This window comes from Primulina eburnea, chromosome 13 (genome assembly GCF_022965805.1).
Source record: "Primulina eburnea isolate SZY01 chromosome 13, ASM2296580v1, whole genome shotgun sequence".
Lineage (NCBI taxonomy): Eukaryota > Viridiplantae > Streptophyta > Magnoliopsida > Lamiales > Gesneriaceae > Primulina > Primulina eburnea.
Window position 1 is genome coordinate 31,832,675 of NC_133113.1, and position 138,695 is coordinate 31,971,369.

Sequence of the window (138,695 nt, forward strand, 5' to 3'; positions counted from 1 at the left end):
CACGCAGTTGAGTCCTCCATTAATCTGTAAGAACATTGTTTCTTGAATTTGTATATAATTGGTGCATCTTTATTCTCTTGTGCTGGTGAAATGTACAATTTATCTTGTTCACTGGTAATTCTTATTGTTTCGACCTCAATCAGTTTCATCTTATATTGCATACTCAAGCTGCATCTTATATTGCATACTCAAGCTGCAAAATTGTTTCGATATTTCCATGATTATTATTATAATCAATAATAACTCGAAAAATCTTATTTTTTATGAGTTTTTAAAACTTAGATTTGTAACAATCTCCCACAAAGCCTAAAAGGTCAAAATAATAAAGTTAAAGCCATCCAATTTAACTTAAAATCAATTAATTTAGTACAAATAAAAAAAACATTTATAGTAATTTAAGCTAAAAAAATATTATCAAAACTTATTTTTTCATTAATTATATATATTTTTTTCAGTTGATCAAACTTATTTTTTGATTCTATATTTTGACTTTCTTCTGTTATTTCAATATATACAACAATAAATTACAAAATATTTAAGCTGCTCAATTATAAATATAGCTTCATTTTTTTTATTTTTTTTATTTTTTTAGTACTTGTAACCAATGGTAGTGCCAATTACATAATCATAAATTTAATTATATTTCCTTTGTATTTTTAGTAGAACGCATCTTTTATAGTGTTTGTCAACATTTTTTCACATTTCATGTGTAGCCTGCTTTCGAGGACATTAGTCTATTAACCATTATTTATATACCTAAGTTTGAAATAATATACTATATGAGGAACATAACCTTATATCATTAATTAGTTCTCATAACTTGTAATATTAAATGAGAATCAACGTGCGAGGCACGATTCTTGGTACTCATTCAAAATATGGCCAAAGCAAAGACACATTCCCAGTACATCCATTAAAATTATTGCCTCAGATGCCTTGCTCAGTTTTTGGCTCATTTTTCACCATCAAGCTTCTAGCTTCACTCTCTGAAACGTCACTGAACAATGAGAAAAATTACAAGATTAGCAGCCGAACTTTTGGTTGGCCTTTCATCACTTTCACTCAAAAAGGATGAAAGCACGAGTTACAATTAAAGAAACAAACAGAAGACAATGATAAGTTTAGACCTCTCAGCTGCTTCAGTGTTGCTTATTAGAACAACTTCATGGACTGCCAACAATTCAGTGAAGCTCTTGAGGTCCCTCTCTAGGCAGAATTTGTGAAGATGGCGGAAGAAGTCGTTGAACTGTTTTGGCTCCTAAATTTTCAAAGATTCTTGACATGGTATCACATTCAACAAATCTTCACCAGTTCTCACAAATTATTTAAGAATATGTAAAACCAAGAAACATATCCAACCCGGAGATGGGGAATCATACCTGCTCAAGAATGCAACCTCTACGCAGTGAAACCAAGCATTCGAGTGCTGTCTGATAAGCATCTCCTTCAAAAGAATTCTCGACTAAATCAAAAATCTTATGTTTCATATTCTGAATTGCAAGGTTAACCCATTGTGGACCATCTCTGCGAGATACCATGGCCTCAAAATCTTGAACGGGATTAGAATTGCCTATTTTCTCAACCTTGACTTCAGATTTATATTCAATAGCATCCATGGCTTGACCATCAGCGCTAGCACCTTCCACTTCATTGTTTGATCCAGACGGTTTTTCAGTTAATAATCTTCGAGATGATTTCTTCAACTGCAGCACAGAGCAGGTTGATATCTCTGAGACTTGTCAAGGAACTGGTACCAAAAACAAAAATAATTGTAAAAGTAACCTTTGGATGCTCTTTGAGTTCAAAGGACAGTCGAAAATCATTGGTCACAGCTCTGTTTTGAGAGAGAAGCTCGGGATCAGGTTCTGTTATCTTTCTAAGGGTTTCATCAAGTGGAGGTACACTTGCATTTTGGTCTTTAGATTTCAATTCGAGACAACGATAATAGCGCTGGAACATTCATGGAACAACATAAGAGGGATATTAATCCAAAAATATGAACTGTAAGAAGAAGAATTACGATAACATTCAAAGAGATCTCTCTTCATAAAACCTGTTCTTATCTTCCACAAACAATGAGAACTCTTCTGCAATCGCCTCAATTGTTGGTCCAAAAAACACAAACAAGGGTATTGATATGAAATCAATCTAAACATTTTCACATTTTTTGATGTGCTTATCAAGACAAAACAGAAACATTATTGTTAACTACCTCCAGAACCGGATTTGGAGTGAAGTTGGGTTGCAAGACTTCCCCTTTGCCAGTTGGAGCAAGATCGAGCATTTGGACAAACTTATCTGTTGCCTCTTGCTGTTGGTCATTTGGCTGCATCAGTGGAGGCATCTTGTCAAAAGAGGGAAATTGGAACTCCCTGACATCCTCGGCAAATGGAAGAACATTGAAGTAAAACGAATCTGGCTGCACAAAAATAAAAAAATACGAAGTAAATTGATAAGAAAAATTTAAATGTAAAGCAAAAAACAAAGGCTTGGTATCTGGTGGTAACCAAGCAAGCTTGGTAGAAGTCAAGGTGGCGAGAATGATCCCATTATTTGCAAGTTGTGCAATTGTCGGGTGCTGGATTGTTGAGAATCAAGAGTTACCTATGTAGTTTAGTGTGGCTATCTATATGGTACAACAACCGAAATGTTGAACTGCAGTCAGAATGTTTCCTGATGACTTACAATATTATTTTTCTCGGATACATTTGGCGTTAGCACCCCAACAACAACATTTGTCTGCCCTTGTCTCCAAACACAGCGGATAATGGCGACTTTATTCATTTCCTGCATTGATCTAGCTAATGCAGAAACTGCAAGAATGGCACTTGTATTTCCAGGTTCAGCAATGAAGATGTTGACATCTCTCATATAATAGTGTCTATCAGTATGTATTGATGGAGACAAAAAATCGAGAAAAAAAATATCTCTTCAACATCAATATAGCAATTAACTCACATAAATCATTCGGGGTTAACAAGGAGCGACTTAAATTTACCGCATTATATTTGCATTGTCGGTAAAACCAAGAAGCTTCACACCTTTCTCAGGTTTGAACTTTACGGCCTCCCACTCAGCAGATGATATTGGAACTACTTGCGGACCATAGCGGTAACCTTTGATCCTTTGTTCAGGCGGCACAACTCTATCAGGTTCTGCAATACTTTTGTATTCATAATCAACCTTAATTTCATGCGTGGCAAATTTATCTGTCAGAGGTGCTTTATCAGAATACTTTTTTAATGAGGGAAATTTCTCTTCTGATGTTTTCTTGTAGACCCATACCTAATCAAAACAAAGCATAAGGATTATTGTTTTGATGGGTTAATAATGGCAATGTTCACAAATCTAAAACATGTTTGTAGCAGAGAACAATTAAAAAAATCCTATACAAATGCATAAAACAGCATATCGAAACTGGACGAAATTATGCAACCATAAGTCCCTGATTAATATGTCCAAGAAAAGCTATATGTTAAAGAAATTGAAACATTAGCTGTTAGCTCCTCTACTCATTGATAACTTAAACCTGTAGTAGGTCATCACATATGACAAAAGAAAATGAGGGAAAGGCACGAGTATTGAATTCAAATGAAAGAATATCCGCAAAAAAGGAACGTGTTCTGAAGACTGAAACCTTATATCAACAACATATGTAACATATTTCCTCCTTAGCATCTTAAAGTTACCAGTGGTCATAAAAAGCTATCAGATATCACACATAATCACATACAAGTACTGCAAACCATGTAATCATTTCTAAACCGACATCATCTAGATAAAAAATCCCTAACATCCTAAAGCATTAGATGGAATGGTCATCAAAAGCTAAGAGAAATCACCAATCATCAGTTATAATATCTACGACCCGTCTTATCATTTGTAAATGATACATCCATAACATCAAATCTTGAAACAAGATTCTGAAACATTCTCTTGAAACAGTAAAGTACTTGCCTAATTGCGAAAATTATCAGTGCAAAACTAGCAAGAAATCATAAAAGAAATTTACTAGCTCATTAAAAAATAAATGACGTTTTTTTCCAGGATGACCATCTTATGCCAAGTAAATAAGCAAGGGAAATGGAAAATCACAACGTACATCTTCACGAGGAAAATAAATTGGAGTAAAACAACAAACGAAATTTTTAGCCCATCCGCTGGTCTCACCTTGATTTTCATTGTAGAGCTCAGCTCAAAATCACCTCGATAAATAGTAACAGGAGAAATATTACGAGTTCTTAGAGCACCTAATAATGAAGTTGGACTTTCCACACACACTTTCCTTGAGGAAGAATTATTTGTAAATATATTTAATAGAGAATCATTCTCTTCCACAATCTTCTCATCTACATTCCACTCTCTTTTTACCCCAACGACTATGCAGTCCATCTTCATGCCATGTGCCACCATCTGTGCAACAACCGTGTTGACTTGATCCTTCTTTGTTCCCTCGTATGGATCTTTGATAGGAGAACATGTGTCTGTTATGAGACATATACGTTTCTTTCCCTTGTTTGTTGGTCCATACTTCTTAATTAACATATCCATTCCAACAACAAGTGCATCAAGAACTATCAATAATGTTAAAGAATAAATTGTTCAAAAATGAAATACAAATTAACATTTATTCTGACAACCACTGAATTATTTTCTCAAGCACTAACTTAAGAAAGAATTTTGAAATCTGAATGAAGGACCAACCAATTTTCAGGAAAACTCACGTAAACCAAATAGATGATGACAAAGAAAACACAATGATAACTATTACTCCAAAACCAAGAATAGATTGCTACACCATAAATCAAAAGATACAACTGGATACAATCACCATGTACAGTTCCTCTAGGGAGATGTTGTAAAGTTGCTACACAATCTCCATCAACGACCTTCATGCCTTGCAGAACCATCACATTTTCATATCCACCCACTTCTTCTGTCAGGTCATTTTTAGAATCTGAAATTTCCATCCATTAAATAAATAAATAATTTCACTAAATGAATCAAACAGAAAAATAATCAAAAGAACACATCGTTTTGAGATAAGACAAGGATTGAATCACAATAACTCATGAAGTTCGTGAGCAATTAACACACAAGCATAACCAATACAATTTCTGGAGAAAAAATAAATGTGATTGCACAAAAATACAGTCTTCACTATTCACACATACTGCACTAGTTCTCAAATACTCAAAAACCTGCAGTTCCAAACACGACAACTCCCACTTCATCGTACTTGTTGAAAATAAGCTGCATGGATGAAAAGAAGATTATTTGAACAGTCAGCAAATGCGACATTAAATTCTTCAGTTCAGATAAATGTGTGTACCTTCTTTTGTATGAGCATGGAGCAAACCTTTTCCATCTCCGGCAGCATAGAGTGCATTGAGGGACCAACATCAAGCACCAAAACTAGACCTTCCTGTTAAATGGAAAAATAATTTTTGAAGATATTCTTTGAGCATTATCAGCCGGGGAGGACCACAATATTTTGTGTTTTAGGGGGCTGAAGCTTGTGATTTAGAGAAACTAAAAATAAAATATTAAATCTTTTTTTCTTAAGAGGGGAACAGAACATCTTGCCCTGCTCATCGCTTACCACCCTCTTAGTTCACCCTGAGTACTAGGCATGTTCGAGCAAGTACATGACGTATGCTGATATTCACTCTCCAAAGTATTATGACGCATTCACTTCAAAAAGTGGTGGAACCCAAAACCGATTCTTGAAGCGCAAATATAAAAAGTACCAAATACAAAACGAAGTCAACACATTCTGCTTAGGATTTAGTTAAAATCATTAGCTCGAACGATGAAAATCAGTTCTATGTCCAGTTAGAAAATTTATAAATAAATCAAGAGAAGATTACCTTGTTTCGGGCCATTCGCAGAGAATCTAGAGGTAGAAACCTCGAGCCCAGAAAAAACTCTTTTTCCCCCCTGAAAATTTGTTACAGAGAATGGGAAGGGTGGTGACGATGCTCCATGGCGCGCCGGTCGATATAAATTGCTTCAAATTACAATTTGACCCCGAAACTTGATTAGCTTCCTCGAGAATTTTCCTATTCGAAAGTTTGTTGCTATTGGCCCATTGGAAAGTCCGTATATAATTTTGATATATAAATTAAAAAATAAATAAAAAAATAAAAAATAATATTAATAAGAATCCAACTTATAATCTAAACCTCAAAAATCAATAATTCTAACATTTTATTAATACATATAATTATTAAAACACATCAAAGTTGGTTACTCTAAATGCCTCACATTTAATAAAATAATATATATATATATGTGTGTCTTTTTTTCTTCTTACATTTTTTAAAATATACAAACAAACATTTATTTGGGATTTAAAAACCATGTTATGATTAAAAAACAGAAATAAGTGACTATTTTATTTTTAAATGATTTTTTAACCTAACTGACTTTTTTTCAAGCTAGTGTTAAAATTACAAACAATTTATCATATATTTATATAAATTCAAAGAGTGTACAATGATAAGTAGCATTTTAGTAATTTTCAGAATTTTAAAAATAAGAATATGAAATAATAAGTTGCTAATAAATTTAGAAAAAGTAGTTTTACGGTATTTTTTTTAATTAATTAATGAAAAAGAGTATTTTGTGAGTTCGAAAATAATTTTTATTACATTACATCGTCATTAGATTATATGGATCATTCACATTTTAATAGAGGGGAAATACTTCATCTATACTAGTTAGGTACACGCGATACGTGTGTGTACAGTCTTTTTTATCATTATCGATGGACTAAAGTGAAATTTAACAAATTATGGAAGGACTAAATTGATATTTGAAATATTGAAATAAAAAATAAAAGTAAAAGTGTGTGTTGAAACTACAAACTAAAAACAAAATTGTAATATTAGTATCATATAAAGGACTAGAAGAAAAAGTTGGTTCCTTTTCTGAATGGTTTCTATCACGCCTTTAACTTTAATAAAATCGAATAGACGCTGGAATAATCCATAGTTTGCGATGTATTTTGAAAACATGCTCTGGTTACAGGGTTTATTTTAAAACTAATTTAAATTTTAATTTTTTTTCAAAAATAATTCAAAAAAAAAAGTGTTGCAAAATTACGGCAAACACGGATTTAGCGACAGTTTTAAAATTCCGTCGCGACTAGCGACGGTGTAATAACCGTCGCTACTAGCGACATGTTACAATACCGTTGCCAACTCAAATTTTGCGACAGTTGTCTAAAACCGTCGCTATATTATGGAATTTTTCCATCCCGCTTCCGAATGGGAAAAAAGTTTATACCGGTACCGGTTCGGTGTACCGAAATATTTTCGGTATACCGATTTAAATTTAAAATAATAATAATAATAATAAAATTATTTTTCGTTATTTCGGTATATACCAAAATACCGAAAAAAAAATATTTCATTCTGATACCGATACCGAAATTTTCAGTACAGTATCTTTTCGGTATATCGATTTTTTCGGTAAGTTCGATATTTTTTTCGGTAATTTCGATATTTTTTCTGTACGATTTTTCGTTATTTCGATATTTTTTCCCAACCCTAGCCGTGAATAGTAAATGACGACGTGCGATTAATATACGCCGTTAATGTCCAGACATAATGTTTTTAAAAATATTTTACTATTAACGGCGCACATAAAGATGCACGCCGTTGATAATACTTTGAACGGCGTGGCGTGTCTTTATTGTGCGCTGCGAAAATTGCATATGTTATTAACATCACATATAAATGCAAGCTGCAGATAGTACTATAAATGCACGCCGCAGATAATAATATTTGCAGCATGTATTTATGTGTGATGTTAATAACATATGCAATTTTAGCAGCGCACAATAAAGACACGCCACGCCGTTCATAATTTTATCAACGGTGTGCATCTTTATGTGCGCTGTTAATAGTAAAATATTTTTAAAAACATTATGTCTGGACATTAACGGCGTACATTAATCGCACGTCGTCATTTATTATTCATGGCTAGGGCTGAGAAAAAATATCGAACTTACCGAAAAATCGTACAGAAAATATCGAACTTACCGAAAAAGATACCGTACTGAAAATTTCGGTATCGATATGAAATATTTTTTGTGTAAAAATTCCATAATATAGTTTACACAACTGTCGCAAAATTTTGCATTGGCGACGGATGTTGTAACCGGGCTAGTAGCGACGGTAAATAAACTGTCGCTAGTAGCGACGGAATTGTCCAACCGTCGCTAATAAGCCAACGTCCCGTAATTTTGCAACACTTTTTTTTTTGAATTATTTTTGAAAAAAAATTTAAAATTTAAATTAATTTTAAAAAAAACCCCTGGTTACATCATACACACGAACAGAAGGCTATAGTCACTCCAACGAGTTCTTTGAAATGGCTTCCAGGGGTTCCCCTAAAGCCCACTTTACCCTGAAACAAACTCGTGTAAACCTTTACTATCGCCTCTAATCGACGTTCGCATTCTATCTCAGCAGAAGCCACCGCAAAATGGAAGTACTAGCCAAAAGGGTAGCAGTCGTTGGTATACAGATAGTTAAATTATTTTATTTACTAAGTAATGTTATTTGGTTCAGGTGAAAATGCAGGAATAAGAAATTGAGGAAAAATGATACTTTCGTGCCCGTGCCCCATGAGTCATCCAAAGTTAGATGAATACACAAACTGTTAATTTGAAGTCAATTCCAAGAACCGAACAGAGATTGTTCACCACAGTGAAATGTTCTGCTGCCTGCTTTAGGACGCTCACTTTGTACGTAAATTCAATCCATTAGACTAAAAATATAAATATATATCGTCGAGGGAGTAGAGAACTAACAGCAAAAAATTTGCTAAACCCTCAGGTTTCCTTGTGTTGCTTTATTATCTCAAAGGTCAACACTTACGAGTCAGATCGACAAAACGGACTAGCAAGTAGTAGAAAAGTACTTAATCTTTCTGCAGTAAAAGCAAGTTGTTTTGTAAATCTTCTAATTTTTTATGCTATCATCAATCATCATTGTACCTAATATCTAATCTCACTTACAATTTACAAGGATTACTCAGTACTTCTAAATGTAGACAGAAAATTAATCTTCTTAATTCGTCAAAATAATGATCAACGATGGTTCGATTATCTACTAACTTTTGAACAAAATTACATGTAGCATGATGGTTACACGTTGAGTTACAAAATGCATTCGAAATGACAAATTTATCTTGAATCCATTTTTAAAATATTTTTCCAAATAAAATGCAGAGATAATTTTGTCATTTCAAAGACAATTTTTAACTCAATTTGTAGTACTCATTGTACCATACGACAGCATGGCAACAAGGAATTCTACTCAATCAACCATCGCATGACCTAACATAACATTCAAGTTGACACATCTAAATAGATAATCGGGGGCTTGATGTGTTTTTTGAACAGAAAAAAGAAGTTGATTTGCTTACCTATCGGCAAAAGACTCAACCACCCCCAAAAAATTAAGAACTATCACTGATAATCCTCAATTTTCAATCTAATGTACACAAAAACAGAACAAATCTATACATTATCCATCTATATATGTTTTATCATTCATCTATTTTCTCGTAGTTTTTAACTTTGTACGAGGATATCTCAAAAGAGCGATTATCAAATATTTAAGAAATCAATTGCAATAAGCCAATAACGTAACAGACGGGCTATTATATTGATGTCTTTTAATTTTCCTTGTTAGTTGTGTGAGATTGGATCATGGGTAATATGCTGTGTCTCGCATAGGACTTAGCTCAGTTGGTCAGCAACAGTAAATCTTGGAGCAGTGATCAGTGATCGAGTCTCGCAAGCGGCAGTGTGGGAGTTAAATTCCCTCCAATGAGGGGGAGCTCCTTGTGCGCGGCGTAGCATAAGGTCTAGCTGTTGTTGGTTGGCTGAGTCACCATGATTTATCTCCTCTCACATTCCTGTCGGACCGGAGGTGAGAGACATCTAAGGTGAGCGATTTCACCTTTTGGAGCAATATGCTGTATGTGCAGGAGAAATTCATATCTCCTGATTATGCACATATCCAATTTGAAAAACATTAAAGTAAAAAAAAATGGAAAGTTTTCCAAAAGGTCACTTGCCATAAAATTAATGTCGCAATATTATAGAAATTAGTTGAGATCTTTATCGAAGCTTTAAAAGATACTCTAATGATTGATACAAATCTACCACTCATGATAGAAAATTTCCGAACAAATGGACCAAATAATTAGAACAGAGGCGCAAATTGAGGAGAATAAACGGTCTTCTGAGACCGTGGCATGTCACCGGCACCACAGCAAATAATATCGTGCAGCGAAATCTCAAAGGAAGAAATGCTAAAACATGCTACGCTATGCAGCATTGAATAAAATTTGTTAGTTCGAGTTGGAACATGAGGCTCACGCAGGCTTTGACGTATATTTCATGATACAAATGGCAAGCAACAAATAGATTCATACGTAACGGCATCGACTTGTGAGAAACAATGAAACAAAACAAATAATACCAAATCAGAAACTCCAAGTTATAAATTCAGAAGTAAGAAGCTCCACACAGATTCATGTAAGTATATGCAGAGATACAAAATGGCGAAAACTTTACAAATCACACATGGTATAAAAGACTGTTACTGTGATTGTGAGAGCCCTTTTAAAGCTCTGTGTACACAAATGTACAACACACTACCGACAGTGAACTAACACAAATGGCCAGCCAAAAAAAACTGAGTTATGTTAGAGTAGGTTCATCGAGAAGAATGATCACTACACAATCTCCTCATGCCGGAATCCAGAATCGCTACAATCAGCTCTAGGATCCAGTCCACAAGGAGAGTCGAACCACTTTGGATTTTCATGGTAGAAGCCATCCACCTGTAAGCTGGAAAGACCCACATCTGGATCCATCTCGTCCTGATGACCCGGTGGTTTTACAAGCTTCGGATTGCTGCAGCCAATAATTCCCTTTTCATCAAATCCTCCACATTTCAACCATTTTTCTTCTTTACAAGTCTCACCGAGCAGATCCTTCTCACTCCCGCAGCCGGCCCTCATCTGATCCCAAGAAGCAACCTCCCCAAGAGTTCTCCCGAAGCTGTCCTCGTCATCTTCGATAACATCTGCATCCTTGCCATCCCCATAGATCCTTGTATGATGGTCATCACCCCAATCGGGTAAATCATGCTCCACCACCAACACATCATCTATATGCTGCTTCTCCAACAACAATCCAACAGATTTTGATCCATCGTCAGGAATATTTCGTAACTTATTAGCGATGTCAAAGAGCTCATGCGACACAGAACCCAACATCTGTGGTGGAATTTTTCCAATCTTACTCTCAAGTAATCCCAACTCATTCCTTAATTCTTGAAGCTGCTGAAAAACAGTATGCTGCATATCTCCAGAATCCTTGCCCAAGAACCCAAAAACATCATTTTCTCCTTCCTCCACCATCCCATACACAGTCTCATGATCCATCAGAAAACCTCCTTTATAACCAACCATTCGGTGTATAATCCTGGCATTCCCATCCAATGGCCCTGGCTCATGTCCTGAGTGCACAGCATACAGCTTAAACACAGCTGTCCCTTCCTCCTCGTAGACAAAAGTTTTTTCCTTCTCATTATAATTCGAAATGGGAACTATCGCACGTATACGAAACCCACAACCGCACCTCTTCGAAGTGTATGGCTCCCTCTTCAACATCCTAGATTTTTTCGAGGACGCTGGCTCCCCTGCCCTGTGGCACGCGTAATCCTTAACCTCAGCCATAAATGGCTTATATCTGATATATTTCTGCCGTATACACAGCACAACCTTATGTTTTGCAGCCAATTGCTGCAACTTAACAGGCACTTCTTTAGCAGGTACTTCAAAAGACTCGGTGTATTCAAACCTACGCCTCTTAGACCTTGGAGCGCACCCTGAGGACTCGTCCGAGCACACAGGGCAGGCAGCAATACAGGTCCTAATATAACTCTCAGGAATACCATAAAATTTGGCACCTACAGTCCATACCTGCTTAATTTTCTCAATAGTTTCTCTCAACCCTAGGTGTTTAAGATCCCCGTCACCATGAAATGACATGACTATATCCTGCCACTGGTCCACGTGCGAAACAAATTGATTGGAATTGTTCTTGAAACAAAGGAATCGGATGTTATTACCAGTAATTGATCCACCGGATTCCGACACATGAACGGTGAGCTTATCCTGGATGCGCTTCCACGCAGTCAAATACGCAGTATCCTCGTTGCGGTCCTTCCACACAGAACGCCAGCTCGCGAGCACCGGCGAAGTCGTGGCAGCTCGGATCTCCTCTGGCGTTGCTAATCGGCCTTCATTCAAGCATTGAACCATTAGGGCATGTGACTCCTTATTAAAGGTATAAAATTGAGTCGAAATATGCGGCTCCGGGCTGATAAGCAGTAGTGGACGATTTATTCGCCTATCGTGATTGTTGATCAGTGATGAATTCGGCATACTAGGGCTTTGAGTCGGAACGACTCCATCAGAAAGTGGGAGTGGAATTTCGGCATCAGACGAGGTGTGGCTGACGTCGTCGTCGTCTTCGTCTCGGAAGAGCTCCATTTCGGCGAGAGAGAAGGGGTCTTCATCGATGGAGGGCTGAGATGGAGTGCGGTGAGGATGCATGAACGGTTCATGGTTGGGCGATGGCGGACCCAGGTCATGAAATAGATCCTTTTCGATTTTACTTGGATTCATTTGCATCAACGAAATTCACGGCGGCGCAACGGCGAAGTTGCCTGTAGACTTTAGCATACGGAAGCTCGGCGGTCAGGGGACAGAGAAGGTTTTGAATTTTATTTCTCTAACTGCGCCTTCGAATATATACGCTGAAACGGTGTCGTTTTTGGTTCACTGACAATAACAGGACACGGGTGAGTGAAACTGAGGTACGTTTTGACTTGAATGTCAAACACCATATCTGTAATTTCATATAAATATGATAATTTGTTATTTATATAATAATTAATTGAATAATCGATATTATATTCATAATAAAAAAATCAAAAATTAAAATTTACATTCATTTCCAAACAAGTCTCATGTCTTCATTTTTGTATAACTATATTGAATGTTTATATAACTTATTTTGTATATTTCACTTTTTTTTATAATAATTCAAACAATTGGTAAACATTCATAAGATAAAAAACGATAAAAATATAATATTTGGATTGACATTTCTTCCTCTTGTTCCACCCATAATATTGGATGTAAATTTGCGAGCTGAATTCCTTTATATTCTTTTAGTATTTTTATTATAAGCCGAGATTTCATATCTGATTTGGATATTGGGTCCAAAAGTTTTATCTATTGACAAAGTGTTCTCACAATTATGAAAAAGTGTCCCAAAAAAATTATGTTATTTCTCTAGCTGAATATTAATATATTAAATTCAAAGAAACATCTGTGTTATATTGATGTTGATTAATTCTTTCTCTTAGAACCGTATTTGAGAGTTTCATATCTCATACGACTCATCAATTATTTTGGTGTCTCGCTATCATATCTAACAGATGAGGTTTCACATCGATTTATCTCATTTTTTGGATTAACCAAAGAAGTTTATTACATGAATTTTAGCCGATTCTACTTATATCTGCCGATTCTACTTATATCTGCATTCATATGTATTTTCACCCATCTGAAAGTTGTTTTGGGTTCAATCTATAAGTATTACATCCTCATCAGTCGGCTAATGTGGTGATCAAAATCTGGAGGCGACAGAACAACCTCAATGACATGAAATTACCCGGAATACCCTTCAATAATAACACCATTTTAATTTAAATATAAATTAAATAAGTGATAATAAGGTTGATAGTGAGGCTCCACCTGTTTACGAGTATTGGTTCTCACGAAGGATTAATATTAAAGAGTTGTTTTTCCCAAGTCAAACCAAAGGGCATCCATGTCATTCAACCTTGTCAAATTTAGACCGGTGAATCAAATCCACCATCCGCTTTGCTGCCTTGATCCCAATGACCCATTCCTCCCGCAGCTCCTGCCGTTTATCCGGCCTAGATTTACCACCGCCGCGGTCTCCGCCGAAGTAATCACCGCTCCTCCATAGCCGCCACCTTAGTCCAAGGACATAATCGACCTTACTTCCACGTTACATTCCCAGTCCCAGATCCAACCCCGTCACCACCATCTTCAGACTCCGGGAATGGCTTCTTCGGAAGCCGATTCCCGCTTAAACCAAGTCGTCGTCCCTGCACTCGAAAAGATAATAAAGAACGCTTCTTGGCGGAAGCACTCCAAGCTCGCAGCGGAGTGTAAATCGCTTGTCGAACGCCTCACTTCACCGAATTCTAACCCTACCACACCAACTACCTCTCCCTCCGCCCTATCGGATACCGACTCGTCATCTCATCCTGGCGTCCTCTTAGAACTATCCCTATCTGATTCCGATCTCATTCTCAGCCCCATAATCAACGCGCTCTCTTCTAGTTACCTTAAAGTTTGCGAACCAGCTCTTGATGCAGTTCAGAAGTTGATTGCACATGGGTATTTACGTGGCGAGGCGGACCCAACTGGTGGCCCCGACGCCAAATTACTCTCCAAGTTGATCGACTCTGTGTGCAAATGCCACGATCTAGGGGATGAAAATGCGGAATTACTGGTGATCAAGACGTTTCTGTCCGCTGTGACTTCGGTCTCACTGAGAATTCATGGAGATTGCTTGCTGCAGGTGGTGAGGACTTGTTATGATATTTACTTGAGTAGTAAGAATGTGGTGAATCAAACTACTGCTAAGGCATCACTGGTCCAAATGCTGGTTATTGTGTTCCGGAGAATGGAGGCAGATTCATCTACCGTGCCATTGCAACCAATTGTAGTAGCAGAGCTCATGGAACCAATTGAAAAGGCAGACGTGGATGGTTCTATGACAGTGTTTGTTCAGGGTTTTATTACCAAGATAATGCAGGATATTGATGGGGTATTTAGTCCTAGTACGCCCAGTGCTGGCTTGGGATCAGCGGTTGGGGCACATGATGGGGCGTTTGAGACCAAGACATCGACTGTCGAGGGCACAAATCCGGCTGATTTGTTGGACTCAACGGATAAGGATATGCTGGACGCGAAGTATTGGGAGATCAGTATGTATAAGACAGCTCTAGAGGGAAGGAAAGGAGAGTTGGCGGATGGTGAGGGGGAAAGGGATGATGATTTGGAGGTTCAGATTGGTAACAAGTTGCGGAGGGATGCATTTTTGGTTTTCCGTGCTTTATGTAAGCTCTCGATGAAGACTCCTCCTAAAGATGCTGTAGCAGATCCTCAAGCAATGAAGGGAAAGATTGTGGCTTTGGAGTTGCTCAAGATTTTATTGGAGAATGCTGGTGCAATTTTTAGGACAAGTGAAAGGTATGGGAACTGCTGCATTATTTTAATTTGTTTTTACCAGAGCAAAACATCAATTTTTGCTCGTCAATCAATGAGTTCTGAAACCATTATCCTGTATGGTACGGTCAGTTGGTTATATATGCATGAATGATGAATTTATAGGCTATAGCTTGTGCAACTACTTGGCGTGCAAGTGACTAGTAAAAAAATTGGCATTGTTGTTATCAGGATTCAGGGGTAGTGATAGTTTCTGAAGATGCCGTAACAGAAAAAGAGTGTTATGTTTGCAAGATTAATTACTTATATTACAATGGTTTATTGGTCATAGAATAAACATACATGCCTCTTGCATTTATTGTCTGAAAATACGTGGGTAAATCCTAAGTGAATTTTACACCTTGATTCTCACTTGATACAATGTCTCAAGAGTGAGATCCCTTGTGCAATTTTCTGTTATATTGAGTATATGGTGATTTGACTTGGGGAAACAATTTGAGGTAGGACTCTCTGTATAATGGTCTTAAGTTCAAAATGCAATTATGTATTTTGCAAATTCCTCTTGCTTGCGTGAAAATAAGTTGCATTTGTAGTTGCAACACCGAGTTGTTAATATTGTTATGGTAGTTTAGTACCTATGATTAAACTGTTCATTACGTAGCTTATTGTCGAGAATTTTCTTCCATGCCACAAATATAATTGTGAACTAGTCTTGTCGGTTTAGAATCTCATGGTTACGCTCCAGAATCTTGTAAAATGCTATAAAATAATTTTTTTTTGCGGTGATGTTTAATCTTTATGCGGATGGATATAATGTTTAATCTTTTATGCGGATGGATATTTTATACCTGCTCAAAACTTATGATTAACAGTTCTCTTGACGTGGAGAGATACCTTTAATTCAACTGAAGTTCTCAGCATCTCTTCTACTCTTATTTTTTCTTAACAACTGTATAAATATTGTAAACAGAAGAACAATATAATGCCAGTTGTTTTCGCTCGCAATTTTTTCTCCTCCATGTGCTGCAAATTTCGTAAGGGTTCTTCTTTTTGTATCTCAATATGTCCTTTAATCTTCTAAACTGGATCCGGTAGAATTGAACATCATTCTTTGTTCTTTGCAATTAGTTAGCTACTGGCTTGATTGCTTGAACCATTTCATGCATGGGAAGAAGATACAATATAGTATTATCTTGCTCATTATAAATATATATTTTTGTGAAAGGATTAGTAAAATTTCTCCAGTTGCTGCAATACTTCCAACTAAGCTTGGCTGAACAATTGGAATGAGTCTAAAAGGCTTGTTCGAGAGCTACAACATTTAGAATAATTTAATTTGAGAGAAATTGTTCTGTTTTGTTGGATTTCTGTGTGAATTTGTCGTTTTCCATTGTTTGTTTCTTCTTTTTTGTGCAATTCATCAATACTATCATCAATTTGGTAGGACTCCTATGATTGAATGATATACTGATACTAGATCACTCTTCTTTTGCATGGCTTAGATTTTTTTCCTGATTAAATTGGCTGCTTTTCTTTAACGGTATTATTAATCATGCCAATCTGCTTTTTCTTATTGAACAGATTTTTAGATGCTATAAAGCAGTACTTGTGTCTGTCGCTGCTGAAGAACAGTGCTTCAACCCTTATGATCATTTTCCAGCTCTCTTGCTCAATATTCATAAGTCTTGTCTCTCGATTTAGAGCTGGTCTGAAGGCAGAAATTGGAGTCTTTTTCCCCATGATCGTGCTTAGAGTATTGGAAAATGTCGCGCAACCGAATTTTCAGCAAAAGATGACAGTGCTTCGGTTTCTAGAGAAGCTGTGTGCTGATTCACAGATCTTGATAGACATATTCCTTAACTATGATTGTGATGTTAATGCTTCAAATATATTCGAGAGGTTTGGTTTTTATTGTTTGTACGTTATTTCTCATGAATGTCTTTGCATTAATGCTCTTGAGTTTGTTATTGTACTTATTTACTTTAAGGTATAAGTGTCTGGGCATTCTTTATGGAACCTAAAATCTCTATATCTTTCTCCACTTTGTTGCGTATACCAGAATGGTCAATGGACTTCTTAAAACTGCTCAGGGGGTTCCACCTGGTGTTCCAACTACCCTCCAGCCTCCTCAAGATGTTACTATGAAACTAGAAGCTATGAAATGCTTGGTTGCTATTTTGAAGTGCATGGGTGACTGGATGAACAAACAATTACGCATTCCAGATTCTCGATCTGCGAGGAAATTTGAAACTGCTGACAACATTTCTGATCCTGGTATCTCGTTGGCGAATGGTAATATAGATGAGCCAAATGAAACGCCAGATAGTAATTCTGAAGCCTCCACTGAAGTTTCTGATGTTTCAACAATAGAGCAGCGCCGTGCATATAAACTTGAACTTCAGGTGCTCTTTAAATTATCCTTGTTTGATTAATTTGGTGGATAGTTTTATCTTCTGACAGTAAGGTGATCGCTGATGGAATCTAATTGTGACATGTATGACAGGAAGGCATCTCTCTTTTTAACCGTAAACCCAAAAAAGGTATTGAATTTCTTATCAATGCCAAAAAGTTGGGAAATTCGCCAGAGGAGATAGCAGTTTTTCTCAAGAATGCATCTGGTTTAGATAAAACTCTGATTGGTGATTATTTGGGTGAAAGAGAAGATTTATCTCTCAAAGTGATGCATGCATATGTGGATTCCTTTGATTTTCAAGGCATGGAGTTTGACGAAGCAATCAGGCTTTTCTTACAAGGCTTTAGACTGCCTGGTGAGGCACAGAAGATAGATCGTATTATGGAAAAGTTTGCTGAAAGGTACTGCAAGGGCAATCCTAAGGCCTTTACCAGTGCTGACACGGCTTATGTGCTTGCATACTCTGTTATACTGCTGAATACTGATGCTCATAATCCTATGGTCAAGAACAAGGTATTTTTTGTATGCTTGTAAAAATTTTATGATGGCGGAGATTTAACCTATTCTTCTTCATAATTTTTTATCATTTGTGTAGATGTCTGCTGAGGACTTTATACGGAACAATCGTGGGATTGATGATGGAAAAGACCTACCAGATGAGTACTTGAGATCATTATTCGAAAGAATATCAAAGAGTGAGATTAAAATGAAAGAAGATAATATGTCCATCCAACAGAAGCAATCTGTGAACCTAAACAGAGTACTAGGCTTAGACAGTATACTGAATATAGTGATCCGCAAGCGAGGGGAGGACAATATGGAAACTGGCGACCACCTCATGAGACACATGCAGGAACAATTTAAAGAAAAAGCTCGCAAATCCGAGTAAGATAAACTCTGAAATATTTTTCAGTCTAAAGGCTTGACCTGGTGCTTGACAATAAATAGCATGTTTGTTCTTTGGTTTGAGACGTTTTTTCCATTTTTCCCCTAATGTGTTATGTTCGTTCATTATCTTTGTTGGGAGATGTTGTCTGTGTAAATGGTCTTTCATATACATTTATCACAAAAGCATACTTGAAAACAATATCAAGATATTATTAAGGGAGCCTATAATTTGATGAATGGCTGCACTTGCTTTCTCGTTCATGATTGGGGAAATTTACAGTTTTTTTCTTAATTGTTTATAGGAACAATGATTGATATCACACTTCAATATATAATCTAGATTTATTTTAATGTTGATCTTGCATTGGCAACTTGTAGGTCAGTATATTATCCTGCAACAGATGTGGTGATCCTTAGATTCATGATTGAGGCATGTTGGGCTCCTGCTTTGGCTGCCTTCAGTGTTCCTCTAGACCAAAGCGATGATGAGGTTGTGATAGAACTATGCTTGGAAGGTTTTCGCAGTGCAATCTATGTTACTGCAGCTATGTCCATGAAAACTCACAGAGATGCTTTTGTGACATCATTAGCCAAGTTTACTTCCCTCCATTCACCTGCAGACATAAAACAAAAAAACATTAATGCAATCAAGGTAAGAATGTACTTCCTATGTGCCTATCGTATTTTGGTTTCTAAAGATAGTTATTCCCGAAGTCAAGAGTAGCTAGTTCCTGAATCCTTTTCCAATCTTTATTCTTTCCGAATAGTAATTAAAGTAATTTATGCTATTCAAGGTAATGGGTAACACTATTGTCCTGGTTTTATAAGTCTCCCTCCTCATCCCAAGGCACACAACAAAATCTTTCCCCAACCATTATTGTTTCCTGTGCTTTCTTCTCTTCTATGTTCATTTATGGATCCCTACAGGTTTTTTTAAGCTTTAACGGGTCTGATAGACTATGAAACTACTAGTCTGCTTTTGGTTGATTATAACCTATTGGTTTCTGCTCCGCTCCCTTTTGATATACCTATATTCTTATCCCCTCCTTCCTAATTAGGCACATATGCTCGTACAAAACGAAAAATTGCATGATTTCCAAATAGGCCGTACCTCCTATGACTACCTCTATTACATTGACTTACCTATCTTCATGGTGCACTACTCTGATTTTCAAGTGGGAGTATTTTGTGGTTGTGTTCAGTGACCATTTTCACCTTGCACTTCTGTATGTTGCCGGCTCTTAGACTCAAAGTTACTTTTCTGTTTTGAGTATCCACAGTCTCACTTTTGTATAGGCAGTTAATCTTAGTTTAAAAACACATCATTAATGCTGTGGAGACATTTGCAACAACTCTGATCCTTCAGTTAACTTTGTTTGACAGGCTATAGTTACAATAGCGGAGGAGGATGGTAATTACTTACAGGACGCCTGGGAGCATATTTTAACATGTGTTTCACGGTTTGAACATTTGTATCTCTTGGGCGAAGGTGCTCCACCAGATGCCACTTTCTTTGCCATTCCTCAGACTGACTTTGACAAATCTAAACAAACCAAATCTAATATTCTTCCTGTTCTGAGAAAGAAGGGTCCTGGGAAGATTCAGAATGCAGCTTCAGCTGTGAGAAGGGGTTCATATGATAGTGCTGGTATTGGTGGTAATGCTGCTGCTGGAATTACTTCGGAACAGATGAATAACTTGGTCTCTAACTTAAACTTGCTGGAACAAGTTGGTGAAGTAAACCGCATATTTACACGAAGCCAGAAGCTAAACAGTGAGGCAATAGTTGACTTTGTCAAGGCTCTGTGCAAAGTATCTATGGATGAATTGCGATCTACATCTGATCCGCGGGTTTTCAGCCTTACAAAGATTGTTGAAATTGCGTATGTTACTGTTACCTTTTTTCCTTCGTCGTTCTGAAGTTACTTCTGATAGAATTATATGATCAACTTCAAGCACTTTTTTTCCCGTTTTTGTCTTGTTGGCAACGCAAGTCATTGGTAATTTGTTTGTCTTTACAGGCATTATAACATGAACCGGATTAGGCTTGTTTGGTCAAAAATTTGGCAAGTACTCTCTGAGTTTTTTGTGACCATTGGCTGTTCGGAAAATCTTTCAATTGCAATATTTGCAATGGACTCTTTACGCCAGTTATCAATGAAATTTTTGGAGAGAGAAGAGTTAGCTAATTATAACTTCCAAAATGAGTTTATGAAGCCTTTTGTAATTGTGATGCGCAAAAGTAGAGCTGTTGAAATCAGAGAATTGATTGTGAGATGTGTTTCTCAAATGGTGTTGTCTCGTGTGAATAATGTCAAGTCAGGATGGAAGAGCATGTTCATGGTAATTAAGTTCTTTAATTGCTATTTTTTTTTGTTAATGCACTCTGTTTTGAATGTTTTTCCTGGCTCAAGAAGTTAGCTTCTTCTGATAATCTTCACTTTTGCAGGTCTTTACAACTGCCGCTTATGATGACCATAAGAACATTGTCCTTCTAGCCTTTGAAATAATTGAGAAAATCGTGCGAGACTATTTTCCTTATATAACCGAAACTGAGACAACCACTTTTACGGACTGTGTAAATTGCCTCATTGCATTCACCAATACTAGATTCAACAAAGACATTAGTCTTAATGCTATTGGTTTCCTCCGTTTCTGTGCTGCAAAACTTGCTGAAGGAGACATCGGCCAGGGAACTTCTGGAAAGGTCTCTGACTCTCCATCTTCGTCTGAGAAAGGAAAAGATAAAAAATTTGACCATGGAGAATCCGTAGAGAAAGTGGATCATCTCTATTTTTGGTTTCCTTTGTTGGCAGGTAGACAAACTGTTGTTTTTGTTGTTGATTATTTAATAAATGATCGAGGTCTTAACCCTCATCTGTTCTAACAGTTTCTCTTCTTCTGGTTATTCAAAATGAAATGCTAGTTTAGTTAAAATATTTGGCTCACCCTTTCTTCTCACTGCCTCACCAGGTTTATCTGAACTTGGCTTTGACCCAAGGCCTGAAATCAGGAAGAGTGCCTTGCAAGTACTTTTTGATACTTTACGCAATCATGGTCAACATTTTTCTCTACCCTTGTGGGAAAAGGTTTTTGAATCTGTCCTATTTAGAATCTTCGATGATGCTCGACATGCAATTGATCCATCTGGTGAAAACGCTTTAGGGCACCTGCGCAATGGTGACATGGAGGAACTTGATCAAGATGCATGGCTTTATGAGACGTGCACATTGGCTCTACAACTGGTTGTGGATCTTTTTGTTAATTTCTTTGAAACGGTCAATCCCCTTCTAAAAAAAGTGCTCATGTTATTGGTTAGTTTTATCAAACGACCTCATCAAAGCCTTGCTGGTATTGGTATTGCTGCTTTTGTTCGCTTAATGAGCAATGCTGGTGAACTGCTTAACGAAGACAAGTGGTTTGAGGTGGTTTCATCTCTCAAAGAAGCTGCTGAGGAAACACTTCCTGATTTTTCTTTTGCTCTTATTGAAGAAGGTAAAATATGGGGCAATAAAGAAGATTTGCATGGAAACAGCCATGATGAATATTCTGGGGCAATTACCTCGAACGATGATTCAGATAACTTGAGAAATCTCTTGCAAGTTGCTATATCAAACTGTCAGATGTAGGGCTGCCATTCAACTTTTATTGATACAGGTGGGTAACATTGCATTTAATTAAACTTGTTTTTTCCACTAAAAAATTGTGGCCGTTTGCTACACTAGCCTCTTGAAAACAGGGTCTTGCTAAAGTATAGCATTTTTCATTTGAAGTGGTACATAATGATTCATTTATTTTATAACTTCTGATAATAACTTTTCCATTTATCATGACAGGCGTTCATGGAGATTTATAATATGTATAGAGCTCAACTATCAGTTAAAAACACCGTTGTACTCTTCAATGCAGTCCACTCTCTGGCATCTCATGCTCACAAGATAAATAGCGATGCAGTTCTGCGGACAAAACTACTAGAATTCGGATCCCTGACACAAATGCAGGATCCTCCCCTGCTTCGCCTGGAGAATGAATCTTATCAAATATGTCTCACATTTCTGCAGAATCTTGTACTCGACCATCCTCCTAGTTATGAAGAGTCGGAGGTGGAATCTTACCTTGTTAACCTATGTCAAGAGGTCTTGAAGCTCTACATTGAAGTTGCACACTCGGTACAAATTCCCGATTCAATGCTCAACCAACACCCCCTCTGGATGATACCTCTAGGTTCGGGAAAACGGAGAGAATTGGCTGCACGTGCACCTGTCATTGTATCTACTCTACAGGCTATATGTAGCTTAGGAGATTCTTCATTTGAGAAGAACTTGTCTTGCTTCTTTCCCTTGCTTACGAGCTTGATTAGTTGCGAGCACGGGTCAAATGAGGTACAGTTAGCTCTAAGTGATGTGCTCAATTCATCGGTTGGGCCGGTGTTACTACGGTCATGTTGAGCTTTTGAAGACCTACAAGTTTTCTTGGAGATGTACGATACTTTTATGGAGTTCATTTTTTTTGTAATTTCTCTTTTACTTTATTGTTATTGTTTTGGAAAATATAGGATCACATTGTGTGTAAAGTTGGGTATTGGTTTTCTACATCCAGTGCTGTAGATGACCTTTTAATAGTTAAGCTTTAGGTTCTTATTTTGAACGGCGAGTTCAGTGTTGTAAGATAGTTTTGAGCATATCATACGTGGAGTAAATGTTTTATCCTTCAAGTGTCATTTAGCAAGCTGAAAGAACACTCACAAGCAACTGAAATGTGGCGCCGTGGCCTTCAAACACCATGGTTGTGGATATATAATTATTAAAAATTAAAATTTATATTCTATTTTATTTATTTATTTAGTTGGATATTATATATATTTCTAACTACGTAAATGTTATTATTTCTTATGTGGTGTGTCTATATATATATATATATATATATACACATTGAGAAAATGTCAATATTTTGGAAGATTATGTATTGGGAACCGACTTGCCTTCTCAAATGGTTGTATAATCAATTCCAAACAATAAATTGTGTGTCCAGTGTAGGAAAATTCGTAAATATAAATATAAACGACACTAAATTGCCGGCAATTTCACGGAATTGGACCTCTGCCTTCTTGCTTAATCGGTCTTTGCAAATATTCAATATTTTTGTGAGAAAATATCTCACATACACACATGTATGTAAATTTATTTTTATTTTGAGTTGGAAAGATCGAATTGAAAATATTTATTTATTTTTTTAATCAAGAAAGCATTTATTTTCATGCCCAAATAAATACATGCTAGCTAGACGGTCTAAGATATACAATTTTCATTTGATATTATCAACATCCGAACTGTTCTTCGTATTTTATCCTGTAACTCTCTCACGTTTCCCGACTTGGACAAATTCTTGCAACTATTCCTTCTCTCACAATTACTCAGCCATCATGCTACATTCCTTAAAAAGATGCTTAACTTCACCACTCAACCGATCAAGAAAACTTCTCCTGAACCTCAGTTTCTGCGGTGATTTCGGAACCTTGAAGAGAAGGAAAACCAAGAGACTATCTTCTGATTTAACTTCATCTTTCGCAGCCATGGAGATGTCATCCCAACTGCAACAAGTTTTCAAACTCATAGACACAAATGGAGATGGGAAGATATCACCGTTAGATCTCCAACAAGTGGTTTTGAGCTTGGGGGACGAGAACTCCATGGCTGCAATAGAATTAGCACAAGGGATGGTTAGAGAAATGGACTTCGACGGAGATGGCTTCGTGAGCCTTGATGAATTTATGAGAGTGATGCAAAATAGTAGTGAAAATGAAGATTCTGGATATGGGTTTTGCAAGGAGAGTAGTTTCATGGAAGTTTTCAGGGTTTTCGATGATGATAATAATGGCTTGATATCTGCTAGGGAGTTGCAAAGGGTTCTTGGAAGAGTAGGGTTCGGGAAATGCAGGATTAGGGAGTGTAGGAAGATGATCCAAGGAGTTGATAAAGACGGGGATGGATTTGTAAATTTCGACGAGTTCAAGTGTATGATGAGTGCTTGATATTAGTCTAGTAGGTCAAATTGTACCATTTTTGTTACTGTAATTTGCGTTTTTAATATCATTATTTCATCGTTGTCCAGTTGAATCCAAATTTATAATAATAAAATAAATCTGGCGCAATAAAACACGAGCATAATCATCTTTTTAGTATAAATCCTCCATTAGAACATAACCATAGATTCACGCATGTTCATTGTCTATCACATGCCTGCTTTACGGTCGCATTGTTGCTCGATCGTTTGGGCTCGAGTGGCCCCAGCAGCATGTGCACGGGCTCGTAAATGAAGGACATGGTCTTGCTATATATACGTAAAGCATTCACCACTTGGCTACCTTTCCGGCCAGTTGTGAAGTTGCTCTATCATAGTTTGGATGCAATTGGTTTTATAATATAATAACAATGGCTAATTACTCTTTGTTTTGCTGACCCAATACTCTTATAAAAAGAATTGGAAATTTTCACAGTTTACAGTACATAATCTAATTTTTGCAGTAGTTGATTTTTGAAGAAACGTGTCATATCTCGTGTATAGACTTTAGATCATGGCAAAAACTTATGTGAGACGGTCTCACGGGTCGTAATTGTGAGACGGATCTCTTATTTGGATCACCTATGAAAAGATATTACTTTTTATGCTAAGAGTATTACTTTTTATTGTGAATATGGATCGGGTCGACCCGTCTCACAGATTATTATCCGTGAGACGGTCTCAAATGAGACCCACTCTTAGATCATATAAAGTGAGTATTATTGATGTACATAACGCGAAGCCAGAGTTATTAAACTACATTGACTGAAATTTTAAACTATGAAATCCTTTAATTTTAAAATTGAGTTATATCAAGAAATTAAAGGGAGATCAGTATGATCAATGTACATGTGTGTCCACACGCGCGCACACACATACACATATAAACACACATATTTGTGTGTGTTTTCTTTTGTTATATCAGGTAATTCTTCATATACCACATAAATCATGATCAATGCCGGGTAACATGCATACTCTAATTTATAGAATAAAAATTATGAGAATACTTAAATTGTAAATTATTTGACAACAAAGGTTTTGTTTATTACAAAAATCGTAAACTATCTTACCTTATTTATAATTTTAAAAAATCTCCAATTACATACGTAATATTATATTATATTGATTAATTATTACTTATTTTCATTTATGAACAATCAAATCTCAAAAATGTAATTACGAAATACGTATATATATATAAAATATTGTTACCCTGCAAGTACAAATTTGTAACCATTTGATTAAAAAATATATGATTTGGTGAGAAGATAATCGAGAATCAGAATAGCAACAATTAACAAACCTCCTCCCGTACCGCCAACCTGCTTTTATTGGCTGTCAGTGGGGCACTCACCGAAAAAATACATATGTAGCAAAGAAAAACCCTAATAAGTGATGCATATACATAATAACTAGCGAACGACGTACACACGATGTGTATTATGTATATGAACCATGACCACGATTTAATAATTAGTGAACTATGTACATGATAAGTATGTAATATAACGACTATTACATATATAAATCACGATCATCAATACATTGAGTTGATTGATAAAATTTTGTTATAGTTTAAAATTATTATTTGGGTAACGATTATGAATTTTTATTAAATACGTAATTTGTATAGTTAATATGTAATTTTTTGAATTTTAGAATGAATTATATATTATAATTATGAGTAAATTATATAAAAAAATATTATTTATCTAAATGGATACGATATTTTCGTAAAAACTAACTGGTGTCACAAAGTCGGATCACTAATAGCCTCAACTTTTATATATATTATAGATAATTTAATGATCCAAATTTATACATCTACCCGACTCTATTACTACATATATATTGATTCCTACACTAATCATTTTATATTATATATATTAATTACATGAATGAATATATTCCATAAAATAACAACAACTATTTATAACACATCGATCTCTATAGTGCGCGCGCGCGCGCACGCACACACACACACACACACACATATATATAATATGTGTATATATATTACATTTCGAACTTTTGTTAAAACATCGCATATTACTGAAAACTAATTCCTAGTTGTTTTTATTATTTCTAAACAAGCTAGCTAGATTCCTAACTCCTAACTCAAACACAAACATCATACCATTCCACAAACAAAAAAAGGAAAAAGAAAAAGAAGAAGCCAATTTTCCATGTTAATCCAACTATTGAATTCAAATTAACACTAGATCGGATAGGTCTTTAATTAGTTTAATTCAATTATCAACTATTCAAATTTTCCCTCTTGTTGATTTCACTCTCACTTGATTTAATTAAAGGAATTTTTGCAGCACTTATAATAATTTTAGGTAGAATAATTTTACAACCAAAGATTTTGTTGAATGGAATTACTAAACTATATTTCACCAAAGAAAAAAATCAATTCATACTTATTGGAAAAGTTAGATAAATTTAGAGGAAATTTATTCAAACGTAGAAAAGGTTCTTTGAATAAATAGTCAAGTAGTCTTTAATATATTAATTATTAATAAGACAAATATATATATTGTTTATAAGTTATTATGCTTATACATTGTTTTATGAGCTTATAAATTGTATGATCTTATTTTAAAAATACTTATATATGATAATGAATTGTTATTGTTGTTAAAAAATTTATATTATAATCGAATTTATATTAAAATAATAATAATTATTATTATTGTACAATTGTATGTTTGAGATATTACGAAATATATTATGATAATTTGGCCTTTAACGCATATTCAAATAAATTTTAAGAAAAGGTAAGAGAACGATCAATACTTTTCAAAACAATTTAGAAACTGTCAAACAGCTTATTTTGACATTTTATAAGATATTTTTTGAAAATGTTACAAAACAAAATTTAAGTACTTATAAGTTTTGCCAAAGACACTCTAAGTTCTCCGAACAAAAGCATCAACTAGGAAAAAAATAATAATATCATTACCACTAAACGAAAGCAACTTTGGACCTTGTGCGACAAGCTTAATTGTCAATCTTATCTTTACAAACCATATTTTACCAAATAATTTAAAGGATTCTTTTTACCTTCCCCCATTAAATAATTGTGTTCATTAGCTAGCTAATCAATAGTGGGAGTTATTGGACCACACTATTAATTACTTTCATGTGATGTGCACTAATTAGGCTTGAATATCGCATGTTCCATAGAAATTATACCTCAAGTGTGCACTTGGATTGAAGACCTCAAATTAAATATATTTTAGTTGATCGGGATAAATTTAATCCATGGATTTCAAATTCATACTATATCGATATAGTATCATATCATACTTCATCAATCCCAAATACAAATACTAGATTTTCTTTTTCATCAGTCTCCAATATATAATTCAGTTTCCATATTCAGTAGTATTTTATCTTTCTTTTTTTTACCAACTTACCCTTGTCATTAAATATATTAACTAGTTCCAACAAATTTTTTATGATATTAAAAACTGGGAGACTCGAACGACGGAATATTAGCTCAAGTGGTAGAGCACGCCCCTGATAATTGTGTCGTGCCTGAGCTGTGAGGGATCTCTGCCACATAGATAGTTCATTGTGCTCATCGGCGTCTGACCCTGAGATGTGGATCATCCAAGGCACATTATATATCATGGCATACTCCTCCTGTTCTAACCGGGGTTTGAAACCAAACCTCTTCTCAGGAGGACAGATGGGACGATTCGGGTGAGATACAATGTAGATCCAACTTTCGATTAATTGGTGGGATCCGGGCTGTCCGGGTAATTGAATAAAGGTAAAATTGAAAATTTCATTCTTAGTCCATGTGAAAACACACATAACCTTAAACATATGAGAAGGATGGAGTAATAAATTTCAATCATGTCCAATATTTCTATAATTCGAAATCTTATGTTGCGCGATAAATCGATCTTTATGAGTATTAATCTAAATATCGATGATGCGATAGTGAAAGCATCGATAATGAATAGTTTTTATAAACAATGCGGGTATGATAAATACACCATCCCACGTTGTAACTTTCTTGGAAGATACATGTGAGTCGAAGTGGGTTGAAATTTGATGCACCCCATTTTCTTTCTCTCTTTCTTTTGAAGGCCAATCAATCCCCAAGAATCAATCCCTACTTGGGGATTAATTAATCAATCAATTAATACAAATTGCATCTGTAATGGGAATAATTTAGTGGGATGAATTGAACAAAGCCGACCAAAGTAGAGGTCGACACGTGATGAAGAGTGATTGATTTGGAATCCCATTGTCATCTTTCCGCACCACTCCATCTCCAGTTCCATATGACTGATACAATCTTTTGTTTTAATTTTAATTTTTTATTTTTACGGCGACTTTGTATGTTTGTTTATCACTTCTTTAATCAACTAACTTGTCATCGAATGTTCAAAGTTTGTTTTTCGTGCAAGAATTTCGATTTTTTTCGCTTTTAGTGTAATTTTGCCGATGCTGATGTGACACCGAAAAATACAAGTGTTCCATCACAATTAATAATGTAATTAATAATGTTTTGACATACCATGTCAATAATCAGACCAAAGCAGACGAAAATTAAAATCTAGTGCACTAAAATCAAAACTTTGAATACTCACGACTCACCACACAATAAATTTAAATATTGTATTTATGATATTATATAATATGAAACAGAATTTGAAACAAAGAAGACATAATTAAACATAGCAGACGACCCGTTCCTAAGTCTTAAGGGTGAGTAATGTCACCGGTTTCCTTAATTTCCTCTTGGGTTGACATGGTTTTATTTGTACGACCCACATAGGTAGTGTCTTTATCCACTCAACACATAATATATATGTTGAGTGGATAAATCATGGTCACTCATTCAACCATGATGTATGGATACGTGGTCATTATTTATCACTCATTACAAGTATTATTTGCTGAATGAATGAGAGAACTACCCATCTAGCTATCATCTACCAAGCCGGTTGACAGATAAACTAGGGTTTATAGCAAACTTTTGCGCGCAATTACATACAATAAAATTAATATAAATATTTATATGTATAATAAATCTTTGAGTGCGTTAAATAAAATTTTAAATTTAATATTTGAGGTTTTATTTTATTTTATTATATTGTTTTTTATCTTGTTTCACTTAAAAAAATGTTATTGTGTGTGGGGGGGGGGGGGGGGGGGGTGGGGGGAAACAAAAGGTATTTAGGGGAAAAAAATTTGGTATGTCATGAGAGACCATGAGGTGATCTGGCTTTATAAACAGTATATATTTGCGTCCCGACTCTAAATATATTAAGTATTTAAAATTAGGTACAATAATTTCTTTTAGGTATCATTTAAACTTTTTATATATCATAATAATTTTTTAATGATTGAACTTATGAATCAATTTATAAGATATATGACATTTAATTTTACAAATAAAGACTTTATAAAATTTATTATACATTCTGATCAACATTCTGAAAGTTGTCCAATTAATAAATTCTTTTTAATTAGGGTAATGTCTCGAGTTCACGATAAATGATAGGATTATATAACAATTAAATTATTGAAAGACATTAATATAATTAATTTAAAGAAAACATAATGATTGGGATGTACATTATAAAATGTATAATATTTATGGCAATGTAATTAAATTACTTAAAATAGGAAATTGAAGCCAACATAAGCTATAACATCTCTAACGTAACTGTTATGTTACTCTTTTAGGTAAGTACATGGAAAGCAATATATACCGTTCGTACATGACTGAAAAAGCAATACATAAATTAATACTATTTAGTGAAATTTTATATTTAAAAGAGCTTAAATTTTAACTAAATGTCTTTTTCCCATTTTTTAAATTCCTCGTAAGTAACGAACATGTGATTTAAAACAAATAACTTTTTTTTTATACTATAAATACATAAGTTTCTTTTCACTCTCTCTACTTTTTTTTGTTGAGAAGTCTATTTTTTAAATATATACATACATACATACATATATATATATATAAATATATATTTCGATGAGATATTAATTCAAATTAAATATTTATTTTAGTTATGTAAAATCTAAACTTCCATCGTATTCCAAAAACTGACAGATTTGATGTGATTTGCCAATAGTTATTTGACGTTTTAGAATCTTCAACGTGTCTTTTTTTAAATTATTTACCCTTTTTTAATTATTGAAATATGTGGAATAAACTTAATTAATGAATATCATCCTTTTTCATTGAAACATATTTAAGGTAAATTTTACAATCTATATCATAAAAATTCCTCTATATATTGTTGGATATATCGTTGGTATTTCTATGATGCTGAGATATTACAGAGAGAAAATCGCCCACCAGACACGGTCTGAACCCGAGGGGGCTCCATTATTTTGCGTGGATCTTTGGGGCAAATTAATTCCTATTTCCTATGCCTGACATGTGCTCTCCATTTTTTTTTTTTGGAACTTCTATGTTCTAAAATATCTAACATGTCATTTCTCCAATAGTTATTTATCAAAATTATCCTTTCATATTAAAAATTATAACTGAAGAAATTAAGAAATTAATATCTATAATATACTTACTATATTTTAAACTTGAACACATATATGACACCAAAGTTTCTTTCACCGTTCATAATATTTTTTAACTACCTTTGCCGTATCACGAGTTTACTAATAATTTTTGTGCATCTCTCTATCTTCTTTCGATTTTTTCTCCAGATTATCTCTAATTTATTTAAAAACTCGACTATCTCAATAAATCCGACCTAATCACTTAAATTTAAAAATACCATAATATAATAAAATAATATATACTTACGAATAAACATATGTGTATATACCGAATTCATTTCCTCACATTTCGTGTCGTTTTGTCCAGGTTAACAGTTACTGGTTGCCTAGCATTAAACTAGAAACGCCACCGTTTCATGATAGGGGCCTGGTCAAAGTCATGACTAACTATTCCATCTTGTCTTATATTGAATTTGAGTATACATCAACCCCACAACTCAATGGGTTTATTTTGGACTCATTATTTTGAAGATAATTAATTCTTATATATTATCGTTACATTTTGTTTTAATAGAGAAATAAAGTGATTAATGGAGGAGAATCGAGTTTATGTTTGTGATAATTGACCTAAATTAATACGATATTCTGATAGTAGTTGTCGCGAAAGAATTCAAGAGGTCTCGAGCTCGGCTCGAAACATAAGTGTAGTTTCTACTCTAGATAGAAAAGTTCGAGTTGGAAATCATGCTTGCAAAACCGACTTCATTCATATATTAAATGAGCTCAAATCATATAACATTTTCGTTATATTGGCATGAATCGTTATGTTCCATATAGTATCATGACAAAAACTTGTGTGAGACGGTCTCACGGGTCATATTTGTGAGACGGATATCTTATTTGGGTCATCCATGAAAAAGTATTACTTTTTATGCTAAGAGTATTACTTTTTATTGTGAATATGGGTAGGGTTGACCCGTCTCGCGGATTAAGATCCGTGAGACGGTCTCACATGAGACCTACTCTAGTATCATTTATTCAGTCTTTTCTTTTGCCACTTGAAACCAATGACCGATAATAGTTAGCAACTAAATTCCCACATCTTGATTTAGTTATGTAATTTGAAATATTTTTTTTTAATCATATACAACTATTAAGATTCCTGAATTGAATCTAAATATTTTTAAAACAACGTTCGATGCGTATGATGAAATTCAATGTATTTGTATTATCTTACGTTTGGTTCAAGTTGTACAATAGTTCGAGTTAAAAAAATAATTATGTCATCCTTATGTTTTAATTTATCATCTCATCTTACGAGTCAAACGAACGGAACAGAAAGAATGGAGAGATGTATGTTCCCAAAATAAAGATTAATCTATATCATATTATTAAGTGTAAGACTTTAGATTAACTATCTTATAAGACACCAAAATACTTAATTTCATAAGTATCCTTCTTACTATACTAAAAATCTCCTAAAGTCACTTCATGTTTTACATATAAAAAAATTTAAACAAAATTTTTCTATTAAATCGAACAACTCTTCTAAATTGAAAATAATTTTGTGTTAATTGTTTAGTAAAAATTGATCGAATTAAAAATAATAATAACATATGTGACGTGCAAGTATTTTTTACAAGTATATATAATCGAACGAGTGAAAATAGTTTGGACTTTGATGAGAATAAAGAGACATAGAATAGAGAAAAAGGGCAGCATTCCCCACCGCCCATGCGGCCTAACGCACGCTGTCTATTTACCGGGTTTAACCCTATCTCTCTCCTATTCGGTCTCTCTGTCTCTATGGGACCAAACCCTAAACCAAAACTTCACTTATCTTCTCCTAAACATAAAAAGATACCAATTTTACTTACAAATTACTGTCTTATCTCTTCATCTCTTCCGACACAAACGCACAAACTCGATCAACAACAAGATTAATTAATAGGGAGATGAACATTTCTGCTCAAATCTTGGTGAATTGTGATAATTACGCTGATGTTCATGAGGTGAAGGTTACTTAGTTATAGAGTTCCTCAAGAAAAAGCTAACCCTTTATCGATTTCCTCAATCTTGTCAAGATTTTGTGTATATATTTGAAAGAATTAAGGATAGTGTAAGGTTTGTAAGAATTTGTGATGGATCAGCTAGCTCAAGGTCGCTCTTTACCACCGCCGTTCCTCGCCAGAGATCTTCAGCTCCACCACCACCGCCAATATCAGCAGCAGCAGTATCACCAGAATGATCCAGAAGATGAACAAAGCGGAAACAGCAACCCGACCCGTATCTTGAAGCGAGATCGTGACGAGAATTATGGTCTTCAGACCACTAATTCTTCCACCAACATGGCTACCACCACGCCGACTTCTGAAGGCAAAGAGATTGCGCAGCTCACTGGCGATCAAAGCGAGGTCAATAGAAGACCTCGGGGCCGCCCCGCCGGCTCCAAAAACAAGCCTAAACCCCCGATCATAATCACTCGAGATAGTGCAAATGCACTCAGATCCCATGTTATGGAAGTTGCTAACGGCTCTGATATTCAGGAAAGTATATCAATCTTCGCCACGAGGCGGCAGAGAGGTGTTTGTATATTGAGCGGTAACGGCACGGTCGCGAATGTAACACTCCGGCAGCCTTCGACGCCCGGTGCGGTTATGACTTTACAAGGCAGGTTCGAAATTCTCTCTCTCTCGGGTTCGTTTCTTCCGCCTCCAGCTCCGCCAGCGGCATCTGGTCTGACTATATATTTAGCCGGCGGGCAAGGACAGGTCATGGGGGGAACGGTTGTTGGGCCACTTCTGGCTTCCGGGCCGGTGGTGATAATGGCAGCATCATTTGGCAATGCAGCTTACGAAAGGCTGCCTCTAGAAGAAGAAGAGGCGTCGGCGGCGGGAGGGCAGGGAAGCGGGCAGCTGGGATCTCCGGTGATGGTAGCGCAGCAGATGATGGATAATCCCAACTCAACTATGTTTCAAGAGATGCCTCAAAATATGCTAAATTCATGCCAATTACCAGCTGAAGCAGCTTTCTGGGGAACAGGTCGCCCTCCGTTTTAAATTAATCAAGAAATCAAAAAACCTGATCACTTTTCTTAAAATTTATGGACATGGTTTCTCTAGTTCTGGAAAATTATCTAATTTGCTTTTTAGTTCGTCTTCGTCTTCATGATCCTTTTAAATAATTAGTACTTTCTCGATTCTTGTTTTCGTGCACTGGTTGAAACTAACATGCCCTTGTGCCTTTTGAGAAGAACTAGCTAGGGATGTACAAAGTCATGAATTCTTACAAATTACAAGCTGGGAGTGAAAACATTGGAAGACATGAAATCTACAAGTTTTCTTCAAGAATGTCGTCACTTAAATTACTTTGTTCACAATTTCATGTTTGCAGCATCTACTGAATTCTGGTAACTTGTTGACAATCATATTCATCCATCACTTTCCGTGGAAGCAATAAGATTTTTTTTCCTTTTAGGTTTCTTTTTGTTGCTTCTTAATTTGGTTCTTTAAAGTTTCTCCTTTTAGTACTGCAACATCCAGAATCAAACCATCTCATAAAATTAACCTACTAAAACATGTCTTCTCGTTTTTAGATAGTAATGACATCCAAATTTTTTAAATTACATTAGATAGAGATAAATTAAATATGCAGCATTTCTTTTGACATAAAACAATCCAGCAAAAACAGTATATATATGTATAAATTTTGGTTTAAGTTCAACCTTCTATATGAGCACTCTTGTGCCATAAAATTAAGGTTACATTTGGATTAATAGATTTCAAATCCATATATTTCAAATATATTTTGTTGTTTTAAAGAAATAAGATCATAAACTTTAAATTCACCCCTAACATGTTCATATAAAGTTGCATATTAATCAAGATGATTATCATTACATTTAGTATAACTAGTGTGTAAATAACTAATGTACGAATTTATTTGATATATTGTTTCATTATTAAACATAAAACTATAATCGAAATCCATAAATTTCAAATTCATGTCCCCATATCTAACTTCATGGTTTTTATGCGTGCGTGTGTAAATCATACTTTTTCAGATGATACTGCATTATAATGGGAATTCTGAAATTTGAAGTTTCAAGGTACGCATTTGGTTTGGTGGGCAGTAGCTAGCTAGCTAGGCAAGATGTTGAGTAGCAGTGCATGAAATGAGGTTGGTTGGTTAACAGTAATAATGGAAAAATGGACAGAGATGTGTGGGCATAACATGATGCCTTGATTTCTTGTATGTTGACTGAGGTGCAGAGACATGAATATTGGGTATTGGATCTGGACTGACTGCACGTGCACTGCTCTCAACTAAATTGGCTCTTTTCCAAGGCAAAACTAACTCCCTCTTCCACCATATCCCAAACCCATGCCACCTGCAACTAACAGCCAAGCTACTATCTTCATAATTACTACTCCCAGTCCCGCGTCGTACATACATATATATATACACAATTAAATTATGTTAATTCAGTTTTTGATCTTCTATCTCTTTGTAATAAATATCAAAATTTGAATCTTGATTTCCTTAAAGAATAAAATTAGTCTTTGCTACCCATATATTATTCAATCCTTTTGCAGTTTGAATAATTTTTCAATGGGAAAGCTAATGTAACAGTATACGTGTAAAATGCCACGTCCGGTTAGCGTCATGTTGATATGCTATATCGAAAAAACATCAAAATTGAAAAAGAAAACAGATCATCGACAACGGGTTATGACGAAAATTTTGACAACATAGATAATCAAAATCGTCAAGAGATAGATATATAGGACTATTGCAATTTTATCATGAATTACCTTTAATTAGAAAAGGGAATAAGTTAGAGAGAACAAGATGGAGTTAGGGCCGACTGAAAATATTTTAGAATAATAATTTGTGTTTATATAAAACTCTATCTTTGTTTGGATAAACATTTATATGGCTGATGATGTAATTGTATGGAGATTCAAGAATGATTCATGCATTAAGAGCCATATTATATTATACATAATCAGTCCTACCCAACATCTACCAGGTTTTTCTCTATTAATTGTGGATTTGTGTAAATATATGGATTAATTTTTTAAGATGTGTTTTGCGTCGTACCAGAAATTAATTAGTAAGGAAATTAAAGTATTATCGTACAAAATATTAGAATTGTTTAGTCATTTATTTGATTTTTTGAACTTTTGACGGACTGTATTTTTTGGCAAGATTGTAAGAGATTGCGTTTAGTTTCTTAAATATCATTTTGAAGGTCGACTGAGATTAATAAGAGATCATATATTGTGTTTAAATTCCTCAAATTTCGTTAAGATTCCTGCATTTTGTGGGTTGTGGTATATACAGTTTAGATGCTGCGTACAAATTATTTATTAGGCTGACACTACATTATGTCTCAAATGGATTTTTTTGATCTCTCATTTTAGGTATATAAAATCATATGTAATTCCCTAAAAAAAATCATATGTAATTTAATGAAAATGGTGGCCAGATGTGTATATAGATTAACGTTATTAAATTTTAGAAAATATATACTATTTTAACGTCATATTAAACTTGCTTTTCAAAGTCCTTAGTTAACATATCACTTTTGTTTTGTTTAACAAATTTTGTATATACAAACTTGGCCAAAAAACCTTGCATACAACTTTCTTTTTGAGAATATAAACTCTCTCTAATTTTTGTACTGAGAATGAGAATTAAAGTCCTAAGGAACAATCCGTGATTCGTGAAACACAAACAAGCCCCCAAAAAGCTGCCCCATCATGTCATTGAACAGTCCTCTTGGGTAGTGTAGATAAATTTTTTAAATGCTTTGAAAATCCAAACAACTAACAACTTTTTCTTTATTTTTCTTTACAATCTGGTATTTTCAAAAAACGAGAAATTGGTCTTTAATCCTCAGTCGTCGATTTTTTTTTGTTTAATATGGGTATTTTTTAGTACCACATTTACACATGAAAGTGTACCACATTTCCATATGAAGTATACCACATTTTATATGATATAATACCACAATTTTATGGGTAGAGAATGAACCCAAGAAAATATTTGGATCGAGGATTTTTCACCAACTTCCCAATAAAAAAACCATGCATACAACTTTCTTTTTGATAGTGCTTGGTCGATAATATAGAAAGTTAAAAAGAGTTGAAAGTACTCGATATTCTTGGCATTCTTCACTATCATTATTATCATTGTTTCGAGAAAACGAAAGGCCATATATCAAAAGGGCATTTTCCATTTTGTCTCGATCGCAATCACAAAGATAGCTAGAAGTTAGATCCTACAAAATCAGACTTTCAACATCCCGACCTGCTTAAAATGTCAACCTAGAATAGAATAAATTCTTCAACACATGCACATTTACAGCAATGACCCCTTGCCTCGGCTACAAACAAAATGATAAAAAGTAAAAAAAATTACTAATTTGCACAAAAAAAAGCATATATATAAACTAATCTAGATTTTCTTGAGATGCAATTATCCAACAGAATCTTCTTGTGTATCATCATCGTCTTCCTCCATTTCATCATTAGACACTGATCCATCTCTACCAACAGTCTCAGTATCTGAAGCAGCTCCAGTAACAGCTTCGTTCGCATCTTTGTCTTTATCACCACAATCTTCAGTTTCGGAAGAACTTGCTATTCCATCACACCCAACTTGATTCTCTCTTATAACAGCACTGCTAAATTGTTCCTTTGAATCAGGAGAAATAATAGCAATCATCTCGCACAGTAGCATCAGATTTTGAGAGTTCGCCGCAGTAGCATCAGATTTTGAGGATGGTAAGTGTTGACTCTCAGCTACAAGACTGTTGGAGTCTTGCACAGGTATAGCAGTACCTTCTTCGTCGTTTCTGCTCCTGGGAGAATCGTTCTCTCCATGGGCAGAAGGAGCAGTGCTGCATGCCCAACTCCCAAGCACTTCTGAGGCCAAAAGGTCACCTGTTTTGATACTTCCTCCACCTTCAGTGTCTTCCATCTGGTTCTGAACGGCCAAAGGACTATTCGATTGAGAGAGAGAAGGATCATGATTTTTGTTTTGAGCCTGATCCACAGCTTCTGTATTTGTTTCATCATCTATCTGCATCTCATCATCATCTGAAGCGCTAGATTTATTTAAATCGAATTTCAGCCTTCTGCGAAGAGATTGGCTTTCAGTTTCCACAGCTTGTTCAGTCTCAGCAACATCTCCTTCCAAAATTGGTAATGTACCAACACCCTCGGTTTCAGGGAATTGTTCAGTACTAATAGCATCTCCTACGAAAACAGGTGTTGTGCCATTGGCATTGATATCAGAACCAAAACCACCCCCAACATTATGTTCGTCACCAGTGATTTCCACCTCCTCGGTGTCCTGACCACCTCCACCACAGCTTTTGACATTACAGTCGTGCTTTTCTGTCATACTTGCTTCATCACTTGATGACTCAAGTTGATCTCTGCCATGGCTATGATCTGCACCCGATCCTACCTTTGCTATAATATTATTTTGGTAGGTCTTCTTGTCTCGGGCCAAAGATCGAATTACATCGATATATTCCGGATTGAGGTCAGCATCAACAGATGTGGATTCATAATTCTCGTCATCTTCGAGCGTTCTTTGCATTGCTTTGAGTTGTTCTTGCTGCTTTACAAACAACACTGATATCTCCTCTGTAGTAGAATAGAATGCGCGAAGCTGAGTTTCACTGCAAAAAATTATTTGATGTGACCAACCAGCAATGTGCTCAATGGAAAAATGTGCAGATTACTCGGTAATAACTGTCAATATCAGAAAACAAAAAAAAAATGCCATATTTATTTAATGATTATCTATGCAAAAGAAAAAATGCTCATCGCCCAATATCTATTAAAAAAAGTTTGTCGTCCAGGTATGCAAGAAATTTATGGCATTAATACATGCTATTAATTTTCTAAACTTTTTGAAAAATTAAACCAATCCTTCGTTAATCCATCTCATGTTGTCGCTCTCTCACCGAAGCATAATCCTTTCCTTAGCCCCTTTTAGTCTGCGCCTTTCAAAATCAAGATCCCGTAAAGCAGCACTGATCTCAAGTTCTAGTGCAGACACCTTTGCCCAAGCTTCTTCCCGAGCTGCCTGCTATAAGCACAAAAGAATCTCAGTTCGACACATAAAACTTTGGTTTGCCCTAATATGTGATTAATGATGGCTTAACTTCATCGCAGGCATTTACTTTATATTGATAATGTTAACAAACAGTAAACAAAATGTACTGCAAATCCTACCTTTTCGTGTTCAAGCTCTTTAATTAGCCTTTCTCTGTCATGCTTAAGTTCTTCAACCCTCTGTGATCTCAACCAAAAGCACAAGTAAGAATATGGAACATTTAGCAATTTTTAAAATGGTAGCAGCATATCTCGGCAGATAGAATTAAGCCACTATACTTTTCTGCTCCTGGCAGAAGCAAGCAGCTCCTCATGAATTTGACCCTCCAACTGGCGAACTTTATTATCATAGTCAACCAGCTTTTGCCGTGTATCTTCCTGCAATTAACAGAGCACAGCAACTTTATATGCAAAGACACTCTGAAATCAGGAAGAAAAATGTAAACGTACCAATTTGGACCTCAAAGTTTCCACCAATGAACACCTTTCCTTCTCTGCATCCTGAATAAAAGTCATGATTAACTGCTCTGCCAGAAAAACAAACTAAAGCCAAAACAAAATCCACTTTCTCTACCTGAAGCTTGTTTATCCTTTCCTGTTGTTCTTTCTCCCGCCGTAGAGCACCATCTGACAATCTTTTTATTTCCTCCGCAGTCTCAGCTTGAATTCTCTGGATTGACATTTTTAAGTCTGCAGCAGCTTTCTCCCGCTCTCCTCTTCTCTGATCACGCTCCTCGTCTAATAAAGTTTTCAGTTCTGACATAGATGCCTTCTGGCTGAACCAAGCAAACACACATAAAAATATTTCCTCCATATCTCAAGAAAAATTGACTCCATCTGAGTTTGATGCAAATAATATTATAAGATGCCGTAGAAAGCTTAGAAATATACAATTAAAGTAAGTTTAATCAATATCATAAACTAAAAGCCAGATGAAAAGTGCTGCAACCAGTTTAAAGAACAATGAAAGTTTGAATCTAAGTTGTTTAATTTCATTTCTCACCTATCAATTATTTCATTGGCTTCAACACACGATTGCTTAGATGCAATAAGTCTTTTGTTAAGGTGTTCCATCTCATGTTTCTGTTCAGAAAATGTTCTATTCAGCTCTTCCAGTTCCTTCTTTTTAGCTTCTAAATGCTGGTTCAACATATTGAACTCGGACTGATAGGATTTTGATATCGATTCTTGTAACTTTCTCATTTCCTGCAAAATAAAATACTTTTGATTATTATTGCAAGCAGACACCATCAAAATACCACACACAGCATGCAAAATAAAACGGATCACATACAGAAATTGTCCTTGAAATTGTATTATTCAGTGACGCGAGGGAAAATGATGATGTAAATTTCATCATGTTGGATGAGTTACAGACTACAGATTATGCCACAAACATTTACGTGCCGCAGCAGGAAAAAAGGTGTTTAACCTCACCTAACGTTAAGGCAACATGTTTGCATATTATTTTAACCTCACCTAACGTTAAGGCAACATGTTTACAATAATATGCATCAAAGAATATTACAACTACAATGGAGGCTGCACGTCCAATGAACTATAATTGTAAGTTCTAATCCCAGAATAATAATTTTAGGAATTATTCTCACATGCTTCATACACTAGAAAGCCTCAGTATGAAAGTTGATAATAAGATTCCAATTAATTTCAACCATAAATTCTGAAGCCGCAAAACCATTGTTATAAAGAGATATTTCAAGATAAGTAAGAGATAAATTCTAGATGACAGGGGCGTCATTCCGTAAACCAATGCACAAAAGCATATGATCATAAAAAGGTTTTTTTTAAAAAAAATAGAATGTATGAGCAAAGCAAGACATACAGATTCATGCTTCTCGGTAGATGCACGGTTTTCACAGCGCAAAGCTTCGACAATCGCAACTTGATCTTCCAGAAGTTTCCTAAGTTCCTACAATGCATACCCAACACTTAAAAAGTATAAAAGGTGACATAAAGTATGAAAACATTGGAGTTGCTGGAATACTGTAGTAATGCAAAAGCTAAAAGTCTATATTAATAGTTAATACCTTGTTTGATTTTTCAAGGCTCCGAAAATCATCAAGCGATAGTGGACCATCTAAAGCTCCTATCCCAATCCCTTTTAGTCTTTTGTTCTCAGCACCAAGTTCCTCTTCAAGAAATGACTAAGCTATAAGCAATATCCAGATAAAAACTTCATGCCACTACGCCCACATATATTAGAAATTCAAGAAAGAGATTCCAGTACACTTGCACGCAAGCCCCAAATTGTGCACTTTATCTTTAGACTGCAACTATAATATTGAATTTAAAGCAATAACAAAAATAGATAGCTTGAAATTTGTAGATTTGAGAGAAAAATATTTCTCACCGTGAATTCTACCAAGTACAATACAATTTTTATACAAATAGTGCAAATCAATCACCACATAATAAGGATTTAATCTTAGATAACAAATCTCCTAAAAACACAGGATCCCAAAATTAGTCTGATCTAATCCCTATAATCCTCTCTATATTTACAACAGTATCAAATTCCTAACTTTGCTCCATCATTCTACACTCTCATGCTGGGTATAAATATTGTACATGCACAGCTCGTGACTTAGTTCTACAAAGTTGGTTCTCGGAAGAGCTTTATTGAGTATCTCTGCTCTTTGTGATTTTGTAGGAGTATTAGATCAATTGTATGATTGCCTTCTCAAATTTTTCTGAAATGAAATGTTGATCTATCTCAATGTGCTTTGTTTTATCATGACGTACAGAGTTCTTTGCAATGCTAATGACAGTTTGATAGTAACATAACATTTCGATAGGATTTCTTGTAGCTCTTCCCAATTCTTCCAGCAATCTCTGTATCTAGATTCCTTCACAAACACCAAGGGCTAGAGATCTAATCTCAGTTTCAGCACCATTTCTTGAACTACATATTGTTTCTTACTTCTCCAAGTCACAAGATTTACCCATACATAGGAACAGTATCCAGATGTCGACCGCCTATCTGATATGTTTCCTGCCCAATCAGCATTTGAAAAAACTTCAACAGTTCTATCATTGTTCCTTTTGTACAACAAATCTTTCCTAGCTGTCATTTTCAAGTATCTCAAAATTCTATTTACAGCTTCCATGTGTTGCTCACTTGGGATTGTTCATAAATTGGCTTACAACACTAACCATGAATCCGATATCAGGTCGAGTATGTGACAGGTAGATAAGGCAGCTTACAAGTTTCTGATATCTTCCCATGTGAATAATCACACTTTTTGTTTTAGTTCCTATCTTCTTGATAGCGTTCATCGGACTATCGGAGTGTCTGCTAGTTTACATTCAAGCATACCTCTCCCTTTGAGTAGGTCTGGGACATATTTACGTTGGGAGATAAATATGTCTTTCTTAGATCGAGCCACCTCTATACCAAGAAAGTATTTGAGATGTCTAAGGTCCTGATTTCAAATTCCACGGCTTAATGTTTCTTTATTTCTGAAAGTCCTCTTCATAATCACCTGTTAAGATAATGTCATCTACATACACTATCAAGACTGCTATTTTCTTGTTTGATGAGAACTAAACAAATAGAGTATGATCAACATGACATTAAATTTATCCCTGTTCAATTATTGCAAACCTACAAAATCATGCTGGAGGTGATTGTTTGATTCCATACAGGGACTTCACACATTGTTAATGCGGAAAGATGTTTCCAACCCTAGGGCTATCTCCATATACACCTTTTCCTCCATGTTCCCATTGAGAAATGCACTTTTGACATCCAGTTGATGCAAAGGCCAATCCAGGTTAGCTGCAAAAGAAAAAACACTTGAATAGTGTTGAGTTTGGCCATCGGGTCAAATGTTTCTTCGTAATCTACTCCATAAGATAGAGTGATGCCTTTGGCTACAAGTCGAGCTTTCAATCTCTCAATACTTTCATACCGGTTTCTTTCATCAGTAAGATCAAAGATAACGCATGTGTCATTCTTTTCCAAAGCTTTTATTTCTTCATCGACTGCCTTTCTCCATTTCGAATTCTCAAGAGCCTCCTGGATGGAATTTGGAATCTGTATACTATCAAGAGCAGAGACAAAAGTTTGATAGGAAGGAGATAATCCATCATAAGAAACAAATCTGCATATAGGATGATTAGTGCACATTCTAACACCTTTCTTCAAACCAATTGGAATGTTCAGATCATCAGTATAAGGTACTGGTTTTTCACAAAAAAATGACCAGGAGTTTCTTTACCCGAGTGACTTTGAGAAGGACTTGAACTCGGTTGAGATTCTTGGTCAAATGTGAGAAAATATGGTTGCACTGTTGTTCTCTCAGGTCCTTTTCTCCTTGTGTAAACATGAAGCTCATTATTTGCAGTTTGCGGTGTTTGAGAATGGCTAGGAATCAGATTTTTAGATGGGGTAGTAGAAGGATGACTTTCAGGTAAAGTAGTTGCTGGAACTTCTGAAATTTGATCAATGACTTCGGGTTGTCCACCAATAAGGGGCAGAGAAGTGGTAGGTGAAGGAGTGGAAGGTAATGGTGAGTGATATTCCTTTTGGTCATGACACTATAGCTCTTTTGATGTGAGGAATACCCTATGAAAATACATGTATGTGGAAAGATTAGGAGGAGGGTCTGACAAGGTGTTTGCAAATTAAGGATTCTTGATACCAATGGTTATTGAGGTATGTGGCTGTAAGAACTTCCTCCCCCCAGTAATGTTCAGGCACGTTAGTGGAGAACATGAGAAACCTTGCTACCTCCAACAAATGTCTATTTTTTCTCTCAGCAATCTTATTTTGTTGGGGGTATCAACACAAGAACTTAGGTGGACTATTCCCCGACTCGAGGAAATTTTCAAAGCTGAAGGGAAGTATTCTTTGGCATCACCAGTTTTAAGACTTGGAATTGTGTTTGAATCGTGGAACTGAAATTTTGAAAAATCTGACCAACTTCTGATTTTTATTTCGTTAGGAACACCCAAGTTGATCAGGTGTGATCATCTAGAAATGAAAAACCACCGAGCTCCTGTTATATTTTTTCCTTTGAAGGAGCCCGTACATCACTACGAATCATGGAAAATGAGTGAGAAGGGATATATGAAACACTGGAATAACTACTACGAATTGGCAGATCTCATAACTGAAACATTTGGGATTTTTATTGATAAAAACAAAGATGGAAACAATTTTTCAAGAAAAAAGAAATTTGGATGTCCTAGACAATAGTGCGAAAACATGATTTCCCTATCTTTATTGACCCGAGGACCTAAGTTGGACTAACTATTAAATGACAGACAACTTACATTTAGGGCTTGTTTTCTGACATAAGTGTCGCCCTTGAGGAGATAGAGTCCGGAGCTCATCATAGCATTGCCAATCATCCTCCTCGAATACAATTTGGGAAATTCACACAAGTTGGAGAACAATTTAGCTTTACAGTGAAGACCATGAGTTAATTCGCTGATTGATAGTAAATTACAATCAAGATTGGAAACATGGTGGACAAAATTTAGATTCAGATCCTTCGTAACCCTGACTGGATCTATTCCAGCAACTTTTGAGATAGATCCATCAGCCATACGAACTGTATAATTCTGGTTACATGGGCTGCAGTCAAGAAATATAGTTCTATCTCCCGTCATATGGTCTGAAGCTCCAGAATCAATAATCCATCGATAACAATGTTGCTTATTCACTGTAAATGTATTTGATAATTTACCTTCATGTGCCAACATTCATGTTCCAGAAGTTAGATTACTTGACTAAGGTATAAAGTTTTGATGTACGCGTTTCTGGAGAATTCAAGCTGCTTTTTAGTGAAGGGGTAGTCACACCATGGTCTTCCTTTTTGCTGGCGATTATCATTATTGCTATTTGGTTGAGGGCTTATTGCCGTAAGGGCAGATCCTTCGAGTGACAGGACAGAGTTTGGAGTTCCCATCATAACCTTCTTTCTGCTTTCTTCACGACGGACAACTGAGAAAGCCTCCTGATTTTTAGAAGAGGTTTGGTCCCCATTATTCTCCTTCTAACTTCATCCAGATTTTTGTTTAGGCCAAGGAGGAATTTGAGGGTGCGTTTCAGCTCCACAATTTCTCGGTACAGCGCTTAATCATAAAGGCATTTCCAGGTTTGAACTTCTAGCATATCAAGTTGCTGCCAATGTCTAGAAAGAGTATTGAAAAATTGGGTAACAGAGAGATCCTCCCCCCCATCGGATGTCAAGTACCGCAGCTTCGATTTCAAAACTTTATGAGGTGTTTTGAGAATCTGAATGCGTTTCCCTCACAACATCCCATATCTCTTTTACAGTTCATAGAGTAGGAAGTTCTCTCCTATTTCATTATACATCTAATTAATTAGCCAAGACATTACCATGTGGTTTTCGATCTTCCACGTTTTGAATCTTGGGTCTGTCTTCTCAGGAACAGTGACTGATCCTGCGAGGTAGTCATCCTTGCCTTTCCCGCAGATATACATCATTACCGAGTGCGACCACTGGAGAAATTATGCCCGTTGAGTTTGTGACATGTGATAAACAGAGATGAGTTATCGCCTCCCACGGGGTTCATCGTTAGAGTATTTTATGATTTGGAGGTCACTTCAAAAGTTGGGCTTTTTGTTTCAGTGCTCATGACAGATTTTTACGACCGAGAAGGCTAGGGTTTTGAGAGAGTAGGCTTTGATACTACGTAGATTTGAAAGAAGAATATTTCTCAATATGAATTATACCAACTACTCAATCTTAGCTAACATATCTCCTAAAAACGCCATTCCAAAATTAGTCTTATCTAATCCCTATAAATCCTCTCTATATTTACAATAGTATCAAACTAACTTTGTTCCATCATTCTACAAAATTCTAAAGCAATTTACCATGTTTTCTCTTTAGCAGATCATTTACAACAGAGGATTTCTGAGCTTCCCGAAACACAAATGCAAAAGCATGTTCTGCATAAAATCAAGAAAACAGAGTTTGTGAGTAAATTTGATGGAAGTTCCCAAATAATATAATTATTCGGTCTCAAACTGTAGATAATTAACAAAGAAAAGTCACCAAATAAAGCCAAAACTCCATAATGCTTAGGAGCAAAACAAAAAAAGGCAAGAGAAGATCTGACAAAAGAATTTAATTTAAACAAATTCAATCAACCGTACCATGATGTGGAGCAACAGCTATTGAGATGATGTCTCCGTGGCGCAGCTCCACTTCAGGTCCACTTTTATTCAATTTTTCCCAATTTATATACGTACCATTCGTGCTGTGCAAAAATTGAAACCATCAAAAAAAATTGCTACACAAAAATCTACAAATAAACCTTTGCTAAAGAATAAATAACCTAGAATCTTTCAAGAACACAGAACAAGAGTTGTCCGATGGAAGTTTCGTATCTGCAGTAGCAACCTTCTTCCGATAAATCTTGCAATGATTACCACTTACAGCAGGTGCAATTATCCGAAAATGTGTGTTATCCACTAACCGACCGATACAGTGTTCATCGCAAGTCAGGGGCATATTTATACTCTGTTCCCAATACTAGCATCAGCCAATATCATAAAATGTAACTATGCAGCAAGCAAAGAAGTGCGACAAAAGTATGAAAAGCTAGATGCTAATGCATGCATATCACAGCAATCAATATGAGAAGCCATAATAAAACAAACTAAAGCCACGTAATCTAAACCCACTATCTCAGTCTATGCCATAGAGATGCACATTCTATATGAGGGACGTTTACTTGGATTTTTCTCAACACTTAGAAGTCAGCGACATTACACAAATCCAATTGTCAGTTTTTTTATGAGGGGGATTTTTTTTAAGCCCTTTGCATGATTCTATAACACATTCCGAAAAATAACCCCAGACAAAAAATGCATGAATACTCTCCAAGTATCCATAACATAGTAGGTCGCAAACTGCAACGGACCAAAGAACAAAACCCATGTCTTTTGGAGCAGCGGCAAACCTGGTAGCGCTGGCGTGCCTTTTCTGATATGGCAGTGAGCACACCCCAAACTTCGGGTGCGAAGCATTGAAGTGGCTGATCGGCGATTCTCGCGGCCACTGACGATATAAACTCCTTTGCAGTTTTCAGATTTCTGGACGGGTTACTGCTGTTGGCAAGCTTCTCTGGAACATTTGGGGTCGAATTTGGCTTAGAGGCCTTGGTAGTTGATAACCTCTCGTCCTCGGCCATTTCAGTGACAGCAAAACCTAGCTCCAACTGGTTTTGGTCCTTGTAGCTTGTCGAGGAAGCTCTACGTAACCTGTTTTTAAAATATATATATATATATATATCTTTTTAATTTTTTTACTGTGTGATCGAAAAACAGGGGTGTGACAAAAGTGGGCCTATGGGTCCGTATTTGACTATTTTATACTTCATAAAAATTAAGAAAAATTTGTCAGAAATGATCACGCTATTCGTATTTATTTGGATAAGTCATGAAAAAATATTACTTTTATGGTGAAGATATTATTTTTTATTGTGAATATCGATAAGATTGACTCGTCTCACACATAAAGATTCATGAGATCGTCTCATAAGAGACCTACTCTAAAAATTATGATAAAATAATTTTATTGATCAATTTTATGAAAATGATATTTATTTTGATCATTATAAAAAATAGTAAATATTATTTCAAAAATATTACTTTTATTATACATTTTAATAAAATTAATCTTTCTCACGAATAAAAAACCATGAAAACGTATAAAAAGATATGCATGCAGGTGGAAAAGGAATTGACCAAACATGGTAGATGTAAAATCCAATTTTATTATAAATACTAAATAATGTAAATTGCAAGGGTAATTTCACATCAATGAATTTTGAATCTAAATTTTCATATTATTTTTTAAAAAAAAATTAAGAAAACATACTTTAAAATTCTTTAAAAAAAATATTTGAAATTTCCTCATCAAATAAACCTTCTATAATATTAGTTTTATGTATGTATAAGCACAAAGGGTTCAGAAAAGAAATTAACAAGCACAAAGCCAGAATGCTATCTAAAACATATTTTCTTAATTTTATATAAATAAAATAATTGTATTTAAGAAAAGAGAGTATACCAAATGAAAAAGAAAAAACATAGTTAATACACATAGGATAAAGCCCGAATTAAGATATTAGAAACAATTGAACTACACGTCGGAGATGAGAATGCTATCAATTTAAGGTAATATCACAACCAAAATACACAAGTTCCACTGGTTTAACCTTACAAAAGTTTGAAGGATCTATGTTTTGCTTAGGCTACCAATTAAAAGCATCAAACTCCAGGGAATCAAAGTTAATATGGTGAATTTCCAAACACATCAACACCCGACACAGTATTTGAACAGTTTACTCAACCAGCAAGCGGATTGGCGTGTATTGTAACGCGATTAATCCTGATCTCCATAAGAGGTTGATCACCTGGTCCCGTTGGAGCCTGGGAGAAAAGCAAACAATGTTTTGTTATATAAATATGGCTAACGAAAAAATGGTTTTTGGAATATAATGAGAATTCTAACTTGATAAACAACGATAAAAATGATATTTTTGACATTTTAAATTATCGTTGATTATGATTAGTCCTTGACAACACAACATAACAGGGGTCAAAACCTTTTAACATACCTTTTCCATTATATCAAGAACTTCAAAACCATGAATCACTTTGCCGAAGATGGTGTACAGTCCATTAAGATGAGGTTGCTTCCCGTATGTAATGAAAAACTGGCTTCCATTTGTATTCGGGCCACTATTAGCCATGGATAATATACCTCTAGCATTGTGCTGGATGAAAACCAAAAGAACAAGAGAATCGAGATCAAAGTGCATGTAACAAAATCAACTTTATGCTATTCAAACTATATCAGCACACGAGAATGATTTATGAATTCCAAAAACTGACTAAGAAAAATCAACCTACTGGAGTTGAGGTTAATAGGTTACTTGTGTTGTAAATTATATCAATACACGAGAATGAATTATGAATTGCAAAAATTGCCTAGGAAAGATCAACCTACTGGAATTGAGGTTAATAGGTTAATTATGTCCAAATACTCATGCACTGGCAATTACACTAAGAAACTATCCCCTATATCTTCTACATCCAATTAAAATTCCCAAAATTAAATGAACTAATAAATCATATGAGAAAAGGCACACCATCTCATCCCATTAGTTTACATGCACTAACTGACCTTAATATAGAGAGGAAAGAGGTCCATATGCATAACACAAACAGTCTGAACGTATAAGTTCTCTGGATCAAGTAACACTGTTAACATTAGGCAGTCAAATAAAAAATTCTATCAAAATTGCAAATACATGGGATGAGGTTCTGTTTATTTGGTTGTGTCATGTGCACTCTAGAGTAAGCCCACAAATGAGGGTCTTTAGAAATTTATGAAGAGTTTGCCCAACTTGAACTACACATATCTCCAACACTTAGGCATGTCCAAATCCTAAATCAATGACGCTGATTTCTCAATGGGATGAAATAGTGTTCATGATAACTAAGACATGGCATGGATGTTGAGATATTCACATAACTAAATCACCAGCATATAAACTAGCGGAGCAAGAAATCACAATTCATACCTTGAGAGACTCTCTCATCTCATCATTGAACTTTTTACCCCATATACTTGTCCCACCCTTGCCAGTATTTGTTGGATCACCACCTTGGATCATGAAACCCTTAATATTTCTATGAAACGTAGTTGTATCATAATAGCCACTTGCACACAGGGCCAAGAAATTCTGCAACAGAATTTTAACCCAAAAAACCCCCTCAAATTTACACGAAAATGCATACAGTGAACGTAAAAACACTGGGTAACATGATAATCGAAAGGGTCAGAGCGATAGTGAGGCATGGCAGTCATCCAAATGTTAGTGAAAGACAAATTTAGTCCTGTAAATTCGAGTGTCTATATCAATTCCAAAAATAGTATCAAATACGTACTTCAGCAGTTTTGGGGACCTCGTCGCAGAATATTTCACACTTGATGTCGCCCAAATTCGTGTGAAGCGTCACTGACTACAAATCAACAGGTTATTCAAAAAAAAAATCAGAAACTGTTTGATAAAACTCCTCACTGGTTAAAAAAAAAAAAAAGAATTAATCTTCATATGACACAGAATAAAAGGAAAAGGAGAACAACACGTGCCATTTGGCAGGAAGAAGATGTATCAAAAAATTCTCCTCCGATGGAAATCAACACAGCTTCGACGGTGGTTTGAGTGATCTCTGTCCCGGCTAGCTTCAAGAACCTTTGGTTATAGTGTTCCCCGGGATGCTTTTGGGGCAAGTCGTAATCAAGGGATTCGAAATTATTATTCTTTGTTACTATTAAGTAAATTAAATATATGTTGGGTATCAAATAATTTTGTAGCCTTTTAAATAAAAAAAAATTCAACGTTAATCTTTGTTTGTTTGCTAGTTCACTTTTTTGCAAAGTTGTAAAAAGTGTTAAGTATCTCGAAGTGTGGATGTAAGTTCTAAGTTTTTCAAGTTTAAGCGAAATTAGAACGAGTTTAAGTGTGAAAAAATGTTTTTTATCTTTAGTGTAATTGTAATTATCTCAAACCAATAAATAAATAAAATAATAAATAAATATGATAAATTTAAATCGATATATTAATTCTCATATTTATAAAAACATAAAAATCTCAAAATTACAATCTTTATTTGTTTTTGCAACTAGACTACATTAAAAATTGCTAGACTTTGTCAAATCATTGTCAAACACGCTTAATCATAATTAAAATTAAAAATAAACATCTAAATTATAAACCTAATTTATTATTTTAAAATATAAAGACATACCTTCAAAATAAAAAAAAAATTAAAAAATAAACAGATGCAATTAATTGTGACGCTTAATTAAACGTCTTAATTACGCTTAATTCGGTCAAACTTCAGTTTGACCGCTTTTTTCCACTTTTCTCCGAAACGGAGCGTTTTTGTCGAGCTTCAAGCTTAAGCGCGCATAAACGAAGCTTAAACGCGCTTTTTAGAACATTGTTTTTTTGTTTACAAAATTTTGATATAAACATCAGACAGAAAATTAATGCAAACAAAAAAACTTGTGAAATCAACTATTAAGAGCGTTTTTGTTTTTTTTTTTTAAAAAAAAACCTTAAAAACAAAGTGATTCTCAAATTTTTCTTTAGAATTTGCAAAAAAAAATAAATTAAAAGCATTTTTTCAGAAGTTGTAAATATTTTTTAATATTATTACAACTCATTTTGATTCTCATTTTCCTAAATACCTTGTTTTCTTTTTATCCCAACATAATAATTAATCTATATCAAGATTTTCCAATTATTAAATTAAATCATAAATTAATACATACTACTTTTAAAAATATAGATTTTATTATAATCATTCACAATATCGATTCAAATATAAATATAATGTGATCACACGTTTTCTTTCTAGATATATAAACACGAGATAATAGTATAACAACCTCAAATAATGGAAAATACAAAAGTCACTTTGTTTGATTTAGTTGGAGCCAAACTCTCGATTCCACTGCTCAAGCTCTTCCCACTTGTTTTTCTGTAAACTAGGTCTGATTACGCTCATCGCCTTTTGAAAATCTCCGTATCTCAATCGCCTTACCTGCACATTTAATTTCATACACACCGATCCCGATTCGTATAATCCATATTCGATATTCCTCATTTTGATCCTAATATTCAACACTAGCTGCTGCACATTTGCATGCTTATTGTCTATCAAGACTCAAATCTTTGAAATTCTCGGTCCATGCATGGTTTCTAGAGAGCATAAGAAGCAATGATGCACATAAAAGGGAGACAAAGTTCAGCACCATCAATAAATCTCTCAACTCATTTCAAAAAGGGTTAAAAAAAATTATAATATTGTGCTTCATCCAACTCATTAATATCTCAGCTGAAAATAGCTATTTTAAGCAAAATAAATAAATTTCTTTGGAAAAAAAATTTAACAATCTAAAAACCTTATGATAACAAAAAAAATGTCTTTATAATCATTGCTTTACTTTAAAATGTTCACTGTACTGAATTTTTTTTACGAATAAGATAAACTATGTCCATAAACAATTATTAGTTAAATTCACTTTTAAATTTGTATAATAAAACCATTTACAAAATTAGTTTGCAGGCATATGTTTATGATCAAATATACTTTAATATTAAATGTTGAAAGAAAACAAATACTCAAATAAATTGTTTAACCATAAGATTATTTTTAACAAAATTTATCTTCTCAAAACGGTAAAATAAGAGAGGTCATTTCTTTGTGAAACTCATATATCATTTTTATCGGATAACATATAAACTCTTATCCTGGGTCAATTTAAACTAGTGGGAAGGTTCAGAGCATAAAAAGAAGATTATAACACAGCCGGCCTACCTGATTTGCCTGAACTGTAAGAATGTCTGAACCAAGTTCTCTAATTGGCATCATCGCAGCTTCCTCACACAAAGCTTGAAGGTCGCTTCCAGAATACCCTGTAAATATATGAGCTTATCATAAGTTTTAAATCAGACTACACGGAAATGGATCACATCTGGCTTCTGGATCCAAACCAAGATTCATGAATGTAAGAATAGTTGAAAAGAAAATTATATTACCATCTGTCTCTGTCACAAGTCTCTCTAAATCTCTCTCTGTAGCCAAAGGACATGTAACAGTGTTAAATACAGTATTAATTCCTCCTGCAGCAGCAAAGGATACACAAATGAAGAAAAACAAACCCGACTGGCTGAGAGCTCGTGCTTCTAACCTGGCATAGAAAATGCATTGCCCTTGAGCTTATGTTTCAAAAGAACTCTTCTAGCAGTTGCATCTGGCAAAGGAATGTATATCCGCTTCACCTGTGGCAAGGTCATGACAATCGACAAAAAAGTTCTACTAAAGTCCTGCCAGCTGTATAAATTTATCTTGCAAAAAAAAGTTTCATAACCTTCTCATATACTTTCTTAAAACGCAATCCCATTAAAACACCAATAAAATGCTTAAACAATGAATACATAGATAAAACAGCAAACAATTGATGTCCGCCTCAGAGATGTGATCAACGGGAAATCCAATTTTGTTCACGAGCCTCATGGAAATTTAGTTAGCCTTGAAATTAAGGGCCCACTAGAAGGATATGGCCTATTTGAATTTCAAATGTGCCCGACATGATTAGGCCTTTCCTCATTCCTTTCAGAATAACAGGAAGCTAATACAATAATATTTCTGAAGATTTTCAATATCGATTACAAACTTAACTAAGTGAACTTCTAGTCCACTTATGTGGCCTCTTATGTAATCACTTTATCAATAATAAAATTTCGTTTCCCATAAAAAAAAAATATTTCTGAAGAATTTGACCCAAGAAAAGGCTGCAGATTTTAGCTTGAAGCCTCAAATACATAACTAGAGTCAGAGTTCATTTCATTATATCGAGTTGACAAGACTCTATGTGAGAAAAGTTAATTCACATTGCACAAATGCAGTCTAAACACTTCTAATATCATATGCAAGTAGATTAATGAATCAATTCGTAAATATTCCATGAGGATTATGCCCGTGGCAACATACTAACCAGTCTTCTAAGAACTGCATCATCCAACTCTTGGGGTTTATTGGTTGCACCTGCAATGACGAAGAATGTCTTCTAGAAAAGAAATGCAATGAAATTTAAATTATAATCTGCCTTGTTTCAGATAGATTATGAATTCAACATTTCATTATCGATTTGGAAATTCAGCAAATACTCCTTCAAATTACCCATTTTGTTCTATGAGACATTATCCATATCAGGACTTTTGCATAATTTGAACCCCAATTTAAGCCTATGTAACGCAAACTGCATAGCTACAGTGCTAGAATTATGTGGAAAATTGAAGCCAATATTCAGATTTCAGAATTTGGCTAGCATACCTTAATAACTAATTTTCCTACAAAGGATGACTTCTATAAAACAGGAAAGTGGGTTTAAGAGTTATTTATTTTTTGAACACTTTTGGATTTTCAATGTTTTAACTAGAGTTTATCCCAAACCCTTCAAAGAAAACAGCATGCAGCTAGCTTGGTATGTGATTTTCTTTCCTAATTGAACAAGAACACTTCTAGATGATCTGGTGATTGTATCGTAAACAAATCTTACCAATGACAGTAACTAAATCATCAGAACTTGACGTCACTCCATCGAACTGAATTAAAAACTCTGACTTCAATCTTCTACTTGCTTCATTCTCATTAGCGGTCCTAGTTGACATGATACTATCTATCTGTATCACAGAAGGTGTGCAAGTGTTGTGTAAACAACATATCCGTGGCTGCTAAACAAAAATGGTGGAAGAATACCACCATGAAATAGTATTACATAGAAAGAGAATGATAGGAAACATTAATAATATAATAGTTTGTTTCATTTTTAGATTTTTTTTCCTTTTAAATGAAGGTTTGCCCTCTTTTTTAATAAACAAGGACATATACATTCAGTGCAAAGGTTGGAGCCAAAAGTATAAATATGCTGATAGTTCGACAATTATTCCACGGTGGTACAATACCTCATCAATAAAAATTACTGATGGCTGTCTGGAAATGGCAACCAAAAAAAGTGTTCGAACAAGCTTTTCACCTTCTCCCACCTGGCATTTCAAACAAATATGCAATAATTTCAACCGTGAAAAGTAAAGAGGACACATCCACCTCCACAATAGTCTGCAGCGAAGATACAGGGTGGGGCAGGAATGGCAGGTGTAGTACACATACCCACTTTGATGTCAGGGAGGAAGCAGAAACATTGAAAAATGTTGCTTCTGACTCTGAAGCAACTGCTTTGGCAAGCAAGGTCTTCCCAGTTCCAGGGGGTCCAAAGAGAAGCAAACCTGCAAAATAATGGAGTCTTTCACTTTTTCGTCAAACATCTATAGTCGTACGAATGGGAAAGTAAATTCATTTCCCATATACTAACCCTTGGCAGGTTTCCGAAGCCCAGTAAATAGGTCTCTTCTTTTAGTTGGTAGAATAACCATTTCCAATAGTGCTTGTTTTGCCATTTCAAGTCCAGCTGCGGCAGAGTATCATAAAAATAATAATTTTGTCCATTCAAAGAAACAATTAAAGCATAAGGAAGAAATAACTAGCCAACCGATATCTTCCCATTTAACTGATGGGCTTTGCTCAACAATCACTGAATTGATCATCTCCACGAGCTTAGCATCATAGCCATTGCCAGATTCGACAGGTCTTGAAGTTGTTGCCTTACCAGTCTGACTTCTAACAGCAGAACTGCCTCTGCGATTGCCAGAATATTTTTGTACCTCCCCTTTTCTAAGATGTGAACTAGTAGAAGCGAGTGCCACAGCTTGCGCTTTAGGCAAGGTATCCTAAAAATATATAGGCCATATAAGAAAGAATTTAAGTCACGTGATTGGATGATTGCTAATTAATTGTGTTAACATTTTTAGAAAACGGTTATATAAATCACCTCTTCATAGCTCAACCTGATTTGCAGGTTGAATTACTCAATTGGCAAAGTTTCTCGGTTTCCTACTCTAGGAGATTATCGGTATACAAAGTCAATTACAGTGGCCAATAAGCCATAACAAGTGACTACAACAGCAGATGTAGAGATGTAAATGAGCCGAACAGTATTAGGCTCGAGCTCGGCTGGTTTAAGGTATATATAGACTCGAGATCGATTCGAACTTTTACCACGAGGCTTGAACTTGGCTCATTTGAAATTACTAAGTGCGCGAATAGCTCAAGCTCGGTTCGCTTATAGCTCGTTCATGTTTAACAAGTCTGACCTGAGCTCGACTCGTTAAGCAAGCTCGTTTTCAGGCTCATTAAGCAGGCTAGTACTAATATTTTAATTTGCCAAATCAAAACTCGAGCACGGATCGTTTATGTGGGTCGCGACCGGATATCATTGAACTCGAGCTTGGCTCGATAAAATTGTGGAGCTCGAGCTCGTCTTGATAAGATTAACGAACTTGTTTTTTAATGAGCCGAGCTCTAAGTAGCTTGCAAGCGGCTTGGTTCATTTACATATCTAAGCAGATGTGACCCCAAATTCAAGTGCTTGAAGGACATAAAAAAGACACGATAATTCAGTCCATACCTTGTTTTCTGATGATCCACCTGATATATAAATAAGAGGAAACTGAGGAGAATTAACAAAGGAAAAGTCTGTGTTTCTCATTAATCATGCTTATTTAAAAGCAATGGTAAAAATATTTTAGGAAACAATGCAAGAGGGGACAGACCTATTCTCCGTGATAAAGTTTGTAATCTCTCTGCTACTTGGCCCTGCCATTTTGACACCTTTTGACGATAAGATTTAACCTTCTCCAGTTCACTGTTGAAAATTTAATAAATTGACAGCAAAAGGCCAATAGACACCGCACTATCCAAAATACATCTAAAACTACCGACATAATAAAGAATCAACAATGAAGTATCCAAATCATCTGATAAGGAGTCTAGGATATGACATTATCCCCAATCATCGTAGAAAACAGAGAATGTCATTCTACAAGTTGACTCTGGACACTATCAAATCATGTTAAGTTGGCAAATTTCAATACCAATGAACTTTAGAACATCGACTACTGCCACATAAAAAGGATATCAGACCTGATACATGGTATGACTCTCCTCAAGTTACAAATGAATCAAATGCCACCACGCAAAATGCCAAACTGATTCACATAAATACTTATAGTAGATCAATTGGTGCATCAACAAATGAAAAATTCAAGTTACATCTAAACAGTAGACCTGATAATCGATTTGACAATCAAACGGATTCCATGCAAATAAGAGACCCAAAAAATTCATCCAGTACTGGCATTAGACAAAATTAAAAACGATCTCTTTATTACCTAGATGATAAGTAAGAAGGAATTGGTGTTGAAATAGCTTCACTGAGAATTTTCTGGGCATTATGGTAATGCAAAACGGCGTCGCCAGGTAAACCCCACTCTTCAGCTCGTACGGCCTTGGCGATCTCCTCCTTCGCCAAATCGAAAAATCCCTTCAGCTTGTACGCAGCCCGTTCGTTCCCAGTCCAAACACCGCCGTCTCCGTCCATGGGACTATTAGTTCTATTGCCAATGTTATGCTGCGAATTGCCTAAACTGGAGAAGATCGTGCTTATGCTTTCAATAATCTCTCTCAAATAGCTCATTCCAGGGCATATTATGGCCCGTAAATTAGCAGAAAATGAGCCGGGGTCGAAATTTCGGTCCACGCCGCCCAAGAAATTGACTTTAGGATTCGCAAGTGCGCCACTCGCCCCAGCTTGAGGTTCGTTCTTTCATGTTGTGTTTTGCAAGAAATGTAATTTATATCATTATATGTAAACATTAACTTCTTAAATAAAATGTTTGCAAATTTAAATTTCAAATCGGATATGTAAAATTTAAAAAGAGTAGATTTTACGTGAGACCGGTAAATTTTATCGATATTCACAATAAAAATAATATTCTTAGTATAAAAATTAATAATTTTTCATACATGACCCAAATAAGATATTCGACCTACGAAATTGATCCATGATTTCATCTCATAAGAGTTTTTGTGATATAAAAAATACAATCTTGATCAAAAACATATCTAATAACTATGTATCTTTTTATCATTAATTTGATTTATATGAAAATATATATAATGTTGTAATTGTAATATCATAATTCAATTTTTAAAAATTATCTAAGCCATCATTTGTTTCTCTGTTAGGCTTACATATCATTTCAAAAACAATTATTAATATTTGAAATTTTTAAAAAAAAAATGAGGTTGTTTTAGATACAGTAAAAAATAATTTATCAAACAAACTAGACTTAATTTCTCTAATACCATATTTCTCAATTGATAGTTGTGGACCTGTGTTCCATCATTTTTTGAAGAATCTCCCAGATGGCTTTTCATCAAGGGAAGAAAGGAAGAATTTATTCAAACTCTGAGAAGCACTGCCGGATCCAAGAACCGTAGCCGATTAACAGAAAGCTTCTTCAACGAAACCGTCAGCTGGGAAGAGAGTCCAAGAAAGAGACATTTGAGAAAAAAAAATTCCATGTTTGACGAAGCAGATTGCATATATATGAGATAGGCTGCAAGTTCGACAAGGGGCACACTGAGAAAACTTGAAATATGAGATATTCTTTGATACATTTACCACAAACTAGTTAGATTCTTCTCATTTTGCTATAGGTAGGTGAGAATGAAGTACCATTATCCGGTGGACAGAAGCAGAGGATAGCAGTGGCAATGTTTATACTCAAGAAATCAAAGGTACTGCTACTAGATGAATCAAACAGTGCGTTGGACTTGGAATGATCAGAGAAACACGTCCGAAACACACTTAGAAAGGCGTCCCAAGATGGCACCACCATTGTGGTGGCTCACCGTCTGTCAATTATCAGAGAGGCTGATTTCCTTGCTGTTATGAGACTCGAGAGATGGTGTGGTGGCTATTATGGAGATCATGACACGCACAGACAAGGACAGAGGATCAATATAGGATGAGAATTGAATTTAGCCGTCGGCAATTGGTTAGAAAATATATTCAATCAAATTATCGGATGCCTTGAATTCATCAGTCCAACTTAAACCCGCATTTGGTTAGTCGAAATGAATATTTGAATGGTTGATCTCGAACTAGTTTTATAGACGATCAGAATTATGCACTTGGACATGGATTCATATTTTATTGTTGATTGACTTGATTCCATACTCAAAACAGATGAATAAGTCGTGAATATAGTTCTGCTATATGCATATCATAAATAATCACCAAGGCCATTGCACATGCCAAAGAAATCAAATGAATAATCAAGCATGACTTGTGATCAACACCTCAATACATCCGATACATGGCGAATTGACCAGTGACAGTACACAAACAATACAGAGAGAGGTAAAACTTTAGGAAGATGATGCCAGAAAGAAATTCAAAAAGAAAGTGGTTTTGTCTCGAAATGGCCAAAAAAAATTGGTACCTAAAAAATTTAAAGTTCCTCGATGTGATTCTCACGCCATTATTTTAGCAGACCTCATATAAAGGCTATCCACAACCTTTCCCATGTTAGAAATAGTTTCGAGCGTTGCAGGATAGATTGCATCAGTTTTGGGATCGTCAAATATGATTAGACATCCAGCACCCTGGTCTAGAGTTCCTGCAAATTTTTTGTCCAGAATCATCTGAGATAGTTTCTTTTCCACATGGTGAGATGGCAGCTCGATCAACTCTGCGATATGTGCGATCTCAACTCTTGAAAAGGGCTCAATCAACCTGCAAAGATTTTGCTCCAACAGAGTGTCGTAAAGGGAAGAAAGGTGCCTGTGAACAATTGGGTCTTCGTCCAACTGAGTCTTGAACTTCTGAAGCGCGATTTCAAAGAGTTTGAGCGAGCGTTTTGAATGTGCGTCAGCAACAGCTCTCATTGCATCGAGTTCTTGTCCTTGGTATTGTAAACCTACTTTAGAGGATGATATGATTCCTGCCACGTCATCAGCCTGATTAACCATAATTTTGCATAGTAACATATATTTGAGACTGAATATGGCCTGGCGATCTTCAAGGGCATTAAATGCTTCAAATGCTTCAAAGAAGTAACTGTAAGCAGTTTTGTAGTCCTTTTCCTCGGCGTGGAGAATCCCACTCTGCAAATCTATAGTACCCTGCTGAGCTGGAGGGACATATATAGCATTGGCGGCTGTCCTAGCTGCTGTAAGTGCAGCCTTGGCTTTGGGAAAGTTCCGCAGAGAGAAAAGAAGTTTGCTTTCGAGTAAGTCAATTTCTACAAGCAGTAGCTTGTCATCTAATCTTCTGACTTCCTTAATAAGACCTGAAAGGAGATTCAGTGCTTCAGAAAATTCCTTATTGTCCATCAGGAGGGCTGCAAGCCTTGCCTCAATTCGCTGCCGGAGAAAAGTTCGTTTTTCAGCACGTGTCCATTGTACTATTTCTTTGCAAAGTGTGATCTGAAGATCAGATGAACCAGGGATTTTAGCAACTGCGTCAACAATACCACGGACAATCTTTGCAGTTTTTGCCTTCGGGATCAAAGAAAAGAATGGACGTAGCTTGGCGAGGAGATCTTGAAGTTCAGCTGCTCGACCCTCTTGTCTAAGAAGATCTGAGAGATTGGTGATGGCAAGTTCTTTTATTCGCAAGGCTTCAGAAGAAGATGACGGGTTTTCAAGAATCTGGTACAGAATGGAGATTGCCTCAGATGGAGTCTTGGCTTCAGCAGCCTGGATGAGTGAATCAGTAGTGGCAGGAGGATATGAAGACATGGTCACGACTTACAGATTTTGAAGCTCTGCAGATGCAGACTCGTCAGAATAACCAATATATAATTAATACAAATGACCAGATAGTAAAAACAATAACTGAATTTGTGACGACAGGCAGGTATATCCGTTGTTAAAAATCAATTTAAAAAACACCATCAGGTTCCATCGAAGCAAAAATTAGAATACTTTACCAAAACTATGAAGGGATTATATAGGAGTTAAATTGTTTTACAGCAACCACCTCACCATGTTAGAGAATATGAGATAAAAGAAATATAAAAGAACAAATAGCACTGATGCAATCAAGTACTCATACTTTCAGTATCCATTTCCAAAATGCAAATAAGAGGGCAGTTGTGACGTGTGAGAGAATCCATGAAATTAATTGAAGAACTTGAATAACAACAAAGAATGACAGGCGTTTTTTACCAGCCGCTAAATCTGCAGCCACTTAACACTAAATAATTAACATCTTTTCAGTGAATTGGCATGCCATGACGCTAGACTTATATCTCCTTTACATAAGATTTAGTTCAGATTCTGATGTTTGACATGCCTAGACTAAACCTACGTACTGAAACAATATAAACTATTGCACTGCTGTATAAACATACATGAAAACTAAGCAAACAAACATACATTGAAACCAGAATCCATGGATTATATCAATAAAACACATCAAATGCAAAAATCAGTGGCTTACAAGCTCGCCGTAAACAGAAAAATATTATTCACCGTTAAGTAAACTATTGTTCCTCTGCTCCAGTAAAATCAAATTGATAGGTACTGATATAGAATTTAGAGGATCTTGTTACTGGCGAGAAGAAGAGACCACCTGAATTTCGTAGTGTGCTTCGTGAGACAAAACCCTAGCCACCGAATTACAGAGAGAATGAATTGGGAGAGAAAACGCTGGCGAGAATGTGGTATTCATCTCCAACCCTTGATGTTTCGAAAAAGATATTCAACTTTCACCCATGTAAAATCTTAAGTACTGAAGTTCTGTTCAAATAACTAATCTTGGAGCTTGGTGACCCAATCTCAGAAGTAATCAACGATGGTAAAAAAAAAAAAAACCACTTATTAAATAATATAGAGCATTTTGAACCCTAAGACCATGAAATTATTCAAAAACAAGGGTTACCCAGCTCACGATATTTTCAATGTTGCTACAAGGAAAACAGATCTTAGAAAATAGATTACCATTAACAATATCAATCAAAATGAAAAACCCTAATTGTGTGTCCATGTGCGCCAGGACGCACGTCTCTAAGCATAACATATGCACCAAAATACGTAACAAAAGAGAAGAATTCATGGAGAAAGTACCTAAAAAATGAACATATTCAGGATAATTGACCGAGCGGAGAGAACATGTAGGCGGAGAGGTTCGACAGCAAACGATGTTAGGGCAATGGTAATATATACGCGCGCGCAAGCACGATGAAATGCGATTTAATTAGCTGGATTCCTGATAGCACAAAAGAAAAAAAAAGGTAGCCATAAAACACACACAGTGTGTCGGATTAAGACATTTTCTAGCCCACAGATGACTTTCGATTTCATGAACTAAAGCAACAGAAATTTCAAGGACGGGAGACAAATAAAAACGGCTAAGCACAATTCAAATTTAAACATCAATTATCCGATAAATACTATTAAAAGGAAGAATTAGGAAAAAACGAACGCGCAAATCTCGAAAAGTACAACAGAAGCAAAGAATGATTTCTAAGAAGAGAAATCGTAATAACCTGATGAGAGGAGAAATTTGGCTACTCGACGGCCACGAGAAAATTTGAAGGAAAATGACCTAGACCCAGAATCTTAATTCATACATACATAACTATACCATTTGAAGATAATTTATTTTTAATCAGGGAAAATATATTATATTTATATAGCTACATGGGTGATCAAATATGCATCAAATTTTTTGTAGATTTTTGTGAGACGTTCTCACGAATCTTTATTTGTGAGACGTATAATCTTACCGATTATCATAATAAAAAATAATAATCTTAGCATAAAAAAGAATATTTTTTCATTGATTACCTAAACAATAGATCTGACTCATAAAACACGACCAGACCGTGAGACAAGTTTTTGCCTAAATTTTTTTGGTCGAGGAATCAATAACGAAAATTGGATCCTACCAAGTAATTTGATAAATAATGTAATGGTCTGAAGTCCAGTTTTGCTCGACTAAAGTTCAATGAGAACTGAAATCGGGAGGTCTGCGGAATCACGTTTTTTTGTGTTCGTTAATGTTTAGTTTCAGGCATTTACAGTCTCAGGCAAAGCAGAGATTCTGCTGTCTAAAATTGTGTCATCCTGGATGCCTGCCGGTCCTTCGGATGACCAGGAAACAATCACAGATGAGGAAAGAATTATGTAACGAAAGGTTGGATTAAGAATGAAAGCATACCTGCCATTGGGTAAGTTGTCATTGTGATAAGAGTCTCCAGTTTCCATTTTTCAGTCAAAACATGTGTTCAAAGTTTCATCAACGGAATATCATGTTTCTTTATGATAATCTATTCATGGTTTTTTGATGGTGTTATTGAGAACATGCATCTACACGGGAAACCTAGAGAACTTGTAAAGCTGGCCAGATTTTTGGACAATGAAAGTGGAAGAATATTAGTGTCAGTACACAGAGTCCCCAAGGCCATGCTGTAGTTTTCTATAGCGGCAAGAATATTACCGATTGATCATGCGATCACGTAAAGCTAATGCCAAATTGAAATCCAAGATTTTAGACATATGTGAGGGAAATGACCAAACATAAGACAAGAAACAGGTAAAAAAGTGTAATGTTCTGTCCTCTGTGCAGAGTGAAGATGAAGATTCAATAATGGATTCTCATGGTGATGAAGATGAAGAAAAATATTTGGAGGATTATGTAGATTCTGAATTTTCCAGTTTCGAATACTGAGATTCTCGTTAGCGTAATTATGGCCAAGATGATGGTTAATCAGGCTGATGGCGTGCCAAGATTCTCCTTCACGTAACTATGGCCAGGATGAAGAGGCTTTGTTGTGCCTGTGTGCTAAGAATTCAAGAAACTTTAAACAAATGATTAGCAGACAAATGCTTGTTTTTTTAGGCCAAAACGTAGGAACACATAGTAACCCACATCCCAAAAACATCATTAATTAGTTATTATAACTGTCTAAGATCAGAAGTATGATCGAACATAGGAGTTTTAGTGCCAAAAAGGAGGGGAAATGGAGTCGTTAAAACTATATCAGCAATTGAGACAGTAAAATCAAACAAAAGACCAGTTGAAGAACATGAAGCAGAGGCAGTGGACATTATCATCTTCATTCAAGACCTTCCAAGCCACTGCTCTCTCAAACGAGATCGGTCCACCTTGAAGAGATGCAACACACTGTTCAATGAAGTTGCCAGAGCCAGAGGAACATCAGCTTCGAAGTTGCAAGGCCAAATTATGTTAGAACACACAAAATATATAGTCTTTTACGAGCGTAGTCGAACACAGAAGCACGCTATTCTGGCTGACTTGGTTCATCCATCATTATTCTAGTTCCTGAGATCACAGTTTCAAAGTCCTTACCATTAGATTGTGTGAGATGGAGAGAAAAGGAGGCAACAGGCAATCGACTCGTTCGGTTCAAATTTTTCTTTACATTTGTATGACTTCTGGAAAAATTCATTACATTGGGAAGCAATAGAGCTTTTATTAGTGATGTACTAGCGGGGTCTACAAAAAAAGATTTGAAATTTTTTTCTCTCTAATAATTTAAATTCCTGAAAGATTTAGAATTTATTATAATCATCGATACATAAATAAAAAAAATGTAACTAAATGATTTCAAATAAATATAAGTTAACAATATCCATACAAGATCTATGCATAACGAACTTGAGCAATTTCTTGCATTCTCTGATAAGATGTTAATTTTGGAGATCATTTATTTAGTCTTTAATTTCAAAGAAAAAATAATGAGACGAGAAATTCATCTTTTAAAAATGGTGCATGTGCTACAAATAGAAAAAACAAAAACAAAACATGTCAGAAAACAAAAGAAGTTTAAATTAAGAAAATTATTATAGAATAATTTCCCCGAAAACATTACAAAATCAAGGTTTAGGTTGATAAATTTATAGGAAAGATTGAATCAAAATTTTTTATACATCACCTGGAAAAATTTAATTAGAATACACAATTTGAGGGTCAAGCTTAATGCAACCAAAACTTTCTTAACCAATTTGGTTTAAAAAATAATACACACACTAATAAATACAATCGTGCTATTTTTGGCTCGCCCTTCCAAATAGCTATTCAGGAAACTTCCGAGTGTAAAATAAGGAACTATACTTCAGAATGCATAGCCCGCAATACAGTTGGGGAACCACGAGCGGCGAGTGGGCGTTGAACTACGATTCCTTCCCAAAGATGAAATCTATTATTACCTTGAGACTTTTAGTTGATGAGAGGGCTTAGTCCATCACCTTCCCAACCCAGCTTGAGCATGTGATCTACGACCTTCAAGCTCAACTACAAGCAACGGAGACAATTTATTTTTCTTTTAGAAAAATAGTAGACATAATACAAGTACTAGTCAAAGAGTAGGGCAACATCCCCGAACTTTCAGTGCATTAAAAACTCCAAGCTCAATATTTTCATCCCTCAAAATAAGCTTCATAAACTAACTGATATTTTTTCCTTTCATGTTTTGACACATTCGAGAAATTGTGAGAATTCAGTTTATCGCTTTCTTCCCAGGTATTTTCTGGATGGATGAACTGAACCAAAAGATCGACGTGGATAATGATTTGTAATGTAATTATTTTCACTGCCATAGAAAGGAGTTAGTGGAACGCACTTCATTTCTTTCCTAACACAAAGAAAGCAAATAGAGGCTAGTACAATTAACTTCAGGTATTTTCGTAGTAGAGAATATGTGAGTCCATGATCAAATTTAAATTTATAACTAACTAAACAATATAAAAAAGAATGGAACTTACAGCAGGATCTGTATATATTATCAACTGCTTATCAGCTGTTGACACCAAAAGGTTTGTGTTATCCTCGTTCAAAGCAAAGGTAGTAATATATTGCCCTTCTGCTAGTTTCATCACATGAAAGACCTGCGGGTAGAGGATTCTTAATAGTAAGACAAAATAACATAAATGAATATTACAGAGCCAAATCGTTCTCAAAACAGTACATGTGCTTGAACCGAACATAAATACAAATCATAAAAGTATCTATTTTATAAACTCACACCATTTTTACCCCACCTTTAGAGTGTAGAGATCGAAGAAGCAAATAGAAGGAAATGGCACATCAACTCTATCGCCTTTATTTAATTCATTATCTACACCACTTGATTCTTTCGCTTTCATAAGCTGGCTGTAACCAGTGCCTCCATCATATTCCAAAGATGGGTTTATTCCAACCAAAGCACTATGTCCATCAACAGAAACCTCTATGCAACTAACGCTTGACAGGAGCGGAAGTTGCTTTTTAGCAATCAGAGTTCCATTAGGAGTAAAGGTTCTGAGCGTACAAAGATATCTATTCCAAGCAATTATGATTCCATCGGAAGATATGCAGACAGAATGTGCTTCCACACCAACTAGTCTTCTAACCAACCGGCCTCGTCTTATCGAATGAATCAAGAGATCTGATGATTTGGAGCACGAAGCTACAATTCCAAGGTCAGAACTGACACTGCAGCATGTTATTTCCCCTAGATGACCCCTGAGGACATGGATGGGACCCTGAATACGGTGCCCCCTATTATTTTCTGCAATGTTGTTTGCAGCCGCACGAACGCCAGGGGATTTGGGTGTGCCTGGATTAGTGGAAGGCTCTTGTGATGTACTAGAATGGGAACTGGATGCTCGATGTATTCTCCAGAGTAGAACTGTTGCATCCCGAGATCCAGTGACAAGATAGTTGCTATCAGAAGATATATCTAGGCAAGTCACGGGAGCGCAATGCCCTTTGGCTATTTCAATAGTTTTTGCTCCATCAGCTGATATCAACCTCACACTGTTATCTACATGCCCCCCTAAAATAAAAGATCAATATTGTAAAGTCAATAAAAACTAATGACAAATCAAAAATCATTTTCCAATCAGTTAGAACCTAAAGTAGCTGTGAGAAATCTACATAAAAATTTGTATATGAACAAGACAAGACAACAAACAAAAGTGAAATACTGTGCAAAGCAAATTCTTATCACACAAAGCATAGTTTTCCAGGGTCCAGACCACCAATAATTATTATGAACAAGACAAGACAACCAAAAAAGTGAAATACTGTGAAAAGCAATTTCTTATCACACAAAGCGACTTCTTATCACACAAAGCATAGTCACTCATGGAAATAACGAGGAAATAGTAGTTTCTTCAGCAACAGCTCAATTGTGATTTTTTTAAACCAGCTAAAGGTGGTCACTTATTTAGCCCGTCTAAGTGAATGAGAAAAGTGGAAATTCTAATCAATTTGTATTTGATCATCTAATGATGTCAGAATCAAAAGAACCAGCCGCTAGTGAACTGCAACAAGCATAGCTTACAGTTTGAAAGACGGATTAACTCTTATTATCATGATCCTCGTATAACTGTTGATGGGATGATTTCGAAGAAGGCATGTCATCTTATATGCATTCCACTGATAACTGAACCACATGGAATCTTTTAATTTCTCATTCCTGAACGAGTCACTCTCAAGCACAGACTGACAGACCATCGAATCTTCTAGTTATATTGGTATCCCCACTACCTATCTGAATCACCCTATCAATGATACTTAATTTCAGCCCAATAAAATAGATAATGGAAGGAGAGTAGCAATCTCTGAAATTCCATTTCACAAGTTAAAAGCCACCTGAAAAATATATCTTACATGACATAGTAAGTTAAATAAGTAATAGCCTCTGCTTACTTCTGATACATTGGACAGAGAGAATTCAGAATAACTAAGTTTATTACTCAATTCATATGACTTCGACTTGGAAAAAAAGGGCGTCAGATTTAAAATGAAATTGGAAAGCATGTATACTCACCAGTGAGAATTTCTCCGTCACAGGTGATTGAAACTATTTCTGAGCTTTGGATTCCAGAAGTTGGAAAAGCCAGTGCTTGTGAGAAATGGCACTCTTCTGATCCAGATGAAGTTGGCCCTTTGAACATTCGCATAAAAGCTCCACCACCAGCAACCCCACCAGGCCTTCCATGGTGAAAAAGGAAAGGCGTCCCATGGCCATCAGGTGTGTTGGGCTGCCACTTGTGTTGTGCTATATGTGCAGCTGGCGCACTTGTATCAACAATTATAAGAGAGTCGGACGAAGCGTGAATGGCAGAAGCAGGCAGATTGCAGCGTTCGGGATAGGGAACAACATATGGCTTAACATCTCTAGGATTCCGGAAAATGGTCTGTAACACAAGCAGATATCATAATGCCTTTGCAGCATGTTTCAAACTAATCCAATTCTATACGGATTAAAAACAGTTCTCACTCAAATTAGTACACTTTGTAAAATCATATATAACTTTCATAAGTTGTAAATGACTTTAATGTTGCATAGAAGTTAAACCCACCTGTCAATTATTTTTATTATTAGCATGAGAATGGCATCTGAGAGCAAGCAGCTCAGAGAGTAGAACTATAGAAAAAGTGCTGATATCTGACAACTAAGGAAAACTTGAAGGCCTACCAATTTATGGAGCTAAATAAAAACCAGAAACCACTTGGTTGTAAACATACTACAGATTTATAGGCATTAAAAGTCTAGCATCCTACTCAAAATGTAAGTTCCCTAAAAGAACATTAAATGTATTCCATAAATTCTGTTAAAATGCACCTGAACAGTTGAGGTAAAATTCTCATACTCGATAGATACAAGAAATTACAAATCCACAATTCAAAAGAAAGAAACAAGCTTGAGATGCTGATTCAGAAGAACTCGACTCCAAAATAATGATAAGAATGGGAGTATTAAATATGAAACCCTTTTATTTCTCAAGAAAAATAGTGGAAATTGATAATGTATCCGACCATAGGTCTTTAGTTGATCCACGAGAGGAAGTATCATCAAACTAATAAAAGATGCCAAGATGTTGAATTGGTGGTACACATCCAACATCCTTAATCCACATTTCTGACAATTTTTATCCACATTTCCACAGCAGTTGAATCCAAACCACAGCCCTACATACATAGTGTAGAACAAAAAAAGTGCTGGCAATATGGTAGATGCAGGAGAGGGAGTGGGAGGTCTTAGTTTAGATCCATTCCCATGTACATTTTGTCGTTTTCAATAGTGGCCGTTGATTTAAGAAAGAAAACAAAAAACTAAATTGACAAGAAAAAGTGAAACATTAAGAAAAAGAAAATACCTGCATGTGAAGGGCATCTGCCAGTGCCTTCCTTTTCACATGAGGTACAGTCAGAAGCTGTGACGGGGTTTGACCAAAGTAAGCAATCTGATCTTGGGTGGAACGCTGTTGTACCTTTTACAAATTTTGGAGTATATAAATAAATGCAATCCAGATGGCATTCAAAAGTAAAACTAAAGCAACAAAATTAAACAGAAAGCATACTTACTGGATCAGATATTTTATCAATATCTACAGCTCCTTCATACGTGATATAAAAGAAGACATTATGAGCTTGGATAGCTTCTTTTCCGCGTTGCTTATACCTAAATTTTTAGAATTGTTGAAACCAGATTCAGAAATTGTACACATTAGCATTCATCTATTTACAATAGAAGGAACACATACTTAAATCTACAGTTAGAAAATATCTCACCCAAATATAAGATCGATCCATTCATGCAAATGAGATGAGACATGCTCACTCTCAAGTGCCATCCGATGTTTATGGATAAAATCAACTGGGTTTTCTGCCCACGGAGGAAGCCGGACCGAACCTTAAATGTGGGGGACAAAATACAACTATCAAAGACCTATACAGGAATCAGTTTCTGATATAGTAGATAGCGAGCAAGCAATTTAAATGCATACCCAGCGTTTCTCCAAGCTGTGTCGTACCAAAATCGATTGAGTTTTCGTTGGTTAGGATTTCTGGAAGATAGAATAGCTCGGGAACCTAAAATAAGGAAAATAAATAACTCGATACTAAATTCGAAGAGCCATATGCTCAAATACACTCTGCAAGATGTGAATCTCAGTTGCAAGGAAAAATAAAGAGAGAGCAAAATGACATCATACCAGTTCCTTTACATCACTCATGTCTTCCAGAACTCCAACCCAAGTTGCATTTATGTCTGAAAACATTCTATCAGCATGATCAAACTTGCCACCTTGAAGTTGAATAGATAGAGTAGTAAAAGGTTCTACTCTTGTGAGGTAATATAGCACCTGAAACATAAAACAGAGAAGGTAGCCAAAATATTTATACTCGAAGTTGAACTTATATCATCCAGATATACAGAAAGAAATACAATCAATGAGACTGCTAACGTCAAATGCCATAATTTGAGTGCTCCTCTTTGCGGCAACCTCAAGCGATCATACCACTAGTGACCAACTATATGGTTTAATCATTTTCCAATAAAGTCAACGCGTCGATAGCATATCATATATTAGTTCTGCAAGCTAGCCATAATGGCGTTCAGGAATCAGGAATAAAATGATTCAACCAATATAGCATCATTCTTAATAATTCTTGTGTTATAGTTTAGCAAGCATGAGTATAAAGGAGGGAAAAGGAAAACTCTGAAAGCTGTTTCTTGTCAGACATACTATTCCACACAGAGAAAGATAATGGCTTTACTTTCTGAAGTTACGAATGTCTTTTTGTCTGAGGTTATATCTCATGACAGAACCCTGAATGGTAAAACAAAAATAAGTGTTGTAGTTGCTCAAGGAAATAGACATAGAAAATTGTAATTAGCTACCTAGAAATTGGGTATAAGCTTGCAAATCAGGTTATTTACGCGAAGATGAAATATACTGATGCAACAAACTATAGATACTTTTTTTAAAGTAGAATAATTTTATTATTCAAGACAAAAAAGGAAATGGGTGGGACTAGACAAATACCTCTGGAAAACACACCATAAATGGATAGAAGCTACAGAAGAACAATAGATTTCTAAAGCAAATTGTAGCAATTAATGGTAAAAGAGGCTTATGCAGTCATTATAATGTGAGAACCTACTGTTCCAGCTGTGGAGTAGTGTGATCCATAGTGGAATTTTGGAATTAGAGGATCATCAAAACTAGAGTATCTCTCTTGGAATTTCTGTAGTCTCTCCTCATTCAGGGCACCAACAGGCTGCAAATATATACAAAAGAATTAGAAGACAAAAAGAAACATGGAGTAATTGAAGGAAATTCTACTATACACAACCTTTGACAGATCTCGATAAGAAGAAGGATTTGAAAGATCCAAACTAGGTGAGCTATAATCAGAAAGGACCCAGGGGAATACGGGATACTGCACATATGGATGGAATTAAGCATTAACATTAATCCAAGAATATGTCTCTATCAAATTAGAGAATAGCATTTCCCAGCAGACACTACCTGTGTAATGTCATTATAACTACGCCCGGCCAATGTATTGAGCTGCATTAGATATTCAAAGTTGCTGAGCTGCAAACAAACATACCATTTAGCATCTTATTGATGTAAATCACGAAGTTAAAGTCAAAGAAATAGACCAAATAAATTCGGAACGACTTAATTTATAACATACCTCCCACCTAGCCCAACGTTCCATAAGTTGAGTTCGCTTTAAAAGTTGTTCAGGTCTCTTGAGCACAGGAGAAAAGAATACTAGTTTAGAAATACTACAAAATATAACTAAAATCAAACATCAAAACATTCACATCCAGGTGTCCATTCAATGCCATGTTTGTGGGAACAGTATGTTCCATTGCAACTAAATATAAAATATGCGTATGCAGAATCTCAGTAAGGAACACAGAATAGTTTTGTGAAATCCAAAAGAAGAGGGTGGTTCCCGATCAGAGGAGCACAGTGACTTCTGTTATAAAAGAGGGCAGCCAGGCATCACAAGGTCAATACCTGAGTTGCAAGGTAGATATTGTTCAAATGAGGAGGACGGGCTTGAACAATAGCTCGATAGGCATTTCGTCGGCCCTCGGTGCTCTGCAAATGAAAACCCGATAGACTAAGATTATTAGAAGTAAAATTCAAAAATCTTTGCAATCACAGAAAATCTGTTCTTACGCCAAAATCAAAAAAGTAGTTTGACCGGTCAATCGTGAATATCTCCAGAGCACTTCTTCTCAAAAGATATCTGCAAAAATAGAAATTAAAAAATTCACGTATAATGGTGAAAAAAATATGCTAATCCGCCCCATTTTAAGCAAATGTGGATCCAAACCAACATGCTCATGAATACGTGAATATAAGAAAAACAATAGTATTGGACAAGGACATTTTAGGAGAGAAGTAATTTTTCCAAGCCATTAGTTCCGCTCTTAAACATGCTGTGACTATAGCAGCCAGGAATTCTCTCGTAGTTCGCCTTTTCATAGGCAATCCTTCTACAATGAATCGATATCATTGAAAGGCATAAAAAGATATTAGTCTAGCACTTGCTCAAGAAGATGTTAAGAGAGTCTTAGCCTATTAGATGATGTCTGAAATGGGTTTGTATGATGTTAGCCTTGGGAATGGATCTTATTTAAGTGCTTTATTTATTTGATTACTAATGCTTATTCCAAAGCATTGTAGAGAAAGTCTCACACTTAATTTGTGATGCTATCTATGCTCTTGACGTTCATGGACATCAGTGGGTGTTTTGGTGGAGGATAAAAAATTCAACAAGACATATTAGGTAAGAATTGCCCATTCTTTTACTGTCTAAGTATTTTTGTTTCCACTTCACGTCCCAGATTATAACAGTATGAAACATCTGTGGTAAGTAACATCCACACAAGCAAGAAAACATCAGGTTTGAGAAAAGGTATAAGCTGGCCAACGGAATGAGCAGGAGAAATGTTAATCTTCAATCAGGACAACAAGTATCCTCTTGTTTCAGGTTCTGTGGACACCAAACTTACTTAAAGCCTAAAAAGGAGAAAAAAATACAAGAGTAAAAGAGTAAGAGGGAAAAAATTGCATAGATCACAAAAATAGGACAACTGGTGTGGGTAATAACAGATCCCATTCTACTTTATACTAATAATGCTAGATAAAAACTGAGAAAGGGCTTAGAGGTCAAAGTGGTGTGTCAATGATATCACCTTCTGCTATATACTTGGTGAAGTGACGATATCAACCAGCTTTGATCCTTTTCTTGAACCTCATTCAAACCTTTGCAGTTCAACACATCGTCCCTAGCACCGTTATCCATGTGATCAACCAAAAAGTTAATTCTTCTACTTGTTATCTGTCAAAACACACCAGTTTCACAAATTCATCATTACCTTGACATAAAAGGTTATCACAGATATCCTGAACTTATTCATCGATAAATACAAAAATCTTCTGTGTAGGATCAACAGTTGAAGAGGAAACTCAGGTTTTAACAAATCCTTGACCTAAAGCAATGAGCAGCCAATAGATTAAAAACTAGGAATTCCTACATATCCATGACCAACAATCAAATCACAAATTTGGAAACAAAAAATCAATGCCCGTACCAAAGAAAAATAGGACTCGTAGCCAAAAGATGAATGGGTTAAAGACAAAAGGTACATATTAAGTTATTCTCTTGCTGCCAGGTCCCTTTTCTCAACATTCTTAGTGTGTGTTTGGATTGATTGGTTTGAAATAAAAGAACTTCAAACATATTACTTAAATTCATTATCGATTGTTTGGAAACCCATGGAATTTTATGGATTTCAAGTTCCTTCATACAATTTTAAGCTTGTGTCATAATCATTCTAATGGATTCTTGAATCCCCACAAAAATTAAGGTATGTAGAGCTTACTTGAAAAGTTCCTGTTAGGACCTTTAGAGCGCGGACCATTGAAGACGGAAGCTCAAGAACAATTCTTTCATCATGCTCACTAGGAACATAACCAGGAGCAACAGCTGATGAGACTGGTGCCGTGTCTAGGTCATTAGTCACTGGAGGGTCTCTAGACTCTGTAAACATTGTCAACGGCTCATCCGATCCAGTCGCCTTCTGAAATTCACCATTTCGACTACCATCCAAATAGAAAGCATCATGCTCATCCTCCTCATTTCCTATCTCAGTTGAGATGGCTTCTGCAGCTAAGACAGAGGCTTTGGATGGACTTGCAACTTTATGTGTTTCGTGCTTCTGATTGATATGGTCTTCGTAGTTCGCAGCAGCACCAGAATGATCTGATCCCCGGTAGTTCCTTCGTAAAATTCTCCTCATCCTTGAAGAACTTTCCATGGAATCTAGCTTCCAGAAAACCTAATACTCTCCCAGGCTAACAGTTAGAAATAGTTGATTCAGAAATCTTGATACAGATAAATTCTAGTAACAAGAAACCTACATGCTGGGGACTGCACAAATCATCACTGAAAGGCCCAAAAAGACATTTAATCTCTATCAAACAATGAATCAGCTTGCGCCATTCACGTATGCCAGTGTATGTGCGATGCTTAGCTATCATATCAACTTGTGACCTCCTGTCCACCTAAAAGCACAAACAAAGGTTTGAAGTGTATGCTTTCTGTAACTTTAAGATACTGATGCCTTCAATAAAAGAATGCAATACCTCAGATCTTTGCATGTTTCTAGCTAAAGCTAAACTTCCTACAAGGACAGCAATATATTTATAGGAAAGGGCATTTAAATCCTTGGCATATACAGATTTTGAATCAACGGATTGCAAACATTCTGCCCAGGCAGTTCCCATTGCTTCTGAAACACTCCATCTCTTTACACGGTCCATATCAGTTCTAGACCGCCGTTGTGCTGATGTGGCCATTGCCACAGCACTAAGACCTCGTCCTGAACCAATCTTTGCATTACGCTCAAGGTCTCTTGCAGCTACCAATGCAGCCGCTTTTGCGGCAGCCTTGTCCTTTGGAACAACTGAAAATTTGTTTGGTGTCTCCAAAGGCTTTTGAAAGCTTGAAAATGTGTGCAATCTTGTTGTTTTTCGCTCAAGCAACGATGAATCGCGTCGAAGCTGTGTGGCAGTCGGAGGAGCATTGTTTTCACTTCCAGCAGCACCAGCAGCAATCATGGCTAAAGCCATAGCAGCAGGAGGTGATGCGAAAGATGCAGCCCAGCTAGGAGATATCATAGCAAGTGAAGCCTAAGAAGTATCAACATAAGTCTTATTTATGGCACATTAAGAATCGCAAGATTTATCAGAACATAAATAGGAGAAACATTCAAAGGAGATAGAACATGCAGTGTGGTTGATACTTGAAATAGCATACTAATATATTAATACAAGGCATATGGACACAAAATTTGCCTCCAATATAGTATTATCTTTTCAAACCATAGGGCCATGCTAGGATAAAAAGAGTTGGGTCAAAACTTTGATATTCTAAAACTGAAATGCATCTGTAAATAGAAAAGATGGGTTTATTAAAAGGATTTGAACTCAAGTGGCTTAGCTTCAAGAGAGACCATTACTATAGCTAAGCTGAAGAAGATATGTATCGTAACCATCCAGATAAGCGTGTAAAAAAACTATGTTGACCTGCAGATGAGAAGGTGTAGAAACACCAAGTTCGTGATATAAATAAATGACTGCATTTAATGGAGCCAAAATGTTCTCAACCAAATGATTTTAGTGTGATCTATTCAATGTGAGCCAAAATATTTGGCTAAGAACATTGAAAAATGTTCTGGAACATGGAGGTTCATTTGGGATCAGTAAGTTTTATTTGTTTGGACAGAAGAAGCTGACTTCATTTCTCAGATAAACTACTATACGACAAAATATGGATAAAATAACTGTGTTCAAAGGAAATTGGATCGGTAACCTCAACAGGTAAAGCATCTGCAGCCAAGGCACGGTCATCAATAACAAGGGGATTTATACCATCTGCAGTCGCAAGTTCGTGAATTCCAGCCAAAAGTGGCCGCCACCTTCTTAGAACAGCAACAAATGGAGGCAAAATGGCCTCCAAGTAATGCTTGCGCAGAGGATTTCGGTCCTTCCCAATAGCATGCCACACCTGTAACATTAATAAAATAGAGCATAAGTAGTTATAATAGTGGTTGTTCTTGAAACCAATATAGGTTGGTATATAATAGGAGAGTAAGGTGAGTTGAGCTAACTAACAAACCCAATAAGCAGGCATGTTTCAAGCTCAATCGAGTATAAGATTTTCTAAGCATAGACTCCATTTATTCATGAGCTCGCAAGCGCAAAACTAATTTTAAATATATTTTAATATTTTCAAAAGAAATTAATATTTTTATTTTATATATAATATTGTATTATCATTGAATTAATTTTAGTCAGAAGCTCATGAACAGTTATAAGCTCAATCTCGCATGTCAAACTTGTTATGCAAACATATTTGTTAATTAATTTTGTAAATCAAATTTAAACTCATAAGTTGAGCTCAAGGCTCAATTTTTTTTGGAATTGAGTTCAAACTCAAGCTTGATTTATTTACACTCGAATCCATAATTCAGGACCAATACAGCACAAAGGAATATATAATTCTGCTAATGGCAACAGAAGCAACCTAACAATAGTACAAATCTAACCTCGGAATATAAAACACATGATGCAACCAAGACTCGCTGCCTCTTTGACTCAGAAATTGGCATGTTCAGGACAGGGGACAATACACTGTACATTGAAACCTCAGTCAGTTTCTTAGTGTAAATACACAAAGAAAAGCTTAAAACAATTTTCCCAGTTGAGTGGAGCACTATCACATTTGTTACTCATGGGACAGTAATCATCCTTCTCATAAAGCTTTAGTCCAGGAAAGATGAAGTGCATTGCGAAGTATATGAAACAATGATTCAGAAAGCTAGAAAGAAGATTATTGACATGGAATCTGAAAACATGCTATCAAATCAACAAAAGTTCCTTATGTGAGATCAGATGGGAAGTGAACATCAAAATGTTTGGTAGGTCCCATGCATGCGAAGCTAAGATTTTGGTGAAGAAAACAAGTATAACCATCAGAAGGGGGAAGTGAACATCAAGATGTTTGGCAGGTCCCATGCATGCGAAGCTAAGATTTTGGTGAAGAAAACAGGTATAACCATCAGCAGATCAAAAAATATGAATAAATTTCATTGCCACAGCTGGGTTTGTGTTGACATAAATAATAAATCTCACATGAATGTATCAATGGTTACAAAATGGGAAGTAAAATAATATATTCACGTTGGTTGGAATGGGTAACAAAGATAATACCTCCAAAGCAGAGAAGATCGTGGTTTTCTAGTTGATAATCTACAATTTGTGTCAAAAGAAGTAAAGTTGCTAGTTTGACGACCAAAACCCTTCGGAGACCTATCTGCCACCGTTAAATGCCTCATGAGCACATGGTCTTCACCAGTATCATCCTCCCTCAGTGAGACAAGCACCATCCGAAGCATACATAGGAATGGTTGGTCACTATCTAATAGCTGATAAAGCACTGACATTCCTCCCATCCCAGTACCAGATCCTCCACCAATACCAAGACCCCCACCGAGTCCAGAATCATCTAATAGCAAAGCTTGAAGCATGGTAACTGACTTGTTTATCAATGGAAGTTCAATCCAGTTTCCATCACCGTCCTTCTCCAAAGCAGATTTCCAAGAATCCCATCCACTGCCACCTCCACCAAACTCTGAGTTCTTCAAAGGAAGACCAACACCATACCATAATTGACTTCTATATTTCCATCCTTCTGCCAAATCCATAAAACAACTTCCATATGACACAAATGCACATGAAACTGATTCATAAGGTTCTGCAGCCGCTGCAGCAGCAAGTCGTTCCATCACTGTGGTAGAAATTTGTCCATTAGCATCAGCCATTGAAGCAAGAACCTACTCAAACCAAGATAAAATCAGTTCTAAAGTGAAGATGATTATGTGTCGAAATTGAAATGAAGAGACAACTTTATGCCATAAAATTTTATTCTTTTAGAACCAATACTGTGGCAGATGACATAAAACACATAAGATACAGTTATCAAAATGAATAGCAGACTTACTGCAATAGAAAATGACATGAGATCACATGTGCAAACAATAGCATGGTGAAAAAATCCATCAAACTTGGGTATAACATTTGATAAAGTAATCTTTTCACTTCAGGCTGACATCAGATGATAAGAAACAAGAATATATGAAATATGCTCAAGGAAAAAAAACAGACATAAAGGAAGGAGTAAGGAAATGAAAAAAACAAGTAGCAAGTGCATATGCATCAGTTATTCATCGTGGACAAGATATGTATGTTGTGTCATGATCATATAGCCGCATACATACATCAAGAGAGAGGCCCCCAGCATCATTAGATGAAGAATTACGATTAGACACAGGATCTAGAGTTTCTCCATTCACTGTACTTGAAGCCTGGTTGCCCACAGGAATAACAGTTGAAAGTGGGGACGCAGATGTAGTCGGAAAACATGAAGCACAATAAAGTTTGCTTTGTAACCGTAAATGATCTTCAACAAGCATCAAAATCACAATTGCATTCTCAACCAAAGCCACAGAAAGTTGAGCAGCATTCTCTGCTTCCATCCTAGCATTTTTAGGCGACAACCCCTCAGCTGCCACTCCAGCAGCTGCAGCAGCGATAACTTGAGTCTGCAGCAATAAAGGGGCTACGACGTTGACATCATAGTAGAATAAGAAGAAATATATGTATATTTTTAAAACCATAAAAGAGAACACACAGACCCCCAAAAAAAAAGCCAAGTAAAGAATGTGAAAGCTAAGAAAGAAGAGCACGGTTAAGAACAGAGATCAAAGGCACTGTGTCAATGGTGAACAGAAACAGACAATAGTGTACAATATTCCAAAAGTCATATGAATATCAGCTTCAATAGAGATGGTTTCTTTGTTTCTAAGAGGCATACGAATATCAGCTTCGATAAATGCTGAGAATTATAGCCTATCTTACTGCCAAGGATGGGGGAGAAGGTGAAGTTCTTTTGTTCAAGAAGGGAAGAAGAGACGTAGACATGGAAGACATAGAAGATGCCACACTTGAGGGGCAAATATAATGAGTTAGGTCATCACCCACAAGGTTACATTGGAAAGTACATTTGAAAGTTTATGTTCATTTTCAAAAATATACCACTGATACTTAAAAATGTAGTTTACTGGGGTACTGAGGAGTTAGGGCTTAGGGCACATTAAGAGCTAGATATAGATTCCAAATTTAGAAATGCACGAGGCCATTTTAAAATTGTCTCCACCTCTAGACAGTTCGCTGCAAATTTCCTAAAGAGTGCACATATATTATTCAATAAATTGCTACCAAGTCCTGGATTAATCAGGAAAGTGAAACTCCGCCACCATGTTTCAGAATAAAATACGGGTAGAAAAGTTACAGCTATTTAAAATGGTAAGACTGGAACTGGATGGTATGTGCCATCACAGGGAGGTAAAGAAAGACATTTTGTTAAAATTAGTGTCACGACTAAATTCCAGTGAGTCAATAAGGAGAAATAAATATGTATCCTACATAAACAAATAGAAAAAGAACTTGCCATAAAAAATATTTACAGATCACCTGATCCTGCAATTCTCTAGCAGCAAAGTCTAGCAAGCTACCCAAAAGCCTCCTTTTGAAAATTGGCAATGATTCTTCCCGTCTAAGAAACACGTGTTACTATAAGCTGCAATAATATTGGAAAAGAAACCAAGAGAGAGAGAGAGAGAGAGAGGCATGGCCTATCAGAGTGTCAAAGTTCGCTTTGAACTGCAGAAGTTAAGCATATCTGATTGAATTTTATTCAGAATATTTGAAGAACAATTATTTGAACCAACCTGTTAATACATTCCTGATTACTCAATTACCATGAATTTTCTAAAAAAGCTAAACATGATTCAAGTCATTGTGAAGCGCAAATCCCAGACAAGGAGTGCTGAAATATTCTATCATAAAATGCAGCAACCCCAATATTTATTTCCTATCCTATTAAACTTTAGAGTGCAAGTGTCAAGTCTTAAGTTGCATTACCTAATCCTTAGATCACCAGTGCTATAACCGCCCACCATAGACAGCCATTCTGCACAATGAATTGTAGCTTCAATATCCTGTCACAACAATGACAAAATAGATAACGACACATGGAAATTTAAGATACAGAAGGAAAAAAAACAAAATTAAAAAAAAAAACTACAATTTCAACCAAAACAGAAACGAAGAATAGAAATTGTTATAGACAATCCAACTTCAGAGAGTTTGGGTCAGCAAATCCGAAAGGCAGGGTTTCTTTCAATTCTTGATAACAATTTTCGTCACCAATTTCTTATTTTTGTTCCACATATTCGTATCTACAGCATAATTTCAGAAAATAGGAATTTAAACAAACTTAAATATATTCTCCACTCACCAACACACTCCCCTCCCATTTCATTTCATTTTCCTTTTTCCTTTTGATTTTACTTTTAATTTACTTTTTTCTTTCTTCTTCTTCCCTTACCTTCCCCGTTGCCTTACACAACTGCCAAACCCATAAGGGCACCCAGAAAATCCACCACAAGCAGGGGTATCTGCAAATGGAGAATCCCTGCTGCAATTTCTTATGACAAAGCACCACAAGTAGAAGTTGATAGGTGTGGATGGGGATGATTAAGGACTAGAAGAATGCATTATGCACTTGAAATAAAAAATTGAAATTGGAGAAAAAATTATGCGAAATAATAAATTATAAAAACATTGCCTTCCACAGTATATTTTAATACCAATTCATTTTATTCTCTACCACTCAACATTCTATTAAAACAAATTCTTCAGCCTTTTTTATTGTCTAACAAAAGTTGGCAGCAAGGGTGACAATAAATATAAAACAAAAGGAAAAGGCAAAGAACATAAACCTTCCATCCATCCTTCTGGCGCATTGAGTGTTCCAACATAATAATCAAGAAGTTGTGAATAAAGTCTTCTACATCTTTCAACTCAGATGGATTTGTACTTTTACTTGAGCCATTCTGCATGATAGGAGGTGAAAAGTACAAGGAAATTATAAAATTGACAAAGATGTCTCAATAATGTAATCATGTGAAGCACTAAAGAGGCTTGATGATTACACCTCATGATTGGATATGAGAATCTCCAAAATCCACTCAGGCCATTCATCCATTTTTGTCAGGTTACTTCTATTTTCTGGATGACCGCAAGACAATATCAATAGATCCTAAAATAAAAAAGAAATTATAAAAATTCAAAGAAGATGTTTGCAATATATCGCTCAGACAAAGATATACTGGAACGTTGTTAATCCGTCATGAATATGAAAAATAAGTAAAGCAAACTTCCTCCAAGATTGCAGAGTCAAGCAAAAATTGATTATTACAAACAGTGGGAGAGTATATGAGGAGAACATTAGACCGCTAACATGTTTACTCTTCTGTAACACAAATTAAAATTAGTGACAATGCTGGAATGGAGCTTCATTTGATGATGATGTGAGCAGAAGGTTTTTTATCCTTTACGTACTTGTGGATATCTTGTCCACCTTTTTGTAAACTTTATCCTATTTTATCATATATAAAATATCATTTCTTATTTAAAAAATAATAATAATAATAATAATAATAAGTAATTAAAAAAGTAAATAACAAATACATGCCAGGAAAATATCATATCATTTGAGTGTGCTACAAACTAAGAACCTGCAGTGCTTGACTTTGAAATGCTGTTGATGCATGTGGAAGTGAACGGAGAAGAACCAACAAAAGTTGAAAGTGCTCAAAGCGATGACCTGAATCATGGAAGTTTAGTCCATCATCGTTTGAAGATGCATTTATCTGAAATCATAAAAAAAAAGGCATCTCAGAAACTCAAATTAAGCATTGATTTGATTGTACAAGCTTTTCCCAAAAGTAGGACATCTTTCAGTTTGAAGAATTTAATACTCTCGATTTGATAGGTCCTTAAACATTCCATTCAGAAGAATTCAGATTCAACGTAATGTTATAAACTAGGAAATCATACTGCAAAACAGACGATAAATTATTTCCATTACTTTTATTTGCAGTGACATTGTCCAATACACACTGATTGACCAATGGTTGCACCTACTAATTAATGGTTTGTCACAGTTATACCATTAAATGGAATTGATCAAAGAGCACTTTATTCTGATTGAGGCCCATTTCTAACAGAGATGGAAAGTTAACCAAAATATGGACAGAAAATACTGCAAGAATCTTCGGATTCTAAATTTGACCTATAATAACCTGCTGCACCATCTCAATCCTGCGAATCTTACATCAGAAACCATGTAGAATACTTAGAAGTAAAAGCAAAAATGAGTTAACAGAGGCATGTTTCCACTACTTCCTACGGATATAGAACACACACAGAAAACGACAGTGTCTCGCCAAACTAATTCTGTTCATCCTACACAGACCAAAAAGGAAAGACAAACAGATTTGACCAAGGCCCGCAGTTGTCCACCATATGTCAAAAAGATAAGCAGTCAATTTATTTCACATGCAAAAATGGCATTGCAGCAGCAAGTCATATATTAAAACGGCATACCGAAGCAGCCAATAATGCTGTGTATACACGGTTAGTCATAAGCCGATGTGGAGCCGCCTGGAAAGCCTTTTGAAGACCAAAAAGAAGGAGAGAAACCTTATCATCAAACATGGTACCTCCTCCCTCAAGTAAACCAACAATACTTTTTGAGACATTTGGGGAAGCAGGCGCATCAAATTTCAAATGTCCTGCTATCACCAAAGCTCCTATGAGGTTGATTATTCCTACAACTATACCATCACTTTTGTCAACATTATACACATTATTCCTCGCATTTTCAGCGCTTATTGAAAAACTTATACCACCCAAGTTTTTGGTGAAAGGATTCTCGGAGATAGACGACATCCTTTCAATATTGGATAGCGTAGGACCACTAAAACCCTCGAGTTCAGAAGCATTTTCATGTAAAACTGAATCTTTTTGCTCCATGTATCTTGTATAACCGTGCTCGCTATTTTCAGAAATTCCCTCCCTTATATCTGTATCTGTTTTGGAGGATGACAATGCCTCCCCCTGCTTGTTTGAATACTCTGCAGCAGCATGATCTCCAGCTTTTGCTTCACGCTGCAGCAGGACAAGAAGTGTTTCAATGCCACCAAATGATATAAAGGCCTCAGCAAAAGTTTGAGCCCTGGAAGTATTTGGCTGAACCACCAACCTGTACATCAGATGCAGCACCCTGGCAACCTGGAATGAGGGAACTAGCCGATTATGCCACAGCAGATAACCAGACAGGATTAAAGCACTTTAGGGTGAAAAAACTTAACACTGAATCATTATTGGGTATATAGATGATGACAGAACTCAATTATTCAAAACTTGAAATGCGTAGAAGTGACAGGGCACCTTTGTCCAAAAATTGGGATAGATATCAGGGTTGAGACCTGTAAAAATCCCCCTAACAAGCAATTGATATCAACTAAATGTTAACAATTTTATTTCCTAAAAAGAATTGAGTAAGAGAATACTCTAGTGACAACAAAAAATGAAGCTTTAGTTTCCTAACAAGGTATGGCCTTCTGGAGAATAAAATTAGAAGTCAACAACTCAAATTACCTTGCCATCTCGAATTGGTTCATGTTCGTTCCTAAGTAAGTTGAAATGTACAACTATCAATGCGATTGTATCATTGAAAAGAAAAGGTATCACCTATCAACTATCTCAGATACCCTTCAAAGAAAACATATCTTGCTATGCCAGGAATCCAGGATCATTCAAAATATGATTCAAGCAAGACATCAAAACTATATATTCTCACAATAGGATGATAATCAAATTTTTCATCCCAAAATATGGGCATGTGGACCTGTAGCAGCCCACAAATCATCAAACAGATAGAATAATTGTTGAATAAAGTAATTTCCGTCAAATGGTTTCAACTCTTGGGTTCCTTGGCAGTTTTCACTGATAGTAGAGGGTAAACATAGTTGGGGTGATAGTTATGAAAAATGAATGTTAATTCAAATATGTTTTTCTCCAGTGAGCAAGGGAGTACATTTGTTTTCCTATGAACTCTGTGAGGCATGCTGACATTGAAATTGGATAATGAAAGTAAGTAACAGGAATAAAATTCATCCAGGATGCCTTCATGTTTAATTTGAGCATAAGAAGCAAACATAGGTATACTATTAGTACACAAGAACCCCGTAAGTATTACACAGATATTTACTCAAATCTGGGGCTTTTTTGTTCGAAACGATAACAAAAATAAAGCTAGTTGAACTTGAGATGAATATAAATTTATTCTGACAATCAAGAAAATACTATGCAAAATAACTATAGAAGACCCCAGAGCCACCGAATCGATTAAGGAAAGAAATATTCGATTACTATTGATATTTACCTGATTCGGTTGTGGACAGTCGACCATGAAACCCAGTAAACAACGGACATCTTCTGTAGCCAATGATGGAGGAGCAGCCACAACTAAAAGTTCAACAACCACTAGAAGTTCATCAACTAAAGCATTCACTTCACCAACAAGCCGAGTATCCTCGTTCATAGAAAATGTGTTAACAGAATCGCTTTCGCGAACAGTCCAATAGCATCGCCTGCAACCATCTAGGAGCATCTGAATAGCATTAGCATCTCGCATCACAGAAGCCTCGGTGAAAACCATATCTGCAAGTGAAGACAAAAGCTTCTTTTGCAGTCCATAGCTGCATAAACTCCAAATTTTCAGATCAAGTAGCAGGTTACTAAAAAGCTGGACTTCGAGCACATGGTTGAACTTCTGAGATTGACATAAAGAAACAATAGCAGCAACGAGTTCCTCATCACTAACTCCATCATGCTTGGCAACATCGATTGAAGATAAAGTTTGCAATAAGTAATTTAAGATTCTCGACAATATTTCAGGGCCTCTTCGGAGACATAACTCTTCATTGTTTCCAGGGTGCCTGATCGCCAAAGACATTATTCGGAATATAGGAGCAGCAAGAGCAGTTGTTGCTAATGACAGAGAAACGTCACTTTGCTGTGGTTCAAGGCTATTCTCGTGCACACTGCTCACCGCAAATGGAAGCAAGGATATGGGACCTCCATGAGCCAAGGCCCACAGAGATTCTGTAGGTCGCATTCTTGTAGCAACATGCACTTGACCAAGAACCTCCGCAGGCCTTCGAAGCATGCCTGAAATGCATCAAACCACTAATTGTTTAAGAGAGGATCTGTAGCGCAGTCTTCACTTAATGCAGAAAAGATAAGCAAGAATGTATCCAGCAAAGCTAGATTGTGCAGTTTATTTAGTGCATGCATAAATCAAATATAATATGTTGATAGAGGACTTTCACCCATCAAAAACTCTACAGCATTCCAGAGAGAGTTAACATGACCATAAGAATATCAATTCGTTACAGGCAAATTTTAAATCATTTGAGAGTAGGGCAAGTAGTTGATTAAAGGAAAGAAATATGTTAAAATAAAATCAAGTGTGTGCCCCCAGAAGAGTGGGGAAGTAAACCTTCTAGAATATTTTACTTGTGTCGATTTCATATTTTCCACAAATCAGAGGAAAAAATAAGACTCCCAATAATCAAATGGAAGTAGTTATTTTATTATATTTACTCAAAAATTGGACTTCTTGATACCTGCAGCACCATAAGGAGAAGCATCTGGACAGTAACGCCCACTAAGCAAATTAGGATGATAGAGAAGATGAATGGAGCCAGCAATTTCAGCATCAAGAAAAGCATTGTCTCGAGCAACATTTTGGACATGGTCATTTGTTGCCAGCCATGGAGATCCAGCACCACTACCAAAAGAAGGCAGTGCATCCCCTCCTCTATACGCCAGCCGTGCCATCTTTTCTGGCCCAATGGGTTCCTTGAAAATATATACGGGCCCCATTTCAGCAAATAAAGGGCATTGGCGTCGACGACGTTGTAAACCAGCCATAGTTGGTGGAGGATTAGTCCCAATACAGCAAAATGCAAGTGGTTTAGAAATTCTTGGGAAATCGAAAGGCCGACTTTCATACAAGGAACCGTCTATGTACAATCTCATTTCACTTTCAGACTTTCCAAGAAGCCCCTGCTTGCATGTATGTTCCAGGCCAACAAAGTACCAACACTGTGGCTTGAATGCATAAGTAAAATGCAGAGACGCTTTCCTCCCCTTCCCACTTCCACATTCAACGACCAGAAATTGTGCATGAAAATATGCTTCCATCCCTTGATTATCAGCGGATAAGAAACTGAACAACCGAGGCATGTGAGCTGTTCCTTCCCCAGCTAGTGCGCTGGCAGCTGCAGCAGCTGACATAGGAGAGGATTTCCCTGAAGTGGCAGCAGCAGCCATTGCAATTGCAGCAGCAGTAGTTGCTGTGCTTATATTGTCTGCAAAAGACTCGATATAGATCCAAGTGGCAAATGCATATCCATTAGTAAAAGGCCATCTACTCTCACCTGGCCCTAGCAAGCCAGAGCTTTCACCATCAAACTCAAAAGTGCTCGCTGGACCCCTGGCCTCTTTTCCACTCATGGCCTTCTCTAAAGAACGCAATAAGCAAGCAGCCCACACCGTGGTGAGCGTTTTTGTGATGACATGTAGCCACTTATGCAGATCACTTGGACTAAGAGAATGTCCAGCTAAGTATTGAATGCAGTAGCAGAGAGGAGTTCCGTCCCATTTCATTTTCTCTGCCGAACCAACATCCTGCACAAAAATCCTCTCAGCTGATTGAAGTAGGACTCCCAATAATCCAGCGACAGAGCACATCGCTCTGTTCCTAGTGCAAGCACGCAAAATAGCAAGTAGTCCTCTCACCATCCGAGTCCTAGGAGACATGAGACCCTGGAAATCCCCAATGTCTGGGAGCCATGGAATTAGCCCACCAGCCACAATCGCAGCCCTAGAGTTCAGCATCACACTGGGTGGATTATCATCTTCATCCTCTTCAAAAGACTCAACACCTCCCATTGTGGCTAGAAGTGAATCAACAACCAAATAAGAAATAGCAACAGCCTCATCATCACCTCCAAAACTCTCAACACCACTCACCACGTTCTTCAGCTTTTCCAAGCTTTCTGGTTTCCCCATTATAGCAGAATCTACTAAATGCAAAAGCTCTGGAGACACATTAGGCACGACCTGTTTAGGCTTTGGCTTTTGAGGCGATTCCACCGGAGAGTATCCAAAATCCCCATGAAAATTTACAGCAGAATCAAGACTAGCAGAAGGTGATGCCTCCATGTCAAAATCTGAATCTATGTTCGGCCCAGGGATAGAAAAAAAATTATTATTACGAACCTCTGCACCTTGAGGTGAATCTATTTTGGATGATCGAGCATGTGCAAAAGAAAATTCAAATACATTATCGCTTCCAATAGATGAATGTCTCAAGTTAGTAGGACTCGAAGACTGATTCACATCCTCTTCATTTTTTACAGAATCTTTTAGCGAAACGTGCTCAAAAAAATTATCATCTACCACATCAGCTCCTTCTAAGACTACATCACTGACCACATCGTCCGATTTATCACTATATGTTTCTGTGTCTGCAGCATGAGAAATTTCAATATTATTATCCCAATCAGTGCCTTCTTTTTGTGTTTTGTAGTTCTTCGCGTCAATTTCTTCATCGACTCTCGCTCCTCCTTTCTCCATTTCGATCTACAACAATCTTTAAATCTTACGAATTCTTCATTTGAAATTTTTACAAAGTAATTTTACCTGAATGTATGAATAAAAACGTACAGTTAATCATACAAGAAAAGAAAAAGGCAGTCATCGACAAATTAACACATGATATAGCACTAGAAAGGAAATAAAATAAAGAAAGGGAAAGATGCAGGATTGAAAAGGAAGCCCCCAACCATTCTAAGCCAGCACGTAAGTATATAACTGAGATATATGAAATGTGCCCATATCAAATAATCAACTAGTAAAACCAATGATTGGCAATAAAAACAGGATCTGCATCAAACACATTTCTAACTAAAATACCATACCTTCACGGGTCCAGCAATTTAATAGCTGGGTTCAAGTATAGCAAGTTCAAGCTTTAATTTCAAAAGATTTATCCAACTGAAACCAAATGCCACCATCTTGGGGAAGCAAAAAGATTCTCCTCACGTTTTCAAGAAGTACGACGCGAAACAACATTACTAACGGTCAAAATCAGCACTGAGAACGATCAAAAACTGATAAACGTCTGGCAGAAGACAATACTAAAGTTTACTGATACTTCGTCACAGATCTAAAAACACCGCACTGCTGGTCCACAACAAATTAAAATATGGATCATCTTCTGCCACAGTGTGGATCAAAAGATTTGAGATTAATTTTAAAAATCCGCAAAGATGCGAACATGGGCATGATTACAATGGGGTAAAAGAACGTAATTGATTGTATCTTACCTTGCAAGAAAAGATCTGGTTCAGCGCTTAGCGAGGTTGAATATGGAGTTGCGAAATAAATTGGAAAAATTGATAATCCTCGGAGAAAATTGAAAATAATGGAAAATTGACAGATGAAATGGGAAAATTTTTAAAATTTGTAAAATAACTCGGTCCATTATCTTATTCATCGTTTTATGATTCTCGGTAGAAAGAGTTTTGTTTTTTTAAGAAAAACGCTTTTAAGGATGTAAAATACTCTATTCTTTTCCAAACATTTTTTCGAAACGTTTTTTGCATACAGATGTATGTTTTTTTGGAACTGACATTGAAATTCGAATTAAGAGTTTAGTCATTGATATAGCTGGATGTGAAAGACATATATTGTTCAAAAAATAAATATATGTTTTTCTAATTCATTATATTTTTTAAAAAAGAATACTTTATATATATAAAAAATACGTATAAGTAAACGATATGGAAAATTATATAAAATATTACTAAAAAATATAAAATAAAATTGAAGAATATTTTTTCTTTATTTATGATTTTTTCAATCCATAAAAATATAGTTTTATCGTTTGATATTTTTCTTTCATATTCTTCTCGATTCAAATCCATATTTCCAAAATATGTTGTGCCATAGAATGGAATTGCTTGAACTTAATAAAATGAAATAATCAAAAATTACATAAAATGAAAATACTTCAAAAAGATTGAAGATGATAACTCAACTTTCTGTTTATAAAAAAAAATATTAAAATTTTTTCTATCAACTTGTCAAACAAGGGCTAATACGTCGAATTTTACTTGAATTTTTCAATTAGAAATAGAATAATTATAAATCTTTTTATTTCATTTGAACAATTATAACTTTTGATTTGAATATTTGAAGTAGCTAACACATGTTTCAAAAAAAAAATACGTAAAAAGAAATAAAAATGAGAAATTCTATTTAAGTTAATATTGATTCTTTTGAAAAGAGGTAAGATCCGGTGAATTGAAAACAATACAACAAATATTAATTACACTAAACACGAATTTAAAAAAATATTATGGAACAGACTTGTCCATATGCATGGATCATACATTGCCTTCCACTTCCAGTTCCTATGTTAACAGTAATGGGACTTATTCTTTTTTCTGACAGAAACAAAAGATCTTCGTCTTATGTGGGATTTTACGAGCATTTTATCGTTAAGTATAGTCATGATTTTTCAACTAATCTGTCTATTCATTTAATAAATAGTAGTTCTATCTATCCATGTATAGTCTTGGACTATCGATAATGATTTTTTTTATAATTTGTATACTTTATCGATCCACTTAATTCTATTGTGTTAATATTAATCACTATTGTTTGATTTATTGGTGATGCACTATTTTTCTTGGCACTAACTGCTTATGACAGAATACGTCTTGTGTATCTCGATGAAATAGGTGGAATAGCTATCTCAACGTCAAAAATATCCATGATATTCAGTAGCTTTTCAATGGCCTTCTTTGCATTACCAAGTATGAGTAGTTTTATTGCCGAATTAATAATATTTTTTGGACTACTTACTAGTCTAAAATATTTTTTTAATAACAAAATTACTAATTACTTTTGTAATGACAATTGGAATCATATTAACTCCTATTATTATTATCTATGATACGCTAGATGTTCTATAGATACATGATATTTAATGTACCAAACTTTTTTTTTATTCTGGACCGAGAGGGTTATTTTTTTTTATATCTATTTTTTTACTCGTACTAGGTATTGGTATGTATCTTGATTTTGTTCTTTCACTATCATTTGAAATGATGAAGTTATTCTATCTAATTCATTTTACGGATAGTTATGATGAAAAAAAAATTATTATTTTTTTATGTTCGTAGCAAAATGAAAAAGAAATTTTTTTTCCTACTCCTAGCTTAAGTAAAAAAAATTAATTTGAACAGATGAAAACCTTGCGAATCACTACAGTATTAAATTCACAGGGTTCTCACCTGTTCACACAAGTTTTTAAATCTGATATATGTTGTTTACTATTCTAATCATATTCATCATAACCATTTAAAATTATTTGTGTTTAATTCAGTTATATGTTAATGTAAATAAATCATAACCATGTAGTCTTATTCCTAAAAGATTTATCTCAAAATAACATATCCAAAATATAAGAAATCCAAAAGACACTACAATTGCTGAATTGGTGCCCCGTAATTTTATATTTGTCCGAGTATGCAAATAAATCATGGATACGATCCAAGTGATAAAAGTTTCTTTTGGATCCCAACTCCAATAAGATCCACATGCTTCGTTAGCCCATACTGCTCAAGAAAAAATTCATATGGTTAAAAGATAAATCCTAGACTAATAACCCAATAACTCCGATAATCCAATTGTTGAATCAATTGGAACCTGTAATAATCAAAAAGAGAAGTATTTTTGAAAATATGACTTTGTTCGTTTATGTATTCGATTTCACCAAAGAAAAAAGAACCACTGAAATTTTAAAAACAATTGCTTGTAACAAAAAACTTTTTATTTTTTATAACTATAATGACTATAAGTGATACTGATAATAATAATTCACATAAAAGGGCAGTGTAGCCTAATATCTTCGTACTTACGTGGATTATTAGCTACTCAGTTGAATAGCTGGTACTAATACTATAGATTTGTATATTTATTTTTGGAGGCTCAAGCGGAGGCCCGTATACTTATATTTTTCATATGAATCTTTTGTCTCCAGCTATAAGAGATCTCATTTGCGTATTAACTCAAGATATGCTTATCCGACTTATGTATTAGTGAGAGGGAATCCTCAAGAGATTTGTGTAAATGGGTATAATCGATGGAATGCAGAAACTATCAAAATAAAAGAAGTGACAATAATAACTATAATTATAAAAAAGAACACTTCATTTCAATTTGTACGGAATACCATTTTGATATTTTTTATTTCCATATTTGAAAATAAAGCATCATTCTTGTAAAAAGATAAAGATTTAGATTAATATCCTCGTTACAACTATTTATTTTATTATTTCTTCTCTTTCAGCGAATAAAATCTACTACTCGTATACGATTAACCAATTCCTCAAAATGGGAAAAAGATATTCCAACAAAGGAAAAAATTGTATGTAGTAGCCCGAATTCCAAATTGGGTAATTAATGGAGTAATGGTGAATAAGAAGGTTTAAGGTGTAATTTTGACCGAGTCATGACCGGACGGACCGAAGATGGTTCGGAAGCACCGAAGAGTTCGGAAGGTCCGAAGTGTAGGTTCGGTGGATCCGATCATGAGGTGTCAAGAGCAGCTGGACACGTGCATGTTCGGACGGTCCGAAGTGTATGATCGGAGGATCCGATCATGAGCTGTCAATAGCCAATGGACACGTAGCGTTCGGACGTTCCGAAGTGTTGTTCGGAGGATCCGAACATGGCCTATAAATAGTGCTCGGATTTCTCATTTTTGACTTGCCAATTTCTTGAGTTTTCTCTCATTTTGGAGAGTTTGGAAGGTTTCTAGGGTTAGTTGTTGGTCGAGCGATAGCTAAGAGCTGCCAGGAGTAGTAGCGTAGCGGCGCCTGAGTTTCAAGGCAATCGACATCAAAGGGCTGTCGACGGACGAAGGTAAACCCTAAACCTTTGGTAGTACTAGGGAGTACTGGTTTTGCTAGTCGAGCATGGTAGAATTGATTGGGATATGCTTTTGATGCGTAGGCTTGTTCTAGACCTGTTGTCTGGTTGTTCCAGTGGATTAGGCTTGCTGTGATAGAGGTACGAAAGTACTATCCGAGATATCCTGGTTGAGTATACATTCTTATATGTGTTGCATGATTATGTGGTGCATTGATATATGTCATATGATGCATGCTATTATGTCACGTTTATTACTGCACGTTGCATTTCATGTTGAGCCGTATTCTCCTTCGAGATAGCCTTTACTGTTGAGCTGTATCTCTTTCGAGATAAGCTATATCTTGGGGCCGCTCAGCCCTGTCTTGTGGACGCATGGACACCGAGAGTACACAGTGGCCGACGGGTCGGGAGGGCTTCGGTGGTCCGGGACATTTTAGGTCCACGTCTGTCTTGTAGTGGATGCAGTGACCCAGAGGTGTACCGCGCGGCACTATCCACTTGGCGCCTCTAGACTGAGCATTTTGAGATCCTTTGTGATTCCTGTTTCTTGACTACCCTGGTATCATATCATAGCATGTGCATTTCATATAGGTTTGTATACTCATACTTTTGTACTGGGCGTTCTTATCGCTCACGTCCTCGGTTTTGTTTATTCTTGGACACCCCATTCCCACGGGGCAGGCCTCAGGTTGGACAGCTCAGGAGGAGCAGGAGGAGGACGTTGAGTAGCTGGTTGGTTTAGTTTATCGGTATTGTTTTGATTCGATATGGTTGTATTGGGTATTCTTATTTTGAGTTATTCTAGACTTCGATTGGGTTGTATAACCATTATTTTGTTGACTTTTCCGCTGTTATCTCTGATTATTGTTAATTAGGTTAATTGCATGCTTAGTTCTTGCCTAGTAGGTGATTCTGGAACGGGTCACTACATTTATGGTATCAGAGCATGCGTACAATTTTGGGATATAGATTTCTGTTTTGGGATTTCCGTTGACCAATTTACTAGTTCCCCATTCTATGTTGTAGCGATGGCTGATCATTTTGATGACGGAAGTAGTCAGGGGAGTGTAGGTCGATGGGGTGATCAGGACGATCGTAGGCGTCACCGTGAACATCGTCATCGTCGGGATGGTCCTAGGCGTTTCGATATGCATCGTTTCATGCAGATGGGGCCTAAGCCTTTAGTTGGCGGTGAGACTCCCGATGATGCGGAGGATTGGTTAGAGCGCATGGAGAGTTGTTTCCGCGCATTCCAGTGCACCGATGAGCAGAAGATGGAGACCCTTAGTTTTCTTCTCGAGGGCCGTGCTCGCAGGTGGTGGCGATCGACTTCTGCGCCGATAGTTCAGTCGCAGGGTAGAGCGACTTGGGCCGATTTCCGTGCAGCGTTCATGCAGCTGTACTTTCCTCCAGCCCTTCGCCAGGCCAAGACGATTGAGCTCCTGAACCTTAAGCAGGGGAGTATGTCTGTTGATGAGTATCAGCAGAAATTCTTTGAGTTGTTACCCTTCGCTCCTCATATCAGTGGCAGTTCTGAAGCCAAGTACGATCATTTCCTTCAGGGCCTTAACCAGGAGATCTTTGATCGAGTCACTGTCTGTGATAATCCTACTTCGTACGATGGGTTGGTGAACCGGTGTCGTCAAGCAGAGATCAGTCTCCAGCGTGGTAGAGCTATTCTTTCTTCTAGACCTCCGAGTGTTTTGAGTCCTCGACCTCAGTCTTTTAAGAAATCTGGTTCTTCTTCTTCTGGATCTGGATCAAGGTCTAGCGGTGTTGTTCGCTTTGGTGAGAAGAAGGATTCTTGTGCGCATTGTGGGAAGAACCATCCATCGGAGCAATGCCGATTAGCAGCAGGAGCTTGTTTTCAGTGCGGAGAGATGGGTCATCTCAAGAAGAATTGTCCTCAGCTGCGAGGTGGAGCAGGATCTGGTTCTGGATCCCAGACGACTGTTCAGCAGAGGAGACAGGGTCAGGCAGTGGGTAGTTCGAATCTTCGACCTCGTGCCCAAGGTCAGGTTTTTGCGCTGAACCAGGATCAGCCTGGGATGTAATTGTATACAGTTGTAATGAAGAATATTTGCAGTGTATTACAATGGTGTTTTATTCTCTTGCCTAGATTTCGAGGACGAAATCTTTTTAAGGGGGGGAGAATGTAGTAGCCCGAATTCCAAATTGGGTAATTAATGGAGTAATGGTGAATAAGAAGGTTTAAGGTGTAATTTTGACCGAGTCATGACCGGACGGACCGAAGATGGTTCGGAAGCACCGAAGAGTTCGGAAGGTCCGAAGTGTAGGTTCGGTGGATCCGATCATGAGGTGTCAAGAGCAGCTGGACACGTGCATGTTCGGACGGTCCGAAGTGTATGATCGGAGGATCCGATCATGAGCTGTCAAGAGCCAATGGACACGTAGCGTTCGGACGTTCCGAAGTGTTGTTCGGAGGATCCGAACATGGCCTATAAATAGTGCTCGGATTTCTCATTTTTGACTTGCCAATTTCTTGAGTTTTCTCTCATTTTGGAGAGTTTGGAAGGTTTCTAGGGTTAGTTGTTGGTCGAGCGATAGCTAAGAGCTGCCAGGAGTAGTAGCGTAGCGGCGCCTGAGTTTCAAGGCAATCGACATCAAAGGGCTGTCGACGGACGAAGGTAAACCCTAAACCTTTGGTAGTACTAGGGAGTACTGGTTTTGCTAGTCGAGCATGGTAGAATTGATTGGGATATGCTTTTGATGCGTAGGCTTGTTCTAGACCTGTTGTCTGGTTGTTCCAGTGGATTAGGCTTGCTGTGATAGAGGTACGAAAGTACTATCCGAGATATCCTGGTTGAGTATACATTCTTATATGTGTTGCATGATTATGTGGTGCATTGATATATGTCATATGATGCATGCTATTATGTCACGTTTATTACTGCACGTTGCATTTCATGTTGAGCCGTATTCTCCTTCGAGATAGCCTTTACTGTTGAGCTGTATCTCTTTCGAGATAAGCTATATCTTGGGGCCGCTCAGCCCTGTCTTGTGGACGCATGGACACCGAGAGTACACAGTGGCCGACGGGTCGGGAGGGCTTCGGTGGTCCGGGATATTTTAGGTCCACGTCTGTCTTGTAGTGGATGCAGTGACCCAGAGGTGTACCGCGCGGCACTATCCACTTGGCGCCTCTAGACTGAGCATTTTGAGATCCTTTGTGATTCCTGTTTCTTGACTACCCTGGTATCATATCATAGCATGTGCATTTCATATAGGTTTGTATACTCATACTTTTGTACTGGGCGTTCTTATCGCTCACGTCCTCGGTTTTGTTTATTCTTGGACACCCCATTCCCACGGGGCAGGCCTCAGGTTGGACAGCTCAGGAGGAGCAGGAGGAGGACGTTGAGTAGCTGGTTGGTTTAGTTTATCGGTATTGTTTTGATTCGATATGGTTGTATTGGGTATTCTTATTTTGAGTTATTCTAGACTTCGATTGGGTTGTATAACCATTATTTTGTTGACTTTTCCGCTGTTATCTCTGATTATTGTTAATTAGGTTAATTGCATGCTTAGTTCTTGCCTAGTAGGTGATTCTGGAACGGGTCACTACATTGTATCTACAATCATGATATTTTTTAATATATTTCGCATCTACTTAAAGTTGTGAAAATATGAAAATATGTTTCATTGTAAGAGTTTTCTATTAAATACAACATTATTTTACAGCATAAGTATTTTAATTTTTCCCCAATAACTGAACAGTTTTGTAGGTGAATATTGCATGTTTGATTTCATCCATAAATAGATTTCCAGTCTCAATAATAATGTTATTTCTTACTATTCATATATTATGATATGAATATACCACACCAATTCGTTATGTATTGATGATGAGATTCCATTGCTTATGAGTCAATTCCAATAGACTCATTGAAGGGTCCCATTGTCGCGCATCCAGTGGGAAATCAACATAAAAATTCGTCAATTATAAGATATGCGCTGATGCTCAGTGGAGATCCTCGTAGATGGTGAATAACCAAATTCCAATTCAAATGAAATCTTTAGGATAAATCAATGCAATTTAGTAGGAATCAATGAAAATGACATCAATTCAAATCGTGGATTTTTGAATTGAGAGAGATTAAGAATTTTCAATATTTTTTAGATTCATGGACTCAATTCAATTTTGTTGGGTATTGTATTCACATTTTTTTCGACCACTCTCGTACTCTATGTCAAATTCGTTTAAAAAATAAAATAAATTGAAAGATACCAAATCACTCTTGTATCAAACTACATGTCTTCTTGTAGTTGGATCCCCAAGTTTTTGGAATGCTCCAAACTCTACTTGAGCATCCAAAATAGTCTCATGTATCTATATTCTTGAGATGAGTTGATCTGACCAGTGAAAAATAATAATTTTGATTAAAAAAAATCATGAATCGAGCGAATAGAAAACATGTCTCACAAAATTGACATATGAATTTTTGTGTAGTTTTTTATAAATGACTATACCAATTGCAATAGAAGAAGGAATTGTAATACAGCTTTGGTTCCAAATTGGTTACGTTTGAATCGATTTAAACTGATAATTATTATTTTAGATTTAAATTACAGCATAATGTAGATTTTAAATGGGCAATATTACTAGCATGTTTTAATTTAGTAGGCAGTTGGTCTTTTGCGAACAAAGGAAATATTCGAGTCTGGACCACGGGAATAATGGAAGTTTTCTCCACATAATACAGAATTTATTTTGCAAGTCTGAGGTGATCTGGACTGGTTCAGAAGGATTTGTCTTTTTATTTTTTAATTTTTATTGGGTTAGTATATGTTTTATCGAGTGGATGTTGTTTAGACGATTTTTTTAAGAAGAAATTTATTTAAAAAAAATTGATTCACGCGAAATTTAATAGAAGAGAAATTTAAGACAAATTGAACATCTTTGCGATTACGTACGAGGAGACTAAATAGTTATGCTTTCTTACACTCTGTCGTCTCCGTACCACGGTACCAGTTTCGTCGGTGGCGATTACGGCGGTGTTGCCTAACAAGTCAATCCTCTTGGAATTTGGGTTTTTTTTTTTTTACTCTTGGAATTTGGTGTTCGCAACAAATAAATAAATAATAATATATAAGAATAATTAAAAAAAAAAAGAATGGAACGGCCAACTTTACTTATTGACCAATAATTGTTCGCACCTTTTCTTTTTTTTCTTATAATTCTTAAATTATGAGATGTGAGGATTCGAACCCGAGCTATGTATATGGGAAAGAGGATGAAACCACCTGGGCTAAAGGCCGGTTTCTGTTAGCACTTTTTCGGACTTAACAAAATTGAATATGATATAGTCAAATAATTTTTAAGTTTATTGCCAATAAATATACATATATATTATTTGTTTCGATCGATTACATTTTATGAGATGACAAATGATTATATATGTAAAGTATTTAATCACGAATAAAAATTTCTTTCAAAATACAAAAATCTGATTATTTTAAAGGATTTTCATTTGTTAAAGTTTCATGCATATTAGATATATATAATAAATATTAATTTTAAATGTCTATTAGAACATGACTTTAATTTTGAAAGACTCCTATAATCATTGAAGTAAATTATAATTTCTTTTAGCCAATTGATTCATACATCTATGTAGTAATTCTAAAATAAAATAAATTTTGTTTGCAAATAGAATTTTTGGTATGAAAAATCGAAGTGTATTTATCCTTTATGAATTTGTATTTTTACGGAATATATAAATATCAATATAAGAAACAAAATTCAAGTCGACATCGTACAATACATAAAGTTGGTCCTTGTCTAGATGTGGTCCTAGATGCAATGTATGTAGAATGGTGAAACCTCGGGGAGGTCCGGATCGTGTGTATCAGATGATCTCGGGTCATGGATTATGTTATGAGAAGTTTTGGGTCAATCTGACAGATAATCGGACAAATATATGCCTGAGACATCATCTCTTCGGACTACTAGCAGTCAGACATATACCTCGAGCTACCAGAAGCTCGTGCTTCCAGACAAATTCTCGGGTGATGACTTTCTACCCGGGCTACCTCAATAGTAGCACCACAATCGAGTGCACAAATAATTTGGTAATCATTGTTGTCAAAATAATAGGGATTTTAGCGTGTCAGAGAAGTTGTCGGAAAGTATGGTATGGACAGCCGTCTTGCTATAATTGTAAGTTGACACTAAAAACAAGGTCATCATTGACTTTCTTCCTATAAATATCATGGTTGCTCAAATTTGATTCATTCATTCACATATATATCTTGTCCACACCATTTCTACATCATCTTTCTTTCGATTTTTCCTCACCAATTTGCTTACTTTAGCATTCGAGTAATCACGTCGGACATCCCTCCGACACCCATTCATGTGGTTATCTTTGTGTTTACAGGCCATCACTGGTTTTTTTTAGGAAGAAGAAGATCTCTGGTTTGGAAACATCTCACTAAGCTCTAATTTCCCATCATTTTCATAATCTAACACAGTGAAAACGCCACACATCTCTCACCTATTTTTACCATGTCACATCATATAACATAGTTAATATTAAATTTTATATTCATATAATCTTTTTGAAATTACAAAAATAATATAATATATAATAAATACTTGAAAAATATACTTGAAAAATAAAATTAGAATTGAAACATGGATGATTGCCCTACGTAACCTAGCGATAATGTCACAGTAGATGTACGTCTCTCTATAGAAATGGGGTGGCAATCTTTCAAGGTTGCTCCAAAGCAGAAATATGGATTTAATATTCTTGAGTATTCTCCTTTTCTCTTTTGCAGTCTGGTCATGGATTCTTCAAACGCTGAAATCGAAATTCAGGAAACCTGCAGGCAAACTCCCTCCAGGGCCGAAACCATATCCTATAATAGGGAACATTCTCGAACTCGGCCGAAAGCCCCACCAATCGCTCGCGAAACTCTCCCAAATATACGGTCCCTTGATTCATCTGAAACTCGGAAGCTTAACAACTGTAGTTGTATCCTCTCCTGATATGGCCAAACTCTTTCTGCAGAAACACGATCAAGTTTTCTCCAGCCGGAACCACCCCGTCGCGATTCAAGCGCTGGACCACGACAAGCTGTCGTTGGTGTGGATTCCGGTCGAGAATCAGTGGCGGAAGCTGCGCAAAATATGTAGAGAACATATGTTTTCGGTGCCGAGTCTTGATTCGAGCCAGGGTTTGAGGAGGGACAGGCTGCAGAAACTGTGCGAGTATGTGCATCGGTGCTGCATCGACGGCAAGGCTGTGGATGTCGGGAGAGCTGCATTTACGACGTCGCTTAATCTGATGACGGCCACTCTTTTCTCCGAGGAATTTGCTGCTTTTGATTCGGCCTCATGTGAAGAATTCAAGGAAGTGGTGTCGGGAATAATGGAGAATATTGGGAAGCCGAATCTTGCAGATTATTTTCCCCTGTTTAGAGTGTTGGGTCCGCAGGGGATTTTGAGGAAGAACACTGTTTATTTCAGGAGATGTTTCGATATATTCGAGAAAATCATTGCAAAACGGCTGGAAATGAGGGGAAGAATGTCGAGGAAAAGTGACATGTTAGAATCTTTGCTGGATATAAACGAGAGAAATGTGTCTGAACTGAGCATTCTTGACATCAAGCATCTACTTCTGGTCAGTTCACTCTATCAGGTTTATGGTACATTTGATTTGTTTATCGTCACTAACTTTTGGGCTTCATGCTAGGATTTATTCGTTGCGGGCACGGATACAACATCAAGCGCAGTGGAATGGGCTATGTCAGAGTTACTCAGGCATCCAGATAAAATGCTAAAAATCAAAAAGGAATTAAGAGAAGTAATTGGAAATAATGAACAAGTTGCAGAATCAGACATTTCAAGACTTCCATACTTAAAAGCTATCGTGAAAGAAACTTTTAGGCTTCATCCTACAGTCCCTTTGTTGGTACCTCACAAGTCTACAGAAGATACAGAAATCAATGGCTATACCATCCCAAAAAATGCAAAAATTCTCATTAATGCGTGGGCAATCGGGAGAGATTCTAGTACATGGTTGGATCCTGAGTTATTCACCCCTGAAAGGTTTTTAGAAAGCGAAATGGACTTCAAGGGCCAGCATTTTGAGCTCGTTCCATTCGGTGCTGGTCGAAGAATTTGCGCCGGCTTGCCGCTGGCGAATCGTATGGTGCACCTTATGATTGCTACGTTGGTTCATAACTTTGATTGGAAACTTGATGGAGGACTAAAACCAGAAGAACTGGACCTGAATGAAAGTTTTGGACTCACTCTGCAAAAGACCATACCTCTAAAGGCTGTCCCAATTAAATTTCAGCCATTTTAATTTTTCCTTTTTTTGTTGAATATGTTGGTTGCATAAGTAATAATTTCTTGTGTTTGCTAACCATATATTGTGTGTTTTTAGATGTGGAAAAAACTTGTGTGAGACGGTTCACGGGTCGTATTTTGTGAGACATATCTCTTATTTGGATCTTCCCTGAAAAAATATTATTTTTTATGCTAAAAATATTATATTTTATTGTGAATATCGGTATGGTTGATCCGTCTCACAAATAAAGATTCGTGAGACCGTCTTACAAAAGACATACTCGATTTTCTCTTGTTTTTTTAGTTTTAATAATTAACTCAATTGTGAAATGTAAAACTGAAAACAAAAATAAGAACATAAGCAATTTTGACATGGTTTGGTCAATCGATCTACATCCACAAAATCACGCTGAGCTATCAAACAAATTCTTTTAATAGAAAATTTTATGATCATACAATAACTTATTAAATAAAAGATTATATCTTTTCTAACGTCATCTCTATAACGAACACATTAAATAAATTTCGCTTGACGAGTGTCACTCGTCTTCAACTCCATCTTGATCAAACTTCTTTCGAAATTGCGGATTTATCCTCTCCCGAGAACACCGTCTTTCTCTCCATAAGAATGAATCACGAGCAATTAAAATCTCTCAAAACATAATGATATGATGGAAACTGTCAGTATCTTTATTTCAGGAGATGTCCGAAACATGAAAGACAATTTGTTTTCTTCACAAAAAGTTGCTTACAATAATTGATAATCCATCATAATAATATAACTCTTGAAACTCATTTCTCACTCGACCACTCTGGAAACGCTCAGAAATTTTCAAAATGAATTAAGGGTAATTTGTAGAAAAATACATATGTCAATGATTTTTTTAAGATTCAGTACCCATAAGTTTTTTTTTGTATTTCAATACCTGACAAAAGACAAACTTAGTTTTTACTACATGTTTCATGTATTTTTACCTTTTTACCCTTTTTACTTAATAAAAAATTATATAAATCCTTTTTTTTGTTTGTCATCTTCTATTTCCACTCATCATTCTCAATGTAAATTAAAATATTTTTTTATTAAAAAAATAAATTCACAACTAATCATTGAACTTTTTGAAATACTTACTTTTACTTGCGAAATACTTAATTTCAATTTTAAAATACTTGATTTAGTAAATAATATACTCAGAATGTTTATTAAAATACTGGATATTCGAATATCCAACACAAGTTCATCAAGTGCTCGTATTTCCATCCAAAATTCATTTGGATGAATTTTGGATGACGTGTTCATTTTCATTTAATTATTTTTTATTTTAAAAAAAAAACAAATTCGCAACTAAGCATTGAACTTTTGCAAATAATTATTTTTACTTGCGAAATACCTAATTTTAGTTTTAAAATACTTGATTTGGTAAATGAGATACTCAGAATTAATATTAAAATACTGGATATTCGAATATGCAACGCAAGTTCACCAAGTGCTCGTATTTCCATCCAAGATATATTCAAATGACTTGTTCATTTCATTTAATTATTTTTTATTTTTTAAAAAATAAATTCGCAACTAAGCATTGAAATTTTTTAAATACTTAGTTTTACTTGCGAAATACCTAATTTCAGCTTTAAAATACTTGATTTGGTAAATGAGATACTCAGAATGGATATTAAAATACTGGATATTAGAATATACAACGTAAGTTCACCAAATGCTCGCATTTCTATCCAATATGCATTTGGATGACATGTTCATTTCATTTAATTATTTTTTTATTGTTAAAAAACAAATTCGTAATTAAGCATTGAACTTTTTCAAGTATTTACTTTTATTTGCAAAATATCTAATTTCAATTTTAAAATACTTGATTTGGTAAATGAAACACTCATAATGAGTATTAAAATACTGGATATTCGAATATGCAAGGTAAATTCACCAAGTGCTCGCATTTACATCCAAGATGCATTTGGATGACATGTTCATTTCATTTAATTATTTTCTTCATTAAAAAAAAACAAATTCACAACTAAGTATAAAACATTTTGAAGTACTTACTTTTACTTGCAAAATACATAATTTCAATTTTAAAATACTTGATTTGATAAATGAGATACTCAGAATGAGTATTAAAATACTGGATATTCGAATATAGAACGTAAGTTCACCAAGTGCTCGCATTTCTAGCCAATATACATTTGGATGACACTTTAATTTCATTTAATTGATTTTTATTATTAAAAAAACAAATTCAAAACTAAACATTGAACTTTTTCAAGTACTTAGTTTTACTTGTGAAATACCTAATTTCAGTTTTAAAATCTTTGATTTGATAAATGAGATACTCATAATGAGTATTAAAATACTGGATATTTGAATATGCAACGTAAGTTTACCAAGTGCTCAGGTTTCCATCCAAGATACATATGGATGACATGTTCAAGGACTTTTTTAGCAGCCACAAAGCTTTGAAAGAGAAAAAAAGGCTTGGAGCGAAGATTTGAAGATTTCCGGACAATGTTCTTCGAGCGAATAACCCGTGATAGGAACGAGTAACATAATACGTGGATTTACAATTTACAGAGAAATATGAAGTCAAATACACGTCGATAGTCATAGTCCAGTGGGTCGAAAACTAGAGGATTTAATAAAACGACATGCAATTCACCCTTGATAAATAATTAAAGAGATTTAATTACTTCACTGAGTTGAATTAGTTTGGCATAGCTTAAGAGGATATGTTCAAGTGGATATGAAATCTCGTCGAAAGCATAGATCATTGTCGAACGAATTAAGTAGATTAACGAGGGGTAAGTGAACCGAGATTCTCAACAAATTCATTTCTCATTGAACTTTAATCAATCATTCTAGCTTATTCATTTAATCATTTAATCCTTGAACCATTTCATTGAGTTTTTATTTAATAATCGTAGTAGTAAACAATCATCTGAAGTATCGATGCTAAAAATTGAATAACTGAGAATAATAATCGAGAAATACAATCTTAGATGAACGATACCCGTACTCTTGTACACTATATTATTACTTGACATCGAGCACTTGCGATTATTTCGAGCTTGAATATTATTAATATTTACTAAGAATTTTACAATGAAAGTTTTGCTCGATCACTGAGCATGCAACATTTTAAAATACTTACTTTTACGTGCGAAATACCTAATTTTAATTTTAAAATACTTGATTTGGTAAATGAGATACTCATAATATGTGATAGAATACTGGATATTCGAATATGCAACGTAAATTCGGTCATGGTTGGTTTTCCAACTAAGATTAATTAGAATACTTATTCATGTCATTTAAAGAAATGAACACAGTTCATTACTGAGCGTGGAGTAAGATAAGTTATTTGAAGATCAAAATAAGCACTTACTTTTAACAAAAATATAGTAGCATACTTGTCCCGGAGTAAAAGTAAGTTATTTCTTTGTATACCAAAATAAATTGTTATTTTTATTTCATGAGGAGTGATTAACAATGTTTTGTTAAAATTTCAATTGCATTGAAATTGCATCATAATGCATATTAGAAATATCCAGTATTATATTACCTATTCTGAGTATCTCATTTATGAAATCAAGTATTTTGAAACTGAAATTAGGTACTTATCAAGTAAACTAAGTACTTTAAAAGTTTCATGTTTAGTTGGGAATTTGATTTTTTTTACAAATAGATATCACACGAGGAGAAGAATATGTCGTCCGAATGTATCTTCTAAGGAAAGACCAACACTTTGTGAACTTACCTTGCATATTCGAATATCCAGTATTTTAATACATATTCTGAGTATCTCATTTACCAAATCAAGTATTTTAAAATTGAAATTAGGTGTTTCGCAAGTAAAACTAAGTACTTGAAAATGTTTAATGCTTAGTTACGAATTTGTTTTTTTAACAATAAAAAAATAATAAAATGAGATGAACATGTCATCCAAATGCATCTTGGATGGAAATGCGAGAATTTGGTGAAATTAGATTGCATATTCTAATATCCAGTATTTTAATATTCATTTTGAGTATTTCATTTATTAAATTAGGTATTTTAAAATTGAAATTAGGTATTTCGTAAATAAAACTAAGTACTTCATAAAGTTCGATGCTTAGTTATGAATTTAAAAATAAAAAATATTTAAATGAAATGTACATGTCATCCAAATGCATCTTGGATGAAAATACAAGCACTTGGTGAACTTACATTGCCTACTAGAATATCCAGTATTTTATTAACTTTTATGAGTATCTCAATTATCAAATCAAGTATTTTAAAGCTGAAATTAGGTATTTCGCAAGTAAAATTAAGTACTTGAAAAATTTCAATGCTTAGTTGCGAATTTGTTTTTTTTAAATAAAAAAATAATTAAATGAAATGAACAAGTCATCTAAATATATCTTGGATAGAAATACGAGCACTTGGTGAATTTGTGTTGCATATTCGAATATCCAGTATTTTAATACTCATTCTGAGTATCTCATTTACCAAATCAAGTATTTTAAAACTAAAATTAGGTATTTCGCAAGTAAAACTAATTATTTGCAAAAGTTCAATGCTTAGTTGCGAATTTGTTTTTTTAAAAATAAAAAATAATTAAATGAAAATGAACATGTTATCCAAATGAATTTTGTATGGAAATACGGGCACTTGGTGAACTTGTGTTGGATATTCGAATATCCAGTATTTTAATACACATTCTGAGTATATTATTTACTGAATCAAGTGTTTTAAAATTGAAATTAAGTATTTCGTAAGTAAAACTAAGTATTTCAAAAAGTTCAATTATTAGTTGTGAATTTGTTTTTTTAATAAAAAATTATTTTAATTCAATGTATATGTGATCCCAATGCATTAGGAATGATGAGTGGAAAGAGAAGATGACAAACAAAAAAAGAGATTTATATAATTTTTTATTAAGTAAGAAGGGTAAAAAGGTAAAAATACACAAAACATGTAGTAAAAACTAAGTTTGTCTTTTGTCAGGTACTGAAATACAAAAAAAAAACCTATGGGTATTGAATCTTAAAAAAATCATTAGCAGATGTATTTTTCTCCAAATTACCCATGAGTTAACACACATTTACAAAGAAAAATATCCAGGATAGAAATTATCTTTTTAAATCTCGCACCATATCTTTTAAGCTAATGTTATCCAATATCTTAATGATATCACAAAACACATTCAAAATAATTATCAGTTATCTATTTATATAAAAAAAATCTTCAAATCAATATTTCAGATTTTATTGAAATCTAAAAAAATAAAGCCCACAAAAAATAATGTCTAACAAATATGAATGTAATTTATTTACCAAACTATAGCCCGATGAATACAAAAAACTTATGAGACGATATAACGTGTCAATTTTATGATAGGATTCTTCGGCTCGATCTAACATATGAAAACAAAATTATTTTTTATACTAAAAGTATTACCACCACTCATAATAGTTATTAATCAGATCAACTCATCTCGTAGTTATAAACCTATAAGATCGTCACACAATAGACTTGCTCACTAATTAATTATATTGGTATCTTTGTGTACGCATGCTGATTTAAATTTTATAAATATTACTGATAGCGATTATAATATTTTAAACTATTAAAATCATAAATCGGCATATCAATTATTGATTAAATTATGGCTGAGAATTTGCAACCATTCTCGACTCGAAATTGGCATTATCTATTTTTAAATTCCACTTATCCCAACGAGACAAATATAAAATAATTTTTAGTCAACTTGCTTACGTGCATGTCGTTAAACGTTATAATAAATTCATTGATCTTGATGGCCCCAAATGAGATCTCCCATTCGAAGCATGGTAATATATATATATATATATATATATATATATATATATTACCATGCTTCTATTACCATGCTTCGAATGGGTATATATATATATAATATATATATATTATATTATATATATATATATTATATTATATATATATATATGATCATTAACAATTTTCTTTTAAGGATTTATCGAGAAACGGTCATGGGACATGTTAACTATATCCATATTTGCAATAAAAATAATACTTTTAATATAAAAAATCATATTTTTTTTCGTGAATGACTCAAAAAAAAATATTCTTTTCACAAAATCAACGTATGAGATCGGATCACAAAAGTTTTCGCGTCTTTTAAATGGTTGACTTGAACGTGATATCATTTTTTGAAATGAAAATCTTTTGGGAGAAAATAGTAAGTCTTAATGGTAGTTAGCATAAATAATGAATCATTAGTAACATATTATTAACCAGAGTATACATTTGAAAATAAAATAAAATAGCACTATTTTGAGGGGAACGAATGAAATTGTAGGTTTATTCGGTTAATATGATTGATATAAAAAGAAATGAAAAATAGAATAATAAATTTATCACATTTCAAATAAAATTAAAATATGTGCATTATTATTATTACTATTATTATTATTAAATGATAATTATATTAATAATTTATTATTATAATTTTAAAATCTATTTTTAATATATTATCCTTTTATAATTGTTAATATTATTTTTATTATTATTCACATTGTTATTTATGTTTAAATTTTTTTTATCTACTATTATTTTTATTATTATTCATATTGTTATTTATGTTTAAATTTTTTTATCTACTATTATTTTTATTATTATTCACATTGTTATTATTGTATTTTTTTTTATCTTTCTCCAACATCAAATGTATACTTGATTATGTTTCCTGTATACTCGGTTGATGAAAATTGAAATTTTAATCTTGAAAGTTTGTATGTTTTGAATTTTATTATTTTAAATTGTCAAAATTTGATTTTCATACAATAACTATAATTTTTTTATTCAAAACTATTAAATCGTTTGACTTTGATTTTTTTGACATTGATTCTCCTCTACGTAACACATGTGGAGATGATAAAAAGTAATATTACTCACATTAAAATTCACCTGATAAAAAATTTGAAAAATACAGGAAACCGACCTTCAATGGTTCCAAATAAAAGGGAAAATATTTGTCGTTTTTTATTTTGATTTATGTATATTTTAATGCGTATAATATAATATTAGCTTTATTCTAATTATCACATATTCTATGTTGTGTAAATGGAATATCAATGTCAAATAATCAATATTCGAATAATTTAATGATTTTTGACAATAAAAATCAAAACAAAAAAAATTCAAATTACTAGGTGAAATCGAATTTTGATAATCTACTAATCTATAACTCAAATCAACTAATTTATAGAATTAAATTCTGAATTTTTCCCACTCGGTGGCAAGATCATAAGCCTCGATAGAATCATAATAAATTCGTCCTCGTATTACATGTTTGTCCCCGAATCATCTCTGTCAGTAATTTTTTAATCGAAAATGATAGATTAAGAGGCAACTTTTTAATCATTTTGATTTTTTTAAATATTAAATCACAATGTGAAAAATGAGATAATATTTTAATATATTTTTTCAGATCTATACGGCTATACCTATATATATATATATATATATATATATATATATATATATATATATATATATATATATATAATAACGATAACCAATATTCACCAATCACCGTCCTATTAGATTTAAATAATAATAACAATAACAATAACAATAACAATAATAATAAAAGTCTGCCGTCTATAATAGGAGAGTATTAGAAGTGTAAAATAATAGAATCAAGCAAAATATGATAAAAAAAAATTGAAAGGTTGAATTCGACTCGAATTAATTTTATTCGAGTTTAGCTCGTTTGAAAATTTGAAAACTTCTGGCTCGGATTAAAATTCTAATTTGAGTTTGGTTTGAAATATTCGAACATGTTCATGAACTATTCGAAATATTACTTGAAAATAAATATTCGAAAGATTGAAACATATTTATTTAATATATAATTTTATTATATTAATAAAATATTAAAATTCACAAACTATCAAATAATGTTTTTGCTCAAATTCGATTAAAAAATTCAAACATGTTAAGTTGAAATCGAATTCAATAAGCTAAAATATAAATAAAATAATTTTCAACTCAAATAGTAAATCAAACGGAATGTGATGTACGCTTAGCATCTGTCTATAAATCGCAGGAGCAAGTCTTTCAAATTTCATCGGAGAGGAAACTAATATATATGGATTTAATATTCTCAAGTATCCTCCTTCTCTCTTTCGCGGCCTGGGCGTGGATTCTTCAAATTCTGAAATCAAAATCCAGGAAACCAGACAAACTCCCTCCAGGACCGAACCCATATCCCATAATCGGAAACATTCTCGAACTCGGCCAGAAACCCCACCAATCGCTCGCGAAACTCTCCCAAATCTACGGCCCCTTGATTCATCTGAAACTCGGAAGCTTAACAACTGTAGTTGTATCCTCTCCTGAAATGGCCAAACTCTTTCTGCAGAAACACGATCAATTCTTCTCCGGCCGACACCATCCCTGCTCAATACAAGCGCTGGATCACCACAAGCTGTCGATGGCGTGGATCCCAGCCGAGAACCAATGGCGGAAGCTGCGAAAAATATGTAGAGAACAGATGTTTTCGGCGCCGAGTCTTGATTCGAACCAGGGTTTGAGGAGGGACAAGTTGCAGAAACTGTGTGAGTATGTGCGTGGGTGCTGTACCAATGGCAAGGCAGTGGATATCGGGAGAGCTGCATTTACGACGTCGCTTAATCTGATGTCCGCGACCCTTTTTTCAAAGGAACTTGCTGCTTTTGATTCGGGTTCATGCGAAGAATTCAAGGAAGTAGTGCAGGGAATCATGGAGACTGCTGGGAAGCCGAATCTTGCAGATTATTTTCCTGTGTTCAGAGCGTTGGATCCGCAGGGGATCTTGAGGAAGAACACCGTTTACTTCAGGAAATGTTTCGATATATTTGAGGAAATCATAGAGGAACGGCTGAAAACAAGGGGAGGATCGGTTAATGATGCTAGGAAAAGTGATATGTTGGAATCTCTAATGGATATTAACGAGAGAAATGAGTCTGATCTGAGTATTCTTGACATTAAGCATTTACTTCTGGTGAGTATACATGAATACGTACTATCTGCTTTTTTTTCTTGACAAAAAGCATGCATAATTTAAAAATCTACGAAAATTCACGTGCGACGGTCTCACATTTCGTATTTTGTGAGATGTATCTCTTATGAGTGTGTCTTATGTGAGACCGTCTCACGGATCCTAATCAATTAGAGGGGTCTACCCTATCCATATTCACAATAAAAAGTAATACTCTTACCATAAAAAATAATTTTCTTCGCATAAAAAATAATATTTTTTCATGGATAACCCAAATAAGAGATCGGTCTCACAAATACGACCCGTGAGACCGTCTCACACAATTTTTTGCCATCTTTTATTTGGGTAATCCATGAAAAAGTATTATTTTTATGACAAGAGTATTACTTTTTATTGTGAATATCGGTAGAATTGACCCGTCTCAAAGATAAAAATTTGTGAAACCGTCTCACAAGAGACTTACTTTCGAAAATAAATAAGAGCAATGATAGAGTATTGATTAAAAAACTAGTTAGTTTGGTTTTTCGATTTGAATACAAATATTTTTTTTTTAAAAAAAACAAATATTTGTAATAAAATATAATTGTAGTTTCATGAGTTTCATTCAAAATTTTTATAAACTCACACATAAAATTAAATTTAATATTTTACAAAATTTTCAAAAATATTTATAAAAATTAATAACAATTATGGAATATACTAATTTTTAAAAAATACATATCTCAAATTATAACTTTAAATCATTAATAAAAAATAAAAAATCATGTCAATTTTACTTTTAAATTTTGGTTAAAGTCAGAGAAGATCAAACAAAAGTTGGCATTTAGAAATACCTCAAAATATGGCATTTAGAAATACCTCAAAATATTTTCATCCAGCTAAAATCAAATTATAAGTCTTTCCTCAAAGCTCCTGTAAACACTACCTCGACATGCTTGTATCTAACTAGTTGCCATACAAGGATTTATTTGTTGCAGGTTCAGACACAACTTCAAGCACGGTGGAATGGGCTATGTCAGAGTTGCTTAGGCATCCAGATGAAATGCTAAAACTAAAAAATGAATTAAAGGAAGTGATTGGAAAGAATGAACAAGTTACAGAATCAGATATTTCAAGACTTCCATATTTGAGAGCAGTGGTAAAAGAAACTTTTAGGGTTCACCCTGCAGCCGCTTTGTTGGTACCTCACAAGTCTCAAGAAGATACAGAAATCAATGGCTACATCATCCCGAAAAACGCTCAAATTCTCATTAATGCATGGGCTATTGGCAGAGATTCAAGAACATGGTCGGATTCTACGTCGTTTACCCTTGAGAGATTTTTTGAACGTGAAGTTGACTTCAAAGGTCAGCATTTCGAGCTCCTACCATTCGGTGCCGGTAGGAGAATTTGCCCAGGCTGGCCATTGGCGAGTCGTATGGTGCACCTAATGGTTGCTACTTTGGTACATAACTTCGAATGGAAACTTGATGGAGGACTAAAACCAGAAGAAGTGGACATGGGTGAAAATTTTGGACTCACGCTACAAAAGTCTATACCTCTCGAAGCTGTGCCAAGTATATAGCTACTATTGTGTGCACCTTTTGTTGATGTTGTATGCTTGAGATCTCAATTATGTTGTGATCATTTAGTTACTATTGTCCACTCCTTTCGTTGATGATGAATAAGAGAAGTTATCTATCTATTTGTGTAAATTGTCATGATGTCTGGACAAATTTCTTTTGGAAAAATCTAAAATCCCATCATACATTCAAGACAGAAGCGTTCAGTAGCAAAAAAAATCACCTCACAAGAATTATATTCATCCACAAAACCATGGTTTATGAGTAATTTTGAATTAGGTCGTGGTCCACGTCTAGAACAAAAGAAACTCTAAAATGAGGGTCCTCATACATATGAACAAACCAAAAAATTACTTAAACAAATTTTACGACCTTCCATTTCACCCACCAGAACCCTGCTTTTTTTGTGGATCAGAGGGAGAGAGCGAAAAAGAGTTATAACCAGAAAACAATAGGTTCCTTGAATTTATAGGGACGACTACGTACAAGTTGCACAACCCCATCAACAACAGTTAACATCGCCTTGCAGTTGCTTCTATACGATAATAATGGTGATCCAAGGGGAACCAGTGCAAATCTCTCAGCCAAACTGACTTTCTGCATTGAAAGGGATCTAGCCTTGTCCACCTTGAAAGGGATCCCGCCGAGATGTGATCTAGCCATCTGACATAAACCTTTATCCTACTTGTATCGAAAAAACATGCATTAATTACCGTCGCAGTATATATCCTGCATACGTCAGGTCAACTCCAATTACTTCCCCAGCTTTGGCTCAACCACCTCGGACCTCTACCTTGAGCTCGGCCTTATCCCTTGAAAACTCAAACCCAATCTAACTCGACTCATGTATTGCCATTAGCTAGATAACCCACCGAGGTGTCACAAAGGTTTTGTTAATGTATGGCTTGCATCTCGTTTTCCGTAATATCTTTCTGGCGTAATGAGATAAAATCATATAAAAATAATTTGAACATATCAGTAAATCTTCGATGAAAATGAAAAAAACAAATAAATGAAACGATTATATTCTAGTATGATATTTTGTTAACAAAAATGGCATGTTTTAATATATAAAATATCCTATATTATATTAAAAAATCAATCACTCGATGAAAATACGATGTGACCGCTATAATAAATTGTGGTTTCTTTCAAACATATAATAACCCAATATATATTTTAGTAGTATCTTTTAAAAAAAAAACCGGTAAATTGCTCATAAATACCTAAAAGTAAACTCATATTTGCTTCCACTCCCCATGTCAGTATTAGTATGTTTCAACTCCCAGACATCTTTCTTTGTGTGTTTTAGGTCTCTACTTGGTAACAAGTTACCATGATGCCCTCATATTTTTTTTAAAAACCGTAAATACCCTTTGATACCCCATGGAAGACAGGCCCATCAAGGGCTCTATTATCCCTGGCTCATCCCTAGCCAAGTGGAAAACAAGCCCATCAAGGGCTCATGTATTCTCCTATAAATACCAGGTTTGAGCATATGATTATGAATTCACTATATTGTTTTCAGCAGCACCCTTAGCTGCTCCCCCCCATATATCCTCAGTCTCTGACTTGAGCGTCGGAGGGGCTACGCCAGGACACCCTCCTGGCCCCCTCCTAACGATCTTCTTTGTTATTTCAGGCTCAGGGTAACTTCAAAACTTGCGTCTGGATTAGTGACACTTGCTGGTAGCGGACCCTAAATTTCCCGTAAGTATCACTTGGCGCAATATATGTGGGAAATCTTTGGGTTGAGACGTAGAGATTGTATGGAGGAGAGGGAGTGGAAGAGCCACCTCAGCATCATCGCGTCCTCGCATGGGACCCGAACCATCTCATGCTGAGGCAAGACAGGAACAACCGCATCTTGAGACGAGACAGGAACAACTTCGTCAAGAGACAAGAGTTGAGCAGCCCCTTCACGAGACCAGGGTCGAGCAAACCCATCCAAATGAGAATGTGGGGAACTTGACCCTGGAGCAGTTGGGCCAATTCATCACCCGGACAGTGGATGAGACCATGAAAAGGAATCAGGAGTCTATGTTTGTAGAGGAGAAGTGTAGTGACCCGTTCCAGAATCACCTACTAATTGAAAACTAAGCATGCAATTAACTTAATAATTACTAATCAGAGATAAAAGCGGAAACAACTAACAAATGATAGTTATACAACCCAAACGAACTCTAGAACAACTCAAAATAAGGTAAAGAATATCTGGTACAACCATGTCGAATCAAATGATACCGAAACTAAACCAACCGGCTACTCAACGTCCTCCTCCTGCTCCTCCGGAACCATCCAACCTGAGACCTGCCCCGTGGGAATGGGGTGTCCAAGATAAACAAAACCGAGGACGTGAGCGATAAGAACGCCCAGTACAAAAGTATGAGTATACAGACCTATATGAAATGCACATGCTATGATCATGATACCGGGGTAGTCAAGAAACAGGAGTCACAAAAGGATCTCAACAATGCTCAGTCTAGAGGCGCCAAGTGGATAGTGCCGCGCGGTCCAACCTCTGGGTCACTGCATCCACTACAAGACAGACGTGGACCTAAAATGTCCCGGACCACCGAAGCCCTCCCGACCCGTCGGCCACTGTGTACTCTCGGTGTCCATGCGTCCACAAGACAGGGCTGAGCGGCCCCAAGATATAGCTTATCTCGAAAGAGATACAGCTCAACAGCAAAGGCTATCTCGAAGGAGATACGGCTCAACATGAAATGTAATATGCATCATAACTCGTGACATAATAGCATGCATCAAATGACATATATCAATGCACCACATAATCATGCAACACATATATGAATGTATACTCAACCAGGATATCTCGGATAGTACTTTCGTACCTCTATCACAGCAATCCTAATCCACTGGAACAACCAGACAACAGGTCTAATCCAAGCCTATTCATCAAGTGAAAACCATCACTAAACTTATCTACCAGACTTAACTAGATAATCCTGAGATAAATACTGATAAAATTCCAAACCTTCGTCCGTCGCTAGCCCGCTGATGCCGCTAGCTCCCAACTAGAGCACAGCTCTGCTACAAGACCAGCAGCTCCCCGCTAGTGCCCAAATCTCGGAACACGACTAGAACCTGTCAGAAACGACTGAAATGCTATGGAACTCTCTGAATTGGCGAGTCAAAATGAGGAAATCCGACCACTATTTATAGGCCATGTTCGGATCCTCCGAACACCACTTCGGAACGTCCGAACGCTACGTGTCCACTGGCTCTTGACAGCTCATGATCGGATCCTCCGATCATACACTTCGGACCGTCCGAACATGCACGTGTCGATCAACTCTTGACACCTAATGATCGGATCCACCGAACTCACTTCGGACCTTCCGAACTCTTCGGTGCTTCCGAACCATCTTCGGACCTTCCGATCATGATTAATCACCATTAATCCGTTAATTACCCAATTCGGCATTCGGGCTACTACATTCTCCCCCCCTTAAAAGATTTCGTCCTCGAAATCAGGCTTAGAGAATGAACAAAACGAAATAACAACATCGCTATTATATCTCAATTGTTGTTGAATACAACTGATATCTCGATTACAATTGAAAAACACAAACATATACAAAGCACAACTCAAAAGAGCTCTGGATGTTCTGAACGCATACGACTCTCTAACTCCCAAGTGGCTTCTTCAGTGCCTCTGCGCTGCCACTGTACTAAGACAAGAGGAATGATCTTATTCCGCAACACCTTGTCTTTGCGATCGAGAATCTGAACTGGTCGCTCCACGTAAGACAAATCTGATTCAAGTTGAACTTCAGAGGGATGCAAGATGTGAGACTCATCTGCTACGTATCGTCTCAACAAAGATACGTGGAACACATCATGAATACCGGACAAATACGGAGGTAATGCTAACCTGTAAGCTAAATCTCCCACACATTCTAGAATCTCAAAAGGACCAATGAATCTCGGAGATAGCTTACCCTTGAGACCAAATCTCAAAATCCTGCGAAAAGGCGAAACTCGGAGAAACACTTTCTCACCTGGCTGGAAATAAAGAGGTCGCCGCTTGGTGTTCGCATAACTAGCCTGTCGATCCTGGGCAATCTTAATCCTCTTCTTGATTACTGCAACTTTATCAATAGCCTGCTGGACTAACTCCGGTCCCTCAACATGTCGTTCACCAACTTCGTCCCAGAATAAAGGAGTACGACAACGTCGCCCATACAACGCCTCAAATGGTGCCATACCAATACTACGATGGTAGCTGTTGTTGTACGCGAACTCAATCAAAGGCAAATGATCCTGCCAAGCGGGTCCGAAATCCATAACACAGGCTCGCAACATATCCTCAAGCGTACGGATAGTCCTCTCTGACTGACCGTCAGTCTCCGGATGATAAGCAGTACTCAGACTCAGTGTAGTACCCAAAACTGACTGGAAACTACCCCCAAAACCGTGAGGTAAAACGAGGATCTCTGTCACTGACAATACTGACAGGCACTCCATGCAAACGTACAATCTCCTGAATGTACAATCGAGCCATACGATCGAAAGTGAAATCCCGGTTATAAGACAGAAAATGAGCAGACTTGGTGAGTCGATCCACCACTACCCAAATAGCGTCACTATTCCTCGACGATAATGGCAAGTGAGTAATGAAATCCATCGCGATATGCTCCCACTTCCATTCAGGAATAGGTAGATTCAACAATAATCCTCCAGGTCGACGGTGCTCTGCCTTAACCTGTTGACAAACAAGACACTTGGAAACAAACTGATAAACACTGCGCTTCATCCCTTTCCACCAAAATCGTGTCCTCAAGTCTTTATACATCTTATTACTTCCTGGATGAATACTCAACTTACTTCGATGAGCATGAGATAATATCTCCTCCCTCAAATTATCATCTTCTGGTACTACAACTCGATTAGACAAACACAGAAGACCATTAGACTGATAATGGAAACCGCTATCTCCACCCGCTAACCGAGCTAATCTCTGAGTCTTGAGATCAGACATCTGAGCATCTCGAATCCGAGCGAACAAGGCTGGCTCAGATAAAATGGTAGCAACACGAATGCTCTCCATACCTTTCCGATGTTTGAAATTAAATCCCAACGAACAACAATCCTGAATAGTACTAATCATAGCACTGGTCTGAAGTGCAGAAACTCTCACTTTGCGACTAAGAGCATCAGCTGTGAGATTTGCAGATCCTGGATGGTACTTGATCTCGCAGTCATAATCTTTCAGCAAATCCATCCAACGACGTTGCCTCATGTTCAACTCAGCCTGAGTGAACAGATATTTCAGACTCTTATGATCAGTAAAGATTTCAAACTTAACCCCGTACAAGTAATGACGCCAAATCTTCAGCGCGAACACAATAGCTGCCAACTCTAGATCATGAGTAGGATACTTCTCCTCGTGAGATTTCAGCTGTCTGGAAGCATAAGCAATCACATGACCGTTTTGCGTCAACACACACCCTAAGCCTTGAGAAGAGGCATCGGTGTAAACACTGAAACCATCAGATCCTGACGGTAACGCCAAAACAGGTGCAGAAGTCAGAAGTCGACGAAGCTCTCTGAAACTATCTTCGCACTCAGATGACCACTCAAATGGAACATCCTTCCGAGTAAGTTGCGTCAAAGGTCTAGCTACCTGGGAGAAATTCACGATGAAGCGACGATAATACCCTGCTAGACCTAGAAAACTACGGATCTCAGCCACCGTCGTAGGTCGTGACCAATTTAGCACTGCCTCAATCTTGCTGGGATCCACAGAAATTCCTTCCTTGGAAATCACATGACCAAGGAATACTACACGATCAATCCAGAACTCGCACTTACTCAGCTTAGCATACAATTGCTTCTCGCGAAGAATCTGCAACACAATCCTCAAGTGCTGGACATGCTCTTCCACACTATGAGAATAGATCAAGATATCGTCAATGAAAACCACCACAAACTGATCCAGAAAATCTCGGAAGACTCGGTTCATCAGATTCATGAACACCGCTGGCGCATTCGTCAATCCGAATGGCATAACTAGAAACTCGTAATGCCCATAACGAGTACGAAATGCAGTCTTGGAAATATCATCATCTCTGACTCTCATCTGATGATAACCTGATCGCAAGTCGATCTTGGAGTAAACAGAAGTACCCTGAAGCTGATCGAACAAGTCATCAATACGGGGTAATGGGTACTTGTTTTTGATCGTCACCCGATTCAGCTGGCGATAATCAATGCACAACCGCATCGATCCATCCTTCTTCTTGACAAACAAGACTGGAGCTCCCCAAGGCGAAACACTCGGGCGAATATAACCCTTATCAAGAAGATCCTGCAATTGCTGCTTCAGCTCTCTCATCTCTGACGGAGCCAGACGATAGGGGGCACGAGAAATCGGTGCAGTCCCTGGCATTAACTCAATGCCAAACTCCACCTCTCTAACCGGAGGAAAACCAGGAATCTCTTCTGGAAATACATCAGGAAATTCACAAACCACTGGAATATCCTCTATACCAACACTACCTGTGGACGTATCAATTGCATAGATGAGGTAGCCTTCCCCGCCCGCCTCTAAAGCACGACAGGCTTTCAGAGCAGATACTACTGGCATCGGAGGTCGCGCTCCCTCACCATAGAAAAACCAACTAGAGCTCTCAGTCGTACGAAACTGAACAAGCTTCTGGTAACAATCCACAGTAGCTCGGTAGGTAGTCAAAATGTCTATACCCAAAATACAATCAAAATCTTCCATCTCCAGAATCATAAGATTCGCAGTCAACTCGTTACCCTCAAAATCTAAAGGACAACCCATCACTAGACGCTTGGCTAAAACCGAATGACCCATCGGGGTAGAAACAGAAAGAATGACGTCTAGAGAAACATACGGTAACTTATGACGTTTAACGAATCGTGCAGAAATGAATGAATGAGATGCTCCGGTATCTATAAGAACAAAAGCAGGAATACCGCATAAACAAAAAGTACCTGCTATGACCCTCTCGGTCTCGTCTGCAGCCTGATCCTGGTTCAACGCAAAAACTTGACCTTGGGCACGAGGTCGAAGATTCGAACTACCCACTGCCTGACCCTGCCTCCTCTGCTGAACAGTCGCCTGAGATCCAGAACCAGATCCTGCTCCACCTCGCAACTGAGGACAATTCTTCTTAATATGCCCCATCTCTCCGCACTGATAACAAGCTCCTGCGGCTACTCGGCATTGCTCCGATGGATGGTTCTTCCCACAATGCACACAAGACTCCTTCTTCTTACCAAAGCGGAAAACACCGCTAGATCGAGATCTAGATCCAGAAGAAGACGAACCAGATTTCTTGAACGACTGAGATCGAGGCCTCAAAGTACTCGGAGGTCTAGAAGAAAGAATAGCCCTACCACGCTGGAGACTGATCTCTGCTTGACGACACCGGTTCACCAACCCATCGTACGAAGTAGGATTATCACAGACAGTGACTCGATCAAAGATCTCCTGATTAAGGCCCTGGAGGAAATGATCATACTTGGCCTCAGAACTGCCACTGATATGAGGAGCGAAGGGTAATAACTCAAAGAATTTCTGCTGATACTCATCAACAGACATACTCCCCTGCTTCAGGTTCAAGAGCTCAATCGTCTTGGCCTGGCGAAGGGCTGGAGGAAAGTACAGCTGCATGAACGCTGCACGGAAATCGGCCCAAGTCGCTCTACCCTGAGACTGAACTATCGGCGCAGAAGTCGATCGCCACCACCTGCGAGCACGGCCCTCAAGAAGAAAACTAAGGGTCTCCATCTTCTGCTCATCGGTGCACTGGAATGCGCGGAAACAACTCTCCATGCGCTCTAACCAATCCTCCGCATCATCGGGAGTCTCACCGCCAACTAAAGGCTTAGGCCCCATCTGCATGAAACGATGCATATCGAAACGCCTAGGACCATCCCGACGATGACGATGCTCATGGTGACGCCTATGATCATCCTGGTCACCCCATCGACCTACACTCCCCTGACTACTCCCGTCATCAAAATGGTCAGCCATCGCTACAAGATAGAATAGGGAAAATGGTCAACGGAAATCCCAAAACAGAATCTATATCCCAAAATCATACGCATGCTCTGATACCATAAATGTAGTGACCCGTTCCAGAATCACCTACTAATTGAAAACTAAGCAAGCAATTAACTTAATAATTACTAATCAGAGATAAAAGCGGAAACAACTAACAAATGATAGTTATACAACCCAAACGAACTCTAGAACAACTCAAAATAAGGTAAAGAATATCTGGTACAACCATGTCGAATCAAATGATACCGAAACTAAACCAACCGGCTACTCAACGTCCTCCTCCTGCTCCTCCGGAACCATCCAACCTGAGACCTGCCCCGTGGGAATGGGGTGTCCAAGATAAACAAAACCGAGGACGTGAGCGATAAGAACGCCCAGTACAAAAGTATGAGTATACAGACCTATATGAAATGCACATGCTATGATCATGATACCGGGGTAGTCAAGAAACAGGAGTCACAAAAGGATCTCAACAATGCTCAGTCTAGAGGCGCCAAGTGGATAGTGCCGCGCGGTCCAACCTCTGGGTCACTGCATCCACTACAAGACAGACGTGGACCTAAAATGTCCCGGACCACCGAAGCCCTCCCGACCCGTCGGCCACTGTGTACTCTCGGTGTCCATGCGTCCACAAGACAGGGCTGAGCGGCCCCAAGATATAGCTTATCTCGAAAGAGATACAGCTCAACAGCAAAGGCTATCTCGAAGGAGATACGGCTCAACATGAAATGTAATATGCATCATAACTCGTGACATAATAGCATGCATCAAATGACATATATCAATGCACCACATAATCATGCAACACATATATGAATGTATACTCAACCAGGATATCTCGGATAGTACTTTCGTACCTCTATCACAGCAATCCTAATCCACTGGAACAACCAGACAACAGGTCTAATCCAAGCCTATTCATCAAGTGAAAACCATCACTAAACTTATCTACCAGACTTAACTAGATAATCCTGAGATAAATACTGATAAAATTCCAAACCTTCGTCCGTCGCTAGCCCGCTGATGCCGCTAGCTCCCAACTAGAGCACAGCTCTGCTACAAGACCAGCAGCTCCCCGCTAGTGCCCAAATCTCGGAACACGACTAGAACCTGTCAGAAACGACTGAAATGCTATGGAACTCTCTGAATTGGCGAGTCAAAATGAGGAAATCCGACCACTATTTATAGGCCATGTTCGGATCCTCCGAACACCACTTCGGAACGTCCGAACGCTACGTGTCCACTGGCTCTTGACAGCTCATGATCGGATCCTCCGATCATACACTTCGGACCGTCCGAACATGCACGTGTCGATCAACTCTTGACACCTAATGATCGGATCCACCGAACTCACTTCGGACCTTCCGAACTCTTCGGTACTTCCGAACCATCTTCGGACCTTCCGATCATGATTAATCACCATTAATCCGTTAATTACCCAATTCGGCATTCGGGCTACTACAAGAAGGTTGCCCGACAGGAGCTTGGAAAAATGTTGAAGTGCACCAGAGTAGGGTGGAAGAGACGCAACCCCTCCAGAGTGGGGAGATTAGTGAGATGAGGGAGATGTGGAAGGAAATACGGAGATTGAGGGAGCAGGTAGGAAGCAGGGCGCCGTTACCCAAGAGAGGGAGCCCTTTTTCACTAGCCATCTTGGAAGAGGGGCATCCTCCGAATTTCCGACAATCAAACGTTGGAGAATATGACGGACATACTGACCCGAGGAACACTTGGGGAGATTTGAGAATGCGGCACTGTTGCATCAATATTCAGATGGAGTCAGGTGCAGGGTGTTTCTGGGTACGTTGGTGAGGTCAGCCCAACAATAGTTCAATACCCTGCAGCCCAACTCCATACAATCGTTCGATGATTTTGCTGCAGCTTTTTTGCACCGATTTGCCAGCATCAAGAGGCACCAGAAAAACTATTTAAGCATGTTCGTAATGAAGCAGCAAGAGGCTGAAACTTTGCGAGAATTTGTCCAGCGCTTTAACAGTGCAGCACTGGAAATACCAGCGGCTACCCCCGACATCATGATAAGTGCCTTTACACAATGACTGAGGGGAGGAGAGTTTTTTAAATCGTTGGTGAAGAAACCTCCATCAAATTATGATGATCTGTTATCTCGGGCAAAAAAATATGTAAATCTAGAAGATGCCCAACGGCATAAAAGGATGGAGCAGCGGCCCGGGGGAAGTAGATTTGAGGGAGTGGAAAGAGGAGGTAGGAAGAGAGGTGCGGGTGAGAAGGAGGATGATAAAGCTAGGGGCAGAGGACAATTCTCATCGCATGTTCCCCTGGGTTGGAGTCGTGACGAGGTGATGGAGGTGAGGGAGCCCGTGGGGAGGTGGGAGAAGTCACGAAGGGTTGGGTGCAGTTCTAGATTTCCTTCACGGGACAGACGAGAAGGATCCGCATCCGGGAGTCGACCGAGGTCTCGCCCTTCCCCTAGACGTGGTCAAGGCCCTCCATGGATAAATCAGGGGGTTGGGGAGCAGAGAAGGGATGTCCTTCAGGAGCCAGTGGAACCGAGGAGGGGAACGAATGAGGATAACCACCCTACGAGAGGAATTATTCATATGATCTCGGGGGGTGCTACTGACGGAGATTCCGGGCGAGCTCGGAAAGCGCATGGGAGGAGGCTGGAAAACTTTGAAATATCTAGAGGTTCAGACTTACCATAAGACGCCGTCATTAGCTTTGGCTCGGAAGACCTCCGAGGCGTTGTGACTCCACATAACGATGCCTTGGTGGTGACGGTCACCATTGCAAATTATGATGTGGCGAGGGTATTTATTGATAATGGAAGCTCCGTGAACGTAGTGTTCAAGAGCACGTTGGATCAAATGAAGCTGGAAGGATTCGAGTTTGAGCCGGTCTCCACCCCGCTGTATGGGTTTGCAGGACACGCCATCCCGCCTTTGGGTCAGATTGTGCTTCCCCTATCCTTGGGAACTGATCCTCGGCGGGTAACAAAGATGATAGCGTTCACCGTGATGGATACTTTTTCAGCGTATAATGGAGTTCACGGCCAGCCAGCCCTGAAGGATTTCAGAGCTGTAGCTTCCACTTATTATCAGAAGCTTAAGTTTCCTGTGGGAAAAGGAGTTGGAGTCTTGTGCGGAGACTGAAAAGTCGCGCGTCGGTGTTATGAAGGGGTAGTGAGGGGGGAGGGAAAAAGATCGCGTGTGGAGCTTAACATGATTGAGAAAGGAAGAAGTGAGTAACTTTGTCTTATTGAGGTACAAGAGGAGCAGAGATGAAAGTTGGAGAATGCGCCGGGCAAGGCTCTAAAGAGGCTCGGGAACGCTTACCACCTTAGAGAATATTAATCTTCACTTGAATTTTGTTGTATTTCGTTACTGAATTTGTCTTATATTACAAGTTGAAATTTAATAAAGTCAAGTTCTTATATTAAGTTCGTGGATGTTGTTGTATTACGAGATGATGAGAAGAATTTCATTTTCCTGCTAATGCATCGCCTAGCAGAGGAGCAGAGCGGAGGAGGAGAATTAAAGTTATTTTTCCTACTAAGGCATCGCCTAGTAGAGGACCAGAGTGGGGTAGAGACAAAATTTTATTTTCCTGCTAAGGCGTCGCCTAGCAGAGGAGCAGAGTGGAGAAGAAGAATCTTATTTTTCTGCTAAGGCATCGCCTAGCAGAGGAGCAGAGTGGAGGAGGAGAATTAAATTTTATTTTTCCTACTAAGGCATCGCCTAGTAGAGGAGCAGAGTGGAGTAGAGACAAAATTAAATTTTCCTGCTATGGTACCGCAGAGGAGCAGAGTTTTGAAGGAGAAAAATTTTATTTTTCCTACTAAGGTATCGCCTAGTAGAGGAGCAGAGTGGAATAGAGACAAAATTGAATTTTCTGTTATGGCATCGCCTAGCAAAGGAGCAAAGTGGAGGAGGAGAATTAAATTTTATTTTTTCTACTAAGGCATCGCCGAGTAGAGGAGCAGAGTGGAGTAGAGACAAAATGAAATTTTCCTGCTATGGCACCGCCTAGCAGAGGAGCAGAGTTGTGAAGGAGAAAAATTTTATTTTTCCTGCTAAGGCACCGCCTAGTAGAGGAGCAGAGTTGTGAAGGAGAAAAATTTTATTTTTCCTGCTAAGGCACCGCCTAGCAGAGGAGCAGAGTTAGGAAGGAGAAAAGAAATTTTATTTTCCTGCTAAGGTATCACCTAGCAGAGGAGTTAGAGGGTGGAGGTGTTGAATCTTTATTTTCCTGCTAAGGTATCACCTAGCAGAGGGGTTAGAGGGTGGAGGATTTTCCTGCTAAGGTATCACCTAGCAGAGGAGTCAGAGGGTGGAGGTGTTGAATCTTCATTTTCCTGCTAAGGTATCACCTACCAGAGGAGTTAGAGGGGGGAGGTGTTGAATCTTTATTTTCCTGCTAAGGTATCACCTAGCAGAGGAGTTAGAGGGTGGAGATGTTAAATCTTTATTTTCCTGCTAAGATATCACATAGTAGAGGAGTTAGAGGGTGGATGTGTTGAATCTTTATTTTCCTGTTAGAAATCGCCTAGTAGAAGAGAAGGAGAGTTGGATATTTTATTAGCCCTGGTGGTTTAATAACATCAAAGATAAATTCGTGAGAAGCAGTAAATTCAAATGCAAAATACTCGAAAGATAGGACCGCAAGAACGAACAAGTACTGAGCCCGGGCAGGCGCGCTGACGGGGGCGAGCACTCAGCGCTTGGTTGGGTGAGCATGGCACGGCGTGGGCGAGGGGCGAGCACTCAGCGCTTGGTTGGGCGAGCAGACGCGTTTGGGCGAGGGTGGAGCGGCGTGAGGCGAGCTGGGGGCGCCGGACGAGCGCTTGGCGGGGCGAGCGTGGCGTTTGGCGAGGACGAGCGCTGACGGGGTCGAGCACTCAGTGCTTGGTTGGGCGAGCGTGGCACGGCGTGGGCGAGGGGCGAGCACTTATCGCTTGGTTGGGCGAGCGTGAGTGCTTGGCCAAGCGAGCGTGACTGGGCGAGCAGACGTGTTTGGGCGAGGGTGGAGCGGCGTGAGGCGAGCTGGGGGCGCTGGGCTGGGCGAGCGTGACGCTTGGTGAGGGCGAGCGCTCGGCTGGGCGAGCAGGCGTGCTGGGGTTGGGCGAGCAGGCGATGGTAATAAACTATATATTATCTAAATTTTACTGAAAAAGATACCGACATATAAAATATATGGTATAAATAACACAAGTGTGAGAAGTGACATTTTCGGTGGGTAATAATAAATTAATTGATTTTCTGTTTTTATTTCTTATTTATCCGAAAACAGGGCTCACAAATAGGACCAAGTACTTCTATTTCCTTTCTCGAGAAAATGAAAATTAGAACAGATGAGCCAAGTTTGCTTGCTTTTATATGTCCCAAGTAGGGATGACAATGGGTAGGGTATGGATCAGATTTCATACATCCATCCACATGCTCATTTATTAAATTCATCCCCATACACATCCTCATACCCATCGGGTATTGAATTTCTTCCTCATCCCCATATCCATCGGATTATCGGATACTCATACCCTACCCAAATACCCTATTATCATATATAATTGAATTTTTTCAAAATTAAATTGTTTCAATGAAGTTATGAATATTTAAAAAAATTATTTAAATGAACAATAAGAAAAATTATTAATGATAAAAATTTGCAAAATAAACTTTATAGAAAAAATAACAAAATATTAAAAATAGTTTATATTAGTTGAACAAAAGTACGCAATTCAACAAAAATAAAGTATTTTTCAATTTTTAAAGTCAAACATGGAATAAACTTACCAATGGAGAAAATGAGAAATTGAATGAAAAATAAAAGAGCGGTAAAACCTTGAAAAGTAAAAATGAAAGTGAAAGGGAAGAGGAAAAAAAGTATCGATATACTTGGATTTGAGAAGATGAATCTTTAATATAAATAAATATAATTACTATAATATACATATATACATACATATATATATATATATATATATATATATATTAATTTAAACGAGTATTCGGGTCGGGTGTGGGTCGGATTATATCAAACCCGCCTCCATGCCCGAACCCGAAAATCCCCATATTCAATTACCCAACTATTTAATCAGGTCTAAAAATCCCTCCTTACCCTCTTCTATTCGGGTCGGGTATCGAATCTTTCAACGGGTTCGGAGGAAATTTCCATCCTTAGTTCCAAGCCTTTTGAGATCTCATTCTCCAAAATAAAAAAAAAATAAAAAAAAAAAACAAATTTAAACACCCTTTTTCGCACAGTTCTTTTCCTATAATATTCTTAAACCTCTTAAAAAATAGTGCCATATAAATCACTGTGTTTTTAGATTAATTCACTAAAAATTAGGATTTGAAGATTAAGTGGTCAGTTACTTACTATATGATGCTAATATTACAATTTTGAGAGTTAAAATAACTATTTTATAAAATATCATGAATGTTGCATATTTTAATAAAAATATTTATCAATGTAAGGGTTATAGTTTAATTTATATCAATTTTTAAGTAAAGTTATATAAATTTTATTGTCTATATATAACAAGAAGTTTACGTTTTTATTAGAGAAATAATGGAAACAAGGATCAAGGGTATGTCTGTCTCTAATGGAAAAAGTCAAAATAGAGTGTATTTAACAAATTATAAATGGGTTTTTAATATTATATCCCAAAAATATATTATTATAAGAAAAAGGTAGAAACGTGGGTAAAATTATGTCAAGAAATACATGTTTAGCAGAGAGAGAATTAGGATCAATGTAATTTCAGTTCCTAAGCTAGTGATCCTTTAAAGGCCATTAATAATGTTTTAAGTGGGAAATGGTTTAAATTGTAATTAATGTCTAATATAACCAAACATAAAATAAAGATGAAATAATTTAATCTTGTTGATTCGATTTTCTCTTGTTTGTTTAGTTTTAATAATTAACTCGATTGTGAAATGTAAATCTGAAAACAAAAATAAGAACATAAGCAATTTTGACATTGTATTGTCAACCGATCGATCTACATACACAAAATCACGCTGAACTATCAAACAAATTCGCTTAATAGAAAATGTTATGATCATACAACAACTTATTAATTAAAAGACTCTATCTTTTCTAATGTTGTCTCTATAACGAACATATTAAGTAGATTTCGTTTGATGAGTGTCACTGGTCTTCAACTCCACCTTGATCAAACTTCTTTCGAAATTGCGGATTTATCCTATCCCGAAAACGTCATCTTTTTCTCCATAAGAATGAATCACGAGCAACTGAAATTTTTTCAAAACATAATGACATGGTGGAAATTGTCAGTATCTTTATCTTAGGAGATGTCCCGAAACATAAATGACGGTTTTTTTCTTCACAAAAAGTCGCTTACAACAATTGATCATAATCCATCATAATAATATAACTCTTAAAATTCACGTCTCCCTCGACCACTATGGCCACACTCAGCAATTTTCAAAACACACATTTATAAAGAAAAAATATCTAATATAGACATTATCTTTTCAAATCTTGCCTTATGTCTTTTAACAAATGTGATCCAATATCTTAATTATATCACAAAGCACATTCAAAATAATTATCTTCTTCGGTTATCTAGTTATCTCCAAAAATCTTCAAATCAATATTTTAAATTTTATTGAAATCTAAAAAATAAAGCCAACAAAAATAATATCTAACAAATCTGAATGTAATTTATTTACCAAACTATAACCCGATCAATACAAAAAACTTATGAGACGATCTCACGTGTCAATATTGTGATACGATTCTTCGACGTCTTGTTCCCTCTCTCTCTCATCGTTCTCTTTCTCGACAAGAATAATAATAAAAAAGTCCAGGTTGGGCTCTATCATATGAAAACATATTAATTTTTTATACTAAAAGTATTACCACTGATGCTAGTTATGAATCAGATCAACTCATCTCGTAGTTATAAACCTATGAGATCGTCTCACAATATACTTGCTCCCTAATTAATCATATTAATGGTATATGTAGATACGCATGCTGATTTAAATTTTATAATTATTACTGATAGCGATTATAATAAGCTAAACTATTAAAATCATAAATCGGCATATCAATTATTGATTAGATTATGGCTGAGAATTAGCAACCATTCTCGACTCGAAATTGGCATTATCTATTTGTAAATTCCACTTATCCCAACGAGACAAATATAAAATAATTTTAGTCAACTTGCTTACGTGCATGTCGTTAAACGTTGTGCATGTCGTTAAACCTTGTAATAAATATATAATTAGTATCGTTAATTTCAAATAATATTTGATCTTGATGGCCCCGAATGAGATCTTCCATTCGAAGCATGGTAATTTTATCTACTATTATTAAATAAATTTTTATAATGACGATCATTATCATTATTTATTTATTTATTATTAGATTTTAGTTATTTATATTTTACTCATTATTATTATCGTTTATAATTATTAAATAATATTTATTATTCTATTTATTGTAATTAAAATATATTATTATGGTTACGAAAATTGAAATCACTTTGTAATTATAATTTATACTTGGTGAGACGGATCTCTTATTGCGTCACCCATGAAAAAATATTACTTTTTATTGTAAGAGTATTACTTTTTATTGTTTATATGGGTAGGGTTGACTCGTCTCACGGATTATGACCCGTGAGACGGTCTCACATGAGAAGCACTCATTTTTTTTTATCCGAAACCAATAAACCTATCGATTATGATTTTTTTGACATTGATTCTCCTCTACGTAACACACGTGGAGTGATCATATTACTCACATTAAAATTCACCTTATAAAAATTTGAAAAATAGAGCAAAATGACCTTCAATGCTTCAAAATAAAATGAAAAATGTTTGTATTTTTTTTATTTATTTTTGTTTATGTATATTTTAATGTGTATAATATTATCTTTATTCTTATCACATACTCTATGTTGGAGAGTATCGGTGTTAAATAACTAATATTCGATGAATTTAGTGGTTTTTGACAACAAAAATCAAAACAAAAAAGTTCAAATTACTAGAGGAAACCGAATTTTAATGATTTATTAATCTATAACTCAAATCATACTAATTTATAGAACTAAATTCTGAATTTTTCCCACTCGGTGGCAAGATCATAAGCCTCTAACGATAGAATCATAATAAACTCGTCCTTGTATTACATGTTTGTCCCCGAATCATCCTATCAGTAATTTTTTAATCGAAAATGATAGATTAAGAGTCAAATTTTTAATCATTTTGATTTTTTTAATATTAAATCACAGTGTGAAAAATGAGATAATATTTTAATATTTTTTCATATGTATACCAATATATATATATATTTATTTAATTATATAATAACGATAACCAATAATAACGATAACCAATATTCACCGTCCAATAATAATAATAATAATAATAATAATAATAATAATAATAATAGTCTGCCGTCTATAATAGGAGAGTATTAGAAGTGTAAAAAAAACAGAACCAAGCAAAATATGATAAAAAAAAAATTGAAAGGTTGAATTCAACTCAAATTAATTTTATTCGAGTTTAGTTCGTTTCTAAGTTCGAAAATTTGAAAACTTCTGGCTCAAATTAAAACTCTAGTTCGAATTTGATTTGAAATATTTGAACATATTTGTGAACTATTCGAAGTATTACATTAAAATAAATATTCGAAGGCAAAAACGTGTGTGAGACGGTCTCACGGGTCATATTTGTGAGACGGATCTCCTATTTGGATCATCCACGAAAAAGTATTACTTTTTATGCTAAGAGTATTACTTTTTATTGTGAATATGGGTAATGTTGACCCGTCTCACAGATTAAGATCCGTGAGATGGTCTCACAGATTAAGATCCGTGAGACGGTCTCACATGAGACCCACTCATATTCGAAAGGTTGACACATATTTAGTTAATATATAATTATATTATATTAATAAAATATTAAAATTCACTAAGTATCAAATAATTTTTTTTTTCCCTTAAATTTCATTTGAAAAATTCAAACATGTTTAAGATGAAATAGAATTCAATAAGCTAAAATATAAATAAAATATTTTTCAACTCAACAAGTAAATCAAACTGAATGTGATGTACGCTAAGCATCTGTCTATAAATCGCAGAAGCAAGTCTTTCAAATTTCATCGAAGAAGAAACTAAGATATATGGATTTAATATTCTCAAGTATCCTCCTCCTCTCTTTCGCGGCCTGGGCTTGGATTCTTCAAATTCTGAAATCAAAATCCAGGAAACCAGGCAAACTCCCTCCAGGACCGAACCCATATCCCACAATCGGAAACATTCTCGAACTCGGCCAGAAACCCCACCAATCGCTCGCGAAACTCTCCCAAATCTACGGCCCCTTGATTCATCTGAAACTCGGAAGCTTCACAACTGTAGTTGTATCCTCTCCTGAAATGGCCAAACTCTTTCTGCAGAAACACGATCAATTCTTCTCCGGCCGACACCACCCCTGCTCAATACAAGCGCTGGATCACCACAAGCTGTCGATGGCGTGGATCCCAGCCGAGAACCAATGGCGGAAGCTGCGGAAAATATGTAGAGAACAGATGTTTTCGGCGCCGAGTCTTGATTCGAACCAGGGTTTGAGGAGGGACAAGTTGCAGAAACTGTGCGAGTATGTGCGTGGGTGTTGCACAAATGGCAAGGCAGTGGATATCGGGAGAGCTGCATTTACGACGTCGCTTAATCTGATGTCCGCGACCCTTTTTTCTAAGGAACTTGCTGCTTTTGATACGGGTTCGTGCGATGAATTCAAGGAACTAGTGTGGGGAATCATGGAGACTATCGGGAAGCCGAATCTTGCAGATTATTTTCCTGTGTTTAGAGCGTTGGATCCGCAGGGGATCTTGAGGAAGAACACCGTTTATTTCAGGAAATGTTTCGATATATTCGAGGAAATCATAGAGGAACGGGTGAAAACAAGGGGAGGATCGGTTAAGGATTCGAGAAAAAATGATATGTTGGAATCTCTAATGGATATTAACGAGAGAAATGAGTCTGATCTGACTATTCTAGACATTAAGCTTTTACTTCTGGTGAGTATCCATAAATACATACTTTTTTTTTCTTTACAAAAATTATGCATAATTTTAAAATAAATAAGAGCAAATAGTCAAATACTGAAGGTTATGTTTGGTAATCATGATAAATAATCATTCCCTTGTCTCGCGTTTGGTTCGTTTTTTATTAATCTATAAGCCCTTGATTATGATTGAAAGTCCATATTATTCATGTTATTTGTGTGATTAAATATATCTCATCAAAGGGTGTGATAATTAATAATTTTTGAATAGTGATCATGATAAGATTGTATATTGACCATAATACCCTGAATTTTTTTCTTCAATATAATATGAAAATTATAATTAGTGAAAATTTAATAATTAATATAATATTTTAATTTTTATTATATTTTTTTATAAATTAATTTCATATATTTTAATTATTTTCAATTTAAAATAAATTGTAATGCAAATCTATCTTAAATTAATTTTTTATTAATTTGTAATCTTGTTAATTAATTTTTTTTATGAAAATAAATATTTTTTCAAATCTAATTTATTTTTTAATGATTTAAATTAATTTTAATAAATATAAATTATAATTATAAATATTTAATTATCTATCCAATTATTTTAAGAATATATATTTAATTAGCATTTGGGGCATTTTGGTCATTACAATAAAATTTACAAAATTAATCCATCATTTTAAAATCATACCAAAAACCATGTTATTTATCCCACCATACTATTAATCCATATATCTCATTTTTTAATCACTCTAATTATTAATCATTTACTTATCATATCACACGTACCAAATGGGGACATAGGGTGTTGATTAAAAAACTAGTTAGTTTGGTTTTTCCATTTGAATTCAAATATTTTTTTAAAAATAAATAAATATTTGTAATAAAATATGATTGTAATTTTATGAGTTTCATTCAAAATTCTTAAAAACTCATATATAAAAATAAAATTTAATATTTTACACATTTTTCAAAAATATTTATAAAAATTAATAATTATTATGGAATGTAATAATTTTTAAAAATACATATATCAAATTATAACTTTAAATCATTAATAAAAAATGAAAAATCATGTCAATTTTCCTTCTGGATTTTGGTTAAAATCACAGACGATAAAATAAAAGTTGGCATTTAGAAATACCTCAAAATATTTTCATCCAGCTAAAATTGAACAAGTCTTTCCTCAAAGCTCCTCTATACACTACCTCGACATTTGCTTACTTTAGCATTCGAGTGACAACGTCGGACATCTTTCCGACGCCCATTCACGTGGTTATCTTCGTGTTTACATGTCATCACTGATTTTTCTAGGAAGAAGAAGAAGATATGTGGTTTAGAAACATCTCACTAAGATCTCATTTCTCATCCTTTTCATAACCCAACACGGTGAAAATGTCCACACATCTCGCACCAATTTTTACCAGGTCACATCATATAACATAATTAATATTAAATTTTATATTCATATAATCTTTTTGAAATTGCAAAAATAATATCTTTTTGAAATTACAAAAGTAATATAATATATAATAAATCTTTTTGAAATTACAAAAATAATATCTTTTTGAAATTACAAAAATAATATAATATATAATAAATCTTTTTCAAATTACCAAAATAATATCTTTTTGAAATACGTAACCTAGCGATAATGTCACAGTAGATGTACGTTTCTCTATATAAATGGGGTGGCAATCTTTCAAGGTTCCTCCGAAGCAGAAATATGGATTTAATATTCTTGAGTATTCTCCTTTTCTCTTTTGCAGTCTGGGCATGGATTCTTCAAATGCTGAAATCGAAATTCAGGAAACCTGCAGGCAAACTCCCTCCGGGGCCGAAACCATATCCCATAATCGGAAACATTCTCGAACTCGGCCAGAAACCCCACCAATCGCTCGCGAAACTCTCCCAAATCTACGGCCCCTTGATTCATCTGAAACTCGGAAGCTTAACAACTGTAGTTGTATCCTCTCCTGAAATGGCCAAACTCTTTCTGCAGAAACACGATCAATTCTTCTCCGGCCGACACCACCCCTGCTCAACACAAGCGCTGGATCACCACAAGCTGTCGATGGCGTGGATCCCAGCAGAGAACCAATGGCGGAAGCTGCGCAAAATATGTAGAGAACATATGTTTTCGGCGCCGAGTCTTGATTCGAACCACGATTTGAGGAGGGACAAGTTGCAGAAACTGTGCGAGTATGTGCGTGGGTGTTGCACCAATGGCAAGGCAGTGGATATCGGGAGAGCTGCATTTACGACGTCGCTTAATCTGATGTCCGCGACCCTTTTTTCTAAGGAACTTGCTGCTTTTGATTCGGGTTCGTGCGATGAATTCAAGGAACTAGTGAGGGGAATCATGGAGATTATCGGGAAGCCGAATCTTGCAGATTATTTTCCTGTTTTTAGAGCGTTGGATCCGCAGGGGATCTTGAGGAAGAGCACCGTTTATTTCAGGAAATGTTCCGATATATTGGAGGAAATCATAGAGGAACGGGTGAAAACAAGGGGAGGATCGGTGAAGGATTCGAGGAAAAATGATATGTTGGAATCTCTAATGGATATTAACGAGAGAAATGAGTCTGATCTGACTATTCTTGACATTAAGCATTTACTTCTGGTGAGTATACATTAGTACATACTAACTTCTTTTTTTCTTGACAAAAAGTATGCATAATTTTAAAATAAATAAGAGCAAATGCTGATAGAGTATTGATTAAAAAACTAGTTAGTTTGGTTTTTCGATTTGAATCCAAATATTTTTTTTAAAAAAAAAAAACAAATATTTGTAATAAAATATCATTGTAATTTTTTGAGTTTCATTCAAAATTTTTAAAAATTCACATATAAAAATAAAATTTAATATTTTACAAAATTTTCAAAAACATTTACAAAATTAATAACAATTATGGAATATAATAGTTTTTTAAAAATACATATGTCAAATTATAACTTTAAATCATTAATAAAAAATAAAAAAAATCATGTCAATTTTACTTCTAGGTTTTGGCTAAAATTATAGAAGATAAAACAAAAGTTGACATTTATAAATACCTCAAAATATTTTCATCCAGCTAAAATCAAATTATAAGTCTTTCCTCAAAGCTCCTGTAAACACTACCTGGACATGCTTGTATCTAACTAGTTGCCATACAAGGATTTATTTGTTGCAGGTTCAGACACAACTTCAAGCACGGTGGAATGGGCTATGTCAGAGTTGCTTAGGCATCCAGATGAAATGCTAAAACTAAAAAATGAATTAAAGGAAGTGATTGGAAAGAATGAACAAGTTACAGAATCAGATATTTCAAGACTTCCATATTTGATAGCAGTGGTAAAAGAAACTTTTAGGGTTCACCCTGCGGCCGCTTTGTTGGTACCTCACAAGTCTCAAGAAGATACAGAAATCAATGGCTACATCATCCCGAAAAACGCTCAAATTCTCATTAATGCATGGGCTATTGGCAGAGATTCAAGAACATGGTCGGATTCTACGTCGTTTACCCCCGAGAGATTTTTTGAACGTGAAGCTGACTTCAAAGGTCAGCATTTCGAGCTCCTACCATTCGGTGCCGGTAGGAGAATTTGCCCAGGCTGGCCATTGGCGAGTCGTATGGTGCACCTAATGATTGCTACTTTGGTGCATAACTTCGAATGGAAACTTGATGGAGGACTAAAACCAGAAGAAGTGGACATGGGTGAAATATTTGGACTCACAATACAAAAGTCTTTACCTCTCAAAGCTGTGCCAAGTATATAGCTACTATTGTGTGAACCTTTTGTTGATGTTGTATGCTTGAGATCTCAATTATGTTGTGATCATTTAGTTACTATTGTCCAATCCTTTCGTTGATGATGAATAAGAGAAGTTATCTATCTATTTGTGTAAATTGTCATGATGTCTGGACAAATTTCTTTTTTGTTTTGGAAAAATCTAAAATCCCATCATACATTCAAGACACAAGCATTCAGTAGCAAAAAAATCACCTCACAAGAATTATATTATATTCATCCACAAAACCATAGTTTATGAGTAATTTTGAATTAGGTCGTGGTCCACGTCTAGAACAAAAGAAACTCTAAAATGAGGGTTCTCATAAATTGTGAACAAACCAAAAAATTACTTAAACAAATTTCACGACCTTCCATTTCACCCACCAGAACCCTGCCTTTTTTGTGGATCAGAGGGAGAGAGCGAAAAAGAGTTATAACCAGAAAACAATAGGTTCCTTGGATTTATAGGGACGACTACGTACAAGTTGCACAACCCCATCAACAACAGTAAACATCGCTTTGCAGTTGCTTCTATACGATAATAATGGTGATCCAAGGGGAACCAGTGCAAATCTCTCAGCCAAACTGACTTTCTGCATTGAAAGGGATCTAGCCTTGTCCACCTTGAAAGGGATCCCGCCGAGATGTGATCTAGCCATCTGACATAAACCTTTATCCTACTTGTATCGAAAAAACACGCATTAATTACCGTCGCAGTATATATCCTGTATACATCAGGTCAACTCTAATTACTTCCCCAGCTTTGGCTCAACCACCTCGGACCTCTACCTTGAGCTCGGCCTTATCCCTTGAAAACTCGAACCCAATCTAACTCGACTCATGTATTGCCATTAGCTAGACAACCCACCGAGGTGTCACAAAGGTTTTGTTAATATATGGCTTGCATCTCGTTTTCCGTAATTATCTTTTTGGCGTAATGAGATAAAATCATATAAAAATAATTTGAACATATCAGTAAATCTTCGATGAAAATGATAAACAAATAAATGAAACGAGTATATTCTAGTATGATATTTTGTTAACAAAAATGGCATATTTTAATATGTAAAATATCCTATATTATATTAAAAAATCAATCGCTCGATGAAAATACGATGTGACCGCTATAATAAATTGTGGTTTCTTTCAAACATAGAATAACCCAATATATATTTTAGTATTATCTTTAAAAAAAAAACCGGTAAATTGCTCATAAATTCCTAAAAGTAAACTCATATTTGCTTCCACTCCCCATGTCAGTATTAGTATGTTTCAACTCCCTGACATCTTTCCTTGTGTGTTTTAGGTCTCTACTTGGTAGCAAGTTACCATGATGCCCTCATATTTTTTTTAAAAACCGTAAATACCCTTTGATACCCCATGGAAGACAGGCCCATCAAGCGCCCTATTATCCCTGGCTCATCCCTAGCCAAGTGGAAAACAAGCCCATCAAGGGCTCATGTATTCTCTTATAAATACCAGATTTGAGCTTATGATTATGAATTCAATATATTGTTTTCAGCAGCACCCTTAGCTGCTCTCCCTATATATCCTCAGTCTCTGACTTGAGCGTCGGAGGGGCTACGCCAGGACACCCTCCTGGCCCCCTCCTAACGATCTTCTTTGTTATTTCACGCTCAGGGTAACTTCAAAACTTGCGTCTGGATTAGTGACACTTACTGGGAGCGAACCCTAAATTTCCCATAAGTATCAGTTGGCGCCATCTGTGGGAAATCTTTGGGTTGAGACGTAGAGATGGTAGGGAGGAGAGGGAGTGGAAGAGCCACCTCAGCATCATCGCGTCCTCGCAGGGGACCCGAACCATCTCATGTTGAGACAAGACAGGAACAACCGCATCTTGAGACGAGACAGGAACAACTTCGTCAAGAGACAAGAGCTGAGCAGCCCCTTCACGAGACCAGGGCCGAGCTTGACCCTTGAGCAGTTGGGCCAATTCATCACCCGGACAGTGGATGAGACCATGAAAAGGAATCAGGAGTCTATGTTTGTAGAGGAGAAGGTTGCCCGACAGGAGCGTGGAGAAAATGTTGAAGTGCACCAGAGTAGGGTGGAAGAGACGCAACCCCTCCAAAGTGGGGAGATTAGTGAGATGGGGGAGATGTGGAAGGAAATACGGAGATTGAGGGAGCAGGTAGGAAGCAGGGCGCCGTTACCCAAGAGAGGGAGCCCTTTTTCACTATCCATCTTGGAAGAGGGGCTTCCTCCGAATTTCCAACAATCAAACGTTGGAGAATATGACGGACATACTGACCCCAAGGAACACTTGGGGAGATTTGAGAATGCGGCACTGTTGCATCAATATTCAGATGGAGTCAGGTGCAGGGTGTTTCTGGGCACGTTGGTGAGGTCAGCCCAACAATGGTTCAATACCCTGCAGCCCAACTCCATACAATCGTTCGATTATTTTGCTGCAGCTTTTTTGCACCGATTTGCCAGCAGCAAGAGGCACCAGAAAAACTATTTAAGCATGTTCGTAATGAAGCAGCAAGAGGCTGAAACTTTGCGGGAATTTGTCCAGCGCTTTAACAGTGCAACACTGGAAATACCGACGGCTACCCCCGACATCATGATAAGTGCCTTTACACAAGGACTGAGAGGAGGAGAGTTTTTTAAATCGTTGGTGAAGAAACCTTCATCAAATTATTATGATCTGTTATCTAGGGCAAAAAAATATGTAAATCTAGAAGATGCCCAACGGCATAAGAGGATGGAGCAGCGGCCCGGGGGAAGTAGATTTGAGGGAGCGGGAAAAGGAGGTAGGAAGAGAGGTGCGGGTGAGAAGGAGGATGATAAAGCTATGGGTAGAGGACAATTCTCATCGCATGTTCCCCTGGGTTGGAGTCGTGACGAGGTGATGGAGGTGAGGGAGCCCGCGGGGAGGTGGGAGAAGTCACGAAGGGTTGGGTGCAGTTCTAGATTTCCTTCACGGGACAGACGAGAAAGATCCGCATCCGGGAGTCGACCGAGGTCTCGCCCGTCCCCTAGACGTGGTCAAGGCCCTCCATGGATAAATCAGGGGGTTGGGGAGCAGAGAAGGGAAAGTCGAGGTCAAAATATCCTTCAGGAGCCAGTCGAACCGAGGAGGGGAACGAATGAGGATAACCACCATACGAGATGAATTATTCATATGATCTCGGGGGGTGCTACTGACGGAGATTCCGGGCGAGCTCGGAAAGCGCATGGGAGGAGGATGGAAAACTTTGAAATATCTAGAGGTTCAGACTTACTATAAGACGCCGTCATCAGCTTTGGCTCGGAACACCTCCGAGGCGTTGTGACTCCACATAACGATGTCTTGGTGGTGACGGTCACCATTGCCAATTATGATGTGGCGATGATATTTATTGATAATGGAAGCTCCGTGAACGTAGTGTTCAAGAGCACGTTCGATCAAATGAAGCTGGAAGGATTCGAGTTTGAGCTGGTCTCCACCCCGCTGTATGGGTTTGCAGGACACGCCATCCCGCCTTTGGGTCAGATTGTGCATCCCCTATCCTTGGGAACAGATCCTCGGCGGGTAACAAAGATGATAGCGTTCACCGTGATGGCTACTTTTTCAGCGTATAATGGAATTCACGGCCAGCCAGCCCTGAAGGATTTCAGAGCCGTAGCTTCCACTTATCATCAGAAGCTTAAGTTTCCTGTGGGAAAAGGAGTTGGAGTCTTGTGCGGAGACCAAAAAGTCGCGCGTCGGTGTTATGAAGGGGTAGTGAGGGGGGAGGGAAAAAGATTGCATGTGGAGCTTAACATGATTTGGAAAGGAAGAAGTGAGTAACTTTGTCTTATTGAGGTACAAGAGGAGCAGAGATGAAAATTGGAGAATGCGCCGGACAAGGCTCTAAAGAGGCTCGGGAACGCTTACCACCTTAGAGAATATTAATCTTCACTTGAATTTTGCTGTATTTCGTTACTGAATTTGTATTATATTATCAGTTGAAATTTAATAAAGTCAAGTTCTTATATTAAGTTCGTGGATGTTGTTGTATTACGAGATGATGAGAAGAATTTCATTTTACTGATAAGGCATCGCCTAGCAAAGGAGCAGAGCGGAGGAGGAGAATTAAAGTTATTTTTCCTACTAAGGCATGGCCTAGTAGAGGACCAGAGTGGGGTAGAGACAAAATTTTATTTTCCTGCTAAGACGTCGCCTAGCAGAAGAGAAGAGTGGAGAAGAAGAATCTTATTTTCCTGCTAAGACATCGCCTAGCAGAGGAGCAGAGTGGAGGAGGATAATTAAATTTTATTTTTCCTACTAAGGCATCGCCTAGTAGAGGAGCAGAGTGGAGTAGTAGACAAAATTAAATTTTCCTGCTATGGTACCGCCTATAAGAGGAGCAGAGTTGTGAAGGAGAAAAATTTAATTTTTCCTACTAAGGCATCGCCTAGTAGAGGAGCAGAGTGGAATAGAGACAAAATTGAATTTTTCTGTTATGGAATCGCCTAGCAAAGGAGCAGAGTGGAGGAGGAGAATTAAATTTTATTTTTTCTACTAAGGCATCGCCTAGTAGAGGAGCAGAGTGGAGTAGAGACAAAATTAAATTTTCTTGCTATGGCATCGCCTAGCAGAGGAGCATAGTTGTGAAGGGAAAAATTTTATTTTTCCTGCTAAGGCACCGCCTAGCAGAGGAGCAGAGTTAGGAAGGAGAAAAGACATTTTATTTTCCTGCTAAGGTATCACCTAGCAGAGGAGTTAGAGGGTGGAGGTGTTGAATCTTTATTTTCCTGCTAAGGTATCACCTAGCAGAGGGGTTAGAGGGTGGAGGATTTTCCTGCTAAGGTGTCACCTAGCAGTGGAGTTAGAGGGTGGAGGTGTTGAATCTTTATTTTCCTGCTAAGGTATCACCTAGCAGAGGAGTTAGAGGGGGGAGGTGTTGAATCTTTATTTTCCTGCTAAGGTATCACCTAGCAGAGGAGTTAGAGGGTGAAGGATTTTCCTGCTAAGGTATCACCTAGCAGAGGAGTTAGAGGGTGGAGATGTTAAATCTTTATTTTCCTGCTAAGGTATCACATAGCAGAGGAGTTAGCGGGTGGATGTGTTGAATCTTTATTTTCCTTCTAAGGTATCACCTAGCAGAGGAGTTAGAGGGTGGAGACATTGAATCTTTATTTTCCTGTTAGAAATCGCCTAGTAGAAGAGAAAGAGAGTTGGATATTTT

General features: G+C 36.3%; 15 protein-coding genes across 24 annotated transcripts; 8 read left to right on the forward strand and 7 right to left on the reverse strand.

Annotated features, from left to right (window-relative positions):
• Positions 1 to 772: 772 nt before the first annotated feature.
• Positions 773 to 6,083, reverse strand: LOC140809564 (ATP-dependent DNA helicase 2 subunit KU80). Its single transcript, XM_073167234.1, has 12 exons — positions 5,871 to 6,083; positions 5,333 to 5,425; positions 5,202 to 5,253; positions 4,826 to 4,957; positions 4,171 to 4,574; positions 2,999 to 3,285; positions 2,686 to 2,881; positions 2,213 to 2,419; positions 1,783 to 1,950; positions 1,380 to 1,703; positions 1,128 to 1,258; positions 773 to 997 (listed from the first exon to the last, which is right to left on the reverse strand). The coding sequence occupies exons 1-12, from the start codon at positions 5,883 to 5,885 to the stop codon at positions 928 to 930; spliced, it is 2,079 nt and encodes a 692-aa protein (XP_073023335.1). The 5' UTR covers positions 5,886 to 6,083; the 3' UTR covers positions 773 to 927.
• A 4,343-nt stretch (positions 6,084 to 10,426) lies between these two features.
• LOC140809589 (uncharacterized) lies at positions 10,427 to 12,867 on the reverse strand. The gene has a single exon (XM_073167278.1). The coding sequence runs from the start codon at positions 12,724 to 12,726 to the stop codon at positions 10,759 to 10,761; it is 1,968 nt and encodes a 655-aa protein (XP_073023379.1). The 5' UTR covers positions 12,727 to 12,867; the 3' UTR covers positions 10,427 to 10,758.
• A 1,051-nt stretch (positions 12,868 to 13,918) lies between these two features.
• LOC140809436 (brefeldin A-inhibited guanine nucleotide-exchange protein 2-like) lies at positions 13,919 to 23,391 on the forward strand. Its single transcript, XM_073167057.1, is given in 12 exon segments — positions 13,919 to 15,390; positions 16,948 to 17,265; positions 17,426 to 17,768; positions 17,870 to 18,292; positions 18,375 to 18,664; positions 19,046 to 19,319; positions 20,051 to 20,550; positions 20,689 to 21,010; positions 21,117 to 21,483; positions 21,641 to 22,284; positions 22,286 to 22,324; positions 22,504 to 23,391. Coding segments are annotated over 12 exon segments (5,331 nt in total). The 5' UTR covers positions 13,919 to 14,191; the 3' UTR covers positions 23,116 to 23,391.
• Positions 23,392 to 24,089: 698 nt separating this feature from the next.
• Positions 24,090 to 24,698, forward strand: LOC140810486 (probable calcium-binding protein CML18). The gene has a single exon (XM_073168336.1). It carries the CDS (start codon positions 24,090 to 24,092, stop codon positions 24,696 to 24,698), a length of 609 nt encoding a protein of 202 aa, XP_073024437.1.
• Positions 24,699 to 32,940: 8,242 nt separating this feature from the next.
• LOC140810851 (AT-hook motif nuclear-localized protein 22-like) lies at positions 32,941 to 34,710 on the forward strand. The gene has a single exon (XM_073168751.1). It carries the CDS (start codon positions 33,370 to 33,372, stop codon positions 34,285 to 34,287), a length of 918 nt encoding a protein of 305 aa, XP_073024852.1. The 5' UTR covers positions 32,941 to 33,369; the 3' UTR covers positions 34,288 to 34,710.
• Positions 34,711 to 37,431: 2,721 nt separating this feature from the next.
• LOC140808745 (uncharacterized) lies at positions 37,432 to 47,638 on the reverse strand. 2 transcript variants are annotated; one of them, XM_073165969.1, is made up of 13 exons: positions 47,326 to 47,638; positions 46,699 to 46,883; positions 46,517 to 46,620; positions 46,235 to 46,309; positions 41,412 to 41,515; positions 41,207 to 41,293; positions 40,367 to 40,569; positions 39,938 to 40,139; positions 39,814 to 39,864; positions 39,643 to 39,741; positions 39,484 to 39,543; positions 39,213 to 39,334; positions 37,432 to 38,924 (listed from the first exon to the last, which is right to left on the reverse strand). In XM_073165969.1, exons 1-13 carry the CDS (start codon positions 47,554 to 47,556, stop codon positions 37,712 to 37,714), a joined length of 2,736 nt encoding a protein of 911 aa, XP_073022070.1. In that variant the 5' UTR covers positions 47,557 to 47,638; the 3' UTR covers positions 37,432 to 37,711. The 2 variants fall into 2 exon arrangements, with proteins under 2 accessions (XP_073022070.1, XP_073022069.1); XM_073165968.1 differs by having other exon boundaries at positions 39,213 to 39,337.
• An 883-nt stretch (positions 47,639 to 48,521) lies between these two features.
• Positions 48,522 to 50,689, reverse strand: LOC140809266 (peptidyl-prolyl cis-trans isomerase CYP18-1). Of its 2 annotated transcripts, none has more exons than XM_073166831.1 (5): positions 50,529 to 50,689; positions 50,324 to 50,398; positions 49,957 to 50,118; positions 48,988 to 49,146; positions 48,522 to 48,799 (listed from the first exon to the last, which is right to left on the reverse strand). In XM_073166831.1, exons 1-5 carry the CDS (start codon positions 50,529 to 50,531, stop codon positions 48,716 to 48,718), a joined length of 483 nt encoding a protein of 160 aa, XP_073022932.1. In that variant the 5' UTR covers positions 50,532 to 50,689; the 3' UTR covers positions 48,522 to 48,715. The 2 variants fall into 2 exon arrangements, with proteins under 2 accessions (XP_073022932.1, XP_073022933.1); XM_073166832.1 differs by having other exon boundaries at positions 50,324 to 50,394; positions 50,525 to 50,678.
• Positions 50,690 to 51,731: 1,042 nt separating this feature from the next.
• LOC140808935 (uncharacterized) lies at positions 51,732 to 57,697 on the reverse strand. Of its 3 annotated transcripts, none has more exons than XM_073166324.1 (13): positions 57,238 to 57,697; positions 56,620 to 56,711; positions 56,475 to 56,494; positions 55,500 to 55,737; positions 55,323 to 55,418; positions 55,121 to 55,236; positions 54,916 to 54,996; positions 54,510 to 54,633; positions 53,946 to 53,995; positions 53,139 to 53,229; positions 52,987 to 53,070; positions 52,766 to 52,863; positions 51,732 to 51,988 (listed from the first exon to the last, which is right to left on the reverse strand). In XM_073166324.1, the coding sequence occupies exons 1-13, from the start codon at positions 57,540 to 57,542 to the stop codon at positions 51,872 to 51,874; spliced, it is 1,512 nt and encodes a 503-aa protein (XP_073022425.1). In that variant the 5' UTR covers positions 57,543 to 57,697; the 3' UTR covers positions 51,732 to 51,871. The 3 variants fall into 3 exon arrangements, with proteins under 3 accessions (XP_073022425.1, XP_073022426.1, XP_073022427.1); XM_073166325.1 differs by having other exon boundaries at positions 52,987 to 53,022; positions 57,238 to 57,696; XM_073166326.1 differs by having other exon boundaries at positions 56,475 to 56,662; positions 57,238 to 57,467.
• A 1,468-nt stretch (positions 57,698 to 59,165) lies between these two features.
• Positions 59,166 to 62,504, reverse strand: LOC140809553 (26S proteasome non-ATPase regulatory subunit 11 homolog). Of its 5 annotated transcripts, none has more exons than XM_073167215.1 (4): positions 62,407 to 62,504; positions 61,985 to 62,126; positions 61,359 to 61,490; positions 59,166 to 60,681 (listed from the first exon to the last, which is right to left on the reverse strand). In XM_073167215.1, the coding sequence occupies exon 4, from the start codon at positions 60,653 to 60,655 to the stop codon at positions 59,387 to 59,389; it is 1,269 nt and encodes a 422-aa protein (XP_073023316.1). In that variant the 5' UTR covers positions 60,656 to 60,681; positions 61,359 to 61,490; positions 61,985 to 62,126; positions 62,407 to 62,504; the 3' UTR covers positions 59,166 to 59,386. The 5 variants fall into 5 exon arrangements, with proteins under 5 accessions (XP_073023316.1, XP_073023314.1, XP_073023315.1 ...); XM_073167213.1 differs by lacking the exon at positions 61,359 to 61,490 and adding an exon at positions 61,491 to 61,597; XM_073167214.1 differs by having other exon boundaries at positions 61,359 to 61,597.
• A 2,185-nt stretch (positions 62,505 to 64,689) lies between these two features.
• Positions 64,690 to 88,264, reverse strand: LOC140808605 (BEACH domain-containing protein C2-like). 2 transcript variants are annotated; one of them, XM_073165719.1, is made up of 32 exons: positions 88,120 to 88,264; positions 85,351 to 87,433; positions 84,105 to 84,892; positions 82,262 to 82,948; positions 81,391 to 81,525; positions 80,808 to 80,912; positions 80,593 to 80,706; positions 79,733 to 79,809; positions 79,283 to 79,364; positions 78,028 to 78,351; positions 76,961 to 77,583; positions 76,297 to 76,381; positions 75,561 to 75,755; positions 74,333 to 74,878; positions 74,108 to 74,251; positions 73,570 to 74,025; positions 72,880 to 73,025; positions 71,858 to 71,927; positions 71,693 to 71,776; positions 71,361 to 71,417; positions 71,189 to 71,257; positions 71,013 to 71,099; positions 70,821 to 70,937; positions 69,869 to 70,018; positions 69,662 to 69,746; positions 69,447 to 69,567; positions 69,240 to 69,336; positions 69,032 to 69,145; positions 67,699 to 68,068; positions 65,924 to 66,699; positions 65,648 to 65,770; positions 64,690 to 65,177 (listed from the first exon to the last, which is right to left on the reverse strand). In XM_073165719.1, exons 2-32 carry the CDS (start codon positions 87,365 to 87,367, stop codon positions 65,103 to 65,105), a joined length of 8,919 nt encoding a protein of 2,972 aa, XP_073021820.1. In that variant the 5' UTR covers positions 87,368 to 87,433; positions 88,120 to 88,264; the 3' UTR covers positions 64,690 to 65,102. The 2 variants fall into 2 exon arrangements, with proteins under 2 accessions (XP_073021820.1, XP_073021821.1); XM_073165720.1 differs by having other exon boundaries at positions 85,351 to 87,373; positions 88,120 to 88,249.
• A 10,183-nt stretch (positions 88,265 to 98,447) lies between these two features.
• LOC140810835 (cytochrome P450 76T24-like) lies at positions 98,448 to 100,238 on the forward strand. The gene is made up of 2 exons (XM_073168730.1): positions 98,448 to 99,384; positions 99,457 to 100,238. The coding sequence occupies exons 1-2, from the start codon at positions 98,497 to 98,499 to the stop codon at positions 100,069 to 100,071; spliced, it is 1,503 nt and encodes a 500-aa protein (XP_073024831.1). The 5' UTR covers positions 98,448 to 98,496; the 3' UTR covers positions 100,072 to 100,238.
• A 7,928-nt stretch (positions 100,239 to 108,166) lies between these two features.
• LOC140809620 (cytochrome P450 76T24-like) lies at positions 108,167 to 110,767 on the forward strand. The gene is made up of 2 exons (XM_073167307.1): positions 108,167 to 109,090; positions 110,049 to 110,767. Exons 1-2 carry the CDS (start codon positions 108,197 to 108,199, stop codon positions 110,649 to 110,651), a joined length of 1,497 nt encoding a protein of 498 aa, XP_073023408.1. The 5' UTR covers positions 108,167 to 108,196; the 3' UTR covers positions 110,652 to 110,767.
• An 18,078-nt stretch (positions 110,768 to 128,845) lies between these two features.
• On the forward strand, positions 128,846 to 131,081 carry LOC140810487 (cytochrome P450 76T24-like). The gene is made up of 2 exons (XM_073168337.1): positions 128,846 to 129,745; positions 130,971 to 131,081. Exons 1-2 carry the CDS (start codon positions 128,852 to 128,854, stop codon positions 131,079 to 131,081), a joined length of 1,005 nt encoding a protein of 334 aa, XP_073024438.1. The 5' UTR covers positions 128,846 to 128,851.
• Positions 131,082 to 131,418: 337 nt separating this feature from the next.
• On the forward strand, positions 131,419 to 133,576 carry LOC140809808 (cytochrome P450 76T24-like). Its single transcript, XM_073167539.1, has 2 exons — positions 131,419 to 132,364; positions 132,902 to 133,576. The coding sequence occupies exons 1-2, from the start codon at positions 131,468 to 131,470 to the stop codon at positions 133,502 to 133,504; spliced, it is 1,500 nt and encodes a 499-aa protein (XP_073023640.1). The 5' UTR covers positions 131,419 to 131,467; the 3' UTR covers positions 133,505 to 133,576.
• Positions 133,577 to 136,873: 3,297 nt separating this feature from the next.
• On the forward strand, positions 136,874 to 137,314 carry LOC140810488 (uncharacterized). Its single transcript, XM_073168338.1, has one exon. The coding sequence runs from the start codon at positions 136,874 to 136,876 to the stop codon at positions 137,312 to 137,314; it is 441 nt and encodes a 146-aa protein (XP_073024439.1).
• The last annotated feature ends 1,381 nt before the right edge of the window (positions 137,315 to 138,695 follow it).

Excerpts from the sequence above, each read along its gene's own strand:
- LOC140809564 (XM_073167234.1), bottom strand. Across the intron at positions 4,575-4,825 it reads AGGAACTGTACATGGTGATT|TTCTTGATGCACTTGTTGTT; the intron begins GTATCCAGTTGT and ends CATTATTGATAG. Across the intron at positions 3,286-4,170 it reads GCTCTACAATGAAAATCAAG|GTATGGGTCTACAAGAAAAC; the intron begins GTGAGACCAGCG and ends TGTTTTGATTAG.
- LOC140809589 (XM_073167278.1), bottom strand. The coding sequence starts at position 12,726 with ATGCAAATGAATCCAAGTAAAATCGAAAAGGATCTATTTCATGACCTG.
- LOC140810486 (XM_073168336.1), top strand. The coding sequence starts at position 24,090 with ATGCTACATTCCTTAAAAAGATGCTTAACTTCACCACTCAACCGATCA.
- LOC140810851 (XM_073168751.1), top strand. The coding sequence starts at position 33,370 with ATGGATCAGCTAGCTCAAGGTCGCTCTTTACCACCGCCGTTCCTCGCC.
- LOC140808745 (XM_073165968.1), bottom strand. The coding sequence starts at position 47,556 with ATGGCCGAGGACGAGAGGTTATCAACTACCAAGGCCTCTAAGCCAAAT. Across the intron at positions 41,294-41,411 it reads GCCTTGAAAAATCAAACAAG|GAACTTAGGAAACTTCTGGA; the intron begins GTATTAACTATT and ends TATGCATTGTAG. Across the intron at positions 40,570-41,206 it reads CTACCGAGAAGCATGAATCT|GAAATGAGAAAGTTACAAGA; the intron begins GTATGTCTTGCT and ends TTTATTTTGCAG.
- LOC140809266 (XM_073166831.1), bottom strand. Across the intron at positions 49,147-49,956 it reads AGATGAGAGAGTCTCTCAAG|CACAATGCTAGAGGTATATT; the intron begins GTATGAATTGTG and ends GTTTTCATCCAG. Across the intron at positions 48,800-48,987 it reads TTCTTGATATAATGGAAAAG|GCTCCAACGGGACCAGGTGA; the intron begins GTATGTTAAAAG and ends CTTTTCTCCCAG.
- LOC140808935 (XM_073166324.1), bottom strand. The coding sequence starts at position 57,542 with ATGAGCTATTTGAGAGAGATTATTGAAAGCATAAGCACGATCTTCTCC. Across the intron at positions 54,634-54,915 it reads CAGTAATTTTTATTGATGAG|ATAGATAGTATCATGTCAAC; the intron begins GTATTGTACCAC and ends TCTGTGATACAG. Across the intron at positions 53,230-53,945 it reads ATGCAGTTCTTAGAAGACTG|GTGAAGCGGATATACATTCC; the intron begins GTTAGTATGTTG and ends ACCTTGCCACAG.
- LOC140809553 (XM_073167212.1), bottom strand. The coding sequence starts at position 60,655 with ATGTCTTCATATCCTCCTGCCACTACTGATTCACTCATCCAGGCTGCT.
- LOC140808605 (XM_073165719.1), bottom strand. The coding sequence starts at position 87,367 with ATGGAGAAAGGAGGAGCGAGAGTCGATGAAGAAATTGACGCGAAGAAC. Across the intron at positions 79,365-79,732 it reads ACTGGTGATCTAAGGATTAG|ACGGGAAGAATCATTGCCAA; the intron begins GTAATGCAACTT and ends CGTGTTTCTTAG. Across the intron at positions 69,747-69,868 it reads TGAGTGATGTAAAGGAACTG|GTTCCCGAGCTATTCTATCT; the intron begins GTATGATGTCAT and ends TCCTTATTTTAG.
- LOC140810835 (XM_073168730.1), top strand. The coding sequence starts at position 98,497 with ATGGATTTAATATTCTTGAGTATTCTCCTTTTCTCTTTTGCAGTCTGG. Across the intron at positions 99,385-99,456 it reads ACATCAAGCATCTACTTCTG|GATTTATTCGTTGCGGGCAC; the intron begins GTCAGTTCACTC and ends GCTTCATGCTAG.
- LOC140809620 (XM_073167307.1), top strand. The coding sequence starts at position 108,197 with ATGGATTTAATATTCTCAAGTATCCTCCTTCTCTCTTTCGCGGCCTGG. Across the intron at positions 109,091-110,048 it reads ACATTAAGCATTTACTTCTG|GATTTATTTGTTGCAGGTTC; the intron begins GTGAGTATACAT and ends TTGCCATACAAG.
- LOC140810487 (XM_073168337.1), top strand. The coding sequence starts at position 128,852 with ATGGATTTAATATTCTCAAGTATCCTCCTCCTCTCTTTCGCGGCCTGG. Across the intron at positions 129,746-130,970 it reads ACATTAAGCTTTTACTTCTG|CATTCGAGTGACAACGTCGG; the intron begins GTGAGTATCCAT and ends TGCTTACTTTAG.
- LOC140809808 (XM_073167539.1), top strand. The coding sequence starts at position 131,468 with ATGGATTTAATATTCTTGAGTATTCTCCTTTTCTCTTTTGCAGTCTGG. Across the intron at positions 132,365-132,901 it reads ACATTAAGCATTTACTTCTG|GATTTATTTGTTGCAGGTTC; the intron begins GTGAGTATACAT and ends TTGCCATACAAG.
- LOC140810488 (XM_073168338.1), top strand. The coding sequence starts at position 136,874 with ATGATATTTATTGATAATGGAAGCTCCGTGAACGTAGTGTTCAAGAGC.